The sequence below is a fragment of the Medicago sativa genome, chromosome 4, assembly GCF_051527215.1.
Source record: "Medicago sativa cultivar Bolivia chromosome 4, Bolivia_mono, whole genome shotgun sequence".
Classification (NCBI taxonomy): Eukaryota; Viridiplantae; Streptophyta; class Magnoliopsida; order Fabales; family Fabaceae; genus Medicago; species Medicago sativa.
The window spans coordinates 92,734,572-92,878,750 of NC_140752.1; the positions used below are offsets into that span (position 1 = coordinate 92,734,572).

A 144,179-nucleotide genomic window follows, 5' to 3' on the forward strand; every position below is an offset into this window, starting at 1 on the left:
TTTCAAGGATGTGAGTCTAAAATATTATACGTGAAAATCTCTTTTATAGAAGTGAATTATTCTATTAAAGTGTTGTAATTGTGAAATTACTTTAGACTCAATTTTGTCAATCATAGCACCAAATATTTTTGTATATGAATTCATAGTTATTGTATAAATTCTATATTGCCTTGTTCTTATTTGTACGCTCACTTGCGGAATATCATAAAAGATAATTTTTGAGCAATTCTGAAGGCAATTGAAAACCATTATCCTTGTATTGTATTGATCCATTATTAGAGTCTTTCTTTTGCTATATTGGTTTGTTGTTGAATTATGAACCAATTGAGGCGATAATATGTCAAATTCTTCGAAATCTTCGCTAAGTTGTCGAAGCTTAATGGCTCTACATTCAAGGACAATTGATTACACCTTTTGAGGTTAGCCATGGTTTAATTAATTTAAATTCTTTTTATTGAATTTGATTACACGTGTTCTCTTATTATATAGGGGATGGACATATCCTATTGGTGTAATATTAATTGACATGACCATTGTGTGATAGAGAATATAGTTGAATATTTGTTTAAACATTTTAAAAATATTGGATTGATAATCCAACTATCATTCTTTATCAAGTGGGAGAATCTTACATGTCAATTACCTATAAATGAGAAACAAATATCATTTCTTTGAGGATGAATAATTTTTTATTATTATGAAGACTTACATTGAGGATATTATAGTCTTTTCTTAAATAATTTTGTGACTCTTTTGTCTTTTATCCTCAATGGTGGTGAAATTCAAGTCTCATATATTTCCGCTGCGTAGGTAATTGATTTAAATCATTACTTGTTAATGAGATTATGAGTTTAGCGGTAATAGTACTCTTCCAAAATATAGCACATGATTAAATGTTGATTTTCTTTTATGTGCTTTCAACGTACTTTTCTACCGCATTGTATCAAACAAAATTATGATGAATGCAAATTGAAACGATATTGACCAGTCTAGATGCATTTAAATGATGCATATTTTTTCTGTGTCATATTTTGACAAGAGTAATTGATTCCTATGCAAAAAGAATTTCTTGCGTTGATATAGGTCGTTACCACCAAAGTGGGACCGCCTCTATTGATTGATTGATGAAATTTCCTTTTGTAGTTTGAGGAATGTTTTTAATTGTAACATGTAGTTTCCTGCCCAAAGGTGGTTATTGCATTTTACAATTAAAAATTTATTTGGGATAAGTTATTGGAGAATGTTTTGAACTAAGGAATTTGCCTGCCCAAAGGTGACAAATTTCTGAATTCAATACATGCTCATTGATTAACTTACCTGAGGTTTTGACTGGGGTTATAACCTTAGTTTGTACATTCTGCCCAAAGGTGATTGTACAATTATATTGGCCTCATTGTGATAGCTTGTTTATTTTGAGCTATATCTTGTCAAAAGATATATTTTGATGCATTCATGTTTTGTCTCGTATATTTCCTCAATGGATAATTGTTATGCTTTTATTATGCATGCTCATTGATTAACTTATATAAGATGGAGTTATTGGAGTATATGTTGAACTAAAGAATTTGTCTGCTCAAAGGTGACAATTTCCCAAGTTCAATGTATCCTCATTGATTAACTCATTTGAGGTTTTGGCTTGGGTTTCGACCTTAGTTTGTGCATTCTGCCCAAAGGTGATTGTACAATTATATTGGCCTCGTTATAATAGCTTGTTTATTTTAAGCTATATCTTGTATTATGACATATTTTAATTCATTCATTTTTTTTCTTTATCAATGAATGGTTGTTTTGCTTCCATCGAGATCTTAAACGAGTCAAACCGTAAGAAATGGAAGTAAGATTTGGAGTTATCTCTAGGAGAACATGTCTGAACTGAATTAACCTTTTGGTAAGTGGGAGATGACTCACAAGTTAAAGTATCTGACCATAATGGTCTCCATGTGTCTAATGAAAAGTTATTGGACGTAACAATGTTGTAATTTAGGAGTAATTGTGAAGTCAGTGGGAGATGTCACCATAATTTAACATTCTAGTTTTTTTTTTTTAACTTGTTTTCTAGTTTTTAACTTGTTTTGAAAAATATCTTTCACGTAACCTTCATTTAGGATGAATCCTATTTGTGTTTTCTTGTTGGAGCAACTTTGTTTTAGTTTTACTCTTGGAGGTAGAAAACTAAGTTTGAGTTTAAACTCACATAACCTTGCTCCATCCTTTATTCATCTATATAAATTGTCTCTAGTAGATGGTTCATGACTCCTTGGATCTTTTGTTGATCGTTTATTTAAGTTGTCTTTGACTTCACATAGCCTTGCTTCGTCTTTCATTGTCAAAACTTTTGTTGCTATAAGGTCTAATGTTGAGGAAGACATCCTTTACTTTATGACATAAGCACTTGGATCATATTTATTGGGGAAAGGGCTGAGAAATTAATCAAAGTAAATATTCTACCTTTCTTAAAGTTTGATGATCCAGGTACTTGTGTGGATTGCATTAGAAGCAAATTTACTAAAACCAAAGGTTACACATAGCATTTTTGAACCCTTTGAAATTGTCGAAAATGAAATTAGTGGCTCCCAACTCCTATAATTTATGGTAATGAATCATTTATTACATTCATTGGCTTCCTAACCTTGACATTAATTGTTCTTTTAACCAAATGACTTAGGTTCATTGTTTTCAAGAGTCATTTTGAATAACATGAATATTGTGAATTCTTTTGATGCATTTGGTTAGTGGGAGTTTGAATTTTATATTATTAATTTTTGATGATGAATTTTTCTTTCACTTGTTTTCTTTGATATATTGATGTGAATTTCCATTCAATTTAATTATTGATGATGAGATGAATTCTTGTATATATCAAATATCAAATGTGAAAAATTATAGCTCAGTGTTGAAGGGATCACTATGCCGGTGATCGACACTATTTTGGAGCTGAGGCATTACATGTGAAAAATTTGAGCTCAATGTTGACAGGATCTTTATGCCGGTTGTTAACATTATTTTGGAGCTGATGTATTATGTGTGAAAATTAGAGCTCAGTGTTGTTGGGATCACTATGCCGGTGATTGACACTATTTTGGAGCTGAGGCAATGTGGTTTTCCGTGGACCACATAATTTCTCTGGCTTTAAGGCATTTGAGAGAAATCACATAATTTCTTTGGCCTTAAGCATTTGAGAGAAATCACATAATTTCTCTGGCTTTAAGGCATTGAGAGAAATTGAGGACCGACAATGAAAATGATAGTATGGTCGATGATCACGTTGACATATCATTTCTTGCCACACTCTACACAGATGACTAGTCGACGGAATTGGTGATATTTGTAACCATGGAAGGTGTTGTATCAATTAAGGATATAACTACCGCCATGATTCGATATCATTCAGTTCTTAGTTGGACGGAGTCTTTATTAAGTGTTGCATCATGGGATCATGTAGTGGCCACATTAGGAAGTTTGTTATCAGTCCGAGAGTCGTTTTCAAAAATTATTTTTAAATTTTTATTTTTTATTTTATTTTTAAAATACACAATTGATTTTGCCCAAGTGGGAGAATGTTAGAATTTCTTCTAATATTTTGTGGGCTACAATCAATTGTTGGTTTTGGTTTTAATAAAAAACGGACTGATATTGTGATCCATTTGATGATGCTTAGGCCCTAATAAAAGTGATCAATTAATAATGGGCTTTTGGGCACTTAATCTGATTTGTGTAGAAACATAGTGTAGGCCCAAACACTAGGCCCATGATGGGTGGTGCCTAGGGTTGCACGGTTATAAATAGAGAGGCTAGGTCCCTGTTATACCCTAATTTTGGACCTAAAAATACCAATCAATTTTTCTTTTCTTGCATTTCAAGTTATTTGAACTATCTCTGATCAATTGCACCTTCCTCTGCACTTCATTTCAATTTCATTTGCAAAATTCATGAAAAAGGGCATTTTAGTCATTTCCTATGTCAAAAGTTCTTTCAGTCTTTTAAAATTTTGTTTGAGTCTTTTCAAGTAGTTTGAATAAGTTTTTGTTTCATTCTATGTCAAAACCCTTTCCAAAAATTGCATTTGAAGTCATTTTGAGTCAGTTTTGCCCCTAGGGGCATTTTAGTCTTTTCATGTGTTAAAACCCTGTTTAAATTCTAAAATTTGTCTCTGAGTCTTTTAATTTGTTTGAATAAGCTCTTGCTTTAATCCCTTGTTAAAAAATCATTTTAAAATTGCATTTGAGTCGTTTTTAGTCGTTTTAAGCCCTAGGGGCGTTTTGGTCATTTCACATAATATTTCTGATTCGTTTTCATCTGCTTTGTTGTTTTTAATCGTCTCGTTTTATGTTAATTTTCAATTTTACTTTTTCAATTCAATTTCAGTTTTAATTTTCGTTTTAGTCCGCGCACTTTTGTCATTTGCATTTTAATCCTTTTTAATTTGTTAGAGTCCAAGTGCCACGTGTCCAAATGTTATTGGTCCCCAAAAGTTTGTTACAAGTCAAGTACACATGGCATTGTCTCATTGGTCCATACATTCCTTTCATCCCATATATAAGTCAAAGGTCCAAGTCAAAGTCTCACACATTCATTCATTTACCAAAAATCATAAAAAAAATCAAGTTTTCTTTCCCTCTTTTCTTTTTTTCCCACGTGGTCTTTTTCTTTCACCACCCTAACCAACTATTTTCACCACCACTCCTCCTCCCTAACTAACCACTCCTCCACCATAACAACCTCCCCTAACTAACTCCAAGCCACCCTAACAACTTCTCTCCACCCTCCAAACCACCACAACAACCTCCTCCTTCCACATTTCACCACCACCTCCACCAAAACCACCACAATCCACCACCTTCACCATTCAATTTTCACAATCACTCCACCAAATCCAATCCAAAAATCCAGCTTCACCATCATCAACACCAAATCAGTTCCGTTTTCCTTCAATCCTTGTTCTGTTCTTCGATTCAGATATTAGAATCTCTCAACGTCGCCATCGCTCGGAATCGAAACGCAATCAACAAAAGTGTTGGTTAAGGCTGCAACCGGATTCGAAGAAAAAAGAAGGAAAGCCGAGGAGAAGAAGGTTGAAGCAAGGACGCAGGAGCAGGAACGGAGAGGATCCAAGAACGATTGAAAAGGCGCAAGGACGAAGCAACGTGAAGCTCCTCGTCACCGTTCTTCAATCCTCCAATTTCAGTTCAGGTTTGAATTCGTCTTTCCCTTTTTGCGCTGAAATCAAGATGTTAATTGAAGCTTTGTGCCTTTGTTTCCATGGGTGTGTCTGAATCTGTGTGTGCTTGCCTTCTCCCATGGCCTTTCCGTTTGGATTTGCTTTCGTTTCGAACCGTTGTGTGATTGTTTGGGCTGAACTGTGATTACTTATGTATGTGCATAAAATGATTTCGAAAATAAAGGATGAAAGGATGAATTAGTTATTGAAAGTACATGAATGGGGAAATAGGCGCTGCAATTTTCTTTAGGAAGATGAAAGCAATTTTCTTTGGAAGAAGAAGGCTTGCGTGACTCTTTTAACAGCAACATAGACTTTTCTACTTTAATCCTTAGTCTGAACCCGTTTTCCTTGCTCCAGGATCCATAACCCATGCCATACCCATGGATCCAGCCTGTTTCAGTTCGGGCTTGGGCCTTAGTGGACTGATTTCATTTTCTGCATTTTGTTTTGCTATTTTAACACTACTTAATGCTGTTTACACCACTGTCTTTCTAAAAATTCTTTAAAAAACTCCCAAAAAAAAATTGTTCAATATTTTCTTGCTATTTTCATTAAATTTTGGCATGTCTTACACGTTAATCTTGATGAAAATGCATGAAAATATTTCTTGGTTAATTCAATTCTTTTTTTTACTATCTTTGTTAAAAAACCTTATTAAAAAACTTGTAAAATTTTGGGTGAGCTTTATTGCAATGATGTCGATTGATTTAGGATTGTCTCTTGTGAACTTTGAGTGCTGGAAATTGATGGGGGAATATATGTGAATTTGTGTGTGATTGATGTTGTGTTTTGGTCATATTTTGTGAAGCTTTTTTTTTTGCACGTTTTAATTCCAATATCTTGGCTCATGATAATTGATATTTGATGGGTGATCTTAGGGTGTTATTTGTTGCATAATATGTAGTGTTTGGTGCTGTTTTGAATGGGTGATAAGTGGTTGCTTAGTTAGCAAGTTGTTTGTCATTTTAATATGTAAATTGGTGCAAAAATAGACCTAGTTTCATATCATGATTCCTTGGCTTATAATTTTCTTGTAACCCTCACATTAGGGCTGACCCCAAAACTCTTTGAAAAATGTTACAATGTGAGGGTTATGGGGTCTTTTGTTTGCTTGGAATTTTGGTATCTTATTAGACGTTTTTTGTCATCTTTTCCTTGCCATTTTATCATGTTATCATGCCATATTTCTTTGTCAATCTTTTCTACTATCACATGCCTATCATCACTAACCATTTGTTCATTTGTTGCATACACCATGAGCATCCCATATTCTCATCCCTTTCTCCACCTTAATTCCTTGCACTTTAAGTTTCAATTTCCATACCAAAATTAGAATGTAAACACTTAGGAGTTTTGTAATATTTTACTTTCATGCTTTTAATTTTCTTGGCAAAGAGGCCATAGAATGTGTTTAGGGTATGATGTAAAGGACAATGGACTCTAAAAATGTACACCGACACAAGCACCGACACATGCACACACATCACTAAGTAGCTAGAATATGCATGTTTAGATGTATGGTTAGGATTGTATGTTTAGATGAATGCCTAGGACTCTTACTTAGGAAAAAATCAATTTTCCAAACAAATGTGAACAACGTCATTCAAACCTTTTCCAAATAAACCTTGGGATCCAATATCCCATTGTATTTTCTTTTCCATTTTCTTAATCAAATTTCAATGAGAATAATCAAACTTTGACTTCTTTTGCAATTCACTAATTCAACCTCACTATTTTCCAATCTCATGCCCTTGAGGCCTCCTTCTATTCTTCAAACTCCATTTTTCAAACTTAAAATCAACCAACAAAAACAAAAACCTTTTTGAAAGAGAACTACGGTGGATTTGATCCCTTAAACGGGTACGTAGGCAAGGAACAAAATTCCTTCAATTCAACTAAAATAAAAATCCAAAAACATTCTTCTCCCTCCAATTCTTCATTTAGCAAATTTTAGGTGTAAATAACATTTTCAAATAGCATTTAAAAATAAAGCGCGCGCGTAGAAATTAAAGACGGTTCCTATAGGTTACTATAGTCGTTATGGGTGCCTAACACCTTCCCGTAGCGAAAACAACTCCCGGACCTCGATTCTCAAGGGTTTTGCTTACTTTTTCCCTTCCCAAGAAAAAATAAGATATCACCGGTTTAAAAGGTTCAAACGTAATCAATGTTTGACACCCGAAAAACCAAGATAAAACAGCTAAGGACGAAGCAACGTGAAGCTCCTCGTCACCGTTCTTCAATCCTCCAATTTCAGTTCAGGTTTGAATTCGTCTTTCCCTTTTTGCGCTGAAATCAAGATGTTAATTGAAGCTTTGTGCCTTTGTTTCCATGGGTGTGTCTGAATCTGTGTGTGCTTGCCTTCTCCCATGGCCTTTCCGTTTGGATTTGCTTTCGTTTCGAACCGTTGTGTGATTGTTTGGGCTGAACTGTGATTACTTATGTATGTGCATAAAATGATTTCGAAAATAAAGGATGAAAGGATGAATTAGTTATTGAAAGTACATGAATGGGGAAATAGGCGCTGCAATTTTCTTTAGGAAGATGAAAGCAATTTTCTTTGGAAGAAGAAGGCTTGCGTGACTCTTTTAACAGCAACATAGACTTTTCTACTTTAATCCTTAGTCTGAACCCGTTTTCCTTGCTCCAGGATCCATAACCCATGCCATACCCATGGATCCAGCCTGTTTCAGTTCGGGCTTGGGCCTTAGTGGACTGATTTCATTTTCTGCATTTTGTTTTGCTATTTTAACACTACTTAATGCTGTTTACACCACTGTCTTTCTAAAAATTCTTTAAAAAACTCCCAAAAAAAAATTGTTCAATATTTTCTTGCTATTTTCATTAAATTTTGGCATGTCTTACACGTTAATCTTGATGAAAATGCATGAAAATATTTCTTGGTTAATTCAATTCTTTTTTTTACTATCTTTGTTAAAAAACCTTATTAAAAAACTTGTAAAATTTTGGGTGAGCTTTATTGCAATGATGTCGATTGATTTAGGATTGTCTCTTGTGAACTTTGAGTGCTGGAAATTGATGGGGGAATATATGTGAATTTGTGTGTGATTGATGTTGTGTTTTGGTCATATTTTGTGAAGCTTTTTTTTTTGCACGTTTTAATTCCAATATCTTGGCTCATGATAATTGATATTTGATGGGTGATCTTAGGGTGTTATTTGTTGCATAATATGTAGTGTTTGGTGCTGTTTTGAATGGGTGATAAGTGGTTGCTTAGTTAGCAAGTTGTTTGTCATTTTAATATGTAAATTGGTGCAAAAATAGACCTAGTTTCATATCATGATTCCTTGGCTTATAATTTTCTTGTAACCCTCACATTAGGGCTGACCCCAAAACTCTTTGAAAAATGTTACAATGTGAGGGTTATGGGGTCTTTTGTTTGCTTGGAATTTTGGTATCTTATTAGACGTTTTTTGTCATCTTTTCCTTGCCATTTTATCATGTTATCATGCCATATTTCTTTGTCAATCTTTTCTACTATCACATGCCTATCATCACTAACCATTTGTTCATTTGTTGCATACACCATGAGCATCCCATATTCTCATCCCTTTCTCCACCTTAATTCCTTGCACTTTAAGTTTCAATTTCCATACCAAAATTAGAATGTAAACACTTAGGAGTTTTGTAATATTTTACTTTCATGCTTTTAATTTTCTTGGCAAAGAGGCCATAGAATGTGTTTAGGGTATGATGTAAAGGACAATGGACTCTAAAAATGTACACCGACACAAGCACCGACACATGCACACACATCACTAAGTAGCTAGAATATGCATGTTTAGATGTATGGTTAGGATTGTATGTTTAGATGAATGCCTAGGACTCTTACTTAGGAAAAAATCAATTTTCCAAACAAATGTGAACAACGTCATTCAAACCTTTTCCAAATAAACCTTGGGATCCAATATCCCATTGTATTTTCTTTTCCATTTTCTTAATCAAATTTCAATGAGAATAATCAAACTTTGACTTCTTTTGCAATTCACTAATTCAACCTCACTATTTTCCAATCTCATGCCCTTGAGGCCTCCTTCTATTCTTCAAACTCCATTTTTCAAACTTAAAATCAACCAACAAAAACAAAAACCTTTTTGAAAGAGAACTACGGTGGATTTGATCCCTTAAACGGGTACGTAGGCAAGGAACAAAATTCCTTCAATTCAACTAAAATAAAAATCCAAAAACATTCTTCTCCCTCCAATTCTTCATTTAGCAAATTTTAGGTGTAAATAACATTTTCAAATAGCATTTAAAAATAAAGCGCGCGCGTAGAAATTAAAGACGGTTCCTATAGGTTACTATAGTCGTTATGGGTGCCTAACACCTTCCCGTAGCGAAAACAACTCCCGGACCTCGATTCTCAAGGGTTTTGCTTACTTTTTCCCTTCCCAAGAAAAAATAAGATATCACCGGTTTAAAAGGTTCAAACGTAATCAATGTTTGACACCCGAAAAACCAAGATAAAACAGCTGGCGACTTCACTGGGGACTCTCGAGAGTTACGCCTAGTCTTTATTTCCACGCTTGCGCTTCATTTTTACTTGTTTCTTTTACTTGCTTTCCTATGTGAATAAATGTTTAATTTCTTGCAAACGTGTGGGGTGAGAATATCAAAAGTCCTGCACCCGGGCTGAGTGAACTTAGGATTTAGGAGGGATATAATCGACAATTCATTCCGGGGGTTGCCTCGTGTTTTGGATTATGCGATCAATCCCACATAGCTGAGGCATTTTGGAGGTGATGTTGTCGGCGCGGGTTGTCGCGTTTAGGCACTTTGCTTCTAATTGTTCTATGACGCTATGGACCGTAGATAACCAAACCCATCCATGGCCATTTTCTAGGACGTAGTGCGGAGGCTAAACCGGGTGTTGTCTCGAGTTTTAGTCGTCACGCGATACTACACTCAAGTTAGACCTTCCACGTATAATCATGGAGCGAGTGTTGCCTCGTGACACCATGAGATACGTCGGAGAGGTTGCAACTTGGGAACCTTCTTAGAACCCGGTTACTATTATCCTAAAACCCTAGTTTCACCGGACGCCGTGTCTACCCATGACTCCTCGACTTTGAACTTCAAACCCACCATGTTTTCTCCGAACTTGAACATAATCATGCATTCATGCATACATGCATACATGCATAAACCTTTTGTCATGCATTGTTATCGAAGGGCTTAGACAAGTTGAATTTGTAAACATTGTAGGCATGAAGATGACTAAGTCCTACAAGTTCAAGGAAGTGGATTTGGCTAGTTTGAGGGATTTGGCACTCAAGATTGAGGATCCGACTGGTTTCCGACGCCGTTACGGGGCTTTACTTCCTATTCTCCATACTAATGTGGATGAGAAGCTTGTGCACACTCTAGTGCAATTCTATGATCCAGGGTATCGGTGCTTCACTTTTCCAGATTTTCAGTTGGTACCTACTCTAGAGGCTTATTCTTCCTTGACAGGTCTATCCATTGCTAAGGGGATACCTTTCTCAGGACCTGAAAATCCTCTTCCTCCATTGGTTATTGCTAAAGATCTCTATCTCAAGACCACCGACGTCTCCAAGAATCTCGTTACTAAGGCACATATCCGAGGGTTCACTTCAGAGTATCTTCTTGGGAAAGCCAACCTCAATACCGCTTGTCAGGACACTCTTGAGGCTATTCTTGCACTTCTCATCTATGGGCTTATTCTCTTTCCGAATCTCGATGGCTTCGTGGACATGAATGCTATTATGATCTTCCACTCCAAGAATCCGGTTCCTACTTTACTAGCTGACGCATACCATGCTATTCACGATCGTTCCAGCAAAGGTCGTGGATACATTCTTTGTTGTGTACCTCTCCTCTATAGGTGGTTTATTTCGCACCTTCCGCAGTCTTTCCACGACAATCCGAGGAATTGGTCTATTTCACAAAGGATTATGGCTCTCACTCCTAATGAAGTGGTTTGGCTCACTCCCGCTTCTAGGGTTAAGGAAATTACCTTTGGTGGTGGAAAGTTTCTTAATGTACCTCTTCTTGGTACCCGGGGTGGAATCAACTACAACCCGGAGCTTGCTTTGCGACAATTTGGTTTCCCGATGAAAGATAAACCCATCAATCTTGCTACAGCTCCTTACTTCTTTCACTACTCCAATGCTCCCACGGGAATTAGAGAGGATTTCATGGAAGCTTGGACTAAGCTTCGGAAGAAAGAGGTAAAGCATATGGGTGTAAGGTCCGGTATTGCTCATGAGGCCTATACACAGTGGGTGATAAACCAAGCTGAGGAGATTGGTATGCCTTACCCCTCTATGAGATATGTGTCTGCAACTGTTCCTACCATGCCTTTGCCTCTACTCCCACCTACCCAGGAGATGTATCAGGAGCATCTAGCTATGGAGAGTCGGGAGAAGCATCAGTGGAGGGCTAGATACTATGAGGCTGAGAACCTGATCATGACTTTGGATGGAAAGGGTGAGCAGCAGACTCATGAGGTTTTGACACTGAAGAAAGAGTTAGCTAAGGCTAAGAGAGAGATTGAGGAGAAAGATAGACTGCTTATGAGGGACTCCAAGAGAGCTAGGGGGGCCCGTGACTTCTATGCACGATACTGCAGCTATGAGTCCGACTCTGAGGACGATGATTCCACTTCCTATGCTTGAGGATTGCCATTTTCTGTTGTTATTTCCATTTGTTCATGTTGAAATTGTCTTGTAAAACCATATGTTGATTGTGTGTTTCCCGTTTATGTTAATTGTTGTTTAGTAATGTTTACGAGTTTATAATTTGTCTAAAACCCTTCGATAACGTAAAAAGAGTCTTTTTTGCATGCATTTACACATTTCATGCATCATATGCATTCATTGACCACAAAAAACTTCTCTCGTGCTCATCGCCTCCTGGTTTGTCCGCCGCAGTCTGAAAAGTGGCTCGTGTTCGCAAAGTCTATCAACCAGATAGAATTCATCAGACAAGATTTCACAAGAGAAGGATAATGGCTAACTTTGAAGAAGAAAATGCTCTGCTCCGGGCCGAATTGGCTGCTATGAAAGAAGATCTGGATAAGGCTCATGACGCTATGTCCACCATGATGGCTGCACAGGAACAACCAGCCACTTCTATTCCAGTTACTGCTGAGGTGATTCCCTCTATCCCACTGTCTACTGTGGCTACTGATGCTCGTTTTGTTATGCCCAACGGCCGTCCTTATGGCCTCCCACCATTCTATTCTCCTAATACTGCTGCTGGTGTCTCTGGTTTTGCTGGTCAAGGACAGATTCCTGTGTCTACTGCTATGCCTCACGTGACCACCGTTGTTACCGACCCTATTGTACACACTGTGCAACAGGTGATTGATGTTGATACTCCGCGTGGACAAGATCCCGCGATGGAAGCTATGAAAAGACAGTTGAAGGAGTTGGCTGGAGAACTCCGTGAAGTCAAGGCTAGCCGGGGAAGCAATGGTGCTCCTACTAAGGCTCGTGATCTATGCTTGGTATCCCGATTCGAGGTTCCTAAGAAATTCAAAGAGCCAGAATTTGACAAGTACAACGGGACTTCTTGCCCACACAACCATGTTATCCGGTATGTCCGCAAGATGGCTAACTATGCCGACAATGATGCACTGATGATCCACTGCTTTCAGAGTAGCTTGACAGATGATGCAGCAGATTGGTACACTAGTCTAAGCAAAGATAACATCCATACCTTTGAGGAACTTGCTGCTGCTTTCGAAGGTCAATATGAATTCAATACCCGTCTAAGGCCAAACAGGGACTCTCTTAAAGCCCTATCTCAGAAATCAGATGAAACCTTCCGAGAATATGCTCAGAGGTGGAGAGGGGCAGCTGCTCGTGTTTCTCCTCGACTGGATGAGGAAGAGCTGACACAGACATTCCTGAAGACTCTGAAGAAGGAATATAAGGAGAGAATGATAGTCTCTGCCCCAAACAACTTCTCTGATATGGTTACAATGGGAACACGCCTAGAAGAGGCCGTCCGAGATGGTATTATTGTCCTCGAGAAAGGTGAATCTTCAACCAGTGCACCAAAGAAATACGGTAATGGTCATCACAAGAGAAAGGAATCTGATGTAGGAATGGTGTCTGGTAACCCATCTGCAGCAGCCATGCAACTACCTCTGCCTTATCACTACATGCAATACTCTCAGCATCCGTTCTTCCCACCATTCTACCAACAATATCCTCTGCCACCGGGTCAACCACCAATGCCCGTCAATGCTATCCCTCAGCAAGCACAACAACAGCCTCCTGCTCAACAGCAACGGCAGCAACAACAGGGTCCCCGACCCAAACCTTCTTTTCCAACAATACCAATGCTTTATGGTGAGCTGATCCCAACTCTACTGGCCAAGGGACACTGCGTCACCAGACCAGGCAAGCCTCCGCCTAATCCATTGCCTCCCAGGTTCCGTCAGGACCTAACATGTGAATTCCATCAGGGTGCTCAAGGCCATGATATTGAAAATTGCTTTGCTCTGAAGTATATTGTGAAAGATCTGATAGAAAAGGGACGTTTGACTTTTGAGAATAGTGTTCCTCATGTCCTTGACAACCCGCTTCCAAACCATGCTGCTGTCAATATGATTGAGGCCTTTGAAAGGATTCCCGTTCATCAAGAGGATCCCAGGCTGGACGTCCGCAATGTCGTTACTCCCTTGGTACCATTACATGTCAAACTTTGCCAGGCTTCTCTGTTCAATCATGATCATGATTCTTGTTCGGAATGTCTGCAGAATCCTATGGGCTGTTGTGTTGTGCAAAATGATATCCAGAGCCTGATGGATGACAAGTACTTGATTGCCAGTGATGTATGTGTGATTGTACCAGTGTTCCATGATTCTCCTGTTGAAAGTGCAAAGAATGTTGAGCCTCTGGTGATCAGGCTACCTGGTCCTGTACCTTATACCTCTACCAAAGCAATTCCCTACAAATACAATGCAACCATGATTGAAAATGGGGTGGAAGTACCTCTGGTATCCCCAGCTACAGTTGATAATGTTGCTAGTGAAATTACAACTCTGAGAAGTGGAAAAGTCCGTCCACCGTTGTTTCAAAAGAAGGTAGTAACACCTATTGCTACGATAACTCCACCAGTTGTTCCTCCTGTTGACAAGAACACCGGCCCAGCAGGCCAATCTATTGAAGAGTCCAATCTGGACGAAATCCTGAGGCTTATCAAGAAAAGTGACTATAAGATCGTTGATCAGCTGCTACAGACTCCTTCAAAGATATCCATCCTGTCTCTGCTCATGAGCTCTGAGGCTCATAGGAAAGTGTTAATGAAAATACTTGAGCAAGCTTATGTTGACCACGAAGTCTCTGTGGATCAGTTTGATGGGATAGTGAGCAATATTACTGCCTGCAACAACTTGGGGTTTGGTGACGATGAGCTCCCCGAAGCAGGGAAACGCCACAACTTGGCTCTACATATCTCGGTGCACTGTGGGTCTGATATGATATCCAACGTATTGGTAGACACTGGATCATCTCTGAATGTAATGCCCGAATCCACGCTAAGGCAATTGAGCCATCATGGAATTTCTCTGAGGGGTAGCAGCTATCTGGTTAAAGCTTTTGATGGATCCCGCAAAGATGTTCTCGGGGAAGTGGACTTGCCCATTACCATTGGTCCTGAGACCTTTCAAATTACTTTCCAAGTCATGGATATCAACGCCTCTTACAGCTGTCTCCTCGGAAGACCATGGATCCACGACGCTGGAGCAGTCACATCCACTTTGCATCAGAAGCTCAAGTTCATGAGGAACGGTAAGGTTGTCACTGTATATGGTGAGGAGGCATTTCTGGTTAGCCAAATATCATCATTCTCTTGTGTTGAAGCAGGGTCCGCAGAAGGAACGTCGTTTCAAGGATTGACTGTTGAGGGTGCAGAGCCCCGGAGGGCTGGTGCTAGCATGGCCTCACTGAAAGATGCCCAGAAGGCTGTCCAGGCAGGGCAAGCTGCTGGCTGGGGCAAGGTGATTCAGATCTTAGAAAACAAGCGTAAAGAGGGCCTTGGATTCTCCCCGACATCTGCTGTTTCAAAGGGAACCTTTTACAGTGCTGGGTTCATCAATGCTATTACTGAAAATGCCACTGAAGGAAGCCACGTGCCTGCATTTGTTATACCAGGAGGCACCGTGAGAAATTGGGAAGCCATTGATGTTCCTTTAGTCATGCATGCTTCCATGTAATGTGTTTTGTTGCTCATGTCTTTTGTTTTCAAAATAACAATCCTTTCGCTCTGCCCAAGGCGAAAGTGATACCTTTGTAAGGGCGTGTTTGTTTCGGCATTGCCGTTATCAATAAAAGTTGTCGTTTTTCTCACGACTCTTTGTTTTTTTTACTTTTTAGTGCCTTTTTCTTGGAAATAATGGTAATGCCAGAAAAAACCAAAACATCTGTATTTTCTTATTAATTTCAAAAATCTGCATGAAAAACTTTTTCTAAAATCATCCCAATCATATTATGCAGATTGAACCATAATAAACCCGTTGAACACAGTGACCCTATGGTTCATCCAAATTTTGAATTCCCTGTATATGAAGCTGAAGATGAGGATGATGATTATGAAGAGATACCGTATGAGATCACTCGACTGCTTGAGCAAGAAAGAAAAGCCATTCAGCCTCACCAGGAAGAGATTGAACTCATCAACCTGGGTACTGAAGAGAACAAGCGAGAGATCAAGATTGGTGCTGCACTCGAGCCAGAGGTGAAAAAGAAGATCATTCAGCTTCTCCATGATTATCCAGATGTCTTTGCATGGTCCTATGAAGATATGCCGGGTCTAGATCCCAAGATTGTGGAACATCGGATACCGACAAGGCCTGAATGTCCTCCTGTCAAACAGAAATTGAGAAGGTCTCGCCCAGACATGGCTCTTAAGATCAAGGCTGAGGTGCAGAAGCAAATTGATGCGGGTTTCCTCATGACAGCTGAATATCCTGAGTGGATTGCCAACATCGTACCAGTACCAAAGAAAGATGGGAAAGTTCGAATGTGTGTTGATTACAGAGATTTGAACAAAGCCAGTCCAAAAGATAACTTCCCATTGCCTCATATTGATGTGCTTGTTGACAGTACTGCTCAATCCAAAGTGTTCTCCTTCATGGATGGTTTCTCTGGTTATAATCAGATACGAATGTCTCCTGAAGATAGAGAAAAGACGTCCTTCATCACTCCGTGGGGAACGTTCTGTTATAAAGTGATGCCGTTTGGCTTGATAAATGCTGGTGCTACCTATCAAAGAGGTATGACAACTCTGTTTCATGATATGATTCACAAAGAAATTGAAGTATATGTTGATGATATGATTGTGAAGTCAAGTGATGAAGAGCAGCATGTCGTGTATTTGAAAAAGATGTTTGAAAGATTGAGAAAGTACAAGCTGCGGTTGAATCCTAACAAGTGCACATTTGGTGTAAGATCTGGAAAGTTACTAGGCTTCATTGTCAGCCAAAGAGGCATTGAAGTTGATCCTGACAAAGTCCGAGCCATCAGAGAAATGCCGGCCCCTCAAACTGAGAAGCAAGTCAGAGGTTTCCTCGGACGTCTGAATTACATTTCAAGATTCATATCTCACATGACTACTACTTGCGGTCCAATTTTCAAATTGCTCAGAAAGAATCAGCCTGTTGTATGGAATGATGAATGTCAGGAAGCTTTTGATAGCATCAAAGAATACCTGTTAGAGCCACCTATCCTTGTCCCACCAGTGGAAGGAAGGCCTTTGATTATGTATCTGTCAGTGTTAGACGATTCAGTGGGTTGTGTTCTCGGTCAACAAGATGAGACTGGTAAGAAAGAGCATGCTATCTACTATCTGAGCAAGAAGTTCACCGACTGTGAGACTCGATACACAATGCTTGAAAAGACTTGTTGTGCTTTAGCTTGGGCTGCCAAACGCCTGCGTCATTATATGGTGAATCATACAACTTGGTTGATATCCCGAATGGATCCGATCAAGTACATCTTTGAGAAGCCTGCTGTTACTGGAAAGATCGCACGTTGGCAAATGTTATTGTCCGAATATGATATTGTGTACAAAGCTCAGAAAGCAATCAAAGGAAGTGTCCTTGCTGAGCACCTTGCTTGTCAACCTCTTGATGATTACCAGCCAATTAAGTTTGATTTCCCTGATGAAGAGATTATGTATCTGAAAGCAAAAGACTGTGAAGAGCCACTGATCAATGAAGGGCCGGACCCCAATAGCAAATGGGGATTGGTGTTTGATGGTGCTGTTAATGCTTATGGTAAAGGGATTGGAGCCATCATTGTAACTCCACAGGGGCACCACATTCCTTTCACCGCTCGAATAACTTTTGAATGCACAAACAACATAGCTGAATATGAAGCATGCATCTTGGGCATTGAAGAAGCCCTTGACCTGAGAATCAAACACCTTGACATCTATGGAGACTCTGCACTCGTTATTAATCAGATAAAGGGTGAATGGGAGACTCATCATGAGAAGCTAATCCCATACCGTGACTATGCAAGACGTCTATTGACATACTTTACCAAGGTTGAGCTGCACCACATCCCTCGGGATGAAAATCAGATGGCTGATGCTCTTGCTACTCTGTCTTCTATGTTTCGTGTCAATCACTGGAATGATGTGCCTGTAATCAAAGTGCAGCGTCTTGATAGACCCGCTCATGTGTTCACTATTGAAAATATGCCAGGTCAAGCTGATAAGGTTGTGAATGATAAAAAGCCTTGGTATTACAACATCAAGCAATTCTTGCAGAATCATGAATATCCACCTGGTGCTTCCAACAGGGATAAAAAGACTTTAAGACGATGGGCTGGCAAATTCTTTCTGGACGGAGAAATCCTATACAAGAGGAACTATGACATGGTCTTGTTAAGGTGCGTGGATAAACAAGAAGCTGAGAAATTGATGCATGATGTACATGACGGTACCTTTGGGACCCATGCTTCGGGTCACACCATGTCAAGGAAACTGTTGAGAGCCGGCTATTACTGGATAACTATGGAGCGTGACTGCAACAAACATGCTAAAAGATGCCACAAATGTCAAATTTATGCTGACAAGATTCATGTGCCTCCACATGCTCTCAATGTTATCTCTTCCCCATGGCCTTTCTCTATGTGGGGCATTGACATGATCGGAAGAATTGAACCAAAGGCTTCCAATGGACATCGTTTCATTCTAGTGGCAATTGACTATTTCACCAAGTGGGTTGAAGCTGCCTCCTATGCAAATGTGACCAAGCAAGTGGTTGTCAAGTTTATCAAGAATAACATCATCTGTCGATATGGTGTTCCCAATAAGATCATCACTGACAATGGTTCCAATCTGAACAATAGCATGATGCAAGCTTTATGTGAAGAATTCAAAATTGAACATCACAACTCTTCTCCTTATAGACCTCAGATGAATGGTGCAGTTGAGGCCGCTAACAAGAACATCAAGAAGATTGTTCAGAAGATGGTCACTACTTACAAAGACTGGCATGAAATGCTGCCTTTTGCCTTGCATGGTTATCGTACTACAGTGCGCAGTTCAACCGGGGCAACTCCCTTCTCTCTTGTATATGGTATGGAAGCAGTTCTCCCTCTGGAAGTGGAGATTCCATCTCTTCGAGTGATCATGGAAGCAAAGTTAACTGAGGCTGAATGGTGTCAAAGTCGGTATGACCAGTTGAATCTGATTGAAGAGAAACGTATGGGTGCTATGACTCATGGACAGTTGTATCAAGTGCGAATGAAAAATGCTTTTGACAAGAAAGTCCGACCTCGAGAATTCAAGGAAGGCGAACTTGTATTGAAAAGAAGAATAAGTCAGCAACCCGACCCAAGGGGCAAGTGGACACCTAACTATGAAGGTCCTTATGTCGTCAAGAAGGCTTTCTCTGGTGGTACTTTGATTCTCACACACATGGATGGTGTTGAATTCCCAAATCCTGTTAATGCCGATATAGTCAAGAAATACTTTGTCTAGAAAGAAAAGAACAGCGTGGTAGGTCGAAAACCCGAAAGGGCGGCCTAGGCAAAAATGCGCTTCCCGGTGGATCGAAAACCCGAAAGGGCGATCCAGGCAAAAGTTAGGGACAAAAAAAATGAATATGAAAAAGCTCGCTGAGATTGTACGCAACTCAGGCAAGAATGAGCGCCTCGATGAGCCGAAAACCCGAAAGGGCGGTTCATGCAAAAATGAGGTTGACAATAAAGACAAGTAACTATGTCTGGCAAATCACCATCACCCCTTGGGGCATCTGCAACTGTCAATGATCTTCTTCATCAGAAGCTTCTGTACTTGTGAATTCAAAGTTTCTATGAAATGTAGCGGTCATCGTGTTCAATGTATCACCAACCAATAAAATTACCATTTTCCAAGCTTTGTAAATCCGTGGAGTCGTGCCCTTGGCTGACTTTCACTCTTCTACATCAATTTGAGCTTTTCTATTGTTTGAAATTCTGTTTTCTTTCTACTTTCAATGCTTTATACAAATATTTTCTTTCCATTTGATAATGTCAGTGTCTGAAACAAACATCTTTTGAAAACTAAACAATCGTTTTTCCGTCTATTTTGAAAGCAAACCTGAGCGACAGGGTACATTTCAATGAAACATGCATGAATGAATGAATGACAATGTCTATTTCAATACACGTTACAAGCAGGTTACTCCCCAGGATGATCTGTGGTCAATGGCAAGAATGAAAAAACAGAATGGAAAATGAAAAATTGAAAAAATGCAAATGAAAAGCTCGCTAAGTTGAAAACCCGGAAGGGCGGCTTAGGCAAAAATGAGCACCCCGCTGATTGACAACCTATGAAGGCAATTCAGGCAAAAATGGGGCAATGAAAAGAATCTTATCCCCCGGTGAATCGAAAACCCGAAAGGGCGGTTCAGGCAAAAATGGGGTTTGAAATTGAAAAAATGAAAGAATGAAATATTGAAAAAGCATTGACCACAGATGCGAACATCCAATGTTTACCCAGCACTGACACGCCTAGCAACGGCGACCTGTATCCACGGACTTTCCGAAGGTCCCTCTTCTACCAGTTTTATTGCCCTCAGCCATGGTTTCGATACGTCTCCCAACGACGGTATCTCCAAAGAGGTTTTTTCCCTGTGAATATGTTGCAGCACGAGCCACTACGTGCCCAATCTTCCAATGTCTTGTCTGCCTTTGTGAAATTTCTCTGCCAAGTTGCCAACCAATCATGCATTTCAAGCATTCATACATGCATAATCATGCATTTTACGTGCTCATTCATCCAATAATCTTGCTATATCATACATACATGTTGCATATCCGACTTTCAACTGCCAAATTCAATCAAAGTTTCAACTGTCAAACTCAATTACAACTGTCAATTCCAATTTTAAATTCAACTGTCAAATCCAATTCAATTTCAATTGTCAAAATTCAAAGCAATCTCAACTTCAATAACAATTCCAGTGTTGACATACAATGACAATGTCAATGTCAATCTCATATTCCAGTATTGACATCCAATGACAATGTCAATGTCAATCTCCAATTCCAATATTGACATCCAATGACAATGTCAATTTCAATCTTTCAATTCCAATGTTGACATCCAATGACAATGTCAATGTCAATCTCCAATTCCAATGTTGACATCCAATGACAATGTCAATGTCAATCTTCAATTCCAATTTCAATCCAATTCCAATGTCAATTTCCAATTTCAATTCCAATGACTATGTCAATGTCAATCTCATATTCCAGTATTGACATCCAATGACAATGTCAATGTCAATCTTTCAATTCCAGTATTGACATCCAATGACAATGTCAATGTCAATCTTTCAATTCCAATGTTGACATCCAATGACAACGTCAATGTCAATTTTCAATCCAATTTCAATGTCAAATTCCAATTTCAATCCAATCTCAATGTCAATTGCAACTTTCCAATATCCAATGTCAAATTCAATTCCAATTTCCATGTCAATGTCAATTTCAATTCCAATTTCAATGTCTATGTCTATGTCTCTGCCAATGTCAATTTTCAATTCAAATCAATGTCAATTTACTCTTGGGCCAACAAAAATGGTCATGTCAATTTTTCAACTCAAATCAATGTCAATTTACTCTCAATTTACTCTTGGGCCAACAAAAATGGTCATGTCTATTTTTCAAATCAAGTCAATAACAATTTACCCTCAATTGGTATCTTGTTAAGCCAGACTTTCAATTGGTATCTCATTGCTGGTCAAGTGCCGGGTTCAATCCAAAAAAGAACCACTTGTACCTGCTTGTATGCCTGTGCTTCCGGACAAACGGCAAGTTCGATAGAACAGTTTGTACCCAGCTTATGCTTTGTTATTGGTCAAACGGCAAGTTCGATAGAACAGTTTGTATCCAGCTCATGCTCTATTATCAGTCAGACGGCAAGTTCAATCTGAAGAACAGTTTGTACCCAGCTTATGCTTTGTTATCGGTCAAACGACAAGTTCGTTCTAAGAGAACAGTCTGTACTCTCCCACATGATGTGGTGATAACCCAACGAGCAAGTTCGATCCAAAGAAACAGCTTGTATCAACCCTTTTGTCTATGTCTCCAGCCAAACGGCCAGTTCAATCCAAAAGAACAGTTTGTGTCTGCCTATCTGTTTGTATCTTCAACCAAGTGTCAAGTTCGATCCAAAGAACCGCTTGTATCTGCCTATATGTCTATGTTTCCGGTCAAGTGCCAAGTTCAATCCCTAGAACAGCTTGCACCTATCCCTTGTTTTTGTATTCCTTGGTCAAGTGACTAGTTCGACCCAAAGAACAACTTGTACCCTATTTTCTACTTCCTGGCTTGTCTACCCTGTCAGTGTCTATCTGAATCCCCAGTGACATGATAGGTTCCATAGACTCCAGTTGTTTGTCTTGCATTCATAATCAAATATTGCATAACATTCATGTTTTTGAAAATCTGAAAGCGTATTTTTACGTCCAAAAACAGTGCAAATGTTAATATTTAAGTATCTTCGTCCCGTCAACTCTAAGACTCCGTCTCTTGACTCTCCGGACAAAGAAACTTAAATAGGGGCAGCTGTTATACCCTAATTTTGGACCTAAAAATACCAATCAATTTTTCTTTTCTTGCATTTCAAGTTATTTGAACTATCTCTGATCAATTGCACCTTCCTCTGCACTTCATTTCAATTTCATTTGCAAAATTCATGAAAAAGGGCATTTTAGTCATTTCCTATGTCAAAAGTTCTTTCAGTCTTTTAAAATTTTGTTTGAGTCTTTTCAAGTAGTTTGAATAAGTTTTTGTTTCATTCTATGTCAAAACCCTTTCCAAAAATTGCATTTGAAGTCATTTTGAGTCAGTTTTGCCCCTAGGGGCATTTTAGTCTTTTCATGTGTTAAAACCCTGTTTAAATTCTAAAATTTGTCTCTGAGTCTTTTAATTTGTTTGAATAAGCTCTTGCTTTAATCCCTTGTTAAAAAATCATTTTAAAATTGCATTTGAGTCGTTTTTAGTCGTTTTAAGCCCTAGGGGCGTTTTGGTCATTTCACATAATATTTCTGATTCGTTTTCATCTGCTTTGTTGTTTTTAATCGTCTCGTTTTATGTTAATTTTCAATTTTACTTTTTCAATTCAATTTCAGTTTTAATTTTCGTTTTAGTCCGCGCACTTTTGTCATTTGCATTTTAATCCTTTTTAATTTGTTAGAGTCCAAGTGCCACGTGTCCAAATGTTATTGGTCCCCAAAAGTTTGTTACAAGTCAAGTACACATGGCATTGTCTCATTGGTCCATACATTCCTTTCATCCCCTATATAAGTCAAAGGTCCAAGTCAAAGTCTCACACATTCATTCATTTACCAAAAATCATAAAAAAAATCAAGTTTTCTTTCCCTCTTTTCTTTTTTTCCCACGTGGTCTTTTTCTTTCACCACCCTAACCAACTATTTTCACCACCACTCCTCCTCCCTAACTAACCACTCCTCCACCATAACAACCTCCCCTAACTAACTCCAAGCCACCCTAACAACTTCTCTCCACCCTCCAAACCACCACAACAACCTCCTCCTTCCACATTTCACCACCACCTCCACCAAAACCACCACAATCCACCACCTTCACCATTCAATTTTCACAATCACTCCACCAAATCCAATCCAAAAATCCAGCTTCACCATCATCAACACCAAATCAGTTCCGTTTTCCTTCAATCCTTGTTCTGTTCTTCGATTCAGATATTAGAATCTCTCAACGTCGCCATCGCTCGGAATCGAAACGCAATCAACAAAAGTGTTGGTTAAGGCTGCAACCGGATTCGAAGAAAAAAGAAGGAAAGCCGAGGAGAAGAAGGTTGAAGCAAGGACGCAGGAGCAGGAACGGAGAGGATCCAAGAACGATTGAAAAGGCGCAAGGACGAAGCAACGTGAAGCTCCTCGTCACCGTTCTTCAATCCTCCAATTTCAGTTCAGGTTTGAATTCGTCTTTCCCTTTTTGCGCTGAAATCAAGATGTTAATTGAAGCTTTGTGCCTTTGTTTCCATGGGTGTGTCTGAATCTGTGTGTGCTTGCCTTCTCCCATGGCCTTTCCGTTTGGATTTGCTTTCGTTTCGAACCGTTGTGTGATTGTTTGGGCTGAACTGTGATTACTTATGTATGTGCATAAAATGATTTCGAAAATAAAGGATGAAAGGATGAATTAGTTATTGAAAGTACATGAATGGGGAAATAGGCGCTGCAATTTTCTTTAGGAAGATGAAAGCAATTTTCTTTGGAAGAAGAAGGCTTGCGTGACTCTTTTAACAGCAACATAGACTTTTCTACTTTAATCCTTAGTCTGAACCCGTTTTCCTTGCTCCAGGATCCATAACCCATGCCATACCCATGGATCCAGCCTGTTTCAGTTCGGGCTTGGGCCTTAGTGGACTGATTTCATTTTCTGCATTTTGTTTTGCTATTTTAACACTACTTAATGCTGTTTACACCACTGTCTTTCTAAAAATTCTTTAAAAAACTCCCAAAAAAAAATTGTTCAATATTTTCTTGCTATTTTCATTAAATTTTGGCATGTCTTACACGTTAATCTTGATGAAAATGCATGAAAATATTTCTTGGTTAATTCAATTCTTTTTTTTACTATCTTTGTTAAAAAACCTTATTAAAAAACTTGTAAAATTTTGGGTGAGCTTTATTGCAATGATGTCGATTGATTTAGGATTGTCTCTTGTGAACTTTGAGTGCTGGAAATTGATGGGGGAATATATGTGAATTTGTGTGTGATTGATGTTGTGTTTTGGTCATATTTTGTGAAGCTTTTTTTTTTGCACGTTTTAATTCCAATATCTTGGCTCATGATAATTGATATTTGATGGGTGATCTTAGGGTGTTATTTGTTGCATAATATGTAGTGTTTGGTGCTGTTTTGAATGGGTGATAAGTGGTTGCTTAGTTAGCAAGTTGTTTGTCATTTTAATATGTAAATTGGTGCAAAAATAGACCTAGTTTCATATCATGATTCCTTGGCTTATAATTTTCTTGTAACCCTCACATTAGGGCTGACCCCAAAACTCTTTGAAAAATGTTACAATGTGAGGGTTATGGGGTCTTTTGTTTGCTTGGAATTTTGGTATCTTATTAGACGTTTTTTGTCATCTTTTCCTTGCCATTTTATCATGTTATCATGCCATATTTCTTTGTCAATCTTTTCTACTATCACATGCCTATCATCACTAACCATTTGTTCATTTGTTGCATACACCATGAGCATCCCATATTCTCATCCCTTTCTCCACCTTAATTCCTTGCACTTTAAGTTTCAATTTCCATACCAAAATTAGAATGTAAACACTTAGGAGTTTTGTAATATTTTACTTTCATGCTTTTAATTTTCTTGGCAAAGAGGCCATAGAATGTGTTTAGGGTATGATGTAAAGGACAATGGACTCTAAAAATGTACACCGACACAAGCACCGACACATGCACACACATCACTAAGTAGCTAGAATATGCATGTTTAGATGTATGGTTAGGATTGTATGTTTAGATGAATGCCTAGGACTCTTACTTAGGAAAAAATCAATTTTCCAAACAAATGTGAACAACGTCATTCAAACCTTTTCCAAATAAACCTTGGGATCCAATATCCCATTGTATTTTCTTTTCCATTTTCTTAATCAAATTTCAATGAAAATAATCAAACTTTGACTTCTTTTGCAATTCACTAATTCAACCTCACTATTTTCCAATCTCATGCCCTTGAGGCCTCCTTCTATTCTTCAAACTCCATTTTTCAAACTTAAAATCAACCAACAAAAACAAAAACCTTTTTGAAAGAGAACTACGGTGGATTTGATCCCTTAAACGGGTACGTAGGCAAGGAACAAAATTCCTTCAATTCAACTAAAATAAAAATCCAAAAACATTCTTCTCCCTCCAATTCTTCATTTAGCAAATTTTAGGTGTAAATAACATTTTCAAATAGCATTTAAAAATAAAGCGCGCGCGTAGAAATTAAAGACGGTTCCTATAGGTTACTATAGTCGTTATGGGTGCCTAACACCTTCCCGTAGCGAAAACAACTCCCGGACCTCGATTCTCAAGGGTTTTGCTTACTTTTTCCCTTCCCAAGAAAAAATAAGATATCACCGGTTTAAAAGGTTCAAACGTAATCAATGTTTGACACCCGAAAAACCAAGATAAAACAGTCCCCTTTGCCATCACTCTGACTATTCTGCTCATTAGCGGTTTGCCCCATTGAAAACCCTAAGTTTGGAGCATGTGAAAGGCAAAGGAAGACTTTGTCTCAAATCTCGGCGAGTTCAGTGATCATGGTTTCCAAGTAAGTGTGTTCTAATTTCATATAATGATTCGATCTTTCAATTAAATTGTTTACATCTATATGCTATTATCACATGGGATACTTTGAGACTTTGGAGTTGAAAGCAGGTGGAGGCATTCACCTTGAAAACGATGAACCTTGTAAGGTCCAAAGGTATAAACAATCTCTTTCATCAGATATAGGTCAATTTCGACGGAGTTGGGTAAACAATCTATGTGTTTGTTCTCGTGAGCTTAGCTCAGTTGGTATGGACAATGCATAAAATATGCAAGGTTCGGGGTTCAAATCCCGACCACCACAAAAAAAAAATCTATGTGTTTATCTCTTTACTCACTTCATCTCTTGTTTTTAGTTAGATTGTATTGAATCATCATTTGCTTAAAATTATTTATTCCTTTTGTCCCACAACAATTGACCTAGTTGACTATTTCGTACTAATTTTGACCTTTAATATCTTTAATTAACAATTAATAAAAAATTATAAAAAATTTAATTTTGAAAATATTTATCGACAGAAATCCAACAACATCTTATATGAAACTATTTGTGATCTTTATATAATAATTAAAAATTAGTCGAAGTATTTTATGTGAATAGTACACATGGTTTCACAAAGTCAATTATTTAAGATGGAAGTATTTTAGTTATATTTTTTTGGGTTAAATATGTTTTTAGTCCCTATAAAATTGGGACCTTTTAAGTTTGGTCCTTACTTAATTTTAATAGTTCTTTTAGTCTCTATTTTTTTCCTACACTGAGTAATAGTCCCTACTCAATTCAAATTTGTTTAATTTATGCTTAAACTCTTAAGTTTTTGAACAATTTTTTGCAGACATGTTTAGAACATTACTAAAAGTTTCCCCGCAAAAAAATTTTGCAAAATTTGATTTCTACATCCAGATTTTGTTACTTTTTATCTTTAACTTTTGTCGTTTTAAAAAATTCATATTTAATTCGTTTCATGTTAGAAAATTCAAAATTTTAGTAAATGAACCTTTCATAGTGTTCTAAACTTGTCTCAAAAAAATCGTTCAAAAATTTAAGAGTTTAAGGATAATTAAACAAACTTTGTTTTAAGAGGGACTAAAATTATAAGTAATTTTTTTTTGTAGGGACTAAAAAAGCTATTAAAATTAAGTAAGGACTAAACTTACAAGTTACCAATTTTATAGGGACCAAAAACATATTTAACCCTATTTTTTTCTTTGGAAACATTTTAGTTATCATTGTTATTTGCTCTATTTTCTAGTTGAATTCACAACAATTAGACCGCATGAGTTACATAAGATGACTAATCTAATTTTTTATTTTCTCTATAATCTTGTCGTATGTACAAAATATACCAGAGTATAATTTGGTCTTTTTATTTTGTTTTATGTACTTCTTTGTTTCTTTGGAAAATAGAAATTGTTCAACCAAGAATATATGCATTCTCTCGATTTAAAACATCAAATAGTTACACTAATCTTATTGAAAAAAATGAATTCAAACTTTAACTAAAGTATATTTTTACATTTGAGGTCAAACTAAAGTATATTTTTACATTTGGATCCTTATAATAATTTCTGGCACTGGCAAGACAATTGGTTGCACCTGCGACCCACCAATCTTCTGAAAGGTTTCAAGAAGACATTGTCTACACTTTGGACATGATGAGTGTTCCTTTAGCCATTTGTCAACGCAACGAACATGAAAACCATGGTTGCATTTAGGTAAAATGCGCAATTTTTCACCCTTTGTGAACTCTGAGAGACATATCATACATTCTGCATCTAAACTTGGTAGTTTTAACTCAGTTGAATGGATAACTACAGGAAATTTCTTGAGAGCTTTCTTCTTTATTCCTTTGTTGACCAATTGAGGTAAATCATTGTTGCTTGAACTCGAAGAAGATTCATTGTTGTTTGAAATCCTTAAGGCACACCTTATGATGGAGTTTAATGCAAGTAAACAAATAAAAGCACATAATAGGACTGCAATTATCATCACAACATCCGAATCAAATTCACGAACTCCGAAATTCGAGTCAGTTGAATTGTTTTTGTTTGTGAAAACAGGGGAGTTGATTCTAAGTGATTGTTGAACAACTGGATTTTGGAAGAGTAACCTTCTTGTGTGAGATTCCACAAGAAGCTCATGGAGAAGTGGTGAAGCAAAGGAAGTAGAAGCATACATTTTTTTTTTTTGTTGGGGAACTAATTGATGACTTAGTTAATTATAACTTGAGGGTTATTGTTATGTGATCTTAGATAGATGACTTTATATAGGATGGTTAATATATGGTATAGGATATGGTATCTTGCTTTTTTTAAAGTTTGAATTTAACTATTATTATAATTTGGTGCCTAGACCCCAGTTGCTTGTTACTTAAATTGTCAGTTACTCTTAAATTAGTTACCGTATGAATAATGAATGCACTACAGGTTTAACTCTCATCTTAAAAATTGTACTGCTCTGCATCATCCTCGTACATAACACTATATGTGTCTAATATATTATGGTCGCCCCACTTTCATAGATAAACCATATTGGAATATTTTTGGATCTAGTTCAATTAATAATGTCAAAATTGTTAGACTGGACTTTTATCGTGGTTATCTAAGTTAAAATATGATGTCCCTCATTTATGTGTGTAGATTTTTAGATGATCATTGCTACTTCATCTACTCATAAAAACAATGTTTGGGCCGAAACAAATTAAATATTTTATTTCATGATATATTTGTTTTATTACGATCTTCATGCAAGTTGTTAGATTGCAATATGCTTAATTAATTGGTTTAAGAACTTGTGGTTCCTAGGACCTAGATCATATTGGCACCATGCTTAAGCTAAATTTGATATGCAAATCCAATAATACTATTTGTCTACAGCTGTTCGTACTTTTATACGGAAAGTGCTTGTGGAAAAAGAACTTAATACTTTTATTTTTGCCTTTTGTTTTAATTGATTTGTTTAGCCTCTTGGCTTTGCTGATAACATAATGGATGGAATTACAAATTAACAAGTACCCCTACTGGGATCCGTATCGTGATTTGTTGGATATCACTACTTTTATAGTTTCTTTGCACCTGCATCCTGTGAGAGATAAGGGAGAAATAGAAAAGTGAACACTTACACCAAACAGGCTCCAACTAATTAGTCATTTGAGTTGTGATCTCATCACTGGCTTAAGTCATAACAATTTGTGTGTTCATTGATAGTTGGGTTACATAAAGGAAAACTTATTGATATTGAATTAAGATACACTACCAAATACTCATAGATAAGTAAAGTTGAAAAAAAATAAAAAATGCTACCATCGAGTTGATGATGATGATAAGGTGAAAGTTGTCGTGAACATCGTCTGCTGTGAATAAACTTTTTCATATTTTTATTTGTTGTGGCTTCGGACAAAACTCACATTAATACTATGATGTGTGGAGCAAAATAAAGGATAAGAAACACAATGATAAAAATAAAATAACAAAATAAAGGAGAAAAAGAACACAATGCCTTCCTTAAAAAAAAAAAAAAAAGAACACAATGCCTGTTTTCCCGAAATTTGACCTACAATTGAGGGAGAGAGCAGTTCTCCAATCCACTATCAAATAGTTTCTTACAAAGAGGTACAATACTTACAAGAAATTAGCCTTCAACAATAAACCCTAATTTCTACCCCTTTTCAGTCTCTGTCCTTGATCGAGGATTTTACTCATCAAGATGTATAAAAAAAAAAATTCAACCCTAGAGTATAGCTCAAAAGTATTCAATTCTTAGCTTTTGAACACCTAAGACTCTCTCTTTTTGATGACCCTTGTTTGCCTTACACCTCTCATTCAAAACTATGTAGAAACACAAATATATGAATTTGGTTGCGGGTGTGCGCCTCGCGCATGGAACAGTGTGCCTTGACCGTTAGGCACGGGGCAATAGTGAAAGGCTATCGGAAAATACATTGATGCACTTTGTGCATAAAGTAGAACGACACCATTTTTTTTGTGTGCAAACGATGCGATTTCAAGAACAACCACCTCTTTTTTTTTAAATTGTTAGTTGTTAGATTAAATATTATTCATTGGTGTAGTTTGAACTCATGACCTCCTAACTCTTGTATACATATCTCATCTTTGAGAAAATCTTGTGTGGACCAGGACCAAGAATTTTGGTTTGGTCACACACAAAGAGAGAAGAGAGAGAAAATGGAGAAGAGAGAAGAGAAGATAGAGAAGGAAAAAACTTGTGTGTGTGACCAAACCAAAATTCTTGGTCCTGGTCCACACAAGTGTTTCTCCTCATCTTTTGATATATTAATATCTTGTTGGCTGATTTCATTGGAGTAATTTTTACTTTGATCTATTTTATTTTTTATTTCCTTCTTGTTTCTACAACAAAAAAATGTTTAGCGCAAGTTATACGTATTTTCAGTTCAAAACTTCAAATAATTGCACCATAATCTTATATTGGAAAAGAAATGCAATAAAAAATTTAACCAGTGTATTTTTACATTTGAGGTCAAAGTACAGAAAATAATGTTTCACCAATAAACCACAAAATTGTTGGCTGATAACCAATTTTGTGGTTTGAACTTCCTTGCTCACCCAGAATAAAGGAAGGCATTAAGAGGAGTAGTTAATTGTTAGCTTGTATTTCTCTATAGTTTCGTTCCAAAGCTTCGTGCTCAAGTGGTTGGATTGCTATAATAATTTCTGGCACTGGTAACAAAATTGGTTGCACCTGCGACCCACCAATCTTTCGACAAGTTTCAAGAAGACATTGTCTACACTTAGGACATGATGAGTGTTCCTTTAGCCATTTGTCAATGCAACGAACATGAAATCCATGGTTGCATTTAGGCAAAATGCGCACCTTTTCACCCTTTGTGAACTCTGAGAGACATATCACACACTCTGTATCCAAACTTGGTAGATTCAACTCGGTGGAATAGCTCATTGTAGGAAATTTCTTGAGAGCTTTCTTCTTGATTCCTTTGTTGACCAATTGAGGTGGATTGTTGTTGCTTGAACTCGAAGAAGAGTCGTTGTTGAGAGCTACATTTAAAAATCTTAAGGCACGCCTTATGATGAAGTTTAATGCAAGGGAACAAATAAAAGCACATAATAGAACTGCAAGTATCATCACAACATTTGAATCAAATTCACGAGCTCCAAAATATGAGTTGGTTGAATTTTGGCTATTTGTGAAAATACGGGAGTTGATTTTAAGTGATTGATGTTCAATTGAATTTTGGAAGAGTAACCTTCTTGTGTGAGATTCTACAAGAAGCTCATGGAGAAGTGGTGAAGTAAAGGAAGTAGAAGTATACATTGTTTTTTGTTGGGGAATTTGATGAGTTAGTTAATTAGAGCTTGAGTTGTTGTTATGTTGAATCTTAGATAGGGGACTATATATAGGGAAGTTTGAAAATATATGCATGGTAGGATATAGTATCTTGCTTTTACTAAAGTTCGAGTTTAACTATTATTATAATTTGGTGCCTAGACCCTAGTTGTTTGTTATTTGTTTTTTTGATAGGCCTATTTACTAGTTACTTAAATTAAACCAGTTATTAATACTATATGAAAGCACTACACTATTAGCTCTTATCTTAAAAATTGCACTAATGCATTATATATGTGTAATATTATATGGTCGCCCACTCGCCTAGCCAGTGTATTAGACTATATATTTGGATCCGTAACAAATCTCTTTTGCTATATGAAATATTTGTTTTATTATAATCTTCATGCAAGTGGTTAGATAATAATATATGTGGTTTGATAAGTCGTGGTTCCTAATTAAAGCGGGGTATTGTAAATAACAAACAATAGATCAAATTGACAAAATATTTAAGCTAAATTTGATTTGCAATCTAATCTAAAAAAATACTAGTATTTTGTGCTTTTATGCGCAAAGTGCTTGTGGAAAGGTTTTTTTCTTCTTCTTTTTTATTATGTTATTGATTGATTTGTTTAGCTTCTTGGCAATTTGATTATAACAACGTATTGAATGGAGTAGCGCACATAGTGATCACTGATCAGTATAACCGCGGAAGACAAGAATTATAATAAGATCTTGGCTTGGTTAATTCATTAAAAGCAATAAATGGCAGTAATACCACTCACTTGGATCCGTATCTTGATGGATTGGATCTCACTAAATGTCTACATCCCAAAGAGAGAAAAGAGAAAAGGTGGACACAGACGACAACGGTTAGTTGAACAGCTAGCTAGATATGTATAACTACAACTATGCATAACTAACATATATCGACATGCATGTTGTCTTATAATGATGAACAAATTGATCAACATGCATTATATCTTCATCTAGGATCCACTTGTAGATATAGGATGTTGGTTTAATTAATGAAAAATGTTATTAGAACACATTTTTTTAGGAAAATGATAGATACATCATACTTCGAAGGAAAAATTCACGAATCCATCACGACTCTTATTGGTTATTTACACCCCCTATCCGGTTGTTTTCCATGAAATCCAGAATTAAATTAAAGCAGTTTTGCCAATCACATTTTACACTCATAAAACAAGGTTCGTGAAATTTCAAGAATAAAGGATTTGCTTGATATAGCATTGCTCCATTTTTTAAGACAAATATGAGACACCGTATTTTGTTTTTACATAAGTAAACTCAAGGTGTTTAATTAAAACAATGTGGAACTAAATAAAAAAATATTATCATAAACATAAGAAACTGTCATGTTGCAGTCCGGAGGTACGCTCCCATACCTATGTTTTGATCAGCCACAAAGATTGCCACATCTATGTTGCATTTGACGTATCTTTATGGTGGTCGTTGTCATATATTACTCTTGGTCTGGCTAATAACGTTTTCACTCGTGCTGATCTGATACATCCTACGATTTAAAAAAAATCAAAAAAGTTCTTAATATTATTTTTTAAATGAAAACGATATGTTTTTAAATAGAGATAAAAAAAAAAGGTTTTGTTTCATTGACTCAAAATTTGTGAAGTTTTGGAAGTTGATAGTCGTAACACGATTTTTAAGGCAATGAGAGTATATGCTACTGAAAGCAAAATCGTGGTGCGATGTTAAAAATTGTAGCACGATTTTGGGATAAGGATTTAGTACTGTATTTTGTACTATTTGTAACGGCAAAATCGTGACACGATTTTACACTAGTTTGAGCACTATTTAAGGCTTCATGATTCATTTTTTTAGGAAGGGCTTCAAGAGAGAGAAACTTTGGAAATCAAAGGAGGTAACTTAGGGTTGAGGGTCTTTGGTGAGGGGTTATCTTGGGTTGGGAAACATTTGTAAACATTTTTGGTGAGTAAAATCATGAGTCTCTTGTTCTTGAGAAGAGATTAGGAAAAAGGTTGAAATTAGGTTTTATTCTTGGAGAGCTTGTTGAAGCTAATTTCTTGTAATCCTTTTGTATCTCTTTGTAAAGAACTCATCGATAGTGGATTAGAGAGATCAATCTCTCTCACATAGTAGGTCATTGTTGGACCGAACTTGGTAAATAATTATTAATGGTATGTTTGTTTCTCTTCTCTCTTTATCTTTTGCTTGTGGTTTTGTGCTTTTACACTTGGTTCCTAGATTAGATTTAGGTTGTTGTATTTGCTTTAGGTTACTTTAATATTGGTTACAACTTTCCTTTTACTCTGCACATCTAAGTTTATTGGTGTGAGATTTGAGTCTAAATTCACAACATGTTTTATTATTACTCTTACGAATTATGAATACGAAGAAGGAATAAAGTTCGTAAATAGGTACAGTACTATTGATAATTCATTAGTTTTCCTGTTAGAGACCGTTGAGTCTTTAAATTTTTGTTAGTGAACAATATATCTCGAGTTGGTAATTGTGTTAGGAGATAGATATAGTACATTTTTCATGCAAGAATAAGTAGGTCATTAATTCCCAAAGTATAATCAACTTTGTGGATACAAGTGTACTAGTGTACGAGTGGACCATGGGTATATTGGGGAAAGCATCTTGAGCCCCTCTTTCTTTTTACCCCTTCACTCCCACAATGTTAGGTTTCGAACAGCAACATGTTAACCATATGTCTCTAAGGGTATAGGTCGTGTGGCAGTCTGGTCCAAGCAGCAACCAACGCTATTTCATGATCTTGTCGCACGCATGCATGGTCCAAGCAGAGTTGAACCTGGTACCACGATTCAAATGTTGTTTTGACTATGGTTGATCAAATTTCATATGAACTTTCTTGCTCAACAACTCAAGATATCGAGAGAGGGTATTTAATTAGTTTATATTTCTCTGTAGTTACGTTCCAAAGCTTCATGCTCTAATGGTTGGACCCTTATAACGGTTTCTGGCACAACAATTGGTTGTTGTGACCCAACAATCTTTCTACAAGTTTCAAGAAGGCACTGTCTACACTTAGGACATGATGAGTGTTCCTTTAGCCATTTGTCAATGCAACGAACATGAAATCCATGGTTGCATTTAGGCAAAATGCGCACCTTTTCACCCTTTGTGAACTCTGAGAGACATATCACACACTCTGTATCCAAACTTGGTAGTTTCAACTCAGCTGAATAGCTCACTGTGGGGAATGTTTTGAGAGCTTTCTTCTTGATTCCTTTGTTGGCCAATTGTTGTGATGTGTTGCTGCTCGAACTCGAAGAAGAGTCGTTGTTTAGGGCTACGTTTGAAAACCTTAAACCACACCTTATGATGGAGTTTAAGGCAAGTGAGCAAATAAGAGCACACAATAGAACTGCCAGTATCATTATAACATTTGAATTAAATTCACGAGCTCCGAAATATGAGTCTGTTGAATTATGGTTGTTTGTTAAAACAGGGGAGTTTGTTAGTGATTGATGATCAACTGGGTTTTGAATGAGTAACCTTCTTGTGTGAGATTCCACAAGAAGCTCATTGAATAGTTGTGAAGTAAAGGAAGTAGAAGCATACATGTTTTTTGTTGGGGAACTAGTTGATGAGTTAGTTAATTAGAGCTTGAGTTGTTGTTATGTTATCTTAGATGGAGTATTATATATAGGGAAGTTATACTTCTATGGTAGGATATGGTATCTTGCTTTTATTAAAGTTTGAAATTAACTAGTATTATAATGTGCCTAGGTACTTAAATTAAATCAGCTACTATGTGAATGCACTACAAGTTTAGCTCTTGTCTTAAAAACAGTATATTGATGCATAATTCATCAAACATGATCCTTTATGTGTATATAATATATTATGGCCGCCCACTCACCTAGCTAGCTAAATCTTATTAGAATATAATTGGATCCGTAAATAATACTTTTTGCCATATGAAATATTTGTTTAAGTACAATCTTCATGCAAGTGGATTATACGCAATATGTTTGGTTTAGGAACAGCGGCGAAGCTCGCACAATTTCTACGAGGGGGCCAAATATAAAAAATAAATAAAATATATTTTAAAAATTAATATATTAAACTTAATCAAAAAGTAAAATAAATTTACAATAATTTATACTTACATTTAATGAAACGACAACGAAGATAATAAAAGTTAAACAATAATTATTTATAAAAGTTCGGCTTTATAGAGTTGTAAGAACTTAAATTTATGCATAATTGACATTAAACTAAACATATTATCAATATTTGTGCAATAACATCTCCCTTTAAAACAACAAAATTGTTTGGAGTAGCCAAATAATATATTAATGGGGTAGCTGCATATAAAGTTATACCAATTATTTAAGTTTTCTTCTTCTTTTGGGGTAGCCATTGCTACCCCATGGCCATGAAGCCCTTCGCCCCTGTTTAGGAAGTCGTGGTTCCTAATTAAAGCGGGATAATGTAAATGACAACAATTGATCAAATTGACAAAATGTTTAAGCTAATTAAAATGTTGATCTCCAATCTAATGTAATCTAAGTAATACTATTTGTGTACAGCTATACGTACTTTCGTGTGGAAAGTGCTTGTGGGTGTGGAAAGGGTGGGTTCTTTTTCTCGCTTTTTGTTTCTTTTGCTTTTTGTTTTTATTGATTTGTTTACCTTCTTGGCAATTTGGATGAAGTAGGGCACATAGTGAATTAATAACCACGGAAGACAAGAATTATTTAGTCATGGTTTTATCATTAAAAGCGATGCTTTTTGGTGCTTTTGGGATGTAGCAGTAATACAAACAAGTACCACTTGGATTCGTATATATCTTGATAGGTTGGATAACACTACTGTTATTGTTTCTTTGCACCCGTGAGCGATAAGAGAGAAATTAAGCCAAAGGTGGACACAGACAACGGTTAGTTGAACAGCTATATACAACTATATATGCAAAACAACATATCAAGGAGATAATAGATTCGCGGTTGTTTACCTACAAGGTCTAATTTGCAAAGTCGTGGAGTTCATTGCCAGTCAACTTGTGTGGTCTGCAATCGCGACCTGGAAGATGAAATGCACGTTTATGCATTGTAAATTTGCTACAAATTGTTGGAAAGCATCGAATCTTTGGGGCAAGATAGCATCGCATATGACGTCAAACGGTAGTTTTTCCTCTATTATGTTTGTCATCCTTAGATCGCTTGAAGTGGAAAATCGTGCTGAATTTGTAGCTATATTATGGAGTATTTGGTGTGCGCGTAATGCTTGCTTATGGGAACAAAAACCAATCAATGCACACACAACTTTTGTTCTAGCATTGGATACTGTTCGAGGTTTCATGTGGTGCAACCGTCCCAATGATACTATGCAGCCAGCTACTCCAGGATGGACTAAACCGCGGGCAGATTGGATAAAGTGTAATGTTGATTGTGCCCTTTTCGAAGCCGAAGGAAAATTTGGTGTTGGTATCTGTTTTCGAGACGGCTTTGGACATCTTATCCAAGCTCACTCAATGGTTTTTCCCTCGATCTTGGTCTCAATCGCATTGTTTTTGAAATTGATTGTCAGCTTGTTATGAATGTTGTTCTTAGTAATAGCCCATATGTTAATGAGCTAGGAAGTTTACTCTCTAACTGTAGGACATTGCTTTTTTCTAATGCTACTTATGTTTTAGCTTATGTTAGGAGACAAGCTAATAGAGTCGCTCATAATCTTGCTCGAGCGTCTATATTACATGTTAGTCGCAGTATTTTCAATCATCCTCCCTATTGTATTGACTCTATTATTTTAGATGAAATGAAATGAGCTATCTTTCCTTAAAAAAATAGATTCATTGTCAAAATAAGGAGAAATAAGATTAGCTAGCTACCAACATATGGTTAACGAGTTAAGTGATTTGGGAATATTAAACAAGTAGTTAGGGTTTTTTATTATAAAAGAAAAAAAAAGTATTTAGAATTTCGATATTTGACATGTTTGGTTGAAGTCAAGTAAAATTAATGTTGCCTTTAGAATTGATTATACTTGAAGTTAAGATTTGTAGTTTTTGATTCTATAATTGATTTTCACACAAATTTATAGTTCAACTTAATTTTACATGAATGTCCCGAAAGTTAATCAAAATTATTTTTAACCAAAATTCATTCTACAAAATCAATTCTCCCCACCTGAGAACCAAAAACATGCTGAGTATTATATTTGGTTTCACTTCTAGAGGGACCCGAATTTATTTTGAATGTATAGAATTAATGTGACATGTTTGGTTATTGTCGAGTAAAATTGGTTCTACTTGCCGATTTTTCTTGGAGGCAAAGTCAATTCTATTCAACAACAACCAAACAAGTTAAAATCAATTTTACACCTCTGTAATCAATTTTGATCCCTCTAGAAGTGAAACCATACATACATAGATTGTAGTTTCAGATTCTATAATTGATGATTTTCACACACAAATTTATAGTTCTACTCACTTTTACATGAATTTATCCAAACATAAATCACTTTTAGTGAAATTTATTTTGAACCGAAATCAATTTTAGAAAATCAATTCGATCAAAATAAATTCTCCCCACCACAAACATGCGCGGTGAGAGTGATAAACAGATAAAACCACCGCAATATTATTGCTCTTTTTATCAAAATAAGCAATAGTGTTTTCTAATTCAAGTACCATAAGGGCACTTATTAGTATTTCCCTTCATTTTATTGTGTCTATAGTATGAATTAATTGAGATGTCTAAAATTGAATTAATACAAATAATTTCAGCAAAATAGAACAAATCTTATGTTATTTTCAACAAACAAAATAATGTGTTTGATCTTTATTGTGTGTGACAAGGATAACATGTTCTTCATGAAAATAATCATCTCGTGTTCAAGAGTGGATAAGAATAGATGGATTGAGTGAAATATACAGTTGGAATTTATTTAACGAAACTTCATCTCCTTCAAGATTCGAATTTCGGTCATTCCTGCTCACAATCACAAGTTGGTTGATTTAACAAGCCAAAGGTTGCCTTTGCACCAAGTGGTTGATTATACAATTTTGCAATTTCGATTTTCGTCTCATCAGCACGGGTGCATAATTGTAACTTCATTATGCAATAATAAATTAATAGTAATGCACATAATCAACTTGTCTCATTAATCATCTTTATTCTTCTAGGGCTTAAATTTAATGATTTAATTGCAGTGCTTGACACCTTTGATGACCAATTGGCTAATTGCCGACAACAATTAAGTCCACAACATACAGTGTGTAGTTATTCAATCAAGAATATAAATATATTACATTTTTTTTAACAAATTAAATGGTGATTTTGAATCTAATAAATTCAAATATTTATCTGTTAAATTCCAATAATAAAGTTTTTCAATAACCGGTTATCAAGTTGAGCTAACTAGTTTGGTAAAAAAAAAAAGAAGAGATAACTAGTTTAAATGTCTCTCTTCATCAAAAGAAGAAGAAAAAAACTAATGATTATCCAAAAAAATAAACTCTAATGTTTTTTTATAACATCAAGATTTTTAAAGTGGGAAATATGTACTAAAGAGGATGAAGTGTGAAACAAATACAGAATAACAGGAATGCTATCAACATATTTTTTCAACACACTTGCTAATTTGTTGAAATTTAAACAGATTTCACTAAATCATCTAGATTCCATATAAGTTTAGTGGAATTAAATTATAATATGTACTATAGAGAAGTGTATGTGTGTCGCTAACCTAATTCTTATATCAATGGATGGATATATTCTCAATCAATTGTTATTGCATTTTATCCTCTAGTCAAAAGTACCCTCCTTTTTACTTACTAGGAAAAACAAAAAGTACACTCCATTAGAGGAGTCCAATACCTTTTGATGATAAGTGTCATGTTTTCATCGGAATAGCAAGAGAAGTCCCAAAAGAAACCTAGAGTTGGTGATTTCATGACCATGTCATAGAACACAATGACATTAAAATTTCAAAGTAATGTACTATGTGTGATGCTAAGACGACAATAAAGGACCGGGATATTCCTGTTTATAGTTTATTAGCAAACTGGATTATATTATCATCTTACCAAAATCTCATTTTTCTTAATCTTTTCAGAGTTTTAAAGGATTTGAATATATTAATTTAGTTTCACTTTTTGGCGTTTATAGGTTCCTTTTTCGATCCTTTTGTTTCATTGGTTTAGTGTGCGCCTTTATTTGGTTACTCCACTTCATTGATGATTTTACTTTTTCAAACAGAGGTTAAGTTCTAGAAGGATAAAACTCGATCGTTTATTTCATAATCCACTGTGCACTAAGTACCCAGATGGAAAATACTTGGGTGACATAATGTCACCGTGACATTAAATCTGGGCCACACAAAGGTGTTGTGTTGTGTGGCCCAAATGTGTTGTATGTGTTGTGTGACTCAGATGTTGTGTGACAATATGTGTTGTGTGGTCCAGATTTAATGTCACGGTGAGATTATGTCACCCAAGTGCTTCTCGTACCGAGACAAAGTAAACTTTCTTTTTAGGTACGACAAAATAAACATATTTGTTGATTAATCCTTTATTGGTCCCACAATGACTAACATATTTGTTGATTAATCCTTTATTGGTCCCACAATGATTGCCACAGTTGTTTGTTTTACAGCGATTATGTAAATTTATAATAAATAAAATAAACTGAGTAGTAATTTTTACAAATTAATAATCTTACCGGGTATTGATGTAATGACGGTTATTATAAGGAAAATGTTAATGTGTGTCTTCAAAACACATGTATGTCCTTAAAACACAAGTTAAAAGTTAAACATTAAATTAATATATTGTACATTCAATATTTGAAAGTTTAAAAATTTATAGAGTTGCTCATAGTATTGCTTGAGCATCACTGTCTAACCCTAACCCCCATGTCTTTCATCATGTAACACCTACTTTATATCCGTTAATTTTTAATGAAATGAATTAACTTTGCCTTTGCTAAAAATAAATAAATTACCTTTTCAATACAAATTTTATATTTTAATTCTCTTTTTAGTTTCTAACTTGTGTTTATAAGGCAGAAGTTAATATGACACTTGTTATAAATGTAAAGTGAAAGACATTAGTTCGAGGAATGAACATAATTTTAAATAAGGGGTACAATTAAAAAAAAAAACATTGCATTAAAAATTCAAAGTAACATTCATTTTGTAACATTTTTAGGGACATCAGAACTTTTGATGCCTGTGAACTCTAAGAAATATGCATCGCAAGATAATTTTCTATCTCATCGGAAGATAATTTTCGATCTACATAAACTGCTTTTGACATAATAAATGAAAAATCAGAATCTATTTTGCGTTTGTTTACTATAATAAAAATCACTTTTTTTAAAAAATAATTTAGTTTGTTTGGATACAACTATATAAAAGGGATTTTTTGTTACAAAATTAGTTCAATCTTTTAAATTATATTTTCTCTCTCCTCTAAAAAAAATCTATTTTATTTTAAGCTGCTTCTAACAGCTTCTCATTTGAAGCTGTTTTTAGATTATTTTTATATTCTGATTTTTTTTTAAAATCTGTAACAAACGGATACAATACTCTTAAAAGTGATTATTTTTTTAAAATAAGTGATTTTTTTCTTAAAAAAACTATAACAAACGGTCTCTTAGGGTCAAAATAGATTTTTTTGATAAAATGATTTTTCTAAAAATCCTAAACAAACACTTAAAAATGAAAAAAAGTGATTTTTTTAAGGGGCAAAAAATAGATTTTTTTTAAAAAAAATCTGAAACAAACGGGCCCATTATTTGTTTAAAAAAAGTGATTTTTTTCTTAAAAAAGCTATAACAAACGGGCTCAAAATCTCTAAAAAATAATCTCTAAATTTATATCAAAATCACTTTTATTTTAATCCGTAACAAAAAGGCCCTAAAATGAAAAGCTATTAGGATTAGCTTTTCTCAAAATCTATTTTTTTTCAACAACAAGGAGATAACACATGTACATGTTAGAATTCATTTTTTTTTTTTTAAATGGATTTTTATGGATAGTAGGCAAACACAAATAACTTCATATTTTTTTTAAAATCTCTAAAAAACATCTCTAGATTCTTTTGACACAAAATCTATTTTTTTTAAAGCTGAAACAAACGCACCATGAAACCGAAAAGCATAATAGATTTTTTGCCTCAAAGCTTAGACCTACTTAAACTTTGAAAATAAATTTTGATGTACCATTCCATACACAAAGGCACATAGACTAATGACAACAATAATTTGTGTTCATTAACAAAACATAAAAATAAAATGGTTATGATGAACCATTATGATATGCAAATAGTGTTCATTACCAGAAAATTGTATGTGTTCATTACTGAAACATGAAAAATATCAATATACAACAAAATGTTAATATACAACTAGGATAGACTATTACCAAAATATGAAAATAAAACTTTAACTATTGAGTGGCTCTGAAACTTCTCCGTCCAATCCTCAATCAATATTGGGTGACAGACGGTGATTCTCTGACAATGTCTTTGCAGAGTAGCATACAGAGAATGTTCTACGTATTCTGCGCCTGTAGTTATTGTATTCAAAGATACATTTCTACCCATCCTGCATATATCGAAAGCATCAACATTCTCATTTAGGTTATCCTGCTCTATCATAACCTCACGATTTTCTCTATCCAAAGCATTATCATTCCCATTCTCATTTACAAGCAGATCACCCTCTCCAGCTCTCCAGCAGATGTTAACATGGCATGGGAGACCTTATAGAACCATGTAATGTAACTAGTATCGACTTGTCAGTTGGTCTCCATAAATGGCCCTCACATTTCTTTATATATCAATTGTAACAAGTAATCCTCAAATATCTGATTGATCATAAAAACATTTCACTATGGTGCAGCAGCGAGAGGTTGTCTAGGAAGTAGGAATGCTCTTATAACATGTCCAAATTGTATAAGAATGCACTTTAGAAAGTGAGGAAAAACCATCCAGCAGGTGTACTTGGTCCATTCACAGAACTAGAATATGTCCTCTAATGGACGCGTATGATAATAATCATCATAAGGAGAGAAGATAACATCATCCATCACTCATGATCCAAGAAAGCCTTGTACAAACACATCCAAAATATCTTAAATGTTATGTAAATGGTATTAAAATTTATTAAACTTTCACCTGAAGGATGTAACAATATCGAGCAATATGCTTTGTTGCTGACTTTATCAGGTAATTATAGAACAAGGCTAGAGTTGCATCACTCCAGGACCACTGATTAATTGTTGTGAGGTCGTGGAAGTAGTTTAGATACATCACATCAATGTACTGCTGATTGTTATCAATGAAGATAGTGCAACCAATTAGAAAGAGCAAATAAGCTCTAATACCTAGAGTCCAGTGACAATTTATGATAGTCTCCACCCCTTGCTAATTATCAAACTGCAAGGTTTTGGTCAAATAATGGTGGAAGATTTCTTGAAGCCAATTAAAGGTTATATAAGTCCCTTTTAGTTTCTTGTACTCGTCCATATCATTATCCAGCTCTACTCCAAAGAAATCACTCATCAACTCAACACCTTCTTCTTTAGGCATTTACGAGATATGGTCTTAAAAATACATATAGCACAAAAATAACATTCATATTCCTAAACAAACTTAATCATTTAAGCTGTTCATTAAACATATATATCACAAAAATAACATTCACATTCCTATACAAAATCTTAATACAACATTTCACTAATTCAAAACCTAAACTACATTCGCAATCTACTTGATCAACAACTACAAAATCCCTAAACTACATTCAAACCATAGACAATCTCTACTTGATTGGTGACTAGAAAAACCCTTACCTCCAACAAAAACAAAATGAGAGGAAGTTAACACTTTTTTTTGTGATGTTAGTTTTTTATATGATGAGAAGTTAACGCTTAATTGTTGGGTTTGAGAATAAATGTGACAATAAATACAAGAAAAATTCTTACATGAACTCTTACCTAAGAGATCATTCTTACACCCAACCAATTAAAATCAAACATCTCATTAAAATAATAAAAATAATTAATATCATAATTTTTTCTCATTATTTTTAATATTTCTCTCTCCTTTTTCCACTTTCTTTAATAATGCATTGTCCCGTGAGCATAGTTTAGTTGGTAGGGCAATGCATTATTATATGCAGGGGTTGGGGTTCGAACCCCGAACACCCACCTTATAAGGTGAATTCTAGCCACTAGACTACCTGACCAAAAAAAAAAACCACCCACCACCATTTATGTTTCCATTTCCTTAATTAAAATCACATTTTTTTTAAAGTCAATAACATGTGTCATATTTTTATTGGTTGGGTGTAAGAATAATCTCTTAGGTAAGAGTTCATGCAAGAATATCTCCAAATACAATGTCTTTGATGTCGGTTAAATGAAAAATAGTGGTTGAAGTAAGGAGAGTGTTTGAATGTCAAAAACTAAAGTTTTTGATGTTTTGAATCAATTGTCACGCACATGAGAACAAAGTTTATGTTATGGTATTATTTTGAAACAAATTGAAACATATATTCTAATACATAGTGATCAATAGATATCTTTCGATCTCATAAGATCAAAAATCTTGAGCGTTTATATAAAGGACGCGTTTAGAATTTCAAGAGGTATGTGAGCAATCAGGGGATCCATATAGCAATTTCTAAGAAAAATAGGATCCTTGTTTAGTTTTGGGCCTTTGGGACCTCTCTCTCAAAGAAAAAAAGAGATGGAAAAAAAATTAGATTTCACTTCTTGCACCCCTCGAAACCGATATTTTATTTTATTTTTTCAACTAGAAATGTACATTTCCAAGACCTAAAACACAAGAAACACACTGAAGCAGATTCAGACTTCACGTTGATACAGTTCAAACTATAATTCAAACTTGTGTATTTCTATGTTTTTTTGCACAATAAATTATACTAGGAGTGTTCAGATTTTATAATATGAAAAAACAAACACTTTGGATTTATTTATAATCCAAACTCCCCATATACATGCTTTTGAAATAGAGTGTATAGAGGGTGTTTAGATCATAAAATCAAAAAAACTTTTTCGTATTTTAAAATATGAATTGGTTGAAAAAAAAACATCTTTCAACAAAAAATATATGGAAAATCTTATTTTAAATTATATAATCCTAAAACTCGAAGATAGTTTTAGAATTTTGGATGGTACATGAGAAGGGTGGTAAAGGAAAATCCTAAAAAAGTATAAGATTGGATTATTTTTTATTTTTTTAAGTAATATAAATGTGAAGCATAATTGAAAGGGAAAAAAAAAAAACAGAACGAAAAAGAACAAAGCAAGATAAGGAGGGAAGAAGAATGTTGAGCATAACGTGCGCCTTCTCTGCTTATCCTACGCATCCCGTTCGAATCTCCATTCCAACAACATCTACCATTCGCTATGCCTCTCGCTTCTCTGTTCCTATCAATCCCTTCGTTCCAGAGGTACTCGCTCACTCTTCTATTTTCTCACTCCACGATTTCGCTGCTTCAAAACCATTCAGACTTAATTTTGTTGCAATGCAGGTTATTGAAGCCGTTGATGCATTGAATTCAGAATTCAGAGCAGTGGATAATTTAGTTGCATACAATACCACCCGTGTTCTTAAAGCTTTTCACAATGCTCGACTTGGTTCTCATGTATGTAACTATGTGCTTTCATTTCGATAACCGTTTTGTAAATGAATAATTATTTTAGGTATTTATTTTTTGGGATAAACTACTTAATTATGCATTTATCGTATAAGTGTTTATGTATAAGTTGTTTCTATAACTAAAGATAAAATCAAGTCAAATTCTTTTCATATAAGCTATAAGCTGTTTTCATAAGCTATTTTGGAGAGCATATGAAACTAAGCTAAAAATAGCTTATGGACATGTTATATGTTGTTTCTATAAGCTCTTCGGAACAGTCTTACCAATGCTTATGCTAATAGATAAGTTCAAATAAGACAATCCAAACAGGCTCATCTCATTGTGTTGGGAAATCAAGTGTGAGTGATTATATCCCACATCGACTCGGAATGGAGGAAACATTGGATATATAAGAGAGGGGACCCATATACCTAATGCCTTAAGGTTTTGAGTGGAGATGTGGTGTCTAAGTTTCTTGGTGGTCCTGAACGTTTAGCCCATTGCCGTCTCCGGACTCCCCAACAACACATTGGTCTTTATGCTAGTAAATAAGCTCAAATAAGTCAATCTAAACATGGCCTAATTGGTTGTTTTGTTAATGAACGTTTAACCCATTGCCGCTCCCCGGACTCCCCAACAACACATTGGTCTTTATGCTAGTAAATAAACTCAAATAAGTCAATCTAAACATGCCCTAATTGGTTGTTTTGTTAATGCTGTCAGCACTTTGGTGGTTGCACTGGTTATGGTCATGATGAAGCTGGGGGACGTGAAGCTCTTGACCAGGCTTTTGCAGAAATTGTTGGAGCAGAATCAGCTATTGTTCGTTCACAGGTTCTTAACTAACAATGTTAACATAGGCGATTTAAATAAAAAGGTTACTTTTTAATGTTCTCATTGAATATGACGAAAAGTGAGTTCAATGTAAAGTGATTTATGTTTGATACATTTATATAAAAATGCGCTGAACAATAAATTTAAAGCTAAAAATCAGCTATAGAGATGTAAGCTCCAAATTATAGCTTCAAGTTATAACTTATAATCAATTCTGAAGGCAAAATCAATTCTATTCAAGAAAATTCAAACATGTCAAAATCAATTCTACACTTCTAAGTCAATTATGTTTTCTCCCAAAAGTGGAACCAAACATACACTTGCATACTATTCTCACTTGTCAACAGTTCTTCTCAGGTACTCATGCCATCACATGTGCTTTATTTGCCCTCTTGAGGCCAGGAGATGAGGTAACCCTTTTTTCTTCTAATATTCTATGCTTTTCATTCTTTACCAGCAGTATAGCTCTATAGTTGTAGAATGTTTCCCTGTTGAATATGTAACTGGAATAAGGTTTTTAGACTAATATAGCTATCAGCTTTTGGCAGTTGCTGGTGCTCCATATGACACATTAGAGGAAGTAATTGGGAAAAGGGACTCTGGTGGTTTGGGTTCCCTTCAAGATTTTGGGGTGAAATACCGAGAAGTTCCGGTATGCTACTAATATTTCTTTCTAGATCTAATTCATTAGTATTCTATGTGACTCTTCTATGACATTTTTTCATCAGCTTGCCGAGGATGGTGGACTTGACTGGAATGCACTGATGCATGCTGTCAAACCCGAAACAAAATGTGCACTCATACAGAGGTCATGTGGTTATTCATGGCGTCAGAGTTTGAGTGTTAATGACATAGGGAGAGCGATACAAATTATCAAAGTAAGATTCATAGTTGTGCTTTTTGGTTTGATACTGTAACATTATGTTTTAAAGTTAATATTATTCAAGGCAACCATTGTGACCTGTGTGAGTTAAAATATGAATTGCTCACATAATTTGTAGTTATTGTTTAATTTCCCTGATCTAAAAGTCCATAATACTAGTAGAAGCTATATTGATTGTTAGGGCATGCTCTATAATAATATTTTAGCTTCTATGCTTTTGTTAGATTAAACCACTGATAACTCTCTACAGCAGTCTTGTTTTGCATGGCATTTTTTTTACCAATAGAATTACTGGAATACTACTAGCACAAATCCAACTGATTCCTTTTGTGACCTAAAAATATTAGAGAACAGAAAATAGTGGCATATAGACAGATGCTTTTAAAGTATGAGCGTTAGGGTTTTACACTCAAAATATATTACTTAAACAAATGCGTACTGTCTTCAAAACCTATAATTTTTCTGATCACAAAATCTTCACCTGTAACCTTTTTACCCTTCAATGTTCAGATGCAAAATCCTGAGTGTTCGGTCATGGTGGATAATTGCTATGGGGAACTTGTGGAAGGCATTGAACCTCCCATGGTGGTATGCGATAATATGCCGCAGTATGTATTGCTTTATTCCAAGGATGTGCAGTATCACATTTCTACATTGGTCGGCAGGGTGCAGATTTGATGGCGGGCAGTTTGATAAAGAATCCTGGTGGAACGATTGCTCCATGTGGCGGATATGTTGCTGGGAAAAAGAAATTGGTTGAAGCAGCTGCAGCGCGCCTTTCTGCGCCCGGGCTTGGTGTGGATTGTGGTTCAACTCCCGGTGATATCATGAGAGCCTTTTTTCAGGGATTATTTCTTTCACCTCAAATGGTTGGGGAAGCAATCAAGGTACCAGATTTATCATTTTATTAGAAGATATGCATTTTTTGCTTATATTTGGTAAGGAGATTTTCTGTATTCTTTACAAGGGTTCCTTCCTGATTGCTGAAGTTCTGGCATCTAAGGGTTATAAAGTGCAGCCACTCCCTCGCGTCCCCCGATGTGATACAGTTCAGGTTTTCTTGCTGAGCCTGTGCTATCATTCTTTCTAGATGAAACCTGTATCTGATTTTTAATTTTGATTTTAAGTTGGCAGCGAAATTTTGTTTCTGGTAGAAAAGCTGTGGTTGATGTGGGCAAAAACTTGTCCCGTAGGAGTTTCTTTCAGTATGTATATAGATGATAATTATTCAGATCATAAGTAAAATTGATCTTCAATGCCTGTAGGCTGTACAACTTGGAAGCCGTGAGCGTCTCCTTGCTTTTTGTGAGGCTGTTCAGAGAAGCTCTCCTGTGGGGTCATACACCAAACCAATTTCGGGTACCACTCCTGGATATGCATCAGAGGTCTGCTCCGATTAACCTTCACAGTCCCTAAACAAATTGATTATGTTTTGGTCCTTAAATGATGTTCAATATTACTTTGATATCCAAAGTCCTACCAGATATTAATAACTCTTTGATATCACTCTTCTCAGGTTATCTTTGCCGATGGAACCTTCATTGATGGAAGTACTAGTGAGCTTTCATGTGATGGACCTCTTAGAGAGCCATTTGCTGTATTTTGCCAGGCATGTTGGTTTTGCATCAAGCAATAGTATACTATATACAGGTATGATTCACTATTACATATTAACTTCATTTGTTTTCCAAATGCAGGGTGGCACTCATTGGACTCAATGGGGACTAGTCCTAGGAGAAGTTCTGAAATCTATATGATGGAATCTAAATTTCTATAAGTTAATACTACATATTATACGACCTTCAGCGGACAATATTATTAAGATTGGTACAAATTCAATTAAGGGTGGACAATAATAGTTTACTGACCGAAATCCGAACTAACAGTGACCAAATCTCGTGCAGCGGGTGAGTTGATGTAGATTTTGGATTTTTGGGTGAGAAAAATAGATTTCGTATAGTAATATTCTTTGAAGTTTGTGTGCACAGTATGAAAATCATATGTTATTTAATGTATTAATAAGTTGTTGAAAATATTGAGTTTTGTAAATGGCTTAGGATGATCACAATTCACGAGTATGTGTTAATTTAGAATCCATGATAAGAACTGTTTTGACCTTGATAGTATGTGGTGTATACCTTGTTTGTAAGTATAGTGATGCAATGTGTCTCTTTCTTATGGTTAACTTGTGCTGAAAGAATGGTAATATGACTTTTCTCTTGAGATCTTGTGTTGGAATTTATGCTATGGAATATCCAAAATGTTGGAATCATGTGTACGGATTTTTAAGCACTCAAGTGCCCATTTTTCTGCACTGAATTTTGCAACAGAATTGCTGTTGCCACAGGGCCCTTTGCTAGGCCAAGCAGACCCTTCGTTTGTCAGCCGAAGCTTTACGGTGGAACCTAAGAGTGAGCCACTTACCTACTCCGTCAGGTGAAGCTGGGCCAATTTTGCCCTCTTATTTTGTGATGCACTCTTAACTGCCTCACCCCTTTGTAGCTATTCTTCATGCATCAAATACAAATATACATGTTTTTGTGTTTTACATCGAAGACACACACGCTTGAGTATAAGGAACTGTAATATATGGTAAGTATGACACATTTGGCGTTATTAAATAATGCTAGATTGAACATCCATGATGTATGCCATAGCAGCATACAAGTGTTTATATGCTTGAGAGTGGCAAAATGTAGAAATAATGTAACATACCTGTGCATACTCATGATTGATGATTGGTATGCAAGAGAAAGAATTAAATCTAAAAAGAAGTAACATACTAGTTCATAGTTAGAAAATATGCAAGAGAAAGGTCGTAGTTCAAAAGACTCAACACAGTATTTCTTGGACAATAAAAGAAAAGCATTATTCAAACTCTGAATTATGGAAGGTAAGAGTTCTTATCCACACTTTTGGTTAAAGAACACCAATAGATGAAGAGACACGCTTCAAGCAACATTATTATAGAGCTCTAGTCATGTGTGCACCACAGATGAAGAGACTTGATCACCAATAAAATACTTCGGTCCAAATATCCTACCAGGTTGCATTTATTTATATAAACGTGTATGTTTCGATAGTGTAAATGTGCATACTTGATGCCTTCATGTTAGAGTTACACACAGTATGAGTGAGAACATAAACTAATTGCGTTGCTTGGAAATTCTATGTAATAAAATTCGCATAATTTACTATGGGTTGAGTTGAAAATTTCACATACTAGTAGTAGGAAACATTGGAAAATGGAGGAGCATATCTAAATTTCATATCAACTATCCATTATTAGAGTGTAGTATCAAAGTTGTCACGTCAAAGTCATGTTTATTGTCTTTTGCTTCCATTGTTTTGTGCTATGATTTTTGTTTGTATGAAAGGTTTATGATCTATAGGTTGTAATCCATATATATCTATCTACACGTACAAATATTTCCGGCAAAAAAAATGGTGATATCGGTCATACCATTTATAAATATAATTTAAAAGGAAAAAAGTCACCCGTTGAATTTAAGCGATATCACTCATACCATTTATGGAAACTTATACTACATATCAAACGAAGTAAACATGACACCCATAAGTTATATCAGAATTCAGAACACAAAAGTCTCCTTTATTTTAATTTAAGAAAGTTACAGAACTTTTTTTTTTGAGGGATGGAAAGTTACAAAACTTTTTTTTTTTAGGGATGGAATGTTACAGAACTTGAGAAGTCAATGGAGAGCATATCTAGTAAAAATAAGAGCGATTAGTTACTGTCAGAAATAAGAATATTTGATAACCCCTACAAAAAGAAAAAATAATATCTGATAACTAATTACAACCATTCGATTCACGTCATAAAAAATAAAATAACTATAAGATTAAAATTGACTTGAATTAAAAATCATTCTTGCATGACTTCTCCCTTCAATGAATTCATCAACAGCAACTTTCTAATTCCCTAATTGAATATACCATATTCCGATGGAGGTTGTGCTTCGTATAGTGATGATGAATCATCTTGGATCATGTAGGACTGGTCAGTAAAAATGTTGGCAATAATGTCAAAATCTTCATAATCGTTGAATGTCATCAGATCTTGTTGTGCATGAGAGTTGTCGTTGCATTGTATGGCTGAGTTCATTAAATTTTCTGGGTCTTGTTGTATTGAGTGAACAGCTTCAGAACTCAATTGTGTTTCGTTAGGAACATCATATTGATCAAACTTTGATTTTTTCCGCCCCCTTTTTGACTTTCTATTCTTTAGATGTGTCTCTTTGGTTGAACTCTTCAAATCAAGTATCACTCTCTGTCAATATTCAAATCTTAATGTTAATATAAATTATAATTTAAAATCACACAAAACAAAATCACTACCACTACATTAATACAAAAAACAAACCTGCAAATGGCTAGCAACTTGCTCTTTTGTCAAACCAGGAACATTCATCGCTTTATGAATTGCTTTTGGCTTTGCCTCTGAAAAATAAGGGAGAGACAAAAATTTACACAGGTTTAGTTTCTTGAAGTATACAAACAAAGAAAATAAGAGAGAGAAAATAAAAATTATTGGAAAAAGAATCTTACTATCAAGGCCAAGTTCATTCACAACCCTTAGAAATTGTCGATGCAATTCAGGTGTCCATGATATACGATTCTTCTTCGTTAGGGGTTGATAATTAGCATTATCATCTCTTCCCCTTTTGCTTTGATTATGTTTATTTTCATTGAAAAATTTCCTTGCAACACACTGCCACATGTTCTTGATTTGATTCTCGATTAAAGGCTTAATCCAATATTCGCAAGCCCCGTTTGCAACAGCTTTCATCACTGCACTTGTTGATCCATCATCACACATCACTGCACATGTAATTAACATTATAATTAAATAATAAATAACAATGTCATACATAAGTATATGAATAAATTAATTATGTGATATAATTTTGTAATATAGTTAATTATATATATTCTTACTGATGACAGGAATATTGATTTGTTGGGTAACATGTCGGACAAAATCATATGAATCCATGTCTGGCATTTGAGCTTCAATTAGTACCACATCAACACAGCCCTTTGTTTCCATCAAAAGTTTAAAGGCAAAAGAAGCCTTAGAACATGTTGTAACTGGAAGGAAAAAAAGAATACATAAAAATACACAAGTAAGAAATTATGCCAAAAGTTCAAGAATTTCACAGGTTAATAACATAATTTAATCTGCAATTGAACAAAGTATATATGATAAATTAATTAACAAACCTTGATAATTGCTTGGAATAGACATTTCCACAACAGCATTAAGGACATCAGTGTCATGATCAACCACAAGAACTCTTAAATCCTCTGGGAATTGGCTGGGAAGTGACTCTATATCGTTAAAAAGAGCCATTGCAGAAGGGAAGAACGCAACAGAGAGTTTTTTAGGTGAAGAGTGAAACCCAAGAAACCTTGGAAAAAATAAATTGGTGTTGTGGTTTGTATCGTTAGGGTTATTGGTATTTAAATAAAAGTTTCCTAACAAAAAAACAAATAAATATGAAAGAAAGGTTTAGATAAGAGTTTCGTAAAAAAAACAAATATGAAAGATAGAAAGGAAATAAAAAATTAAGAAATGTTGGCATAAAAATAACGGGTATCAGTTCTGATTAGACTCTATTAGTGATACAGATACTAACAGAAATTTGATTCGATAAATCTTACCTCTTTTGATTTGATCTAAAAATAAATCTTGCAAGATTAGTATTTCTTTTATTTTCTTCTTTTGTCTCTCGCTGCCAACCTCCCATGCGCCATTTTTGCTTCCCCCTTTTGATTTCTACTTCTCTCTAACTATGTCATAGAAACTTCTTCCTTTTTTTTTATTATCTACTTATGAAGTTAGTAAATAAATTGTGTGTTGATGGAAAACTTTCCATGGAAGCCTAATGATTGACTACTCGTTTTTTCTATTCCCAAAGCAATATACTCTTTCATCCGTTTTTGTCCTTTAAGTTCATTTTCGTCATACATTTTAGTTCCTTCCGTTAAGGGCTTAACCTCAAATATCTAAGGTGGACAACCCTATAAATGATCAACCATAAACCTCGTTAATTTTTTAATCTAACCTTCTAGAGACTACACCCACACTAGAAGCATGTGGTTAAACCTTGGATTTGGTGGGCTTGAAGGAAAAAAAAACTCTTCGTGCCTTAGTCAGGAAATCATGCCCATTCTTGTCTCAGCTCAGCACAGCAGTTTGATCCTTGGTAAAATCGACATTTGCTTGTTTTCACACGCATTAAAACACGGTCTTGGATGAAATCTACTATGGCAATTCTTTTTAGATTGGCTTTGATGGTATACTTCAAAACTCTAATGGTGCCTGGCGTGCTCGATATCATGGTTTTATTATGGGTTCACCTGGCATCCTCCGAGAAGAACTTTATGGCATTCATCGAGAGCTAAATCTTGCTACGAAACGAGTCTCTATTATTCAACTTGGTACACCAATTCTTCATTATGTTTGAAGGTTATCGAGACTCCAGTTAACATATTCCACAAGCATGTTTTGCTGATTCAAGACATCAAAGATTTATTGTGTGCATATTCCTTCTAAAAGTGAAAGGTGAATAGGACTTCTTATTAATTCTCATTTTATTTTAAGAATTAATTAAAAGAAAAGTAATTTACATGATATATAAAATTAAAAGAAAAGTAATTTCTCTGAGCATTTTAGTTTCTACGTAAAAGAAACTCAAATTACGTCGAGTTCAGTAAAATTTAACTAAGAGTTATATTTGTTAAAGGTCTACTTTAAAAAAAATTGCGTCAATTCAATCATTCTCACGAGAGTACGAACTCAAAGTCTCTCAAGCAAGTGTGTTCATTGACTACTTTTGTTGTTTAATGTTAATTGCTTTTATGTCTAGGCATAAGCTTTATGTTGAATTTTTAAGTTGCCTAAATGCATGACAAAAAAAAATTACTTAAAAAAATGAATAAAAATAGACAAAGAAAAAAAAACCATGAAAAACGATTCAATTAAGTGCCTGCAAATCGATCTAAACCATCCACCTAACCCGCTAAACTGACGCACCTTCAAAACGGATGTCAAAGTCATTCGTATTTAGGTCATGATATATCATGATCGATAGGTTAGCATTTCTAAATCCAAATCCACCCATAATCGACCAACACTCAGACCTACGCGTAATAATAGTCCCTCAAGCACCAATCCATTTTAAAAAAATACTCCATCCGGTCCTTTTTATATAAGAAACAAAATTGTTAAAGTTTTTGGTCTTTTATGTAAGAAACATTGACCGATTTTTAAATGTGTTAGATGTTAATTTTCATTTGTCTCCTTATTTATCATATGAGAGGCGATCGTACCTGATTAGAAGGTGACTACCGGTGCAGTTTGATATGGTGGTTGTATGGTGTATGTAAGCCTCAATTGTTGACTAGAACGGGGTGGGGGTGTACCTGCAGACACTCCGACGCTCAAGTCAGTATGAGATCAAAATGGAGGGTTAAGAGTGTGAAGAGATTATAACCGTGAGGACTGCAGAGAGTCCCCTTTTTGTATAAAGAGTGTTGCATGATCGTTGTATGGCACACGTAGGGCTCCGCGGTTACGGATTCATGGGAATCATAACCGCCGAGGAGAGATTCGCAAAAGCCATGATGAGGACCGTTACAAGGGGGTGTGTTGCGATTAAATTGTCCAAATGCCAGATTTGGGCTAGTTTGTATGGGCCCATGTAAATGGACTTTAGAGCATTTTGCTCGGTCCAGAACAAAAGGGAATATTAAAAGTAAATAGGTTGGTGTAATCAAGAATAATTAATATAGGCTATTCATATAATAAGGAGAATGTTAACAAGTGTGGTAAGGACATTGTTTAAGGATCCAAAAGAAGCAACTTTTACATAGAAAATGAGTAATTATGTCTTTGACGTGTGTTTGACTTATATTTTCAAGACAAAATTTTATTTTAAGTATTCATTAAACAACGTTCTTAGGGCACTTGTTAGCATGACCCTAATAATTTGTGTGTTTTTTTTCTTATAAGAAAGATAGAAAGGAGTATGATGATACTTGGGAAAAGTTAACGAGTGCCCTCGCACACTCTTTAAGAGTTAAGACCTTTAAATTGTACTCCCTCTGTCCCAAATTGTAAGCAAAAAAAGTCAAATCACACTTATTAAGAAAACTACAGTAAAACATAAGAATTTGAAGGGTAATTTTTTTGTGTTTTCTTTAGAATAAGTTTCATGGAAAAATGTAAAAATAATTTTCATTGGCTATTGGTTATGGAGAAAATGGAAGAGAGAGAAAATTAAATGTTATTTGCATTTAATTTCATGAGAATAAGCAAAAAAAAAATCTTGGAAAAGATGGTTTTTTAAAATAAAATAAAAATTAAATAGAATAAAAGTTTGTTTTTTTTTCTTACATTTTTTAAGGAAAAAAAAAAGAGTTTTCTTTTTTACATTTTGGGACACTAGGAGTAACGTTTTATAAAAATATGTGTAATCTTATTAATAAAAGGTCTTAAGTTGTCTTAAACAACTTTTTGGAGCCAAAATTTGAGGTTAATTTTGTCATTTTAATATTGACATCTCATTATTATTATTATTATTTAATATATATTTAAGCAATTGAACAAACTTTTGCTAAATTTGTGCCATAAACTACGAAATACGTTTTTTTTTCTTCCATAATCTTAGTTTGTTTTTTTTTCGTTTTTTTTCTTTCATAATTTTATTTTGTTTTTCTTTCACATTATTATTTAATAATATATATTTAAGCAATTGAACAAACTTTTGTTAAATTTGTGCCATAAACTACTAAATACATTTTTTTTCTTCCATAATCTTAGTTTTTTTTTTGTTTTTTTTTCTTTCATCTTATATTGTTTTTTGTTTGATGGACATCATAGTTTGTTTTCTATTTTCTCTATTTTTTTGGTAGTTCTATTTTCTCTATTTATTTGGCAATATAAACACCGATCCCCATATGTTTTTTTTGTTTTTGTTAACTATGTTTTTCTAAACAAACTTTTGCTAAAAAATTTCTCATTAAATTTATGGCACCAAAGAAAGAAAAAAAAACCTCATCTAACGTTTGTCTTTGGTAACTAACTCTGTCTACATCTGTGTCACTTTATGCCAAACTAATCATCCCTCAACTCTCTATATAAGTAACATCAAATAGTATTTATAAGTCATACTTCAACCTTCGATTAAATCATCTTGCTTCAAATTAATCGTACGTCATATTTTTTTGCTTTGAATCTCTTTTTTTATTTCTAACTTCTTTTTTATATCAACGATTAAAGTATCTCCCTATTAATATTTTTAACTTTGTCTACCTTTCTATGATTTATTTCTTTTCAATTCTATGTAGGTTGAATAATGGCTTCTCATATTACTGCTATTGATGACATTGTTGCTGGAAAAATGATTGGAAGATACGTGTTCGTATAGTTAATCTTTGGAAAATTCCTGATTTCAACAAACCAAAAGAGGCATCCAGTATTGAATTACTTTTGCTAGATGAAAAGGCATGGGTCATGTATATGGTTCAGTTGTACCTATAAATTTTGTTGTTAAATATCTCTGATTTTTACTACAACATGTTTGTGTTATGTGTGATGAAACAACATGCCTCTATATACTTTTATATGGTTCTATTATACCTATCCATTTTTGTTATTAAAGATCTTTGATTTATTCATGTATTTCACAAGTTGTACCTTCTGTTTTTCATCACAAGTAAATTTAGCCTATTAAATTAAAAGAACCATATATGAACGTGTTAGTAAAACAATTAGCCTATTAAATTTAAACAATTAGCCTATTAAATTTAAAGGTGGGGATTTATTTGTTTTGGTTGTTGCTGTGCAGTTTTTGGATGCGCGGGGTTCCTCTTCCTCCACTATAATCTTCTTTGTTATTTTGAGTTCACTTCACTTTATTTTTGGGTGGCTCTGTTTTAATATAATATGCCGTTAAAAAAAAAAATTAAACAGCAAAACTGCACAGCCGCATCTAACAGGAGCAGCAAAACTGCTGAACTGAATTTAGCATGACACGGCATAGGAGAGGTTAACATACCTCAGCCAGCTGCCTGCCCAAAACACACCCGAAAAACAACCTAAACTATTATAAATTGATAATAAAAGAAGTTTTTTAATTTGATTCATGTCTGTCCATACATGGACATGTTGATATGATTATATCATTTTTTTTTGTTTCACCTTTATTTTTTTTTGAAAGAATTTGTTTCAGGTTTATAATTCTCATTATCTTTTTATTCACATAAATTCACATAATATTTTATTTATTTCAGTTGTCAAAGATACAAGCTTCTATTAAAAGCAAGGATTTCAAACAACTTGGAGATTCTATTGAAGAGGGTGCTTCATATACTATAGAAAAGTTCTTGGTCCAATTGGTCCAATTTAATAAAGGAAATTTTAAGCCAACAAATCACAAATACAAGCTAACTTTGATAGGAAGCACTATTATAACCAAAACATCTTATGATAAAATTCCTGCAAATTTGTTTAACTTGACAAAATTTCAGGACATTATTGGTGGTACTGATAACGGTGTTTTAATGGGTTAGTAATTTATACTAAACTTACAAATTAAATATTAACTTATTTTAAGATTTTTAAGATTTCTTTTTTATGATTCTACAACCATGTTTATTTGTAGATGTCATTGGCCATGTAGTTGGAACGACTGACATTAAGGATGTTCAAGTAAAAGGAAAAATGACTAAAATCTTGGACTTGATTCTTGAAGACCTTGAGTTAGTGGAGTTTTTTTTTTTTTTTTTATCTTTGTTTTAACTACATATATAGATTTTTTTTTTAATTATTATTCTTAGTCTAATAAAAATTATTTTGTAAATTTCAGGAGCAATACAATTATTTGTACTTTATAAGGTCATTTTGCTGAACAAATGAATAGCTATATGAGCACAAATGGAAATACTTTTTCTATTGTAGTTGTTATGCATCTATGTCGACTTAAATTTTTTGGTGGTAATTAGATTATCTTTTTAAATGTAATTATTTTTAATTTCTTTGTATTGTTAATGATATATATCACTTAATACCTTTTGGTGTATCGTTTTAATAGGTATGTATGGGATTGCCAATGCATTCAATGAAACCAAGTTGCTTATAAATCCCAACATTGAAGAATGTTGCACCTACAAGAAATTACACATATATTATATATTGATAATTATTGAAAGTTTTTTTTGTTTTGTTTTTGTTAAGTATGATTTTCTTATATTTTACGATAGAATAGAAACTGGCAATGCATCTTTGACCCAAGGGGTCACCCAGATGACAGCACAATCTTCACTTTCTTTGTCTAATGATCTACTCCAAACAGAAAACATGACAATTTCAGATATTACACAATCTAAACAGGTCTACAACTTTATGCTGATTTGCTTTGACTTATACTATTATACTATGTTGTTAAATAATTCTTAATCCATATCTTTGTGTTTTAATTTTCTAATAATTATTCTTTAAATAAATTTAATAACTATGCAGGTGGGTGCATGTGTTGTCTTGGCTAAAATTATTGACATAGACACCAATAAGAAGTGGTTCTACGTTTCATGTGATACGTGCTTCAAGGAGGTTGAACCTGTTTGTACAAAATACTTTTGTGAAAAATGTGATACATAGTCGATGCTACAAAAAGGTAATGTTTTCCATATTAATTTTTCTTATGTTTCACTCATGTTTTTTAAGCTAAACTCAATTATTCTTTCTATTCGGTTACTTATATAATTAGCAAATCTAATTTCAATTTTTTTTCTTTCTAATAACTTACTATGTACATGATTATATAAACGACAAGTTTATATAAACGACAAGTTGCATCATCACCACTTTTATTCTTTTGGTCACTGATTTTTTTGGTTAGTGATTCCTTATAAGGTTATTGAATCTTTCATGTATATTCACTTTTCATTTTAGGTTTATGGTACACATTCATGTTATGGATGATAGTGGGTCAACTACCTTTGTGTTGTTTGATGGAGTTATTTCACAGCACTTTGGAAAGACTGCAAAAGAACAAATGGTATTGATAATGAACTTAAGTATATTGTTTTTTGTATTTTTTATGTCATATTATTAAAACAATAAACATTGGTTTTAATTGTTTACTAATCCAAATCAAAAACAGGGAAAGACCACAAATGATTATCCAACCGAGTTTGAAACCTTACGTGATAAGGAAATGCTTTTCAAATTGGAGATCAATCAAAAAAATGTTGAACAAAGGTTTTATACCTATGCAGTCGAAAAGATGTCTGATGACAATGAAATCATTGATGAGTTTAAGAAAAAGTATTATATTGAGTGTCATGATGCTCCACCGAATGGTGAGGAAGATGATGATGTTGATATCATAGGTCCTATTACTCCCCAAACTGATGATAACATTAAGGTAGTTAAATATTATTTATATCTACTTTAAAAGTATTCATAAAACTTATTAAATTAACCATTGCTATGAATGTTTATTATTCATGTAGCTTCTTGGTGATGAAGCTAATTCTATTCCTAAAGATACTCATCCATCCAAGTCTTTGAGAAAGAGAAACGCCGACTCAGATGCAACACATATTGACCTTGATTGTCAAACTCGGTCGTCCACCACTAAATTGCAGAAAGTTGTCAAAATTAAGTAAGAACCTCAAGATTGATATTTTAGCTCTTCTTAGTCTACACTACTTAGATTTATTTTGTTTCATTTTTCTTTTTTACTCAATAAGTACCTTCTTAATTGTTAATTGTTTTGGAATTTATCTCCTTCATATTTGCTAATTTGGTTGTTATAACATTTGGTACTTTGGTGCATATGTCATACATCCAAAAATAACATGTTTACGTTCTTTTTTGTCCACATCAATATCACTCTATCTATATAAATTTTTTTTTATCTCTATCGAATGATGTGGTGGTAACCAAAAATCACTTGCGTTGGTGACCAAAATAAATCACCTTACTTTTTTTTTATTGTGTTTCGTAGCATTATTAATATCCTCTCTATATGGTTGCCTTTTTGTAAACCTTGAAAATTTATCAATATCCTCTCTTATTTACCTTTAATAGCAAGAAGGGGTGAATAAGATTTATAAATTTTTAAAGTGCTAATATCAGAACTTTGAAAATTTTCAAGGTTGCTTATTTACCAACATCTTCACTCCAAAGTTCTGATATTAGCACTTTAAAAGTCCTAAAACATGGACCATAGAGAAGGGGTTGAAGATGTTGGTAGATAACTACATTGGTTTACAAGCTGATCAAACAAAGCAAGAATTGTTGGATGGTAAAAGCTAAAGAGAGGAATTGTGTTAAGATGACGAGAATTTTAAATTAATTCAGGTTTTCATTGTTATTGTTTTGGAAGCATTAATTCATTTACAATTAGCTTATTTATTAATCAATGCCATATCTAATTCCCGTGCATCGCACGGGTCTATATACTAGTCTTATTTATAAAAGGTCTTAAGTTGTCTTAAACAGCTTTTTGGAGCCAAAATTTGAGGTTAATTTTGTCATTTTAATATTGACACCTCATTATTCTTATTATTATTTAATATATATTTAAGCAATTGAACAAACTTTTGCTAAATTTAATATTGACAACTCATTATTGTTATTATTATTTAATATATATTTAAGCAATTGAACAAACTTTTGCTAAATTTGTGCCATAAACTACTAAATATGTTTTTTTTTCTTCCATAATATTAGTTTTTTTTTCGTTTTTTTTTCTTTCATAATTTTATTTTGTTTTTCTTTCACATTATTATTTAATAATATATATTTAAGCAATTGAACAAACTTTTGTTAAATTTGTGCCATAAACTACTAAATACGTTTTTTTTTTCCATAATCTTAGTTTGTTTTTTTTTGTTTTTTTTCCTTTCATAATCTTATTTTGTTTTTTGTTTGATGAACATCATAGTTTGTTTTCTATTTTCTCTATTTTTTTGGTAGTGCTATTTTCTCTATTTATTTGGCAATGTAAACACCGATCCCCATATGTTTTTTTTTGTTTTTGTTAACTATGTTTTTCTAAAATTTCTCATTAAATTTGTGCCACCAAAGAGAAAAAAATCCTCATCTAACGTTTGTCTTTGGTAACTAACTTTGTCTACATCTGTGCCACTTTATGCCAAAATATAAGTAACATCAAATAGGATTTATAAGTCATACTTCATCCTTCATCCTTCGATTAAATCATCTTGCTTCAAATTAATCGTACGTCATATTTTTTTGCTTTGAATCTCTTTTTCTATTTCTAACTTCTTTTTTATATCAACGATTAAAGTATCTCTCTATTAATATTTTTAACTTTGTCTACCTTTCCATGATTTATTTCTTTTCAATTCTATGTAGATTGAATAATGGCTTCTCATATTACTGATATTGATGACATTGTTGCTGGAAAAATCGATTGGAAGATACGTGTTCGTATAGTTAATCTTTGGAAAATTCATGATTTCAACAAACCAAAAGAGGCATCCAGTATTGAATTACTATAACATGTTTGTGTTATGTGTGATGAAACAGCATGCCTCTATATACTTTTATATTGTTCTGTTATACCTATCCATTTTTGTTATTAAAGATCTTTGATTTATTCATGTATTTCACAAGTTGTATCTTCTGTTTTTCATCACAGTTAAATTAGCCTATTAAATTAAAAGAACCATATATGAACATGTTAGTAAAACAATTAGCCTATTAAATTTAAACGATTAGCCTATTAAATTTAGAGGTGGGGATTTATTTGTTTTGGTTGGTGCTGTGCAGTTTTTGGGTGTGCGGGGTTCCTGTTCCTCCACTATAATCTTCTTTGTTATTTTGAATTCACTACACTTTCTTTTTGGGTGACTCTATTAAAAAAAAAAAATTAAACAGCCAAACTGCACAGCCGCATCTAACAGGACTGCCCAAAATCTTATTTATAAAAGGTCTTAAGTTGTCTTAAACAGCTTTTTGGAGCCAAAATTTGAGGTTAATTTTGTCATTTTAATATTGACACCTCATTATTCTTATTATTATTTAATATATATTTAAGCAATTGAACAAACTTTTGCTAAATTTAATATTGACAACTCATTATTGTTATTATTATTTAATATATATTTAAGCAATTGAACAAACTTTTGCTAAATTTGTGCCATAAACTACTAAATATGTTTTTTTTTCTTCCATAATATTAGTTTTTTTTTCGTTTTTTTTTCTTTCATAATTTTATTTTGTTTTTCTTTCACATTATTATTTAATAATATATATTTAAGCAATTGAACAAACTTTTGTTAAATTTGTGCCATAAACTACTAAATACGTTTTTTTTTTCCATAATCTTAGTTTGTTTTTTTTTGTTTTTTTTCCTTTCATAATCTTATTTTGTTTTTTGTTTGATGAACATCATAGTTTGTTTTCTATTTTCTCTATTTTTTTGGTAGTGCTATTTTCTCTATTTATTTGGCAATGTAAACACCGATCCCCATATGTTTTTTTTTGTTTTTGTTAACTATGTTTTTCTAAAATTTCTCATTAAATTTGTGCCACCAAAGAGAAAAAAATCCTCATCTAACGTTTGTCTTTGGTAACTAACTTTGTCTACATCTGTGCCACTTTATGCCAAAATATAAGTAACATCAAATAGGATTTATAAGTCATACTTCATCCTTCATCCTTCGACTAAATCATCTTGCTTCAAATTAATCGTACGTCATATTTTTTTGCTTTGAATCTCTTTTTCTATTTCTAACTTCTTTTTTATATCAACGATTAAAGTATCTCTCTATTAATATTTTTAACTTTGTCTACCTTTCCATGATTTATTTCTTTTCAATTCTATGTAGATTGAATAATGGCTTCTCATATTACTGATATTGATGACATTGTTGCTGGAAAAATCGATTGGAAGATACGTGTTCGTATAGTTAATCTTTGGAAAATTCATGATTTCAACAAACCAAAAGAGGCATCCAGTATTGAATTACTATAACATGTTTGTGTTATGTGTGATGAAACAGCATGCCTCTATATACTTTTATATTGTTCTGTTATACCTATCCATTTTTGTTATTAAAGATCTTTGATTTATTCATGTATTTCACAAGTTGTATCTTCTGTTTTTCATCACAGTTAAATTAGCCTATTAAATTAAAAGAACCATATATGAACATGTTAGTAAAACAATTAGCCTATTAAATTTAAACGATTAGCCTATTAAATTTAGAGGTGGGGATTTATTTGTTTTGGTTGGTGCTGTGCAGTTTTTGGGTGTGCGGGGTTCCTGTTCCTCCACTATAATCTTCTTTGTTATTTTGAATTCACTACACTTTCTTTTTGGGTGACTCTATTAAAAAAAAAAAATTAAACAGCCAAACTGCACAGCCGCATCTAACAGGACTGCCCAAAATCTTATTTATAAAAGGTCTTAAGTTGTCTTAAACAGCTTTTTGGAGCCAAAATTTGAGGTTAATTTTGTCATTTTAATATTGACACCTCATTATTCTTATTATTATTTAATATATATTTAAGCAATTGAACAAACTTTTGCTAAATTTAATATTGACAACTCATTATTGTTATTATTATTTAATATATATTTAAGCAATTGAACAAACTTTTGCTAAATTTGTGCCATAAACTACTAAATATGTTTTTTTTTCTTCCATAATATTAGTTTTTTTTTCGTTTTTTTTTCTTTCATAATTTTATTTTGTTTTTCTTTCACATTATTATTTAATAATATATATTTAAGCAATTGAACAAACTTTTGTTAAATTTGTGCCATAAACTACTAAATACGTTTTTTTTTTCCATAATCTTAGTTTGTTTTTTTTTGTTTTTTTTCCTTTCATAATCTTATTTTGTTTTTTGTTTGATGAACATCATAGTTTGTTTTCTATTTTCTCTATTTTTTTGGTAGTGCTATTTTCTCTATTTATTTGGCAATGTAAACACCGATCCCCATATGTTTTTTTTTGTTTTTGTTAACTATGTTTTTCTAAAATTTCTCATTAAATTTGTGCCACCAAAGAGAAAAAAATCCTCATCTAACGTTTGTCTTTGGTAACTAACTTTGTCTACATCTGTGCCACTTTATGCCAAAATATAAGTAACATCAAATAGGATTTATAAGTCATACTTCATCCTTCATCCTTCGATTAAATCATCTTGCTTCAAATTAATCGTACGTCATATTTTTTTGCTTTGAATCTCTTTTTCTATTTCTAACTTCTTTTTTATATCAACGATTAAAGTATCTCTCTATTAATATTTTTAACTTTGTCTACCTTTCCATGATTTATTTCTTTTCAATTCTATGTAGATTGAATAATGGCTTCTCATATTACTGATATTGATGACATTGTTGCTGGAAAAATCGATTGGAAGATACGTGTTCGTATAGTTAATCTTTGGAAAATTCATGATTTCAACAAACCAAAAGAGGCATCCAGTATTGAATTACTATAACATGTTTGTGTTATGTGTGATGAAACAGCATGCCTCTATATACTTTTATATTGTTCTGTTATACCTATCCATTTTTGTTATTAAAGATCTTTGATTTATTCATGTATTTCACAAGTTGTATCTTCTGTTTTTCATCACAGTTAAATTAGCCTATTAAATTAAAAGAACCATATATGAACATGTTAGTAAAACAATTAGCCTATTAAATTTAAACGATTAGCCTATTAAATTTAGAGGTGGGGATTTATTTGTTTTGGTTGGTGCTGTGCAGTTTTTGGGTGTGCGGGGTTCCTGTTCCTCCACTATAATCTTCTTTGTTATTTTGAATTCACTACACTTTCTTTTTGGGTGACTCTATTAAAAAAAAAAAATTAAACAGCCAAACTGCACAGCCGCATCTAACAGGACTGCCCAAAACACACCCGAAAAACAACCTAAACTATTATAAATTGATAATAAAAGAAGTTTTTTAATTTGATTCATGATTGTCCATACTATGGACGTGTTGATAAGATTATATCATTGTTTTTTTATGTTTCACCTTTATTTATTTTTTTGAAAGAATTTGTTTCAGTTTTATAATTCTCATTATCTTTTTATTCACATAAATTCACATAATATTTTATTTATTTCAGTTGTCAAAGATACAAGCTTCTATTAAAAGCAAGGATTTCAAACAACTTGGAGATTCTATTGAAGAGGGCGCTTCATATACTATCTTATTTATAAAAGGTCTTAAGTTGTCTTAAACAGCTTTTTGGAGCCAAAATTTGAGGTTAATTTTGTCATTTTAATATTGACACCTCATTATTCTTATTATTATTTAATATATATTTAAGCAATTGAACAAACTTTTGCTAAATTTAATATTGACAACTCATTATTGTTATTATTATTTAATATATATTTAAGCAATTGAACAAACTTTTGCTAAATTTGTGCCATAAACTACTAAATATGTTTTTTTTTCTTCCATAATATTAGTTTTTTTTTCGTTTTTTTTTCTTTCATAATTTTATTTTGTTTTTCTTTCACATTATTATTTAATAATATATATTTAAGCAATTGAACAAACTTTTGTTAAATTTGTGCCATAAACTACTAAATACGTTTTTTTTTTCCATAATCTTAGTTTGTTTTTTTTTGTTTTTTTTCCTTTCATAATCTTATTTTGTTTTTTGTTTGATGAACATCATAGTTTGTTTTCTATTTTCTCTATTTTTTTGGTAGTGCTATTTTCTCTATTTATTTGGCAATGTAAACACCGATCCCCATATGTTTTTTTTTGTTTTTGTTAACTATGTTTTTCTAAAATTTCTCATTAAATTTGTGCCACCAAAGAGAAAAAAATCCTCATCTAACGTTTGTCTTTGGTAACTAACTTTGTCTACATCTGTGCCACTTTATGCCAAAATATAAGTAACATCAAATAGGATTTATAAGTCATACTTCATCCTTCATCCTTCGATTAAATCATCTTGCTTCAAATTAATCGTACGTCATATTTTTTTGCTTTGAATCTCTTTTTCTATTTCTAACTTCTTTTTTATATCAACGATTAAAGTATCTCTCTATTAATATTTTTAACTTTGTCTACCTTTCCATGATTTATTTCTTTTCAATTCTATGTAGATTGAATAATGGCTTCTCATATTACTGATATTGATGACATTGTTGCTGGAAAAATCGATTGGAAGATACGTGTTCGTATAGTTAATCTTTGGAAAATTCATGATTTCAACAAACCAAAAGAGGCATCCAGTATTGAATTACTATAACATGTTTGTGTTATGTGTGATGAAACAGCATGCCTCTATATACTTTTATATTGTTCTGTTATACCTATCCATTTTTGTTATTAAAGATCTTTGATTTATTCATGTATTTCACAAGTTGTATCTTCTGTTTTTCATCACAGTTAAATTAGCCTATTAAATTAAAAGAACCATATATGAACATGTTAGTAAAACAATTAGCCTATTAAATTTAAACGATTAGCCTATTAAATTTAGAGGTGGGGATTTATTTGTTTTGGTTGGTGCTGTGCAGTTTTTGGGTGTGCGGGGTTCCTGTTCCTCCACTATAATCTTCTTTGTTATTTTGAATTCACTACACTTTCTTTTTGGGTGACTCTATTAAAAAAAAAAAATTAAACAGCCAAACTGCACAGCCGCATCTAACAGGACTGCCCAAAATCTTATTTATAAAAGGTCTTAAGTTGTCTTAAACAGCTTTTTGGAGCCAAAATTTGAGGTTAATTTTGTCATTTTAATATTGACACCTCATTATTCTTATTATTATTTAATATATATTTAAGCAATTGAACAAACTTTTGCTAAATTTAATATTGACAACTCATTATTGTTATTATTATTTAATATATATTTAAGCAATTGAACAAACTTTTGCTAAATTTGTGCCATAAACTACTAAATATGTTTTTTTTTCTTCCATAATATTACTCCCTCCATTCCTTTTTATTTGATGTTTTAGCTCTTAAGTTTTATTTCAAAATATTTGATGTTTTAGAATTGTTGGTATTGTTTGTCCAATTTTACCCTTGTCACAATTAATTACGTTATGACTTTTAATTTATCACAATTGTCAAAAATTGGAGTACTAATTACCAATTGTCCTTACCTAGGTAGTGCTCTCCCTAAGTCTCATTTCAACTACCAATGACACTATTTACAACTACCGGCTAAAAAGAAAACATTGGCTAAAACCCAATGACATGCACAACTATAAAAAGAGAACATTGGCTAAAACTATTCATACTCCCCATGGAAGCGACTAGAAAAGGCACATATGAAAGAGAGAGAAAAATTGTTGAAGATGGTAGTTGAGGATTCACTTGAAGGGAAAGTTGATTATGAGTTTGATACTGCAGACACAGCTGAATCCAAACTTCACCAACAAGCAGTGGAGATGGTAGTTGAAGATTTAGTTGAAGAGGGAGTTGAAGAACCACGTGAAAGGCAAATAGTGCTGGACATTGATCTAAATCTTCCTGCTGATATTGGATTTGATTTAAACAAGTTTGGTGAATTTGCCTCATAATTGAAAAAAGGAAAATTCAAATCTATTGCAACTAAGGGAACGTTTATGTCATTATTTGTATCCATAACTGAAATATCATCATGAAGTTCAACTTTTATAAGCAATTTTAAGGGATTTGAAATATGAGATTCTAAAATGAGGGGGAAAATTAAAAACCTCAAAAGTATAAGGTGGGAAATACTAAATGTTTTGCTGGGAAAAAAAAAGTGGGAAAAAACAACCCGTTCACTTTTTAAAAGTGTCACCTTATACTTTTTCAATTGTATACTCCCACCATTATTTTTTGGATGAAAAAATTGTATACTCCCACGTTCATTTTTTGGAAGTGTAAGTAATAAATGTATTGAAATTAGAATTGTATACTCCCACCGTTCATTTAAGAAGATTTGGAATTTTGAGAAGAAAAAAGCAAGCAGCAAAAATAAAATAAGGGTATTGTAGTCCAAATCTACAATTATTTTCATTCTTTAATGATTCCTTAATATGTGTGTAATCAGCTAAAACATCAAATAAAAAGGAATGGAGGGAGTAGTTTTTTTTTCGTTTTTTTTTCTTTCATAATTTTATTTTGTTTTTCTTTCACATTATTATTTAATAATATATATTTAAGCAATTGAACAAACTTTTGTTAAATTTGTGCCATAAACTACTAAATACGTTTTTTTTTTCCATAATCTTAGTTTGTTTTTTTTTGTTTTTTTTCCTTTCATAATCTTATTTTGTTTTTTGTTTGATGAACATCATAGTTTGTTTTCTATTTTCTCTATTTTTTTGGTAGTGCTATTTTCTCTATTTATTTGGCAATGTAAACACCGATCCCCATATGTTTTTTTTTGTTTTTGTTAACTATGTTTTTCTAAAATTTCTCATTAAATTTGTGCCACCAAAGAGAAAAAAATCCTCATCTAACGTTTGTCTTTGGTAACTAACTTTGTCTACATCTGTGCCACTTTATGCCAAAATATAAGTAACATCAAATAGGATTTATAAGTCATACTTCATCCTTCATCCTTCGATTAAATCATCTTGCTTCAAATTAATCGTACGTCATATTTTTTTGCTTTGAATCTCTTTTTCTATTTCTAACTTCTTTTTTATATCAACGATTAAAGTATCTCTCTATTAATATTTTTAACTTTGTCTACCTTTCCATGATTTATTTCTTTTCAATTCTATGTAGATTGAATAATGGCTTCTCATATTACTGATATTGATGACATTGTTGCTGGAAAAATCGATTGGAAGATACGTGTTCGTATAGTTAATCTTTGGAAAATTCATGATTTCAACAAACCAAAAGAGGCATCCAGTATTGAATTACTATAACATGTTTGTGTTATGTGTGATGAAACAGCATGCCTCTATATACTTTTATATTGTTCTGTTATACCTATCCATTTTTGTTATTAAAGATCTTTGATTTATTCATGTATTTCACAAGTTGTATCTTCTGTTTTTCATCACAGTTAAATTAGCCTATTAAATTAAAAGAACCATATATGAACATGTTAGTAAAACAATTAGCCTATTAAATTTAAACGATTAGCCTATTAAATTTAGAGGTGGGGATTTATTTGTTTTGGTTGGTGCTGTGCAGTTTTTGGGTGTGCGGGGTTCCTGTTCCTCCACTATAATCTTCTTTGTTATTTTGAATTCACTACACTTTCTTTTTGGGTGACTCTATTAAAAAAAAAAAATTAAACAGCCAAACTGCACAGCCGCATCTAACAGGACTGCCCAAAACACACCCGAAAAACAACCTAAACTATTATAAATTGATAATAAAAGAAGTTTTTTAATTTGATTCATGATTGTCCATACTATGGACGTGTTGATAAGATTATATCATTGTTTTTTTATGTTTCACCTTTATTTATTTTTTTGAAAGAATTTGTTTCAGTTTTATAATTCTCATTATCTTTTTATTCACATAAATTCACATAATATTTTATTTATTTCAGTTGTCAAAGATACAAGCTTCTATTAAAAGCAAGGATTTCAAACAACTTGGAGATTCTATTGAAGAGGGCGCTTCATATACTATAGAAAAGTTCTTGGTCCAATTTAATAAAGGAAATTTTAAGCCAACTAATCACAAATACAAGCCAACTTTGATAGGAAGCACTATTATAACCAAAACATCTTATGATAAAATTCCTGCAAATTTGTTTAACTTCACAAAATTTCAGGACATTATTGGTGGTACTGATAACGATGTTTTAATGGGTTAGTACTTTATACTAAAATTACAAATTAAATATTAACTTATTTTTAGATTTTTATGATTTCTTTTTTATGATTCTGCAACCATGTTTATTTGTAGATGTCATTGGCCATATGGTTGGAACGACTGACATTAAGGATGTTCAAGTAAAAGGAAAAATGACTAAAATCTTGGACTTGACGCTTGAAGACCTTGAGTTAGTGGAGTTTTTTTTTTTTATCTTTGTTTTAACTACATATATAGATGTTTTTTTAATTATTATTCTTAGTCTAATAAAAATTATTTTGTAAATTTCAGGAGCAATACAATCATTTGTACTTTATGGGGTCCTTTTGCTGAACAAATGAATAGCTATATGAGCACAAATGGAAATACTTTTCCTATTGTAGTTGTTATGCATCTATGTCGACTTAAAGTTTTTGGTGGTAATTAGATTATCTTTTTAAAGGTAATTATTTTTAATTTCTTTGTATTGTTAATGATATATATTACTTAATACCTTTTGGTGTATCGTTTTAATAGGTATGTATGAGATTGCCAATGCATTCAATGAAACCAAGTTGCTTATAAATCCCAACATTGAAGAATGTTGCACCTACAAGAAAGGGTATGCACTAACCTATCGTTATTACACATATATTATATATTGATAATTATTGAAAGTTTTTTTGTTTTTGTCAAATATGATTTTCTTATATTTTACGATAGAATGGAAACTGGCAATGCATCTTTGACCCAAGGGGTCACCCAGATGATAGCACAATCTTCACTTTCTTTGTCTAATGATCTACTCCAAACAAAAAACATGACAATTTCAGATATTACACAAGCTAAACAGGTCTACAACTTTGTTGATTTGCTTTGACTTATACTATTATACTATGTTGTTAAATAATTCTTAATCCATATCTTTGTGTTTTAATTTTCTAATTATTATTCTTAAAATAAATTTAATAACTATGCAGGTGGGTGCATGTGTTGTCTTGGCTAAAATTATTGACATAGACACCAATAAGAAGTGGTGCTACGTTTCATGTGATAAGTGTTTCAAGAAGGTTGAACCTGTTTGTACAAAACACTTTTGTGAAAAATGTGATACATTAGTCGATGCTACAAAAAGGTAACGTTTTCGATATTAATTTTTCTTATGTTTCACTCATGTTTTTTAAGCTAAACTCAATTATTCTTTCTATTCGGTTACTTATATAATTAGCAAATCTAATTTCAATTTTTTTTTCTTTCTAATAACTTACTATGTACATGATTATATAAACGACAAGTTGCATCATCACCACTTTTATTCTTTTGGTCACTGATTTTTTTGGTTAGTGATTCCTTATAAGGTTATTGAATCTTTCATGTATATTCACTTTTCATTTTAGGTTTATGGTGCACATTCATGTTATGGATGATAGTGGGTCAACTACCTTTGTGTTGTTTGATGGAGTTATTTCACAGCACTTTGGAAAGACTGCAAAAGAACAAATGGTATTGATAATGAACTTAAGTATATTGTCTTTTGTGTTTTTTATGTTATATTATTAAAACAATAAACATTGGTTTTAATTGTTTACTAATCCCTTTCAAAAAAAATTGTTTACTAATCCAAATCAAAAACAGGGAAAGACCACAAATGATTATCCAACCGAGTTTGACACCTTACGTGATAAGGAAATGTTTTTCAAACTGGAGATCAATCAAAAAAATGTTGAACAAAGGTTTTATACCTATGCAGTCAAAAAGATGTCCGATGACAATGAAATCATTGATGAGTTTAAGAAAAAGTATTATATTGAGTGTCATGCTGCTCCTCCGTATGGTAAGGAAGATGATGATGTTGATATCATAGGTCCTATTACTCCCCAAACTGATGATAAGATTAAGGTAGTTAAATATTCTTTATATCTACTTTAATAGTATTCATAAAACTTATTAAATTAACTATTTCTATGAATGCTTATTATTCATGTAGCTTCTTGGTGATGTAGCTAATTCTATTCCTAAAGATACTCATCTATCCAAGTCTTTGAGAAAGAGAAACGCCGACTCAGATGCAACATATATTGACGTTGATTGTCAAACTCGGTCGTCCACCACTAAATTGCAGAAAGTTGTCAAAATTAAGCAAGAACCTCAAGATTGTTTGACACCTTATTTTTATTTGTCTATTCGATGTGATAACGAGAATTCTAAATTACTTCAAGTTTTTATTGGTTTTATTTTGGACACGTTAATTCATGCTCACTTACAACTATTATTGTTTCATTTACGATTACTTTATTTATTAATCAATGTCATATCTAACTTCCCGTGCATCGCACGGGTCTAAATACTAGTTAATGTATTGAAAATCGATAAGGGGCTTATAATATTTGATGAAACATACATACACACCCTAGAAATTAAGATAAGGGGATCATATCAATATTTCACATCACGTAGTAGGAACTTGAAAATTGCTTTTCTAACATCTAAAAATTCCTAAAAATACATGGAAGTTACGAAATTTCCCTCAGTGGTAGTTAACTACCGCTGACTCTCAGTTGTAGTTAACTACAACTGGCTTTGTTGCACTTAGAGTTAGGTGCAGTTTCTGGAAGAATTTTTTTTTTTTTGAACAAGAGTTTCTGGAAGAAAATTAATTGTGATTTTACACGTTTTGGTCAAAAAATCAAAATAAAACGAAGCTTATTCGGAATTCTACGAAACTTTACAGACCCTCTATATGTATTTTAGTAGAGTTGTCTGTAAAAAATCAATTCAAAATTCAATTTCTAGGTCGATGTTTTAATGTTTTGGTTTCTTGAGTTTTTGACGCATTAAAAATTCATATATAATCCATCTGTTGTCGGAAAATTCTAATTTTTTGTGGAAAATGTTTTTATTATGTCCTTAACATGTATGCAAAAAATAATTAAAAAATTCAACCTCTGTATACCTTTTCCGGACGCGCAGTTGGAAAAGTATTGCGATTTTAAGCGCTTCGGTAAAAAATTCAAAATAAATTGAGGCTTAGTCGAAATACTACATAAATTTGCAGATCCTCTATGTGTGTTTTTATAGAGTATTCTGAAGAAAAAAATCAGCACCAAATTCAATTTCTAGATTTATGTTTTGATGTTTTGGTGTCTTGAGTTTTAAGTTCGTTAAAAATTGATATTTAATTTGTCCCTTGTCAAGAAATTCAAATTTTTTGTTGGAGATGTTCTTTTTTATTTCCCCCCTAAACATGAGTGCAAAAAATTGTGAAAAAATTCAACCTCTAGGTCATTTTTCCGGACTCGTACTTGAAAAAAAATTGCGATTTTGCATGGTTCGGTCGAAAAATCAAAATAAATCGAGACTTAGTCGGAATGCTACGAAACTTTACATGAACCTCTATAAAAATACCTATAGAGGATGTGCAAAATTTCGTAGCATTACGAATAAGTCTCGATTATTTTTATTTTTTCGACCGAAACGCGCAAAATCACAATTGATGTTCTATCAGGAACCAAACTTAAGTGCAGATGAGCCATTTGTAGTTAACTGCAGTTGGGAGCTAACCAGTTGTACTTAACTGCAACTGGGAGCCAGCAGTAATTAACTGATATCGGAAAGATTGAACTGTGGTTAACTACCGCTATTATGGAGTTTCCATGTGTTTTTAGGAATTTATTGAAATCAAAAAAGCAATTTTCTAGGAACTTTTAACTTTTTTTAGGCTTTAGGCCCACCTCAATACCCATAAGAAAAATTCATATAAACAATTTCTTTTTTTGACAAAAAAAAATTCATATAAACAAATTTATTAATTATTAAATCGTATCTAAGCTGACCCTACCTTTCCACTCTCTCCTTCCTCTACTCGTTCCAACTTCTCTTTTCTCTGCATTTTCCTTTCCTTCAAATTCTCACAATCAAAATAGCAAGAGTAAAAACCCATCGTCATCCATTCGAAAAGGTAAATTTTTTCACTCTTTCTCTCACAATCACACACACAGAAACTTCTATATTGAATGTTTTCAATTCCACAATTAATCAAACATCCTTTTTGTTAACATCAATGTTGATTACGATGTTGTTGTTTTTGTCGTGTTTTTTTTTTTATTGCCTTATTCTTCTTTTAACAACCTAGTAATAAAGTTGTTTGCTTTGTGTGCATTTGAATTTTGAAGTACGATGTTGTTGTTAAACACTGTCTTATCTGGGTTCCACTTCCAAGCTAAGCAATAAAAATTGAACCTTTTTTGTTTTTGTTTTTGTTTCTATTAAGGTTTTGATAGTTGTTGAGTGCTGTTGAGTGTTGATCATACATAAAAACAATGGTATCGTCTCATCATGGGAGTGCACAATCAGAAGCTGCAAAGATAGAACAAATAATCACCGAGTTTTTCGCGAAAAGCCTTCATATAATACTTGAATCAAGGACACTTTATGCGTCCTCGCATAATTCGTTTGGTGCTTATAAATCAGATTCATCGCCTTGTTCGTCTTCTTCATCCTCATCGAGTGTGAGGCCGAGGGATAAATGGTTTAATTTAGCACTCCGGGAGTGTCCTGCTGCGTTGGAGAATATTAACAATCTTGATTCCATTATCATTGATGTGGTTTTGGTAAATAAGTCTCTAGATTGGGACCCCATGACCCCAAAAAGGGTAATTCTTCGAAGTTCTTCATTGAAAGAAAGATATCCACTTTGCTGTCATGGGGAAGAATTGGGGGTTGAGGCAAAGAGTGAAAGGATTATAGAGAGATGGTTTGTGCAGTATAAGAATAGGAAGATAAAGGATTCTGATTCTGGAACTAGGAGGTCAAGCAATTTTTTCTTGCAAAACTTGTATAAGAAATCAACTTTACTTTTGAGGTCTTTGTATGCCACTGTTCGACTCTTACCTGCGTATAGAATTTTCAGAGATCTTAATTCGTCTGCAAAGATTCGTCCCTTTACCCTTGCTCACCGAGTGTCTTCTTTTGTTGAGCCCTTCACCCGAAAAGAAGAGTCTGAAATGATGAAATATAAGTTTACTCCTGTGGATACTTCTTCTGGTAGCCTCTGCCTTACGGTGATGTATTGTCCCTCGGCCTCAGATTTGAGCTGTGATCCATTACCTTCTATGTCCCCGCAAGTAATTTCTGACTATGTTGGAAGTCCATTGGCATCTCCATTGAGGAGGTTCCCATCACTTCCTTATGCAGGATTCCCATGTCATGAATCTCCACCGCCAAGGCGACATAGTTCGAATTTTGATGACCGTAAAGCTTCAACTACTTCCATTACTAATTCTTCTTTGCCTATATATTCAAAATCACACATATCAGTGTCTAATACAAGTTCACGGCTTTTTCCACATGAAAGTTTGCCTCCTAATCTAGCTGAGATGTCTTCAATTCAGAAAAAGGATGTAAGTTGTTATGACTGTTATGATCCCTTTCCATCGCCTTCAATCTACAATTCTTGTTCTTCGGCATCTAAACATTCTGTATTGTACTAAACATCCTAAGCTTTTCATCTAGTCCAAACATGTTTGATTTGTTAATGGTGCCTTCTTCTTTCTGCAGGTGTTTACTCTAAGAAAAGATGATCCCCAAAAATATTCTAGAGTCAGGATTTCTGCCAACAGCTCACCACGTGTTTCGATTTCCAAAAGGTATTACCAGGACGATTTTGATGATACTGATTGTAGTTGTCCATTTGATGTGGATTGCGATGATATGAAGGATCCAGGAAGCAGGTACTTGCTACTGAAATTTGCTGGCATTATGCTTTTTGTTTTTCTTCCCGCCAATCTTGTATACAAGAATAGTGTGTTTATCACTCTTCTTTTCTCGCTTAGAGATTGACATATGGGCATGAATTTGTGTTGGAAAATCCTCCTTCATTGCTGTCCACCCCTAGCCGCCTAATTGCGGCATTTGGGTTGCCTTCATTGCAGCCTCCAACACCTTCATTGTGTTGTGTATGAAGGGGTTGATTTAATCCCACATTGCCTAGAGATATGACCTATGTAGTGCTTATAAAACTTGGACAACAATCACTTTACGAGCCGGTTTTCTAAGGTTGAGTTAGGCGGCCCAACCCATATTTTAAGAATTTGTAAACGCATCTGTTTATTTATATGCATAAATATCTGGCGTTGCCTATATTATGGAGAAAGCTTTACAAATTGCATATTCTTTTCTTTTTCTTCATAGAATTTGGTATGCACTCCTTAATCGGCTCATTACTACTTAAATTTTGGGTCTACGACACCACCCTTATTTTTCCGCTTCTTTGAGCAATTGGTGTTGTGGCATAATTTGAGCTAAGGAGTGTGCCAGTTCTGTCCTTTTCTTCTCTGATGGTGTATAATAGACGCTCTAACTCAACACAGAAATTACCATATTTAATCTGCATTGATCTATTTTGAATCTGATCCATACTCTAAAATATATATTAAAAACTGAGCCTAAAAGATATACTAGGATATTATGAGATTTTATCTTATATTCCAATACTCTTCCTTAAGCTAAAGTTTACTAAGCTTTAAGTTTGTTATAAATATACCCTTTGACTACCGAAGCAGTGAAGCTCAAACCAAACCAACTAGTGCCAGAATCACAGTCGTCTTTCACGAAGTACGAACTGCATCCAAAAGAAACGGCAATGATAATGAGCCAGATGCTGCACGTAGATTTAAACAGTCAACTTATGTGTGGAATGTGTCATAAAGTTTTTTGTGACTTGTGTCGGTGACTCAACCTTCACTATCATTGGATGAAGGGACTGTTGAAACAACCAGCTTAAGTGGGATAGTTCATTTGTGTGCTGAGACCAATGACCATAGAGTCTGCTATTAGAGACCAAATTGAGACAAGGCAGAAAGCTTGCTAGGATAAGAGTCACTTGGACAAATGACCAACGAACAACGGGAACTGGCAGCGAGTCAAAGATAATCATTTGGCTTGACACAAGGCATAAAGAAATCACAGATGGAAACTAATCTTGTAGGGAAATAAGTCATGATAATTTTTTTTTAATTGCAAATAGATGAAATAAATCATGATAATAACCAAGTAATATGGAAACTAATCTTAGGAGATAATATAAGATACTCTAATCATAGAAAATGATCTTAGGAGATAAACCAAGCTATTTTAACATTCTGTCAAAGATATTCTGAGATACCATCTTATTTTCTAACATTAATATACGCCAAAATTATATAAAATGACTTCAGATCTTTTTTTTGGGGGAGAGAGCGCATGTTGGTTTCAAAAACAAGGATAACAAATTTCCCCAGTTGATAGTAAAGTAGTCATTAGGGTAGAAGGTTTTTGGTCCTTGATTACTTTTTACCCAATTAGTGTACTTAGTAATTATATTTTATTTTTCGAGAAGAAACAAGATTTAGAGAGAAAAGCAGGAAAATGCAGACTTCTCCAAAAATGAAAAAGAGAATACATAACTACATAAGAGAATGTGGAAAGGTCAAAAGTGCTGCAGTGCTGTCCAATCTCCTTGCATATTTGAATTTGAAATTTCTTTAACATAATCAGGAGGAGAACACCAAATAGAGCCTAGTTATCAAATTGAGATTCACATTGTGAATTAGAAAACCTAATTTTTTGAATTGTGAATCAAATATTATTATGAATCATGAGATACATGATAGAAAAAAAAATGTCATATTAAGTAAAAATAAGTGACATGTCAAAAATGTTTGCTGATATATCATATCATATACGAATCTCAAAATAAATTCCAGATTCAAATCATAAATCGAATGGCGAAAGAAAAGTGACTATCTATACAAAGTTGACAAAAAAAGAGTGGCTAGCTATGCTAAATTCAAGTTTTGGTTTATTAGATTGGATCAAGATTCAAATTAGGGAATCTACTGTGTCCGCCTGCACTTTTGTATTTTATTGTGTTTTAACCAGATAGAAGAAACACATAAAATTTGTGAGACTGGTAAACATCTTCTCCACCTTAATTTGAATGTTGAATTGTTATGCATCAAGGTGATGTTTTGAGTGAAACAGTTTATCCAACATAAAGATGAAAGTACGTTTCGCCAATGATCATTCATTTATCTGATCTTAATCCACTTAGTCAAAACATATTAGGTTCTTGTTATTACTGTTATCCATCAAGATAGGAGTATCCAATTGGGTTTTAGCCTCAGTTCGCCACTTCACTAGGTACTTGTGTTCATTACAAATTCATGTTAAATTTCTCCATGATGAGTCCGATTTTAAAGAAAATGTGTAATCTGGTTATTTTTGCTATTTTTTAAAGTTATATATGACATAAGATTTGCTCTTTTAATATGATTTCTTGTGCATAAACAGAGCGGAATCTTTAGATCATGGTCACGTGGCTGAGGCACTTGAAGCTGGAGGATTCTTTCCCATCAGAAAGTCCAATGATGCCGCTGTCGGTGTGCTTGTACATATGTTGAAGAAAGCACCACCTCTCCATCAAGATTTTAACACTTCAGAACACCCCTCAGTACTCTGCGAAGGATTGCGACGAACAGCAATTCCCACCTTGAGAGTCAATTTCACAACTAAACCTTTGGAGATATCCATTCAGAAACCCAAAAAAGAACGCTGTGAAACCCGGAAAAACGACATTCAAGAGCACAATCAGAACCAAGAGGCATCTATAGCAACTAGGAAAACAACTAGTGATGCATTGGAAGAGTTCCATGGTTACAGGGAGATGAAAAACTTGTTGGTTACGCGAGATAGTAAGCCACAGATATAATATATAATACATTATAATTACGCTTCTGCGAGTGGTGTTCATACTGATATTAAATCAGTAAAAACACACATATAGTTATTTTCCTTGATAAATCGGTCCAATTGAAGAATATGCATTGTTTTGAAAATATATGTAAATATGATGATTAATTATATGACTGTTGAGTTTTTGATCTAATGATGGGGTCTGATCTGTCAGGCATGAGGCATGGTACAGCCGCATATTGTATCATTGAAAAATGGGTCATGTTAACTTGTGCCCTTAGGGCACAAGTTAAGGAACTAAAAAAGGAAATAATAAATCAATTTTGTATTGAAAATATAAGTTGTTTAACTTTTACAACAATGAATGCACAAGTTCCAAGAAAATATTTCTATCTTTAACATTTTAATTTCTATCTTATAGGATACCTTTTTCTATCCGCGATCTCCATATAGAATGAGGCTATGTTTGGAATGGTGATGGACATCCCACCCAACATTCCCGTAGGCCGTAGCCCAGCACGAAGCAAGAATATCCGGCTTCCTAATAGTCACGTTAAAGTGGCAGCAGGGTGTAAGAATTAAATTGCAAACGCCAAACCAAACAAATGCTTTGCAAATCGGAGTTTGATAGAAATCACGGCAAAAAAACCACGATAACATATAAGCTGGTATTTGGAGCTTCTGAAAATCATGGCAAAAATGCATTAGAAATCGTGCAAACATGCTTTTTTGTGTTGTAAACGGAAAATCAAACACACGCTGAGATGATTAGAATTGTCAAAGTCTATCCGTCTTTGAGTTAATATTATAATCTTAATAATACAAATGCAATACAATCTGCAACCAAACCCTAGCAGAACCCTAGCCTTCTGGTCTGCCAATTTTACCTGAATGCCCTTGCTGGGCTCCAAAATGCATCATTTAAAAAAGCCAAATGACAATCCTACCCTTCTTGAGACACTCAAAATCTGTGGGTTCAATCCTACCCTTCACGTGACACAGAGAAAATGGACCAATTAGAGCACAAGGTCGGTTTGACTTTGAGAACAGAATAGAAACATCAGCTTCTTCCTCTTCTCTCAATCCCAATTTCATTTTTCTCTTCACAAGTCCAAACTCTCTCTCCCTCTCTCTCCCATACGCGGCTTCTTCTTCCTCTTCTCTCAATCCATTTTCAATTTTCTACTCACAAACCTAAACTCGCTCTCCCATACTGCTTCAATTTCCAATTTCAGCTCACAAGTGAGTGGTTACCATGATTATCATTGAATATTAATATGTCAGTTCTTTGTTTGAAATCTGTTTTTGAATTTATGGTTTTTTGTTTTGATTTTGGTGATTTCGTAGGGTGCACAAAATGTGTTCGATAAAATGCTACTGTGAATTCTCATCAACATTAGCATCACCACCAGGTTTGATGTTGTTCTTTTTTTGATTCATGAGTATTTCGATAAATTTGATTATTTGTTTTTATATAGAAAATGAGAGCAAACTAATTTAGGATGCCTCTACGCAATAATGATGAGCAACATTGACTTCTCTCTTGCTACCAGTTGTTGTGTATTGGTGTTTTTTTGCTGAAGTTGCGACTGATTTTTGCAGACAGGTAGCTGAAAAACATATACCATGATGGGTGAGATCAAAGAAACACAAGGGTGTCTGGATGTATATAGTGGGATAACGCCAAGAGTTCTTGACTATTTATTTATGAGGATTAAAGAGGTGTGTGATCACTGCAAATAGAAAGGTGGCTGCAACTCACAGTGTTTTCACTTGCATTATTGAAAGCCGATAGGAGAAAGATTCTATGACTGACTGTAGGTTTGCAAGGTTAAGTTTGGTAGATCTGGCTGGTTCTGAAAGGTAACTACAAATTTTATGATCAGAATCTTTATATACCGTTGCTTTTCTTTTTCCTAACATGTCCTAAATTTTATGATTGTTTTTACTCTTACCTTAACTTAGAATTGTTTACTCTTACTCAGTTGGATGTATGGATTTGAAGACAACTTACTATGTGTTAAGATATTGATGTTGGATTTTTAAAATTGATCACCCTAAGTTCATTAAGCTTGGTGATCATTGCAATTTGAGGTGTGATGCAGATTCTATCTTTTCTGGGAGTTCCCTGCTGCGAGATATTGGTTCCAGATTAGTATGATGGATGATTCTTGGAATTGCTTGTGATGAGGTATGCTTAATTAAAAACCTGTTGTTTTAGTTATGCCGATGTAATGTGATTTGAAGCATTTCCTATATGGTGCATGTTTGAAGTTGAGTTGATAAGGTTGGTCAGTATGACTATTAAATGAATTAAAGTCAAGGTGTATTAATGACTGTTTTCATGAAGTCCAAATTGGTTCTGGTAATTTGATTGACTCAGATGTCACTTGATCACTATGCTTATTAGTGTAATTTTGTCTACTTATTTCTTCCTGTTATATTATATTTGTTGAAGTTATTGGTCATGACTTTTTATTTGCAAAAATGACTAGAGTAGATTATAACATTACTCTTCTTTCCCTCTTTAACTTTTAAGCATGTTTACTATATTCAAATTGCTTATTTCAGTTGTTCTTTATGAAGGAATGTAATCAAATTTGAAGGCTATGAAAGAAGGAATTGAGGAGCCCACAACATGATGATGTTACATGTCAAGTAAATAAAGTTAAGAGTTTAAATTGGTATAATTTCTGTCTTTTTTCCCCCCTTCTTGCAATGGTTTCATAGCTTCTCAATATTAAATGTAATTATATTGATTCTATAAATTAAAGGAACCTTGAAAGTAACTTGAAAGTTGATAGTGTTGGATCAAAATGACCTCTTTTATGAGGAAACCAATGAATGAAACAAATAAATAGAATAAAAGTTTAAATTGGATATATTTGATATTTTGTCATCAAGATATCCAACCCTCAACCCTTGGAGTCACTTTTTCTGATGTTGGATCATTTATGTTTATTGAATTTCATTTTGAGTCCCATCACACTTGCCTCAAATTTCCTTCTTTAATTGCATGATCGTTATGAAAAATTCCAATTAATTCGTCGATCTCAAGGTTGTTGTTGGTGGAGAATTCGATGTCGTGGTCGAATGGGTTGTGTCCGAGTTGAATTGGCTTCATTGCATTTCTCCTGCAACATTGTCGTCTTCTTGAAGAACATGACAAAGCTTTTATCATGAGTCACTTCGTCTATGGCAAGAGGTAACCTCTTGAGACATCACTTATAGTGTTGGATATATAAGTTACGGATTTGATTTCGAAGATCATTGCCGAATTTATGTTATATACATTTTTTATAAGTTAGATGGGATTTCGTAATACTCTGATTTGCAATGGTTCATGTCATTCTTTTTTGTGTTGAATCCTTATGGTTTTTCATAGGTTATTGTCTTTCATTGATGTTTATGAGTATTGACTATTGTCTAATGAGAAAAATACTGTTTTTTTTCATTCTATCCGGCAGGTTGAGGATTTGCTTAGGAGACTTTATTCAACGTTTGGGACTCTTCATGGACATTTTTGTGGAAATTTCTAATGGTCTTTGTCTAATTCATATCTTTATTGTTTTATTTTCCAAGATAAACTTTTTTGCTTATGAATATTAATATTCTCAAGAGATTCGTGAAATGCCACTAATCGATCCAAATCACATTTTTAATGCGTGGAGTGCTGTTTTTGGAGTGCAGCGGTGGGGTTTGGGCTTCCTGTTGTGTGTGAATGTGGCCTGCTGGTGTCTTGATGCTGAAGGGACTGGTTTTTTTGGGTCCTGTCATGGCTGCAGTTTTGCTGTTGTGGTGCTGGTGGTGGCCTGTCCTGTGATGCGGTTTGTGGCCGCAGCAGTGGCAGTTAGCAGGTGCGGTTCTGTGTTAAGTGTTATAGCTGATGTTGTTATTCAGCTGGCTTGACAGATTAGTCATTATGAAGTACATCTATTCCAAACAGGTTTTATTGTCCCTTTTTCTTCCGAGTGGATGACACAATCATCTATGTAATGGTGATTTTCTGTCATAATAGGTCCTTACTACCCTATAAATGCAAGCTTCCCCATTTTTACCAAGACCTCAGAAGTTATCTATTATACTTTGTCTAATACTAAGCTTTGATCAGTATGTCTAAAAGAGGTAAGAATATATGGTAGTGCTATCACTATACCTTGCAATATATGATTTTTATACTTTGTTGAATACTAATCATTTTATTAACTTCCATATTATTTGCTTATAAGTTTGGCTGATTGAATAAATTCAATTTAAGAAGTTTTTAATTGTTGAGACTCAAAGTGGTTCAGGATGTACTATTTGCATATATTAGGCTACAGCTTACAGGACAATAGTGGGTGGCTTTTAATCTGTCGGTTAATTGTGTATCAATTGAGGACTGTGTAAATTGTAAAATGCATGTAACATTATATTATCTCATATTGTTCTGTAGTGTACTTCCCTTAATATGGTACCAATGAGAATATATCCTATTTTGTTCGGGCCACTGTAATATCATCTATCCATCCATATAAATATGAAATTGAGGTATGTATGAGTAAAAAAATAAAAAATAGAAATGCTAATCACATAAAAAAAATTAAAAGTTTGTCGATATTTTCCCTTGAAAGATATTTTAGAATGATTTTTAATATCCACGGATCAAAAGTCCATAGTTACTTCAAGAAAAAGGTTAGAGATATTGTTAACTGATAAGGAAGACGAAAATACAAATATTATATCTAATATAATTTACAAAGAAGTGTTCTGAAATGTTCTATGTGATCTTGCAAAAAAGTTTAAATTATTATATATTTCATGTTGTTTTAATTTACTTTCATGTGAAGTTGCACTCCTAAATTGCTAATATATTGTGCTCAATATTGACCCGTGCGATAGCACGGGTCGCGCGATCTAGTGTTGCCAAATGTTCAATATTATGATTTATCTACTTTGGTTCTTATTGTTAGTTCAATTATTTAAACAATGTCACTAGTCAACTTATCAGTCAATATTCATATTGTGAGTTTCTTCTCACCGTGTGGTGATAGTGAAGCTCCAAGTCATAGTTTCGAAGTTCATTGCATGTTTTAAGACCAACTAATTGTGTTTTCAAACATAATTATTCTTGTTAGGTAAATACTTCTTTAGTCATATTATTACTAGTAAATATTTTTTTTACTTCAGTTTATTGAATAACTTATGTATTTGGTTGATATTATAAACAAAATGCATCAATTATTCAATAAATTTAAAAAATGAATATTTGCTTATAATAGTGTGACTAGAGAGAGTAATTCGTTGAACAAGGTTGTCAGCAATTAATGTTAGTTAGACTAGCCGAGTTTCATTGTTCTTTTCTTTAATCACTTGTTTGTGTATCATTTTTCTCAATGTTTTGTTTTATATATTTGAGTTGGAGTACTATTGTACTTATTTTTCAGTGTATTTTTTCTTGTTAAAAAAAAAAACCCATGGAAATTAAGAATGTACTAAGACCAATAGTTAGGAAGGTTCACATTGACAACTACTAAATACAAGACTAAACTTTTTGGAAGTACAACCGCTGATTTCTTAGCCAACTTATTATGAAAGATGATTGACAGAGAGCTTTCTTTGGGGACCAGTAGAGCGGCCAACAACTGAAACTTCCTTGTGTTAATTTGTTGTTAGTACTAAATAAAAGACATTAATGATGTGACTTGTTCTCATCTTCTTCAAGAAATGCCACCACCATCATTGACGTATACACCACCATAATCTATTTAAAGAGTGCTACAAAGCTATACAAAGAAGAAAAAAAGGTCCCACACTAAAGTTGTAGTAGCAAATTGTTGATCACATTCAATGCATCAAATTTGATTAATGAAAAATATACATGAATCACAAACAATTTTTTGCATTTTAGCGGTAGACATCGAATCTCTTTGAAGGAGGAATACAATATTTTGTATTTTAAAACTATTAAATAATGTTTTCTTAAACAGAATTGTTAAATAAATTTGTAATTAAATTATTGTGGATTTATTCTCTTGTGGTGAGAGGAAAGCTTATTGTTATCTCTAAATTTGGGTAGGATCATTCACTTTAGTAACACATCCTACTGTTTTGTAAAACTTGTTCAGCACAATTCAAGTATCATCTGGTATTCTGGTTATGTATAAATGAGTCAAATATAATCTGATAATCAAGTATATATATGTAGAAATACAAAAGATTCATCCTCTACAATCTACATGTTTAACATTAAAAAAAAAAAAATCGCATGTTTAAAAGCCGATACAATATAGTCTAAAAGACTAGAAGTAACAGACGATAGAATGATAATAATAAAAGAAACAATCATGTAAACATTCAGTATTGTTTGTTATAATTATTTTTCCTGGACACAGATTAGAAAGATGCCAACTTCAATTTAAGAAGTTAACAAATACTACTTGAGGGAGCTAATTAATTAATTAATGATCAAGTTACTAATACTACGAGCTGAAATGATTTGGTCTCTTCTTTTTTTTTTGACAAGAATTCGGTCTCTTCTATTTAACCAAAAATTTTGAATTCAAATTCAATCATATGAATATTGGCTTGATATATATATCGTCAATTATCGTTATTATTGCAAATACACGATATTTAATTCAAAAAAAAAATTTAAACAAACTGACAGTAACGTTAAATTGCTAATGATGCAGTCATCGATTGCTATTTATAGATCTAAACATACTTTAATTGGTAAGGAAGAGAATATTCCCACATGGATCTGAATCTCCACGCAAGCAACATGTCATTGGCGGTGGCTTATGTACCAAATAATCGGGAGGGATTGGCTTATATAAAACTGGTTACATTTTAACAAACAATTTTTTAATCACTGTTAGATCCATTTTTCATTGCATTTTTCATTTTTCATTGCACACGGCTTTCCCTATGTATACATCTAAACCTGAGTTACTTCTCCAGAAGAGGAATCTTGAAACTCAACTCTTAACTACATGAACATTTCATAATCTTTTATATATATAAAATAGAAATTCGATCTCTAGAATATTTAAGTACAAAGTTAAGTGAAAATCATTTTTTGTCTTTACTTTTTCTGTACATATTGTAATAAATATACTCCTTCTGCTCTTATTTTTTCAGATTCATTAAATAATTGAAAAAAGAAATTTTGTTTATATTTGAGATTAAATGAAGTAAGTCTCAAGATGAGATAGACAAAACAAAGTTTAAAAATAAATATATCATCTTATGAATAGATTTTGTGACATTTGATAAAAGGTTGCAATGACATTTGATATGTTAGGACACTAGTTATAAAAATGGAAAATGCTAGATATCAAGAATGGATTTTCTTGATGAATTTAAGAATGACATGGCTGAATAATCACCCTTAGATTTTAATCTTATTTATTAAAGTTTCATAAAAAAAAAATACATAACACCCACCACCCCATGATTTCCGGCCAGACTGAGATTTTATTGGCTAACATTAATTTCGGGACAATTTCTTGATAAAATCTTTCTTGATAAATAGCATTGCTCTATAAAAATTTAGTCTCATAAGTACAACTCTGCTCATTGGTTTGCAAACTCAACTCTGTATTTAAATAACGGGATCCACTGATCTAAATACTCCAATAGTATGAAGTGTCTCTGCTGTCACTTTCACATTCGAAACTTAAGTTGTTGTGTTGTGTGTCTCAAAGTCAATCTCAATCCATATGGATGTTTGTAACCACTTTTTGGTAATGCGTAAGCCAAAGTACTAATACTAACTTATCAAACATAATTGAAAAAGACAATTGGAAAACACTAAACTAATCGTTAAGTATTAGGGGGCAGAAGAATATACTTAAGATCCTCATTTATTCTTGGAACTTTCTATTTAAAACTTGTTAATAGTCCAGAGATAGAGTTGTAGAATGGGTCTAAACTCTAGTTGATAAATTCATCATCTTTTGTTTGCTTTTGAATATAGCTCCAATTGTTTAGTTTTACATATTATCAATTTTTTTTTTTTTCATAGTTTTGATTGGACACACAATCTGACCAAAAGCTCTTCTCCACGTGTTATGTACTCATCATATCCTCTATGCATACAATTTAGAATGGTAAAAATGAGGAATCCACTTGGCATTCTAAAGTTTACTAAAAAAATCAAATGCCACGTGTCGTATTTTGGCAAGGCATTCAAATCAAACTAGATGTAGGAGGAAACCATTCACCTAATAATTGTATTTCTCATAGATAGATAGCCATTTCGAAATTGATATAACCTTGACATATATACATGCCTAATAAATACACATTATAATAGAATTGAATTTTTTTCTCCATGTAATTATTCAGACGAAATGTAATTATTCAAACGAATTTTTTCTCCATTATAATAGCGTTGACTGCAGTATATTGATTTCACATTAAAATTGCTTTTATGTTGGCATTTAGATGACAATAGTAAGTTTTCATGCTCTAAGTACTTTTCATACTCAATCATTTTGTACCATTCCGCTTAACCATTCTTATCTAATTCCTTCTTTGATAATGGCTCTCAACTATGATTCTCTCATTCGAATTAACAACAACAAAAGTAAATGATTTTTTTTGCTAGAATTGTCGGGCTATGGAAATCAACCGATTCGAATAACTCTAAGAAACCATTGACCATCCATTTGATTTTGATGAATAACTATGTGAGTTTTTTATATTTTATATTATGATACTGATAAACTGTCGTCATTTATAAAGCGTCGGTGTGTTATAACACAATAATATGATCTAAAATATTTTTGATATCGTAAGTTTGTATAAATTTTTAAGATATAATCGGAATGCTAGCTAAAGTTGAGGTTGAAGATGAATACATTTTTGATGGTGTTCTGACAACTATGGATCAAGAAAATAATGTAATTACATGTCCAACTCATGTAAACAGACACAAACTTAAATAAATTTTACTTTTTACGTACCCCAACTTATATGTTTGATATTGTATTATATTTGGTCTACGACAGTAATATGTTGATAACTTTCAAAACTAAGTATAAAACATAAAAAAAGACTAATTGATTTTTTGAGGAAGAAAAAAAAAAAGACTAATTGTATTCCCTTGGAGTTTTTCATAACCTACGAAGGACTGATTATCCTTCCTTTATTTTGTTTTCACAGGATATTCTTTTGTACTTTTTTTGTCGAGCAAATCATCTTTTCTTTGTTTTTTGGTTACAAAAGCTAAAAGCAAATCTTCTTTTGCACCTAACCTACAAATAATTTGATTAATTACATTTTTAATGTCAAGGATTGAGTTACTATTTAAAAGTTATTTTGGATTCTAACTTATAGTTGACCTAAAATAGGTAGTAAAATGTATTTACTACCAAATATCATAAGTAATTTTTTTTGAAAGAAAATAGCATAAGTAATTATAGATGGAAAAAAACAAAATCATAATATCATTTTTTTTTACAGGATCAGAACATTTATTCTACAAAAAATCACAACAATTTTTTATTTATAGAAAGAGAATCATATGTTGACATGTGCCTAATAAAATCACATTAACATGTGATTAATTATTTTTGTTAAATGTAGCCGTAAATTTTTGTTGTAACAAGACATTCATATAGTTGACTATGCCTATTAAATTCACATTAAAAATAATGAATTTTTTCTATCTTGAAACTGTTCTTGAACCTTTTTTTTTTTCTTTGGTAGAAGAAAGGACAGATCAAAGTCATTCGTCATACAATTAACATACATATGCCTAATTATTGTAAAAAAAAAATACATATGCCTAATTAATAACACAATAAAAAAGAATGAATTTTTAATAATATGGAATAAAATTTGTTACAAGAAAAAATTGTTAATAATATGGAATAAAAGTTGTTACAAGGTAATATAACCTATAACCTAATAATAGTAAAAGTTGTTTCCAATGATAATATAACATAATAATAATAAATGTTGTTAAAAGTATAATATTGAGATTTTAAATTAATATAAGGATAATTTTGACAGTGCAATAAAATTTGCTCATCTCCCCTCCCCTCCCCTCCCCTCCAAAACTCTCGAACCAAACGGACCCTTAATCTCTTAATATACTATTTTATTTAACTTATATTAACTATGATATCAAAATTTTATCTAAATAAATAATATTTGAAACATTTTTTTAAGGACACCATTGTTTTTTTACTCTGAAAAACATATAATATAGTTTAGAGACTAAAAAAAATAGCCTATTGCCCGTGCATTGCACGGGTTAACACACTAGTTGTGTAATATTCCTTCCTCGTCATAATTGCATATTTCTATTTTGAGAAACTTGTTTGTCTAATTTTAAAAAAAAATTAATAATAATTACATGTCAATTATTTTCTTACTCTAATACATCTATGGTAAGAATTGAAGAAGACATGGGTGATGAGTGCTAATAAAAGTCAATTGAGTGAATAATTAAGTAGGTACAAAAGCTGATAGTCCCAACTCCCAAAAGACAAATTTTAAGTAGGGTCCAACATTTATGGATGCATAAGAAAAATTTAGTAAAACCTATTTTAGTAAAATCATAAAATTTTGGTTTTTATTTATACATTTAGATGTTTTAGAATACAAAAATTATTTATTAAATTAAAGGTTAAATATGTTTTTGGTCCCTATAAATATACCAACTTTTCGTTCAAGTCCCTCTAAAATTTTCCTTCAACTTTGAATCCCTATAAAATTTTCAATCATTACTTTTGCTCCCTATTTTTAAGTTAATTTTTGTATTTTTTTAATGAAATTGTGCAAAAATGTGTAGAATATTGTAAAAACAACTCCCAAAAAAAAATTGAATTCTTTAACAAAGCATAAATTAAATATGAATTTTTAACCATCAAAGATATAAAAATTCATATTAAATTCATGTTTTGTTAAAAAATTCTAATTTTTTTTGTAGAGATTCTTATAATATTATGAATTTTTCTGCAAAATTTTATTCAAAAATATGAATTCTACATTCAAGTTTACTTTAAAAAGAGACCAAAAGTGAAGATGGAAAATTTTTGAGGGACTATAAGTTGAAGAAATTTTTTAGAGGAACTAAAACGAAAAGTTGACATATTTATATGGACCAAAAACATATTTAACCCAAAAATAATAATACAATACACTTATTTTTTAGAGATTTTTAAAAAAGTACCGTAAACCATGATTGAAGAAACATTCAAGTTATATTTTTTTTAGAGGATCAAGTTAAGTTTTATGTATGTTTTTTTTTGAAACGGCAAAATATTATTAACCGACAAGCCCGTGCGAGAAGCACTAATAAGCTCGGGTGGAGAAAAAAAAGTACAATAAGGGGAAATCGGTTGCCATACAATCACCAGGCTCGAACAAAAACCCCTATAAAAAACCACCCAAAAACCAAAGGATCAACCCCAAGAGTAATGACGCAAGAATATACAATTGACGAAACACATGCATACCCCTGCGTCAACACCCATAAAAACACCCTAGCAAACCAAACTAGTTGAACCTTTACTGAAAACCAGTGGCAGACATCCAAAGAAACCTCCCACAAAAGGATGCCACAGCTGCGCGCCCAACAGACCACAGATACACTGTCAACCAACCAACCGCAAATACAACCACAAACCAACACTCCCTTCAGCCGAAACAGCCTCAGGACCTGTCAACAGCAGCAGGGAAACTGTCCTGCCAACACCCAGCTGACCGCAAGCTCCATCAAAGCGAAAAAATAGCCTGCAATACCGAACAGCAGACAGCTAACAGAAAACCAAAGGCAGCACAAACCCAAGCAACACAGAAACAAAGGCCAGCAGCGATATAGCCAACAACAAAGAACCAGCCACTATAAAACACATGAAAAACAACGGCAGCCACCCCTGCACCACAACACAAACCTGCTGACAACACCCCACAACACTCAACGCATCAAACAGTCCCGGGGACTCCATTCCCATTCATAAAATAGACAAGCCGACACCTTGAATCTCTCTAACAACCACCTCTATGTCAGCACTTTAATATCATCAACTACCTCATCCCACCTTTTAACCGACATATTAAAAATACGATCATTCCTAGCCCTCCACATAACCCAAATTATCGCTTGCCAAATCATCATCAAACCCTTCCTAATTTTCTTATGAAAGTGACCTCCACTCCAACACTCCCAATGAATAAATAAATTTGGTGGCATAAGAAAATTCAAATCTAACCAATCCATGAGCTTTCGCCAAATATTCATAGCCATGTCACAATGAAGAAAAATATGCGTTGTGGATTCGGGTACCAATCCACACCACACGCAATTACGGGCAATATCCGGAGGCAAACAACGGCGGATCTCCAAGTTCACTCTAGTTGGGATTCGGTCTAAAAGAGCTTTCCACACAAAAGTTGCAACCTTAGATGGAACTTCGGTCTTCCAAATCTTCCTAAACACCAACTTCTCACCCTCCGTAATAAAACCATTCACTCTCTCTCCCTCTTCCAACTTTGTATACAAAGACTTTACCGTAAAAACATCCTCCCCTCCCAATTTCCACCTCCACTTATCCCCCACATTATTCCATATAAAACCGTCCAACTCTCCCATCAAATTTGTTAGAAGATTTTCTTCCCACACAAACAAACGGCGTCTCCACCTAAATGCCCACCTCCCTCCATCCTCATTCACCTCCCACATATCCTCCACCATCGCCTCTTGTTGGGTAGAAATGGAAAAAAGTCTATTGTACTTATATATAAATGGAACCTCCCCTCTCCACGCAACCTTCCAAAAAGGAGTGCTAGCACCATCCCCCACTCGCCGTTCAATCTCTTCATTAAGCCAATCTTCCTCCCCCCTCTTATCTAAGTTAACCACATCCTTCCACCACTTAGATGCATTAATCGGACACAACTCTTCTCCACCTCCCAACTTATCGAACACCCTCCTCCCGTACCTCTCTTCTAACATTTTCTTCCAAAGGCTCTCCTCCCCATACAACAACCTCCAAGGCCACTTAGCTAGCAAGCTCAAGTTCATAAGATGCACATCCTTCACCCCAAGTCCTCCATTTTCCTTTGGTTGGCATACCACACTCCACTTGACCCAATTGATTTTCCTACCACCCTCAACTCCACCGCAAAGGAACTCCCTTTGAATGCGAACTATTTTCTTCCACACTTTAACTGGCATTTTAAAGAATGAGAGATGAAATATTGGAATAGCGTTCAAGACGGAATTAAGAAGGACAACTCTCCCACCAAGACTTATGTACTTATTTCCCCAAGAGTTCAACTTCTTAGCAAGATGCTCCAAAAGGGGATCCCAAGTTGACACTCTACCCGGGTTTCCTCCAACCGACAAACCCAAATAACGAAACGGAAGACTACCTTGACTACAATTTAAGAAATTACACGCCATCTCCATAAAATCCGCATCTACATTAATACCCATTAAACAACTCTTATAGTAATTAACTTTTAACCCGGAAGCCATTTCAAACCCTCTTAAGACCGCCTTAAGAGTCCAAAGATTTTCCACCGTAGCTTTCCCCACACAAATAGTATCATCGGCATATTGGAGATGTGAATATTCATTTCCATCCTCTTTCACCTTGAACCCTTGGAACATATTTAAACGAACGACATTCCTCATCAACCCACTAAAGCCTTCCGCCACTAAAAGGAAAAGGAAGGGAGCCAAAGGATCACCTTGTTTAAGGCCTCTTTGGATATTGATTTCTTCCGTAGGGCTTCCATTGACTAAGATCGACATACTTCCACCACACACACAAGCCTTCATCCAAGCTATCCACTTTTGGCACAACCCCAATCTCTTCATCATATAAACGAAGAAACCCCAATCCACCGAGTCATATGCTTTTTCAAAATCAACTTTAAGAATCAAACAATCCTTCTTGAATTTCCTAGCATAATCCGCAATCTCATTTATAACCACCACACCATCCACCAAATTCCTTCCTTTAAGAAAAGCCGATTGATTTAAAGATATAACCGGATTCATAACCTTAGCCAAACGCCTAGCCAAGACCTTTGCCAAAAGCTTGTAAAGACATCCTAAGAGGGAAATTGGCCTAAAATCCTTTACCTCCAAAGGAGAGTTGATTTTTGGAATCAAAGTCACAAAATAAGCCAACATCGCCTTAGGGATAACTTCATTTCCGTGAAATTGGTCAAACATAATTCTCACCTCCCCTTTTAGTAGATACCAAAACCGTTTCACAAAAGCAAAATTAAAATCATCCGGGCCCGGACTTTTATCTCCATCACTATCCTTCACCACCCCTTCAATTTCCTCAAGCGTAAATGGAGCCACCAACCCCTCATTATCAACGTCACTCACCATCTCAAAAGGAACCCCATCAAGTTCCGGCCTCATCCAAGAATGCGCCCCTACTTGGTTGGCAAAATACTCCACCACCACTCTTTTAACCTCCATCGGAGATTGCACCCACTCCTCGCCCTCCCTTAAGGCTTTAATAGAGTTCCTACGTGTCCTCAAATTAACACACTTATGGAAGTACTTGGAATTAGTATCTCCCTCCTTAAGCCATTTCGACCTAGCTCTTTGGGCTAAAGATAGATCTTTAGCTCTTAAAAGATTCCACAACTCCCGAAACAACGTTTTCCTCAATTCAACCTCTACATCGGTCAACCCCATATCCTCCCCTCTAACATCCAACTCTAAAATGTCTTCCACCGCCTTAGTCACCTTAGCCTCCATATCACCATACACTCCTTGATGCCAATCTTTAATAATCAATTTTAAACTCTTGAGTTTTTCTTTCAAAATAAAACTCATTCATCCTTGTATATGAAGACCTCCCCAAGCCTCCTCCACCACCCTTTTAAAATCACTATTCTCCAACCAATAATTGTTAAAATGGAATGGTCTCGGACCTCAATCCTAACCGGCTTCTTTAAGGATTAACGGACAATGATCGGAGACATCTCTAGGGAGGACCCAAAGGGAAGAGTCACCCCACAAATTAGCCCACTCTTCGGAAGTGAGGACCCTATCAATACGGCTCATAGCTCTTCCATTTGGATGAAACCACGTAAAGCGCCTTCCCAATAAATTCAAATCTTCCAAATCTACCTCCCGCAAGAAAGTATTAAAGAGAATAATCTCCTCCCGTTGACTAGGATTGACTTCCTCATTCGCACCTCTTCGTTCACCACTTCTACACACCGAATTAAAGTCCCCTAGAATACACCAAGCACCTTCTCCCATCGATCTCCTCAACTCAACAAGCCTATCCCATAACCTCCTCTTTGCCGATAAGTCACATTTAGAGTAAACATTAACCACAAAGCATCTATGCTTCAAAACCGCCCAATCTAAACACACCCCAACATAACCTTCTCCAACAAAAATAGAATTTGTAGTATTTAAATTATTACTCCAAATAGAGAGAATACCTCCACTATTACCTTCGGAAGGAAGAAAGGCCCAATCACAATCCACCCCTCCCCAAAGCTTGTGACAAAAACTCGCCGAAATATCCTCCATCTTTGTTTCTTGTATAGCCAAAAACTCCACCTTATTATTCCGCACTAACTCTTTGATCTTATTCTTTTTTGTTGCACCCCCAAACCTCTAACATTGAAGGTTGTAATTATCATTGGATAACTAATCTACTCTCCCTTGTTACCCTCTTATCCACATCTAGGACCTCCATTGATTATATCTTCTCCTTATTAGCACCATCCGGGGTTTTAAACGAGAAGCCTAACCCATTTTGAAGACCATACAATGATGACGCTTCGACCTTCTTCAGAGGATCAACTCTTTTCACCATCAAGGGGGTTTCCGGCAATTGTGATTCTTCTTCGTCACCTAAAATCAACCGTATACCCGAAGTTGGTGAAAACGGCGGCCCATCATTTCTAGCAATATGTTCCACCACTCCCTCCTCCTTCCTAGCCCCGTTCCCATCTCCAGCCACCTTCCATTGTCCACCTTTGTTAATTACACTCTCCTTAGAATTTTTCTTCCTTGTACCTCTACTACCTTTCACCAAGTCTCCCATAAGCGCCCTACTCAAATTGCCCAAAGGTGGAATAGACCCACCTTCAGCCTTCTTCTTGTGTCTTCTTTTAGCCTTATGCAAAACCTTCTTCTCTTCGTCCTCCCTGCGATCCCCAACAGAATCGCTAAAATCCGATAAGTCTGACTCCTCCTGAACAAAACGGATATGACTGTTTACTTTTCCCACCTCCTGTTCCTTATCCTTCACGCCCTCACAAATGTTGTCCTCAGAAATGACTACCTTTGGCCCATTAGAAACCAAATGCAGCAAAGGCCCAACAGACTCCTCCCCACATGCGGACCCCACATCAACCTCCACTCCCATCAATCCATCACTCTCACGCTCCTGGTCTGCGTGTGCTGTTTCCTTGGAACCAACCACAAGGTCCTGGCCCACTTGTTCCTCATTGGAAGAAGGATTTGCAGGATGTGACACCTCCTTTACAACATTCAGGTTTTGATTCTCACAATCTTTCTCCCCTCCCTCCACGTGATCAACCAGCATAGGCTCTTTTGACAATTGTTTCTCCAATTGTTCACCCATTTGGGGACCCACATCAAAAATCCTCTCTGAACTTCCCAATTGTCTTCTCAACAATAAATGTTGACAATTGGGGTCTGTATCTATCAAGTTTAGTTGACCAGCTACCAAAACCCTAGGGCTAACCTCATCACCTTCCTCCAAGAACTCAGGCACAACACCACCACCTCTACCACCATTGGAGGACACAGATGACCCTTCATCCCATCCAGAATCCTCCAGCCTCCTCGACACCACCTTCTGTTCCACCTCCTCCACAATCCATACGTCAAACATAGCTCCCATAATCTCAACTCTAATTTTTTCATTAATGAAAGCCATGTTGGAAGCATTGACACAAATCCTAGCCAAATCCAATCTGTTAAGATTGATTGTATCCTCATCAAAATCCACAAAATCACCATAAAGGGCTCCCAATTGTTTGAAGCATTTTTCATCCCACACATGCAAAGGCAAGCCATAAACCTTAAGCCACACCCTCCTCTTTAGCGCCACTCTGTTAGGAGACCACCGTTTTACCGACGAAAACAGCCCCCTCCACCACGGGTCATTTCTCCGTTCAGCTTCCTCGACACATTCTGGATCAGCAGCTTTCAAAAGCACCATATTGGGTCCCATGGAAGACACCCCTAACTGTTTCAGACCTCCCAGCAGCAAGCTGTTGAGCACTTGCTTAGCTTCTCTTGGAAAAGCTAAAACAGCCACAAAGCAGGATTCCAACTCTTTCAACCTATCTTCAGAAGGTGGAACTACCACCCTGCGCAAGACCACCGGCACCGCTCCACCTTTCAAACCCTGCTGCACCACCTGCGCAAACGGGATCTCCGTCGATACCAACCTCCCACTTCCACCTACCACCTTCTTCCTCACCGGTACCGCATCTGTAGCCTTCTCCTCCCTACCAAATCTTGCAGCATTCACCTTCAACCTTGTATCCCCTAACCAGACCTCTCTCAGCCTACTTTCCATCTCCTCCACATCTGAAACCTCTTGAAACTTGACAAATCCAAACCTCTTACCCAAGCGATCACATCTCAATGGCACATAAACTTCCCCAACTTTGCCGAATCTATGGAAGACAGAGTACAAAGCTGAAACCTTGAAACCTTCTGGGAGATTTGTGAAGAAGAAAGACTTCGTTGATTGGTCACGGTGGTTGTAGAAGCCGCTCCGTTTGACCTTTGTCGGACCCTCTCTCTCATTTGTGTCCCTAAATGCCCCGTTCCCACCCTTACTTTCTCTCACTAGACCTCTCTCACTCTCTCTCATTTTTTTTAAAATTCAAATCATTTTTATGTATGTTAAAATAGATTTTCATTAATATGTTTTTTTAGGGATTAATATGGTTGTAAAAGCATAAAAACCATAAATTATATTTTTCTTTCCCTTCTATATATTAAAAATGATTTTCTTCATAACTAATCAAAGTAGATATTTCATTTTTAATATAAATAATTTTTAAAGAAAATAATATTTGAGAATAGCTACAGATAAACATAATTATAACATCAAAAATGATTTTGAAAAAATATAAAACAAGTTGCACCTTATATTTAACGACAAATGGAGTATATGATTACTATTGGATTATTTCTTCATTAGTCGACGGATGCATGCAAATGCTATATATAATATGCATGATGTGACCTTAGTACCTTAGACAAATTACAACTTGTTTGGATTTAAATCAATCTTCATCCCACACTACATCATTCCAATTCCTAGTTTCGGGTTAACTCTTTAACTCATACCTTCGGCTTTAACGTGCTGTAGGCACCTAGTTTTTGTTGGAAAATTGATGTTAAACGTATATACTCCCTCCGTCCCGGAATAACTGACCCATTTTCTAAAAAAAAGTGTCCCAAAATAACTGACCCATTTCAATTTTCAATACAACTTTCATCATTCCCAATACAATATAACACTAAATAATACTATTTTTAGCATTCCCAATACAATATATTCCACTTTCCCCTTTATTTATACATTTTTCTTAATATGTGTGAAAAACAAAATTGTGTCAATTAAATTGGGACGGAGGTAGTACTTGATTTTCATGTGGTAGTGTGTTTTCGAGTAGAATATATATATATATATATATATGGGTTATGTTACAAGCCACCCTTTGGTGGTGTCTTTTATCAAGTCACACCTCAAGGTGTGATTTTCACTTTTTAGTTATAACTTTGATAAAAGTCACCTTCATAAAAAGTAGTTGGTGTCTTTTAACAAATGCTCATAGAGTAACTTGATAAAAGACACCTTCATAAAAGGTGTCTTCTATCATAACCCTATATATATTTATCTTAATTCGAAGTTAACATTTGAAGTTTTTACTTCTTCAATTAATTTTAGCATTGAATTTATTGTTCAAACAATGTTTACATGAAATGGATTTAAATATTAATTATTTTATATTCAATCCACTTTTAATAAAAATCAACTTTACCACTTTGAAACCAATTTTACCAAATTAATTCTTTCAAAATAATTACTCCCTCCATTCCTTTTTATTTGATGTTTTAGCTCTTAAGTTTTATTTCAAAATATTTGATGTTTTAGAATTGTTGGTATTGTTTGTCCAATTTTACCCTTGTCACAATTAATTACGTTATGACTTTTAATTTATCACAATTGTCAAAAATTGGAGTACTAATTACCAATTGTCCTTACCTAGGTAGTGCTCTCCCTAAGTCTCATTTCAACTACCAATGACACTATTTACAACTACCGGCTAAAAAGAAAACATTGGCTAAAACCCAATGACATGCACAACTATAAAAAGAGAACATTGGCTAAAACTATTCATACTCCCCATGGAAGCGACTAGAAAAGGCACATATGAAAGAGAGAGAAAAATTGTTGAAGATGGTAGTTGAGGATTCACTTGAAGGGAAAGTTGATTATGAGTTTGATACTGCAGACACAGCTGAATCCAAACTTCACCAACAAGCAGTGGAGATGGTAGTTGAAGATTTAGTTGAAGAGGGAGTTGAAGAACCACGTGAAAGGCAAATAGTGCTGGACATTGATCTAAATCTTCCTGCTGATATTGGATTTGATTTAAACAAGTTTGGTGAATTTGCCTCATAATTGAAAAAAGGAAAATTCAAATCTATTGCAACTAAGGGAACGTTTATGTCATTATTTGTATCCATAACTGAAATATCATCATGAAGTTCAACTTTTATAAGCAATTTTAAGGGATTTGAAATATGAGATTCTAAAATGAGGGGGAAAATTAAAAACCTCAAAAGTATAAGGTGGGAAATACTAAATGTTTTGCTGGGAAAAAAAAAGTGGGAAAAAACAACCCGTTCACTTTTTAAAAGTGTCACCTTATACTTTTTCAATTGTATACTCCCACCATTATTTTTTGGATGAAAAAATTGTATACTCCCACGTTCATTTTTTGGAAGTGTAAGTAATAAATGTATTGAAATTAGAATTGTATACTCCCACCGTTCATTTAAGAAGATTTGGAATTTTGAGAAGAAAAAAGCAAGCAGCAAAAATAAAATAAGGGTATTGTAGTCCAAATCTACAATTATTTTCATTCTTTAATGATTCCTTAATATGTGTGTAATCAGCTAAAACATCAAATAAAAAGGAATGGAGGGAGTACTTTTCACCTTGATCAGCTTTTATTTTGCAAAAGAGTTTCATTTTCATATATAAAAGTAAATTTATGAAAATTAAGAGTAGATACGTGAAAAGGAAATTTTAACTTATACAAGAAGTTAGTATCTAAAATATTTAATATGTTTTCCCTTAAGCAAAATTAATATGTTTTATAATTACTTCTTTAGAAAATTATTAGTCCTAAACTAAAAGATCATCATCCAACGTGTGTATTTATTTGTGTTGAAAATGACCATCACAATAAATATGTAATTGAATAGTTTGGTGGTTGAGTTTAATAATTATTCATTTGTTTGGTGTCTCAGTGTGCGCAAAGTCTAATACTATTAGATGACAAATAGATGTTGGTTAGTGAGAATACCCATATACTTAATATTTTAAGATTTTTTTGTGAATATGTGATGTTTAATTCATTTGTGTGGTTGCTCTTAACTTATTTAATATGATCTCTCGGTGTTTTAGAGCCAACAGTTTGACTAAAGGTGACCAACTCGTTGTATCGAAAGTCTTTCTCACAATGTGGTGGTCAACAACGGTGCAAATGTATGTTAATGAAAAAATTGGAAGCATACCAAGATGAATAGACTCATATTACAGGAGGAGATTATTGGTATGTCAACTGTGAGTTAGAAATTCCATATTTGATGAAAAAGTGGATGTCGAGTAACATATAAGTGAGATACTTATATATACCCAACGCTATAAGCATTTGAGTGGAGATGTGGTGTCCTAATTTTTTGTAGTCTTAGATCATTAACTCGTTGTAGCTCACGGCGCTCTACCTCTGTCCCCAACAACACATACTTATACATGTATTTAATATTTAATTTAATCATATTTTCCCATGGTTCATCTCTTAATATTAGTTTCCAACTATTTGGTGCAATGCTCATGTAAAGAGATCTTAACCACTTTCCTAGTACTAGTACTACTAAAATTCATTTCTTTCATTTAAGCTTATGGAAGCAATTTTGTCAACCTATATTTTATAATTTGAATATTTTAGATTCGGGATCAAGATTAGGTTCTCTCTATATAAAGAGCACTCACATAAATATTCTAGCAAGTAGTACCTGCGTGAGCCTTTACTTCATAACTATCTACCATGAATGTGATGGATTATGAGCAATTTGATTACTCATTCACCCCTCCTTGCATGAACCAGCTGCATGAATGTAGCTTAGAAAATTTACCACCACTCCAAGCAGAAGATCTCATGTCTCCAAATACAATCCTAGATGAAATATTGTTTGATCAAGACCAATCACAACATCTCTTATCTCCAAATACAATCCTAGACGAAATCTTCGATCAAGAAGAGTCCATGCAAGAATTGCTGCAGCAACATACAAACCTCGACTTCAATATCATGAATCATGAACAAGCAATGGCTCTAGAGAATGAATTGTGTGGTGGAGTTACCGAAAAAGGCCGCGAAAATGTGTTTGTTTCCAGGGAAGAAGATTCTTATTGGAAGGAAGTTCAAGAAGAGTTAATGGAAGAGACAAGTTTAGTTGATCTTTTGCTGATAGGAGCTGAAGCTGCTGAATCACAAAACATGACTCTTGCTTCTGACATAATCGAAAAACTAAACAATGCCTCGTCTTTAGGAAAAGGCGATAGTTTATTGAACAGGTTGTGTCTTTTCTTTACGCAAGGATTGTATTATAAAACTACAAATGCTCCTAAGTTCCATTCAGAACATGTTTCTACACAGACAAGCACATTCTGTGTGTTTCAGATACTTCAAGAACTCTCTCCCTATGTAAAATTTGCTCATTTTACTGCCAATCAAGCGATTTTCGAAGCTACAGCTGGTGTCGAAGATGTTCATGTCATTGATTTTGATATCATGGAGGGAATCCAATGGCCACCGTTGATGGTTGACTTTGCAATGAGAAAGAAGACTACTTCCCTTAGAGTAACAGCAATCACAGTGGATCAGCAAAGTGAAGCCTCAGTTCAACAAACAGGCAGAAGGCTCAAAGAGTTCGCTGATTCAATCAATTTTCCGTTCACGTTCGATACAGTAATGATGGTGAGTGAAGAAGAATTCAAAGAAATTGAACTTGGTGAAACATTTATTGTCAATTGTATGATACATCAGTGGATGCCAAACAGGAGTTTCTCATTGATCAAAGCTTTTCTCGATCACGTAACCAAATCATCACCAAGGCTTGTTGTTTTAGTCGAAGAAGAACTGTTTAATTTTTCTAGACTCAAATCCATGTCCTTTGTGGAGTTTTTCTGTGAGGCTTTGCATCACTATATTGCAGTTTCTGATTCACTTGTAAGTACTCTGTGGAGTAGCCATAAGATGGAGTTAGCCCTTATAGAGAAAGAGGTATTGGGAAATAGAATCTTAGACAGTGTAAGACAGTTTCCTTGTGAAAAAGAGGAGAGAATATTGTGGGAAGAAAGATTTTTTTATTCATTGAAGGGGTATAGACGTGTTGGTATGAGTACATGCAATATTTCACAGGCTAAGCTATTGGTTAGCTTGTTTGGTAAAGGGTATTGGGTGCAATATGAGAACTGTAAGTTGGCTTTGTGTTGGAAGTCAAGACCTTTGACTTCTGTTTCAATCTGGGTACCAACAGATTATAATATGAGTAACAAAGTCAAATAGATTGAATCTAAGTTTTATTTTTGGTTTGTCAAACTTGTTTTTCATTTTTTAAATTATTGAGATGATTTTATGGGTAAGTTGTGTATTATGGTTGTAGGTTACTTCATTCATTCTGATGAATGTAATGCGATTATAGGGTATTTCAATGTATCTATATTCTATACAGATTTTAAAGTTTAGACTCTGTATATTATTGTTGCATGCTCTTCCTATAGCTCAATATCAGCAAAATATTCCATTAAGCATGTTATTTACGTATCAGCAACATATTTTAGGACTCGTGTGATTTCATTCAAGGGATAGTGGATTAAATCTTCACCATTCAGTCCCCATATTCCGCATCTTTAAATACTCTCTTTCACCCAACATATTAGATTTTGTGATAGGATTCAACATCAAAAAGAGAGAAAAAAACATGACGAGATCCATTTCCGTCCAAAGGGTCCATTGTAAAAAAAGTATAGCAATACCCTCTTTTAAGGTATGGATTAAAATGTCACAGCGACCAGATACTATAGCTCAAGAACTGGATTAAAATAGTCACAGGTTCTTAGCTACATGAAAAAGAGAAACTGAAAATTTCATGAGTAAAAGCTGCAAGTGTTAGCTGTACACAATAAGACAGATGAATTGTGATTTTTTTCAGGCCAACTATGTTCAAAATAGTTACTGCTGCCAGAAGCAAGACAAGATCCATAAATGAAACACTTCTGTTGGTTTAAAGATTTCTGAACAAATGCCGAGAGCAATGCATCCTTAAGCACCAGCATACCACCTGGCACTTGGTGTGGAAGTAACACAGCAAACCGAGAGTTTACAAATTACTGCAACTTAGCAGTCTGCGAGACGAATATACTATAACTGCCCAAAAGAACCAATTACCATAACTCCATAAGCAATCCAAAAATACTGTAACAGTCCAAAAGAACCAATTACCATAACTCCATAAGCAATCCAAAAGCGAAATGGTGATTATTCCCTTTGCCCTAAAGTACCTGATAGGAGTGTATAATACCCCCTTTATCACTACTATTCAGTATGAGACCACAACAAGAAAAGTTTCAAGAGAATAATGTAACCAAAACCAAGACACAAGAATTACAACAACAACCAAGTCTTATCCAACTAAATGGGGTACGACGTCATAATGTTCTATCAAAAACCATGTCTTTCTCCAACTCCTTAATCTCTAGATCCTTCCTTCTAGATCCTTCCTAATAGTTTCTCTTATAGTTTCTTTTAATCCAAGATCCATTGCATCACAAAGCTTTCGATCACCGTTGCAATGTGTGGCTGCCCGGACCAAACACTTTTTTGACACTGCTGGAAATTGAGCTTGGGAACACCAAGTTGACCCTTGTGTGCCTCAAGGTTGGCTTTACAACCACTAGAGGTTTGGTTAGTGCTTACTAGCCAAAGTCACTGGCTATTGGGAAGTAAAAAAGTTAACAGAAATTTAATCCCCCTTAGATTACAAGTTAGAAAAGGTATACAAGCTACCAACGAAATGGTAGGCACACCATAGGAATTGAAAACCAATTGCACACATTCTCGCCAACCAATGGAGATACAATTCACAAAATAAAACTGCATAGAGATCACAGAATAGGGTTTTGAAATGGAAGGCTCTCCATAAGAAACATTTTTTTTTTTAACTCTATCCAACCCAAGGACCGACTAATCTGAGGGGGGCATAAGAAACATTCTTGACTAATCTGAGGGGGGCATAAGAAACATTCTTGAAATGTAAACTAGGTTAAATCGGTCCAAGTCTCTCCCCAAAATAGCAGAAGAATGAAATCCTATGATGCACAAACATGGACACCACATGACACCAACAAATTGACACCGCAATAATATGAAAAAAAGACATAATTAAATGTAAACATGTCTGTTTGTCGCATTAGTGTCAGACACCAGACAGACATGCCATCATTCAGAAACACCATTGCTGCATAGTAGTACACAACACAAGTACAACCACAGCCAGTTTATGATTAATAGACAAAGCAATGACATTGTATGGATTAAGTAAACATCTATTTTCACTATAACAAAAATCTGAATACATCATCTTTTCATTCTATTTATTCAATGAAGTTACACAGATAGATTTGGAATGTTAACTGGATGAGAGAAAGAGCTTCCTAATCCTAAAATAACAAGCGAAGAATAACTCATCAGAACAATTTATCAGGTAAGTAGAATACAAAAAATAAAAATCCTCATGTGTTACAAGTATCAATCCATATACCAAGATAATATATTTGAATCTAAACTTCAGAACCAGATTTTGCAGTCCGAAACCCTTTCTTCAATTCTGCAATTCTTTTCATACAAGCTGCTTTCGATTTCCCAGGAACAGCAGCAGCAACTTTCTCCCATCTCATAGCAACATCTTTCGGAAATGCTTTCAAAGCATTCAACAAAGCAATATCCTCGTTTGAACTCCAAACACTTTCAACTTTCTCACCCGTCGCTAAATCTCCTCCTTCTTCAACAAGTCTCTTATCCAACGCTTTTCTCTTCTTCAGAAACTGCTCATACGAATCCGAATCATCAACCTTCTTCTCTCCCAACTCCTTTGATTTCTTCACCACGCTTTCCACCTTGTGACGCCCTCCGAATGCCTCCGCTATCGCCTCCCACCGTCCTGGTTTCCCCGGTGGATTTTTCACCATCTGTTTCTTCAGAATCTCAATGTCCTCGTCGTTCCATTCCTTCTCCTCCTCCTCCACCACCGCCGCCGACAATGCAACACCGTTTCCATTTCCATTTCGATTCTTCAACGAAACCACCGGCGCTGGAGCTACTACAGAGGTGACATCATCCGATCTGCGTTGCTTGGATCTGCGCTGCTGAGATTTTTTCCTGGAATCATCCTCATCGGTTGAGGTTTCCTGATCGGGGAAATTGACGGCATGACCACGGCCGACACGGGAATCGCCGCCGGTGATGGAGATTGGAGCGAAAGGACCAAGGAGGAGAGAGAATGCAAACCAGATGAAAATCGATTTGAGCGGTTCAGATTGGAACACGAAGAAAGCGAGAGCGAAGAAGATTGAAGAGATTGAAACGGTTACAGCGATGAACGATTTCGTTGGTTTCTGGTAAGGCTGTGATTCAGTGGCCGCGGGTGCACCGGACTGATACAGGAACTTCGGTTTCGCGTCTTCGTCTAAGAATTCCATTCGTCTCTCTCACAATCAAATCACAGATTCACACTTTTCTTGTTCATGAGTTCACGAAATGAAAACACATGTAAAACGTCGTCGTTTAGTTTAGTTAAATTTTAGTTGGGATTATTGGGCCTTTTTTTATTTGGTTCGGATATAAGCCCATAAAACCAAAAAAAAAAAAAAAGATTACACTTGAAAGTGGGAGGGGCGTAGCGGCGATGTGATGTGGATGGAGATGACACGAGAAAAAGATATTTATTTATGCGTATAAATAGAGTGTGTGGTTGTTTTATTTTTCTCCTTCTATTCTATCTTTTCTGTTTTATATTATAGAAGATGATGATGACGATAATTTCATAATGTATCTCTCTTGCTCCAATTAAGGTTTATTTTTCTCTCTCTTCATCGTGAGCTCACAGGAGCTTGATTTTCAGGTAAAAACAGAAAAAAAATTAATAAAATTGAAGCTCAAATTATAGTTGTTGAATAAAATTTAGTACATTGATCCTCTCAATTATAAATACTACTATTTCTTAGAATTTTGATGTAGTTTAATCATTGTGTGTTGATGATTTTGTTTCAACTAGTTTGATTTATATAGATGAGTTTGGCTTGTACGGAAAGCTCGGAAGAGGGTGGAGGGCATTCAGAGCCACCTGATCCCGATGTTCTCGAAATTGATCCTACTTCTCGTTACATTAAGGTAATGCAATTGCCTATGATTTGATTAACACTGTTTACAATGCACTAAGCTAATTTTGTTCTTTGCATCTGTAACAGTATAAAGAAGTGATCGGCAAAGGAGCCTTCAAAACTGTGTATCCATTAATACAATGCATCTTGCTGTTAAGAATAAAAATAATTTTATTGTTCAAGTTGATATAATTTCAATGTGCAAATGTTTTCCATAATTTGTGATAAATCAGTTACAGGGCATTTGATGAAGTTAATGGAATTGAAGTGGCATGGGGACAGGTTCAGATTGACGAGGTGTTACAGTCACCAGGTGACTTAGATAGGCTATACTCAGAAATGCATCTCTTAAAATCGCTGAGGCATAATAACATAGTAAGATTCTATAATTCTTGGATTGATGACAAGCGCAGGACAGTTAATATGATTACTGAGTTGTTTACTTCGGGTAGCCTCAAGCAGTAAGTCCAATATCTCTTTCTTATGTATTGTTAATCTCTGTGTCTTTCTTATTTGCGAGATCAACCAGTCTGTTAGTGGATGCGATGCATGATGTAGGTATCGTAAAAAACACAAGAAGGTTGACTTAAAGGCTGTCAGAGGATGGGCGAAACAGATTCTAATGGGTTTAAACTACCTTCATAGTCACAACCCGCCGATTATACATAGGGACTTGAAATGTGATAATATATTTATCAACGGTCACCAAGGAGAAGTTAAAATTGGAGATTTAGGGCTGGCGACTTTCTTGACACAGGCTAATGCCAAGACTGTTATAGGTATATTATTCTACCTTGTGCTTTTTTTTCCTGCTAATATCTGTTAATCCTTTGTATAGTTATAACTAATAAATTTTTATATGATTTTTACCATCACATAGCATCAGGAATTGTATAAGAACCGTATTTATTGCTGTTTTGTCGCATTGCTGTTTTATTTCTATACCATTTATATTTACACCTATGATATCCTGGTAGGAACTCCGGAGTTTATGGCACCCGAAATGTATGATGAAAATTACAATGAATTAGCTGACATATATTCATTTGGTATGTGCATGCTTGAGTTGGTTACTGCCGAGTATCCTTATAGTGAATGCAGAAACTCAGCGCAGATATACAAGAAAGTTTCATCTGTAAGTATGTGGTATTTATGAAGTTCTTTTTTTCCGCAGGATATTACTGGATTACATGGTCATTCACAATATATCATTCTGCAGGGTATAAAGCCTGCTGCTCTTTCTAAAGTGATAGATCCAGAAATAAAATCATTTATTGAAAAATGTATTGTTCCAGCATCCGAAAGATTGTCGGCAAAGGAGCTTCTGATGGACCCCTTTGTTCAAGTGAATGGTTCAACAAAAAACATTTCTCTTCCATTGCCAGATATTGTTCTTCCCAAATTGGGAGCCTCTGAAAACAGATGTATGATGTCTGAAGGTCCTGCTAGTGCACGTATTGGGGCCATTTCTATGGATATTGGTGACACTAACGAGATACCGGTGATCACTGTACTTGATAATTCCACTGTTGATGCATCAAGTTCTGCGAGTGTTGAGATACGAAGGTTGAAGGGAGGCAATACCTTCTTTCTAAAAGGTGGTCTAAATGATGAGAATTCTGTATCATTGGTTCTGCGGATAGCTGATCAGAGGGGTTAGTATAGTTCATTTCTACCCTTCAATGACTTCTAAATTTGTTGGTGGAAAGTTTATACTTTTTGCGATTTATATGCAGGACAAGCAAAATATATCCATTTCATCTTCTACCTTGACAGTGATACTGCTGTCTCAGTTTCAAAGGAAATGGTTGAGCAACTTGAACTTGCTGATCAGAATGTAAAATTCATAGCTGAGTTAATCGATTTGTTGTTGATGAATTTGGTTCCTGAATGGAAACCTTGTGTAGTAATTGATCATTTGGTTTCTGCAAATGATAAATGGACTAGGGCTAGCCAACAGGCAGACTCAGAGTTGGCTAAAAACAACGGAAGCTCAAAACATTCTACTGAAGATGCAGGTCCCTCAACCTCATTCGAAAGATCATCTGCGAAAGAGAACGTTGACAATATGGATTTATGTTCTGAGATGTCATATGCTTCTGCAACATCAGACATCAATGATAAGCTGTCTATGGTTTCATTTATGTCTGCTGAACCGGGATTTGGTGGAGGTAGTCAGAGCTCGTTCGCATCTGAAATTGGGGCATCGTCTGATCATAGGAGCAAGTTTTTACACACGGGGAGCAACAGTATGGTGAGCTTCGCAAGTTATCCCATTAGTGTTTCCTCCTTATCCGAACCTGATGATGAGTTGAGAGTAGAGTTAGAAATGATTGAACAGAAATATGAAGAGGCAATTAGAGATTTATCCAAAAGAAGAAACTTGGCCATTGAGGAGATTAAAAAAAGAATGTCAGATAAGATGGTATCATAGAATGATTTCGGTAGTATTTTTTCTTTCTGTTTTATGAGTACAAAATTTACTTCTTTCTTTATGCTGGGAGGCGTAGAAGAATTTACTAGTCTTTTTAATAGTTACCTTTTACGTCCCCTGCTCTCTTCATTCATACCCGTGAAAGAGACAAGTGTAAATATGGAGCTGTGGAGGAAAATGTTCTTTTATTGTGACAGGGTGTTTGCACTTTTGCTTTTGGAATGGTTTATTGAAATTATTTTTGACACTATCCAACAATTGTATATGATTCTTACAAAATTCGTTTTACTTTATGCCCAGTTATTTGTTGTAAATTATTATATTGTGAGCTGACTCTAGGGTTTTGATAAACTTTGTATCATCAAATCTATGTTCAGTGAGGTTAAGAAGTTGGTTTATGGCTTATTAAGATTGATCATAAGAGATGGTTTGGTAAGCAAGTTTAATCTTAGGGTTGGAAATAGATTAAGCCGTCCAACAGGGATCATACACTAGTCCCAAGTTGAATCATGCTGGGTATTTATATTTTTGAAAAAAAAAAAGGCAAAAAGACATGGGTAAGATTTTTTTAAAAGTGTGTTTAACTATCACACTTAATGGGCTGGTCTTTCTTTTTTTTTTTTTTTTTGATTAAATGGGCTGGTCTTTCTAAATAAATATAAACAATATGATGATATTTTTTGGTGTTACTCTTAGAATGTTACTCTTAGAAGAAGGTAAGTTTTTTTATAAGGAGTTAAAATCAGATTTCATTTACCGTTCTAAAGTTTTAAACACATTGGCTATATATAAGATTGAAGCCACCATTTCCCTTAATAGCGACGACGTTGCCTTGTATTCAAGGGAAATGGTAAAGCATTTACCATGCGTCCATGCGCACCATATAAAAAATCGCTCATATGATTCTCTTCTTCACCAAAATTCTTAATTTGAGTTAGGATTTGTTAATTTTAATGATTCCTCGACCTTCATATCACCTTGTTTACAGCCATCATCTTAGTGTTCTGCATTATTATAACAACAGATACAAAAGTGAAAAGTGTATTTGTTTAAGTTAAATAACTAGCTTCGTACAACAGAACAAGCTTGTTTACTAGGCAGAGGTGAAAGTGAAGCAGTGATGTGAACTGTGAAGCAGTTTGTTAAATACCATTTCATTGATTTCAAATGTGTGATCAAAGTCAATAAGCTTCTATAGAAGACTTTATATGACAAATATTTGATGTTTTTACTTTTCCATGTAGCTTATGATTTTGCGAGGTACTGGAAATCGATCATTGTTTTCTGGCAAGGACATCAACATTGCCTAGTGGCCTATGCCGCATTCCAATGGGGAAGCGGTATCTGGTTTCCATTTCAACTTTTGTTATCAAATCTCGCATGTAGATCCACCTCCACTGTTAAATTTTTCAAGATTCAATCACAAGAGTTGGTGACATGTTAAGATTGTGATTTTCTATTGGACACGTGCGAAGGTGGTTCATTCCGACTAGGCATCTCTCTTTTTTTAGTTATGTAGTTTAACGGTTACAAATTCACCTCTTAAACAAGTGATAAATTTAGGGTTTTAAACCCCAACCAATGTCATTATCAATTTAACTATATTTGTGAGTATAACTTATAATAAAATGGATTCGATATGATAGGATAACTTAACGTATTATATGCTTAATTCTACTTTTAATTCCCTTAGTATTTCTATTGCACGATTTTCACTTGATATTTTTGAACAATTTAAACCCCCGACATTTAACCCTTTCTAATTTTGTAGCCCTAATTCATATTCCTCCAATTTTCTCTTGTCGTGACATCCTTATCGCTTGATCTTAATGAATATTCGTAGTCCCCCACTCATTTTTTTTAATAGAATGATTGATTTTTAAATTTTCTATTATTAAAATGTTTAATTTAATAAAAATTAATTGAAACATAATTTGCATGTTTCTGAACGTTCTAATTCAAAGTGAAGATTCATTTTGATCTTCATAATTTTCCAATGGCTTGATTCAGTCCCCAACAAAAATAAAAGTCAAATTAATCCCTTATATTGTGGATAAATTAATGTTTCTATTATAATGAACCAGTGATTAATTTGTTCACAATATGAAAATGTCAAAGACTAATTTGAATTTTATTTTGTTATAAACTAAAACTAGTATGGATACCCGTGCCAAGCACGGGCTAGAATTTCGTCGTAATTAAAACATTAGATGAAGATGTATTATTCTCATTTATGTGGCTGCTCTATGTCCAATGAGTAGATCAACACCAGTGTTGGCTCTCTCCATAAGGTTCAACGATGGTATCATAACTCGATTCGACTTTGCGAATGAAGCATGGGTGAATCTCAGTGGCAGATGTCAGATGCAGAAAGTCTGTGAGATACGTTGATGTGTTGAGTGTGAGCTAAAGTTCCACCTTGGATGCAAGAGTAGATTTTGAGCAGCATATAAGTGATATGATCCATATACTTAATTTCTTAAGGTTTAGGTTAAGATGTGGTGTCAAACTCACTTGTGTGGATTCTTTTTTTTTTCTGTTGAGATGATCAAACTCAATGTAGGATTATGCGAAAATCACAATATTGTAATCAACCGTTTGTTTTAGTTTTTGAATGTCATTAGTTTAATTTTCATCTTAAAGTTTAGCTTTTAGACGTCATTCTCTTCCATATGAATATTTTCATTAGTAACAAAAAAAATATATGAATTTTTTCATTCAACATCTATTATTTCAAATTTATTCACTTTTGAACTTTAGTGGCAAGTGAAAACGGTAAATTGTCGATGTGTTATGCTGAGTTGACAAAAATATATGCTTATTAGACAATTTAAAATCATGCAAAAAAATATCATGTGACGTTTGTTTAATTGAACCTATTTTTTTGGTAAAATAATTACCCAAAAATCATGGACTCCTTCAACCAGCCCACCAAAAAATCGGCAACTCACGTTATTCTCTATACTCTCACCAAAAAAAAAGCACAATACTTATTTTCGTTCGTCTGTCTTCCCTTGTGTTTCATTTCCTTCTTTTATTTTATTTTTTTTTACTTTTAATTTTCTTTATTTCTTCTCATGGAAGAAAGAAACATAAACCTCTCTCCATGAAACCACCATCAACCAAACTTTTAAATATTTTGCGCCTTCATTTGACCATATTTAAATATGTCATGTAATTACGGACGTGGATAGTTGCATACTTGACTAAGATGATAATTTATCAAGTGTGTATTAAAGTTCTATATTGGATGGATTAATGGATTTTGAACATCATATAAGTGAGATGACTCATGCTACCTAAATGTTTTAGACGAAGATATGATATCAATCTCACTTATGAGATTTCTCTTAATCAAAGATGGTGATCAAACTCGTGTAGAATCCCTTAGAAGTCCCAAAATCATGATGAACTGTTTTGTTAGTTTTTAGATGTCATTTGTTTAATTTTTTATCTTAAATTTTAGTTATTGAATTTTTTATTCAACATTCATTATTTCAAATTCCTTGGCTTTGGTCTTTTGGGAATTCTGACAATGGAAAAAGATAAATGTATTATTTTGAGTGTACAAAAATATATACTTATTAGAAATTTTAAAATGATACGACGCTTTTTAATTGAGTCTATTTTTTTTCATACAATAATTACTCCAAAATCTCATAATCCTTCAACATACCTGCAGAGTTGCAAGCAACTCAATCCATTTCATGTACTTTCAAGGTTAAAAAACACACCCCTTATTTGTTTTCCTTACCATCTATCTCATGTAAAAGATCTCTTGATCCTTCAATAAACCTGCAAAAGTGCAAGCAATTCACTACATTCCGAATACTTTCAAATTCAAAGTACACACCCCTTATTTGTTTTCCTTACCATCTATCTCATGTCAAAAATTCCTTTTCCATGTTAGGCCTGAGTTTGTCCTTATAATTTAGCCATGTCACCATATTACACAAGCAAAATGTCTCACATTTAAGAGAGATGTTAATGTGTCATATGTGAGTTAAAGTTTCACATTAAATTCAATGGTAGATGGTGAGGAAAATATAAGTGAGATAACTTATGTGCCTAATGTCTTAAGATTTTAGACGAAGATGTGGTGTGAATCTTACTTTTGTGGTTGATCATAGCCTAAACTAATTATATAACATTGTTTAGGCTCCCTTAGAAGACACAATATTATGATGAACTATTTAGTTAGTTTTGGATATCGTTTATTAAATTTTTTCATCTTAAAATTGAGTTTAGGGATGTCATTTGCTTTTAAGCTGTTTTTTATTCAACATCTATTATTTCAAATCATTTTACTTTTAGCCTTTGGTGGGATCTAAGAATTGAAAAATGTAGATGTGTTATGCTGAGTTGAAAAAAAATACATGCTCATTAGATATTTTAAGTCGATATGTGGTGTCAATCTCCATTGTGTGATTGTTCTTTGCATAATATGATAATCAAACACAATATAGGCTCCATGTGTCGTCCCAACATTAATATGAACTATTTTGTTGGTGTTTAGAAGACATTTGTTTATTTATTTTTTTTAACTTAAATATAGTTTTTGGATGTCATCCGCTTTCATGCCATTTTTTTATTCAATCTTTATCATTTAAAATTACTTTACATTTGGTCTTTGGTGGGATGTTACAATGGAAAAATGCATGTGTTATGTTAGTTGACAAAGTACATGCTTATTAGTCATTTGAACATGATGTGACATTTTTTAATTAAGTCTAATTTTTTGGTAAAATTATTACCTAAACATCTTCAACCCCTTCAACAAACCCATGTAATTACCGGCAAATCAGTCTATTCCCAAGAATTTCACGGATAAAACACGCTACATATATTTTTTCCTTATCATTTTTATCACGTTTAAATTCCTTTTTCGTATTCTATTTTTTTCTTTTTAATTTCTTTTCTCTACTATCATGAAATAAATAAACATAAACTTGCCTCCATGAAATTACTACCAACCCACATTTTTTAACACGATGTGCCTCTGATTGACCTTATTTGACTATGTCACATATTTTCGGATGTAGATAGTCATACACTTGATTACCATACGTTAATGTGTCAAATGTGAGTTGACGTTCTACATTGGATGAAATAGTAGATTTTGAACAACATATAAGTGATATGACATTCCTTCAAAAAAAAAAGTGATATGACACATATACTTAATGACTTAAGATTTTTTTTGAAAATATGGTGTGGAAATCTCACTTATATGGTTGCTTTTGACCTAATATCATGATCGAACTCAATGTAGGCTCATCTGAAAGTCCAAACATTATCCCAACATTATGATAAACTGCTTTGTTTGATATTGGATGACATTTGTTTAATTTTTATCTTAAATTTTAGTTATTGGTTGTTATTTACTTTCATACAATATCTTTCATTAACTTTTGGTCTTTGGTTCGATTTGACAACGGAAAATTGCATGTGTTTTGCTAATTTGATAAAATAAAGAATTGTTATATTTATTAAAACAACGTGACATGTTTTTATTTAGTTTAATTTTTTGGTAAAATTTATACTAAAAGATTTCGAACTCCTTCAACAAACCCGTAGATCACCAGGAATTCATTATATTCTATATATTCTTACAGACAAAGTACAAAAATTTATTTTTTTCCTTATCATATATATATGTTTGAATTGCTTTTTTTTGTCTTTTTTCTTTTTCTAATTTATTTTCTCTCTTCTCATGAAAGAAAAGAACAAAAACCTTCATCCATTAAATCACCACCAACCCACTTTTATAGCATGCTATGCATTCTCTAATCTTATTTGGTTATGTTACCAGATTACAAATATAAAAAGTCTCACAATTAAATGAGATATGTTAATATGTCATATATGAGTTAAAACTCCATATTGGATGCAAGAGTATACGGTGAGAAACATATAAATGAGATGACTCATATATCTAATGCATTAAAGGTTAGGACGAAGATGTGGTGTCAATTTCACCTATGTGGTTACTCTTAATTTAATGTGATTATCCATAAGAAGACTTTTGGTATTTGCTGGAAATAAACCATGGAAAAATATTGATCTGTTACTTTAGTTGATAAATTACATGTTTATTTAACATTTTAAATGATGGGACATTTTTTTAATTAAGTAAAAAAGAAATGGTAAAAAGAAATGTCATATTAAATATTCTCTTAATTTAGGGATGTGATTGTAAAAAGAAGTGGTATACTTATTCAGTCATTTAAATTGAAAATAAATCATATTTACATTAAATTGAAGAAAAATATTTACATTTACGGTGATGTGTATTTTTTTTTTAATGAACGATGACGTATATATACTTTTTGGTAAACATTCCATTAAAATTCACCAAAAGAAAAATATGCTTGTTGGTGGACATATTCAAAATTACAAAATACATTTGAAAAAACAAAATAAATATATTTTGAATTGCGGACGTTTTTCTCACAAAATAAATTGTTATTTCTAATTTATTTATTTTTTTATAATTGAAAGTTTAGTGAGTCAGACCCAAGGACTTATCTGAATTAGGGTAAACTTTTAGATTTATCGAGCTCTAATAGAGATACTTACGTATCATCCATCAAGAAGTTATCACGTTAGCAGTAAAAGCTAAACTCGAGACAATTGAACTAATTCTTCATTGAGCAAGAATATATGTTTTTGATACTAAATGGAAGACCTCCATAAATTGATAGTTGAATTAGGAAAACATGTTAGTATCACTTGAAAGACATTTATTAAACAAATTAATAAACGTCCACAATGAACATATATATGAGCATAACTTGACCCCAAAAACAAATAAGGGCATAATTAGTTTTTTGTGTAAATGTTGATATAAAAAACGTTTAATTTAGAATGTTACATACCATAATCATCATGGACAATTTTTAATATTTATTTGAATATTTTGTTTAAAAAAAGAAAGAAATATAATAACATTAAATGAGGTAGGAAATGAAAGATCTCCACATGTACTTTATATGTAATGTAGGACAAATGTTTATTATAAAGATAAAGAAAAATACTTGTAGTGTGATTGAGAATGTGCTTATATTGTAGATATATGTTGATTTAGTTGATAATAAATTGACTCCTACCCCCATTAAAGTGTGAGTACAACTCTAGATACCAGCGTTAGGACATCCTAGATGGATAATACGTAAATACCTTTGTAATATCTTTTTGATCCTTGAGGCTTTCTCTTTGGATACAACTCACCTAAATAAAATTATTAAAAAAACATGAATATTGTTTTTTTAGTGGAAAATAGAGTATTTTTATATGAGTAAAAAAAAAGGAACATAGTTATATGGTGCACTTTTTTGGAGCTATTTTTTATTGTTATGAAAACATTAAGATATATTAATTTCCAACTTTTATTCACATGATATAAATCAATGCAAGTTTTTGCTAATTAATTCCTTTTTATTTGGAAAATATGTACACTTGATTTTATCAATGTTTATGATTAGGAGAAAACTGTGAGGACCAAATGTTGATTGCGATTAAATTGAAGAAATCAAATAAGAAAAAGGGGACAATAACCTTTACTTGTTTTCATGAAAAATAATTTCATTTCTTTTGCATAATGAAGAATGCTAACAACACACATTTTAACACACAATTTTCAATACACCCTCTTTGATTGGTTAAAACTCACATGAGTTACACCAAATTTATATGGGTCCCACATGATCTAGTGAGACTCATGTGAATTTTAACCAATCAAAAAAAGTATGTTGAAAAGTGTGTTTAAATTTATATGTGTGCCTCTAACATTTCTCTTTGCATAATACTACTTTTTTAGAGGTTTAGAAAGACCATTTCATTGATTTTATTGGTAGTATAAATTAGGGAAATGCTAAACATTGCCCTTAGCGCATTGGTAAAGAGAACAATAATAGAAATATTGTGTTGGGAAGTGGTAAAAAGTGATGGATTCAACTTTTTAAAAGTTTAAAAATTGTAGTTTCTAATGTAAAACTACTATAAATTATTATACTTTTTGGAGTTTAAGGAATTTAGATTTGTGTAAAGTTAAATTATTATAATTTTTTTTACAAAGAAAAAAATTCCCATTTCGATAGGTAAAAAATTAATTACTTCACAAATATTTACAATTTAAATTTAATTTCCATTGAATATCTGTATTAGTCATATTTATGTGGTTAAAGGTCAGAGCATGAAATATATTAACAATGTAAATATAAATTCCATATTAATAAAAATGGGAATCAATTCTTGGTTTAGTTTCAAAGTAACTTTTTAAAAATTAGCAACAAATTTGCTCAAATTTTTTTTGGTACCAATTCGTCCAAGACAAAGAATTTGTAAATTATAATTAGTGATGATGGTGCTATGAATAAGAAACTTCTATAATAAGCTGAAAAAATTCAATGTATATAATATAGTATTTAAGGCATTTTTTTTACAAAAGTTTAAGGCATTGTTGTATTCTTAGAAATATTTTATCACAAATTAATTTTAGCATATTTGGTCATATCAATGAATAAAGATCGTTTGATTAAATGCTATAATATTTTCAAATGAAATTCAAGATGATAAAAAAAAACTATTGGGACAAAGACTATCACTGAATTGAATAGAAAAGAAATGCTTTTTTAATGTCAAAATGTTAGTAATTAGTTGTTAGATTAATTTGTTTTGTTTCCCGAAACGAAATTAATTTTTTCTTCTTCGTCTGAGTTTGTACCAAGAACCTATATAGAAAAAACACAATCAAAGGAAACCAATAAATATACATTGAAATAGACAATTGATATAACATTAAATGCTTACATGATTTTGCATCTTTTGTAGAAAAATAAAAGAAAAAAATGTCACGTCAACATGCTATGAAAAAGCATACATTTTGGTTGTTAACAAATATGTGCAAGATTTTGTCAAAAAAAAACAAATATGTGCAAGATTGAAACCTTTGATGATTTAGTTAAATCTAATTGGTCAAAAATTAAGACAAAGGGTACATGAATCCATTTGATACGAAACATTTATAATAATTTGATGGCTGTCATTGAAACATGGGGGGAAAGGGCCATTGAAACATGATTAATAAGTAATAAAAAATTCATTTAATTTTGTCATTTTAAGACTTTTACAACTTTCCGCTCATAAATAAGGGAATTAATAAAAATATTAATACAGTTTTAAAGCATATATGATTATTAGTTTTAATAATAGAATGAATGACTCCTTAAAAAAAAAAGAATGATGGATACGAAAATATGATGTGAAATGTACCAAAAAAATATGACGTGAATAAAACATTAATATTTTTTTTCACTTAAAAAACGTAATAATTTAATAATATTTAATTGGATATTATTTTAATAATAGTGTAAACTAGTTTAAATATTTAATTAGCCTGAAGGAAATAAAATATAAATGACTGTTAAGTTTTTTTTTTTTTTAAAATGCACTTAAAATTTTAGGGTAGCACCTTGCTCCCTTTTAGTTAAAGAAAATGGAACTTTCTGACTCAAAAAACAAAAATAAAAGGTCATAAAATCGATTCCTATTATGTATTTCTTATCTTTTTCACTCCAAAGTTATCGATTCAACCAATTTTGTGTAAATGGATGTGTTTCTTCTTATGTATCGATTGGTTTCCATTTCAAGCATAAAGTAGCAAAAAAATCAAAAAAATCACCAAAATAAAATATAAAAGAGCAAGATATTAAAAGTAAAATAACAACATAAGAAACATAAGAAAAATTAAACAAAAAAGAATAGATAGATAGAAAACGTTGTGAGTATTAAGGGATTAAAATAAATCAAAAGGGCGATGAAAGTGATTATATTTGAACGTGGTGATAGAAATCCTTCGTATATATTCTAATTTATATATGATGCATTTCTTCTTTTCTCTTGATCGGCTTACATGGCCAAAATAAAGATCCGAACAAAAACAAAAAACATGTAAACACCAAAAGAAAATTGAAAAGAGAATATGAATAAGAATCATCAACCTAAGAAATCACAATAAAATGGAACATAACAATAAGAAATGTTAAATAAACAATAAAACAATTAAAAATAAACAAATAAAAGAAAATAGAATGAGGTTGAAAGCAATAATTTTTTATGGGAGGAAGAGGTAGATGAAAATAATAAAAAACCAAATTGTTTATATATAGGGAAAAAATCATGTTATGATCAATTTTGATTGGCTGATGAAAAATAAATGAGTCATGATCCTTTTTGATTGGTTAATAGAAAAGGAATAAGTCAAGATCCATTTTCATTGGTTGATGGAGAAACATTAAATGAAATGGGAAGTATGAAGATGCCATGTGTACTTTTCAAAAAAAATTAAGGCAGATGTATATAATAAAGATGGAGCATCTAAAAATTATAATAGATTAAAAACTCAGTTGGTATGGACAATGCATAAAATATGCAAGGTCCAGGGTTCAAACCCCGGCCACCACAAAAAAAGAAAAAAAGACTAATTGAGTCTTCACTCTTTAATTTACCACTAAAATCCACTCTTATTAGATGGCAAAGATGCCACATCATTAGATTATGTCACATTAGTGAAAAATTTGTAAAAAATGAGTGTCGAAAATGGAATAAATATGGGACTAAAACGGGTCAAAATCACACAAATAATTTTTTTTAGAGTAAAACATGCAATTAAACCAATATTATATCTTTCTAAAATCCACTCTTATTAGCAATGGCGGAACTGGGGGGTGGCAAGGGGGAGCCACCGCCACCCCATCTTTATTTATATTTTTTTATATATACCGGAAAGTGGATGCTGAAAAAGGACCCTTGCTGAATGCTATTTTCTATTTGCTTCCCTGAAACCAAAATATATGCTTCCCTGTGCTATATTGGTTTATCATATGTGCTATTTGCTAAATGTTTCCCTGTGACTATATGTGGATTATGTACTAGCCTTAATTCTTTGTATTTCCTCCCTGAAACCAAAATATAGAAGGCTCTTCTATATTATTAGCCTTAATTCTTTTTATTTTCTTGTCCAGTACAATGTTGAAGTTGTAAAAGTTGTGTTAAAAAATGCTCCAGAAACATTACTAGGCAAAGCAAAATTAAGGAGGGAAATTAGTGACGGAAAAAATAAAATTCCTCACAAATTCCTTGATCGTAAAATTTAGTGACGGAATTAGAGAGGGATCTCATGTTTTCCTTCACTAAATTTCCCTCTCTAATTTTTGTTTTTTTAGTAGTGAAAATTGCAAATATACTTCACATCAAATTCAAAAAGAGCTCTTGCAAATTCTTTCTAGTAGGGTTAGAAAACATATTCATGAAGAAATTGATGATTCTAAATTTTGCATCGTTGTTGATGAAGCTTATGATGAGTCGAAAAAGGAACAAATGACTCTTGTGTTAAGATTTGTTGATAAAGCTAGTTTTATATATTATGTAGTTTAAATTTTGAATGATCGATTTTTGGTTTATTTTGACTTATGTGTTGTATGTAATATGATTTTTATATTTTAGTTTATTTTGATGGCGGCCACCCCAAACTTTTTTGTCTGGCTCCGCCACTGCTTATTAGATGGCAAAGATGCCACATCATTAGATTATGTCACATTAGTGAAAAATTTGTAAAAAATGAGTGTCAAAAATGGAATAAACGTGGGACTAAAACGGGTCAAAATCACACAAATAATTTTTTTTAGAGTAAAACATGCAATTAAACCAATATTATATCTTCCAAATAATTGCATTGTCGTTGTGTTTGTATATTGAATTTCTTAATTTGATATTTAATTTAATAAAGTAAACTAATTTTAAAAATGAAAAAATAAAGAGAGCGCAAGAACATGAACGGAAAATAATAAAGAGCGAGAATAGAGTGTTTTTGGCGGGACTATGAAATTTCATTTAAAAACCTTTCAGAGAGATTCACCCCTTTCACTTCACAAAACCCAAACAACACCGTTCATCGTCGTTTCTCGATGGACTCAGAGCTCAAATCGGCGAAATCTGCTTACCGGAACGCCAAAGAAGAAGGTAACCACCGTGAAGAAGCGCGTTGGGCAAACGTCATCGGCGATATACTCAAGAACAGAGGTGAATACGTTAAAGCTCTCAAATGGCTCCGAATCGATTATGAAGTTTCGCTGAAGTTCTTATCGGAGAATCACTTAGTCACAACTTGTCAATCCCTCGGTGAAATCTATCTCCGTCTTGAGCAATTTTCCGATGCCCTAATTTTTCAGGTCAGTATGAACTAAAACCCTAATTAATACATTTAATTAATCAATTTATTATGTAATTAATTATTTATTTATGGACTGTAGAAGAAACATCTAGATCTAGCAAGGGATAATGAAGATCTAGTTGAGCAACAAAGAGCTAGCACGCAGCTAGGTCGAACTTATCACGAACTGTTTTCGAGATCTGAACATGATCACAATTCAATTCGCAATGCGAAAAAGTATTTTAAGTCTGCTATGGATCTCGCCGTTAGTCTGAAAGAGAATCCGCCAAATAATAAGTCTTCGTTTTTGAAGGAATATATTGATGCTTATAATAACATTGGTATGCTTGAAATGGAGCTTGATAACTTGCACGAGGCGGCCAATATACTCAGGAGAGGATTGAAGATTTGCGACGAAGAGGAGATTAGCGAGTATGATGATGGGCGTAGTAGGTTACATCACAATTTAGGGAATGTGTATATGGAATTGAGGAAGTGGAATGACGCTATGAAGAATATGAAGAGGGATATTTTGATTTGTCATAAAATTGGACATTGTCAAGGGGAAGCTAAAGGGTATATTAATCTTGGGGAAGTGCATTACCGGACTCAGAAGTATGAAGAGGCGCGGTCTTATTATGAGAAGGCGCTTGGTTTGGCGAAGTCTTTAGAGGATGAGGATGCTTTGGTCAGACAAATTAATCAGAACATTGAAACTGTTAAAGAAGCAGTTAAAGTTATGGATGAAATCAAGAAAGAAGAGCAGAAACTTAAAAAACTCAAGAGAGATGTAGCCTCGGCTAGAGGGACACTGCACGAGCGCAAGTATCTGCTGCAGGAAAACGGGGCTCTTGAACGCCTTGTTGAGAAAGCAAGGATGATCGCTGCATGGGAGAAGGTATCAATTCTATCTTTGTGTATTTGTAACATAATTATTTTAACTAAGTATCATTTTTCATGTAAATTATAATGCTTATTTACTTGAAAAACATTCTATGTACAAGTATTGATGAGGCAATCCATAATTTTCAACACTTGTGCTTGTTATGCCAAGGCAGAGCCAAGTTTGCAGGGGCCAACCTTTCTCCCTTTTTTAATCCTTCGCAGCTCATAGCTCTGTGTAAATTTAAACCATTGTATTATCATTTAATTTAATAAATATAACTAATGGTTCATTGCAAATTGTATAAAGGGGACATAATGACGTCTAAAGAATTGTCCCAACTTTACAAGTTGGTTGGGCTCAAGTCATGCACACTGTAATTGTTGAGCTCAATGTTTGATATGAAGTACTGACAAAGAACCGTCACTATATAGTGTTGAAAACTAGCAATTGCCATGGCTATCTTTTTGTTTTGGTCAAAGTTGGCACAACTTTCTAATTTTGCCGTTGCGGTCCATTAACTGGTAGGGGCCCTGGCCCCCGGAGGGTAACGAGTGCCTCCGTCGCTGGGGCCAAGTATGCTCATTTTCAACCTCAGAACTGTGTTTTCTGGAGTGTTGGAGTGTGTTCAATTGTACATTGTGTTTAAGAGACAAAAGCTTAGCTGTCATGGTTCTGTTATATTATATGAAAATTTTCATTTGACCTTTTATAATACCCTTTCAACATACATAATCTTTCTGGCTTGATGTATTAATGTTGGTTTAGATAACTGCTGTGCACCTGTGTATGGTTTAGTTGTGGATTAAGATTAACCATGAATTTATTAATACTGTTTTAATTTTTTTTTTTCTAACTTACGAACTTCTTTAATTTAAAGCTGCTGCATAAACTTGCTATCATGAGAAAAATAAAGTTTATTCTGTAACATATTGACGTTTGTGAACGTTGCAGCTCCAGAAATAGGTTATCATGGTTGCTTAAAGCATGAATAGTTGCACTTGTTTTGCTCCCTAACTTGTAGTTTTCCTTCACATACTATAATTTGATGACCTATTAGTATTATTTGGTGAATACAGAGTCCTTTTGAAGCTATGAGGTGTTTAGTAATTCATTAAGTGTGACCTTTCTTATTGAGCAATGTTTTGTTCAGTATTGTGAATTTGCGAAGGAGAGGAAGAAAGTAGCGAATGACCTTTGTGACAGGCAAAGGTTGGGTGATTCATATCTGGATGTCGGAGAATCTTACCAGAAGCTCAGAAAATTCAACAAGGCAATCAAATGGTATGAAAAGAGTTGGAAAATGTACAAAACAATTGGCAACTTAGAGGTAAATTTTCATCATTTTATGATATAAATTTAACACTTCTGTTCTCTTCTTCTTCTTCTTCCTGACTTTAATTTAATTCAACATAACATAAAGCTGAGTATATTTCAAAACATTGGTTGTTTTCTATAGTTATTCAAAACATTGGTAATGTGAGTATATTTCTATTTGGTTGTTTTTATATGAAATACAGATACTTTGAAAGAGGAGCCATGTATATGTTAGAATAGATTCTAACATATTCTATGAGTTATACAGCAATCCAAATGGAGTATAACCTTTGACACAGAAATTAAGCAGGCAGATTCATTTTATAATAAAATATGGACCATGTATACATTAAGAACTTCTTCTGTGTTACAGTCAGACATGTATCAAACACCCATGTTATATCTAACATGCATGGACACTTCAAATCCTGATGCGACCCTTCAACTTTTATGTATATGCATGTCAAGTCTATTCTTCTTAGGTCGCTCTGTATCCAAAGATAAATTTAGGACAAATAATGTGTTTATTGCCTATCCGTCCATGATGAGGATGCCAGTTGGTTGATCTGTATGCTTTGCTGGTAATGATTGCTTATAGGGGCAAGCACTGGTGAAAATTAATATTGGTAATGTTTTGGATTCTACTCACAATTGGAAAGAAGCGTGTGATGCATATAAGGAGAGCTACAGGTAACAATTTTTCATTACATTAAGCTTTACTGGTTGATTTTTTTTCTTGAAATTAGAGAAATTAAATTTATGGACGACAAAGTAAATGTTTAATCAAAACGAATTTCCAAGTCTAAGTAGCTGAATTTATGTTGACCATATAATTTGCTTTACCCGTATACTTTTGATACAACTTGGTTGCATAAGACACACAAACACACTGCAGTTGTTCTGTAAAACCATGGAAGAAAATTGCTAGCATAAGGTTATTCTCACTGTTCTGATTATACTCCTTGCATATTGGTGTCTTTACGAATGCACAGAAGTTACTATCTTGATAAAAATATATTTGGTTGTTTTGAAATTTGTTTGCTTGATTTTAAATGCCACGACGTGCTTCAAACAGTTGCAGCTGCAGTAACACTAGAGTTAAATTTAACTGCCTATTGCTTATGTGACTCATTCTTGATTATAGTTGCTTAACAAACTTGGTGGAGTTCTTATAGTCTTGACTCTTGAATGAACACCATTGATTTGATCACATTATATTTGCAGGATTGCTGTTGAAGCAGACCTTCCTGGTGTACAGCTTTCTGCCTTGGAAAACATGCATTATAGCAACATGATCAGATTTGATGACGAGGATGAGACCAGGTAGCTGATTCATTAAAAGTCCGTATCTTTTTATATACATTTCAGGCAGTTTCATTTAGTTACTCACGCTCTTGTTTCCATTATCATATTCACGGGTCCTTTTTCTGGACCTGTGATATTAGTATATTACTGCTTATCAGTTGTGATATTTTACAGGAGGTTGAAACTTCTAATTGATGAGCTTAAGAAGTCAAATGAAGAGATAGAGGCTAATAATGCGCCTGATGATTGTTGCTCTGAAACTGATACTGAAGCAGATGATTGTATGTCAAATAGTGGGCCAGATGATTTTTGCTTTCCAAAGACAACTTATAGATCAAAAACCCTGACTCCTGAAGATGAATTGGATGATGATACTACGCCTCTTATGTCAATGTATCAGTCTATCAAAGGCTCATCTAGAAAAATTACAGGTCACAAGGAAAGTCATACCAACTCTACAAAGCAGGTTGACCAGTCACCCAGAAGTCTGACAAAACTAAAAAGTGAGCATCAAGCAGTTTCTGGTCGTAAACGTGTCCGTGTAATTCTTTCTGATGATGACGAGGATGATGAAGTGGAATGCTCAAGCAGAAAGGATCGTGACTACCCGTTAGAAGACTTGCCTAATTATGATACAAGTACGTTTTCCTTGTTAGTTGCTATGCTCTGACCAAAAGACTCCCATATAACATTGTTAAGTGATGACTAAAATTTGACTCCATGCAGTTAAAAGTAAAATCAGTCCTAGTAAAATTCAGGTAAAAAATCTTCATCTCTTTGGATCTGTGAGTTTTTCTCCAGTGCTATCCGCCTGTGGATGATTTGGGTTTTGGGATGGCAGGTTCTCCCGGAGTATGGATCTAAATGTGCAATTAATGTTGAAGAAAGTAGTAGTTCTTTCAAAGGCTCGAGTCCAAATACAGGCACTAAAACTTCCAGACGTTCCAGGTCATTGAGCAACGATATAGTTGCTGAACCTTACTTTCCTAGTGGTTCTAAATGCGATACAGATGTCTCTGGCAAACAAAATGTTGTAGCCCATCCCATGATGCATCATTCCCTACATGATGTGAGTTCTACTTTTATGACTTGGACATGCCTATGTATGAGATTCATGCCTTTTCCAAACTCATATGTTCATCATTATTGCAAATGGATATTTTTCTAACCTCAGGCCTCCTTTATATTCTCTATTTGCAGAGATATATTGCATGTCGGATTGGGGATGATATAGTTTATGTAGAAGAAGCCTTGTGTGCTGCTGGTGATCAGTTTGACATTGACTCGTTAAAGGCTGTAGTTGCATGCAAATACTATCTACAATTTCCAGCAGAAAAGAAATCAGAGGGTAGGTAGTTCCTGTTTTATATACTTTTGTCATAATCATTATTGAAAATCACCAGTCAATAAGTTGCAGTTTTACCATCTCCGCCATCTTCTGTTACATTTACTCAGTGGCCTTTCTGTTTGTTTATTCCTTTTACTTTGTGATTGAATGTTTCCTTCAGTTCACCATTTTTTTCTGCCGAGCCCTTGTTCACTTGGCTTACATAAATTTGTGAGTAGGTTTGTTGCCCATTATTCAGCACATAAAGTGTGCTGGAGGAGATCTAGAATCGCTGGAAACTGTTGAAAATATTATGGAGCATCTGCAAAATAACATGGTTGAAGCTTTCATTGATGGTATGCCTTACTGATGATTTTTGTTCTTTCAGTGATATCACCATTTTATTATTTTTATGCCATGTCCTTTTTATCTCCTTTTTTGTCTGAAAAATTATCTCCAAGACCACGTAAGTATTTGGATCTCTAAACTAGTTGAGGATAAGATTGTTATGTATTGACAAAGTCATTTATTGATCTTGCAATTTTTGTAAATGACAGCAAACAGGTACAACCGTACAAATGTATGAATCATCATTTTGAAAATCACGCAGTCATAGGATTATGTTGTATTTGAGCTGTATTATTATTAGGAACCCAGATAAAGGATTTGAGTTTCAGAGAGAGAGAGAGAGAGAGAGAGAGAGAGAGAGAGCGTAAAAATGAAAGAAACGAAGAATATTTTTATTAAAAACCCATAGAGAAAGTTCTTCATCCAAGGGTTTATCTTTTTACCACAGAGCCTTTGCCCATTCTAAAAAGCATCCTGTGCCTTTACCTAACTGCTTGATAGATTCCAACTGCAGCTAAATAATCGGTCATTCAACCTTCTAATTATGATTCCATTCCCATTTATTCTTCTGGGTCCTGTCACAATTTGAATTTTTATTTTATTTTATCCTTCAAGGATGGATTCAGAAGCGCCTAATAAAAATGTACGTAGACTGCTGCAAGGGGTTGTCTGTGGAACCAAAGATCAAGGTGCTGAAGAAACTTTACAATTTACAGGTGAGAAGGATCCTAGCGAATACCAATTCCTCTATTGCCACTTCTGTGACATATATGCCTTTTGCTTTTAGATGCTCCCCTGAATTTTGATATGTTTTGCAACTGATTTTGGCTTTGTTGTAAACAGGTTTCTGATGATGAAATCATTGCATCGGACTGCGACCTCCAAGATTTGTCCATAACACCATTGATCGATGCACTGCATTCACAGATGGCATTTTCAATGCTTGACATCTCTCACAATTGTTTAGGTACATATTTTATCTGTGGTCTTTTTTGCTGTCGATTCCACTGTATTATTGTTTGCAAATTGTCTAGTAACCCATCTTGTCTTTAATCATGCTTCTTCAAGAGGAGTCACTCTAATGGCTCTCAAGTCTCCTTTATTTCATCCAGTAAATCTGATAATAAGTCCTGTACTTGCAAGAAGTACGGTAAGGAATACTAGGATTCTAGGGTTTTAGACTGATAATTCGATGCCTTGGGAATGCTCCCAAGAGTGGTATTTATAGCCTTCCATGGGCTTGGGCTTTGGTTACTTGGTTTCCAAGCAACAGGGGCGTTTAGGTACTTACGTTAGCCCCAGGCGGTTTCTAGAAGCTCAATGAGTCGGTGCCTTTCAGCGGGGCGCGCCCGGGCTGGGGAGCCCTCTTGGAGGGCGACCTGGCCCTTCTGGGGGTCTTAAACCTCTAAAAGAGGGTCTGGGGACCTTCTGGAGGCCTCCTGGGACTTTAGGAATATTATGACGGTCCACAGCCCCCCAAGCACGAGTCTTGGGACAAGGCGAAGTGATGACGTCAGGGGGATAGACCTTCTGGAGGCCATTGAATCCCTTTAGAAAGTTATGGCGGTCCAAGTCCTTTTGTTGGTGAATAAGTGAATAGTATGAATACTAAAGCCATAAAAAAATAGAAAAAAATAATTATAAAGAGTAAATATGTTGAATCCTTGTTTTTGCCTTTCACTGAATTGATATTTTAGGAAATGGGACAATGGAGAAACTTCGAAAGGTATTCACAACATCAGGTCAATCTTACGGCGACTTAACTCTGGATTTGCATTGTAATCGATTTGGCCCAACAACTTTGTTTCAGGTATATGATACCACATGCAACCTTTTTTATGTTGTGCCTGTTAGGACCCCTTATAAGCCACCCCTTTTGCATGTGTACAAATGAATGTGTAGTCATTCATTTGTAAAATTTGTTGAACTGTCAATACAGTCGAGAAAAGGTTTACCCTTGCAGGAATAATAACAGAACTAACTGAGTTCTGTTATCTTTACATTCTATCTCTCTTTTTCTCTTTCCCCTCTCTTTTTTACAATTCTGGTTCTTGATTACTCTAGCCCTATCAGTGTCTTTATCTTCCCCTTGTGCCATGTTTCTAATATTAGTTCTTGTTCCATGAGAATTAGGTTGGCGAATCTAAATTTATCGTTTCACTTTATCTTCCCTTAGAGAAAGATATTTTCGAAAATTAGACTTATATATAATATAAGAATATTTACTTCATTTTGCATGACTAGGATGCCGTTTTATTTGACCCATCCCCAATTTGCTATTGTTGATATATTGAATTTCTGTCAGATTTGTGAATGCTCTGTGCTATTTGCTCGACTCGAAGTGCTTAACATTTCTGGAAACCGTCTTACTGATGCATGTGGATCTTATCTTTCAACAATCTTAAAAAACTGTACAGGTTAGCCACATGATTTGAATCTCTGCCAACTGGAATATTGCTATTATTATCTCCCAAGGGATGCTGAATACCTTGACCTTCTCTTAACCCGTTTAAGTATACATTGCTCTCATTCTAAGCCGTGATAATGTCTGTATCAAATTTTAAGTTTTGGTGCACTTATGGTCTCTCGAATGTGGTTATATACTTATATTGTATGTGGATTCCCGCTGCCGATATCATTTGTCTTCTATTTACTTGCATATTTTTGTGTAGCTCTTTGTAGCTTGAATGTAGAGAACTGTAGTATCACATCCAAAACCATTCAAAAAATTGCTGATGCATTGGACTCTGGATCTGTACTTTCACACCTTTGTATAGGTACGATAAATCTAGTTATTTTCAATACCCTGATACTAGGGATCTTTCTTGTTTAATGGGTAGTTTACCTTTGACAGGACACAATCACCCTGTAACTGGGAATGCTGTGGTTAATCTTCTATCCAAGCTTTCTACTTTAAAAAGGTAGAATAAATATGCCGATGCCACCATCCATCTCTTACATCGCATCTTTACAGAAATTACATTATTTTAGGGAATATAAAAACTTAAGTTGAATATCTTCATTGTAGGTTTTCTGAGTTGAATATGAGTGGTCTAAAACTAGGCAGACCGGTTGTCGATAGCCTTTGCCAGCTTGCAGGGACCTTGACTTTATCAGGACTAATACTTGGAGGCACTGGTATTGGAAATGTGAGTAAAACCTTGCTCCTACCACCTATTCACTTTATTGCATCATTATTGTTTGTTCTAGCATGCTTACATCATGTATTGAGGCATTATTCTGCAGGAAGGGGCCATAAAAGTAACAGAACCATTGCTCAAAGGGACTGAGGAGTTTGTGAAATTTGACCTATCATATTGTGGGCTAACATCTGACTATATTTTAAGCATCAACGTTAATTCTTTTTGTTCCATCACTGACCTGAACCTGGAAGGAAATCCTATAATGCTTGAGGTTTGTTCACTGCAACTAAATTTCTATTTGTTAGTTTTCTTGTAATTAGGGGTTGGAAAAGGCCAGACTGTCCGACATGGATCCACAACTTAGCCTTGTCAGACAGGCCAGATTTTTTCATTATATAGACAAGACTAAGTTTAGCCCAAAATGATCAGATTTTAGGACACAAAAAAAGTCTTTATCAGGCTGGAGTACTTAAGTAAATCTAAATAATATTTTTATTACTATTATTATTATTTTAGATTTTGTACTTTATGTTAAAACCTTCATTAATTTAAGCATATTAGCTACATTAATTTTTTACATACTTAATTATATCATTATAAAATATAATTGAAATATAATGTTATAGTTAAATTTTTTAAAATGTCATGTTAAATCTCAAAATAGAATTTAATCTAATTGGTCTATTAGCTTGTTAGTCTATTCAAAAGATATGTCAGGTTACTTATTTGAAGGCATTAATATGAAATAGGTCTTCAAGTAGGGTAAGAAGTCTTCTAAAAAAAAGTAGGGTAAGAAGCCGTATCATACTTTCAAAAAAGCCAAACCCAGGCCTACAAATAGAATATGACTGATAACAGGCCAGACTTGGGCCTTGCAAAGTCTAACTCGGTTTAGCCTAATTCCACCACTACTTGTGATGCATGTTTGCTTGACTGGTTTTATTTGTTTTTGTGTATTGCTGTAAGTGGCATAAAATCTGGCTTCCCTTACAATTTAGGCCAAATTCATCATGCGGTCTTTTAAGTTTGATGTTTGTAACAAGTTGGTCCTTAATGTTTTTTTGTATAAGTTAGTCATTTTAGTATGTAAAAGTGTATGTCATTAACTTTTAAGACAGTGTTTAGCTCATCCTACTTTTCCCTCCATCAAGCCCTATGATTGACCTACATGAAGAAGAATATGTGATGAGGCTTTAATTTGTCACCAAACTTTCAAATTTGTGTCTTGATGAATGTAGACAGTGTCCCAAGATATGTAGAGCAATCATAGGGATTCATGTTTGTACACCTTACGATGGGATAAACATACAATTCAAACACACCCGGTTTTTTTTTTTTTTGTAACGAATTTGTTTTAAAGGTTAACGATGCATCACTAAAACGACTAACTTGTTGCAAAAAACACTTCAGGATTAACTTGTTACAAACATCTAACTTAAAAGATCACATGATGTATTTGGCATAAAATTTATTATCCTTTGCCTTATTTTGCAGTTTATATAGATCTGGATATATTTGTGCCTGCTTTACTGATAATTGTGATTTTAACAAATTTTATTATCAATGGTTTGTTTTATTTTCTCTAATTAATACAGGGCTGCAATACTCTATTTTCGCTTCTCATAAACTCACAATGCTGTCTCAAAGTTTTGGTCCTTAAGAAATGTCAACTTGGGCTTGCTGGAGTTGTTCACATAATTGAGGCTCTTGCAGGTATACTTAAAATCTTATGTGCTTGTTAGTTTTTCAAAACTATTGCCATTGTAATTCCTAGGGTTATGTTATTCTCTTTTATCAGATAACAGCAGCCTGGAGGAGCTTAATCTTGCTGATAATTCTGTTTCAACGGAACTTTCTGCTCAACAATGTGATGCATCAGCTAAAAGCTGTTCACAGAACCAGGAGCAGAAACTTGATACTATGAAAGTGGATGATAATCAAGAGGTCTTTTGCTCTCTAAATACTTTAGACGATCAGCTGGAAGTTGCTGATAGTGAAGATAATCAAGTTAGGGCAGAAGCTGCTGCTTCTGGAATTGACGACAGTTGTGCCAGTTCATGTCAAAGAAATTCATCTCCCAACTGCCATTTCACTCAGCAAATTTCAAGTGCTATTACAAAGGCAAAGAACTTACAATCTCTAGACCTTAGCAATAATAATTTTTCTGCACAAGCTGCAGAAACACTCTATGGTTCGTGGACAACTTTACGACCCCTTTCAAGTCACAGGCACATCACTAAGCACATTATCCATTTCTCAACAAAGGAAAAGAAATGCTGCAGCATGAAACCTTGCTGTAAGAAAGTTTGATTCGTGGCTCCCATGTTAATATATTGACTAAAGAATAAGAGGCAATTCTCTGGTCAATGAGGACATTTCTATGAATAAAAGGGTGGTGCTTTATTTATAAATATGCTCATCTTCAACAGCTGTAATTTATGAACATCAATTGTAACTTGCAAGGAAGTACAACTCCTCTAGTTTCTTTATCATGTAAAACTCGTTAACTAAGTGTACATCTTGGTTTTATGTATATATTATTGGTGGATTCAACTAGTCTAAAGTGAAAAATTCATCTTAAAATGTGAAGTAACATTAACTATTGATAAGTACGTTAATAGTTGATATTATAGGTACTTTAGTTACTCTATTTTTCACTAATGATTAGTATAATGGCCAATACAGCTTGACCAGTCTTAGGAGCTTGTTGAAAACTTGTGCTTCAAGGAAAGCTTTGATTTGTCATATACGTTAGAGGTTGCATAATCCTTTGATAAAGAGGGCCGACACATGTACACACAAAAAAGGGCAGGTATGTCTTGTTGAAAATTGCTCTTCTCCCTTTCAAAATCACCCATTCCCTTAACTCAACGGGAGTTAACTCCTGCTCGGCGTTTTTCAGCGGAAGTTAACTCATGTTGGCACTTTTAAGATCGGTTCAATCACATTTTAAGTCGGTTCAACTGATCTTAAAAGTGACAGCGTGATTAACTTCCGCTGAAAAATACCGAGTGGGAGTTAACTCATGCTGAGCTAAGGAAATGAGTAATTTTAAATGGGAGAAAAGCAATTTTCTATCTGGTTTGATCATTTCTTGGTGTTGGGGTCAATATATTATGAGAATTTCGAAGAGGCTTTTGTTGCTACTAAAGGGACCTACAAATGGTGGGTCATTGAAGTTGGTGCATATCGCATCTCACAGGTGGACTCACCATCTTAACAAGAGGAAAGATGTTCAATAGTCCCTTCAAATTGCCCACAGTTTTTTAAAAAACCGATCAAGTGTTAGGACCCGATCATAGTTTACAAATAAAAAAGCTGATTCGAAGTTCTGACCTAATTGGTTGAGGGGGCATGTGAGCAATCCAAGGGGCCTATTGAGGAACCATCTAACAGGAGTGATGAGACCTATATTCGCTTGTTCAGTATGATATCTGAAATTCGATTCGTTCCACGATATGTCATCCTAGTATCAAAGGGTGTTTGTTCCATAGATTTTGTACACCTTCCCTCTTCAATAATACTCAAGTTCAAATTTTGTTTTATTGTTTTGGTCTATATAACACTAATTCACATTCTTTTTTTGTGACCTTTTTTTTTGCTTTTGTTATTAGTTTTTCATCATTTTAATTTTGTTTCTCAACTGCCCGTTTTACCTCGAGAGACTTCCACGTGTAACATAATGACATTGTAAATTAGGATCGTAACATCATTGGTTGCCGTGAGCATGGCCGAGATGGGCGATCTCCCACGGTTCCATAATTAAATGGGCAACATTTTTTTTAGTAAATAGAGATAACTTTCATTAACCATCAACAATTATTGACCAACTCGGAGGCAGAAGCATGGATCTAAAGCAAGCTTTACTTTGGCTTATGAGTATGGGTTTTTCCATACTCAATTAAAAAGTTTTAAATTATAAAAAATAAAATTTCAGTACATTCAATTAAAATAATGATGTGGCGTCCACATAGCTATCAATATCAAATTAAAAATGACATGTAATCAAAATTTTAAGTGTAGGTCTAATTTTAAAATTAAAATAGGGACGAAAACCACAAAATTAGAAATATGAGACTAAAAAAAGCCTTTTAATCATTGCCAATACGAAATTGTCCCTTTTTAATTACTATTATGGATCAAATTATCTTCATTATTTTTATAATTTTTGTCGGACTTTACTTATCTCTATGCCGAACTCCGCATCATTAGACCATTTTCCCTAGTAATTGGAGCGTTAATACAAAAAGTTGTCCTTTTTTAACTATTATCATAATTTAATTATCCCTTTTGAAAAGATATTACATAAGACATTAGTTTATCATGGCAGATGCCATCGTTAAAGAAAAAAGTATTTAGTGCCTTCTTCGATAAACCAAAAACGTTCATTGTTGTTTGGCCTCGATTAGCTAGATATTAGTATACTGAGAAAATTGTTCGTTTAACTTATAAAATTGTTCTTTGACACCGTGAAAATAGCTAAATACCATGAAAATACCTAAGTCTCCCAAAGACAGTCAGCGCTAGCTGGAAAAAAAAAACAAAACATAACAAAACAAAAAAACACGGCACTTAAGTGTTGTTGTCTTAATTTGTCAATAATTTTTTCAACTTATTAAATTTCAACTGTGAGCACATTTGTGATCAAAAACTAATAATAAGGATTCAAATTTCAGATATTATGATTTCTAAATTTCGACTAAAAAAGGAGAGGTCTCTACATAAGCATTGCAGTACCACAAGAGTTCACATCACAGATCTTAAAGTTTTTTTTTTTTTTTTTACAGTCATAAACTCATTATTTCACTTCTCAAAAGAGTATCAATACAAGATGGAATCAAATCAAACTGTTGGTGACGAGCATGTAATCTTGACGCCCCTGCTAAAGTATGAGCGACAAAATTAGCTTGTCTCCTAGCAAAACTTATCTTAAAGTTTGGATGTTGTTGTAAGAGAGCTTGACAATCGGATATAATACTACCTAACTCTGCTTGGTTGGTATTCCTATCAACTATGCTATCGACCACTAGCTTACAATCTAGTTCTATAAGCACCTTCGATAGGCCTAATCTACCAAGCCAAGAAATAGCATCACGTAATCCTATTGCTTCCGCTTCTTGAGGAGGGGGGTTGCCTTCATGCCAACATGTTGCTGCCTTTAAAAAATGGCCCCAAGAGTTCCGAATACACATACCAATACCAAAACACCTCTGCGCCTCAAACATCGCCGCATCTACATTGCATTTCACGAAATCCTCAACTGGTGGTTGCCAAGCTTCTATATGTTGTTGCTGGTGTTGTACCAATGCTGCTGGTCTAGACCGCACTTCCTGCCATTGGAAAAGAGATTCACGTGCAAGTTGAATCACCGTCCCACACTTTGTCATTACGACGGCGCCATAAACACCATAGCATCATAGCGATGTCATTACTTTTGTCACTTGTTAACCTGCGCAACAAAGAAAAAAAGCAATCCGCAAAACTAGTAGCAGTATTCACTGTGTCTCGGATTAATTCCCATAGTCCAGCCGTTTGCCAAACAGATTTTGCCTCTTCGCACCCAATAAAGACATGCCAATCATTCTCATAATTTGTTTGACAAAAGGGGCAGCTGTCTGTACACGGCACACCCTTATCTTGAAGACGCATACGTGTTGGAAGCACTCCTCGCAATGCTCTCCATAAGAAAACTTTTAATTTCTGCGGTATCTTCAGTTTCCACATTGTTGTCCACTCTCCCGGTATTCCATATTCTTCGTTGTCAACAAGTGTTTCTATTGCATACCTGTATGCTGATTTTACCGTGTAACTTCCTTTGTTGTTGAACTTCCAAATAAGCTTGTCTTCTTTGTCGCGGTTCAGTGTAACACCCTCCTTGTTATTTAATTATTTTTCTTGAGATAGAGTCGAATTATATGATTTATTTAATTATGTGATATGTTGATGTTTTATTGAGTGGCTTTATTTTATTAATTATTAGAATATATTTAGTGGAAGAATATATTTAGTGGGAGAATATAATTAGTGGAAGAATATATTTAGTGGGAGAATATATTTAGTGGGAGAATTTATTTAGTGGAAGAATATATTTAGTGGAGAAATATAATTATTAGAATAAGTAGATTTGGGGGCTGAAATAGAAAGAAGAGAGTTATTGGGCCTAATCAGATTTAAGAAGAGTAATTAGTAATATAAATAGAGGAGAGATTAGGTTGAAAGATGAACATATGCAAAAACAAGGATTTGGAGAAAACAAGGTTTAGAGAGAAGAGAAGAGAAGAGAAGAGAAAAGAAGAGTCAGAGAAGGAGAAGTCTGTAGACCTTGCTGATAATCAATCTAAGGTAAGAGTGAGACGATCTTTCAGTAATATTAAGTCTGTGATTCTGAAATTGCATCTAACATGTTGTAGGTTTAGTTGTGAGATTTTGGGAATTAGGGTTAGAAGTTGTAAATTGTTGATTAGATGATGGAAACCTGTTGAATTGATGTAGGAAAACAGTGTTCAGACCTTAGAACTTTCATAGTACAACGATTAGAACCAGTTTTGGGGTTGAGTTGATGAAAATTGAGATTTTGAGAAAAAGTGATTTTAAGTGTTTTTGGGAAATAAGTGATTCTGGGATAAGCTGTTTTGGAGATTTGAAAATATGATTTTTCAGTAAAATATGATAGGATTTGTCGAATAGAACGCGTAGGCGAAAACAGAATTGGAATCGGGGTAACGGTTAGGTTTTTACGGACGAAACGGTAAAACCGGAGAAAAACCAGGACTGCACAGAGCTGTAGCGCAGGTCACTGGCTATTGCCTTCCCACGTCTGGGCGCAGCTTGCCAGCGCCTGAGCGCAGCAAGGCAGCCCCTCATGGGTGACTGCTTTGTTGTGCCTTCGTTTGCGTGCTGTCAGGACTTCGATTTTTGCGTTCTTGTGTCTTTTCACACATTTCTGTTTTGAATTGGCCTTAGGTGTAAACATGAAAGTTTCAGATAATTGTGTTAGCTTTCTAATGGTCTTGGTTTGGCTCAAAAATGATTTTGAGTTATGATGAAAATACTCCAAGTGGGTCTTAGTAAAACTTTATGAAAATTCAGCATAACTATTTCTAAGTTAAACCAAAACTTATGGATTGTCTCCAAACTTCAAAGCTTGTGTACTATGAGTTTAATTAAGGTGTTAAGAGTATTTAACTTATGCTGTGATGAGTCTAACTAGTGGTAGGTTACCTTGAATTGTTGCCTTGCGATCCTTTTTGCACGTGTAGTCTTGAGATGACCTTGGGGTAGGAAATGAAAGTTATTGATGATGTTAGAAGCTGTCCAGAAGACCTGAATTAAGATGATTAATATTAATAGTAATGTGATGTTGTTAAATATGCACCTTAAGTATTACTTATGATGATTATGTTGATGTGATTCATTCTTTAATGATTATATGATGTATAAGAGCTGTTATTTGCTGCTTATGTTGTGTTTTGCTGTTGTTGACCATTAATGTCATAAAGTTGTAAATGTCGGTCTAAGTTGTAAAGTTGTAAGATGTCGTCCAAATTAATGGAGTCATATAAGATGTTCATGATTTTCAAGATGTTTAAGATCTAAGATGTTGAGTCCATGCATACTCATTCAAAGTTGAGGGTTTGATGCCCTGGAGCTTTTGCTCAAATATGTTGGGGGCTTGATGCCCGGGAGCTTTTGCTCAAATATGTTGGGGGCTTGATGCCCTGGAGCCTTTTTACTCTCAAATATGTTGGGGGCTTGATGCCCTGATTGGTACCACATGCATTTGCATTGTCAAGATGATTTAAGATGTTAAGAGTGACATAGTCGAGTTGAAGTTGCATAGTCGAGTCAAAGTCGTCAAGTTGTTAAAGATTAATTTACAAAGTTGATTATGAAGTTGATGTTGATGATTGACTATGAAGTTGATGTCGATGATTAATATGAAGTTGTTTATGATGATGATATGATGTTACATGATTATTATTATTATGATATATTGATGATGTTTATGTTGTTAAATGTAATTGATGAATTATATGCTTAATATTGTTGTTTGTGAAATTTCACCCCTTCTGCTTGAAAATGTTGCTCTTCGTATGGGTAACTTGCAGGTAACCAAGACTAGTTGCGGTCGTGAGTGGACTCCTCACAAGTGTGTGTCTTAGGTGCTCTGATACGTAACGGGATGAGAATTTTGTCATTGTTTTCTGTTCCTTACGTATTACCTTATGAATTTTCCAAGAGCTATTGTTGAACCAAGATATTATGAGATTTTATGTTGAGGCCCTTGTGCCAAAGATTATGTTTAAGTTGTTGAAACTATTCCGCTGCGAAGTTTAAAATAATTACGTTGTTGGATTTTGAAGGATAAATATTTATTTATATTTATTCAGTTTATGATTTTAAGAAAAGAATGTGACATTCCGCTATGATTGAGAAACTCTGATTTTTATTATGAAATTTTTATGTTGGGAAAACGGGGTGTTACATTCAGCAACAACAATTTCGAAATTGCCTCCCTATCCTGTGCATTAAAAATGCCTTCAATCAGCCCCCAATTCCAACTAGAACCATTTGAATCCATCAGATCTGCAACCTTCATGTTTTCTGTCCCTTGCACTCGTGCACTCGAAACATATGAATTCCCTTCCTCTCTCAGCCAAGGCATACTCCAAACCGAAATGTGGTTACCATTTCCAATTCGTCACCTTTGACCTCCTCTAACTAATACCTGTGAAGCGTGGATACTGCGCCAAATATAACTTGGGTTGTGGCCGAGACGGGCCCCTAAAAAATCTGATTTTGGAAAATATTTAGCTTTGTAAATACGAGCAACAATAGTATCTTGATTGGTTAAGAGATTCCAACCTTGCTTCCCTAGCATAGCTAAATTGAAGCCAAAAAAATGTCGAAAACCCATACCTCCGTGTTCCTTCCTCATTGTTAATTTATCCCAACTAAGCCAATTAATCCCTCTTCCTCGTCGTCTATTTGATCCCCACCAAAACGAGTTGATCATCCTCTAAATCTCCTCCCCCAAAGTTGTTGGTAGAAGAAACGTGCTCATGCAGTAAGTTGGGATTGCTTGTGCTACCGACTTAATAAGAACTTCCCGGTTTGCTTTTGAAAGGTGTTTGCCAGACCACTGTTGTATCTTCCTCCATTACCCTATCCCTTAAATAACCAAACACAACTCTTTTGTTACGACCAATCACAGATCTTAAAGTTGTTAAAAGCATTTATGTCTATATTATACAAAGAGATTATTTTCTAACATCTCATTCTTTCAGTACATATATAACCTTTATGATCCTTCATATGCGGTATGCTTAACTTATTACTTTTATCACTGTTTACAAACATGTAGGCTGGAAATTTTTTTTTGACAAATTAAGGCAATGGTTGGAAGACTTAGCGAGCGACAGTTAATTGTCGTTGGGATATTTAAGTATTTTTGTGGTATTAAAGAGAAATTTTAGGTGTGAAAAGAGCAATTTTCCGTATATCAATTCATATCTCTCCAAAGCCTACAATAGTATATTGATAAATGAGTATAATGATAAATGTTGAAATTGTTTAATAATTATAGTCAAGGAGATACAAACATATATAATATTCAATCTTTTTTTTTTGGGGAATTGACTAACAGAGTCTACATTCAGGGACTATTTTGCAAATTATGTGCATTCAACGACTAAAATAACGACTCCTTTCCTATTCAGAGACTAAAATGACTAATCTCCTTTTTTTTTTTTTTTTTTCTGGTGGCCGGGGTTTGAACCCCAGACCTTGCATATTTTATACATTGTCCGTACCAACTGAGTTAAACTCACGAGGACATATAATATTCAATCTCATATAACATGTATGACTTCGAGAGTCATACATAATATATGAAAAATGAGAGATATGTAATCTCGCAATATACATTGGTGGTGTCATACAAATAGTAGGTGGCATTCTCTGTACTTGAAATCCATGACTCTTTTTACGGTGACATTTAATTCATGAGAATAAAGGAAGGAAAATCGATTGGGTGCACCAAAGTTGTAAGAAAAAGTGAAATAATTATGTGAGGGTTTTATTATGCACCAAAGTTATTATTTCATGTGTATAATACATCTTGAGATTTCATTTTAGAATATTCGCAATCATATTACCATGGATAAAATTTCAATCTATCATTTCACTTGCTCGTCTATGATTTTGTTTGTTTTGAAAAGAAGCAAAAAGGTGCAAATGTGATTACAAGTTTGGCATGTGTATGATATGATCATTGATCAACATTTGGATTCACTGAAGGTAATACAACTAGAATACACTGTAACTTGTGAATGATGCTCACCGCATTATTTTAGTTAAGTAATTGTACAACTTTGAAGACTAATCTATGAAGGTAATTAATATCTAGTTTGAGAGTTAACATCTCTTTATATAAATGCATCAATAATGTTTAATAGTCCCCTAAACTTAACTTAATTAGTAGGAATATTACATAATATATACATGATAGATGTTTGAACCTCGAGAACCATACTTATGCACGTTAAGGAATACAAATGGAGTACATAATAAATTGTCTATGAACAAATATGGTGGTAATGGTATGTCATGTCTTAGAAATCCGGTGGAAAAGCATATAGTAAGTATTACATGATTCGCATGAGTACTATAATAAATAGTTGAAGTAACCGTAACAACCGGGCTGTCCACCAATAAGCAAGACAATTATTCTAATAATAATTTAGAAAGATGATCTAAATTTAACAATCATTTTTTCTACTTTTTAACTTTTGTATACTCGTATGATTTAATTTTATTGAGCAATGAAAATGTACACGGACGCTCATAGATCGTACAGAGTATACAATCCACTTGGAACTGTTTGTTTTATTTTTGGCAACTAAAGAAAAATAAAAATAAAAAGAAACATTAGAAAAGAAATTCTCGAAGCATTTGCAAACATAACACTAACAATTATCAAATCACCACTGCCATAATATATCTCACCAAGCCATTAAGAATCGTAACATCTTTCCTAAAATCATACCAAGTCACCGTCCTAGCTAGGCTTTCTCTAATGAGTATGAGACGAGTGATAATTCTAATTAAAGAGTTGAGAGAATCATAACTTAACTTTCTTTCTTTGGAGTGTTTAGCTGCCAAATCTGCAAGGGACTCATGGAGTTTTTAAGCCAAAAACATTGCGTGTGTCTATATAGTATAGTACTTCTTGTACTTTGATTATTTTGTTTAATCTAATTCTAATTTGGCCTCTTCAATATACAATATAAATACATACATGCGTATTGAATTTAAATTCATATAAATTATTATTAGCTATAATTAGTTTATGATTACAAACATTGAATAAAATAATTACGTGGTTAAATATTGATTGACAAATGAAAGTTGTATATAATATTCTACCAAAAAAGAAAGTTGTATATAATATTAATTTGACTAAATTCTTAAACTGTTTGAACTATCAATGTAGAATAATTTTCACATATTATGAATAAAATAATAACTTTTTTTAGAGACTAAAATAATTAAGTAAATAACATAAATTAAGAACGAACTAAGATTTATCAAAATACTAGTGTGAAAAGAAAAAAAGTGCGTGTATAATTAAGTAAATAACATAAATTAAGAACGAACTAAGATTTATCAAAATACTAGTGTGAAAAGAAAAAAAGTGCGTGTATCGAAACAAAAGTATCCTAAAACGTTTGAACAAAAATACATTTTTTAAAATTATACTACTTGTAATATGTAGAAAACAATAGTACTATGTAAGAAAAAAATTATTGCATTTTTCTTGAAGGAAAAAAATAATTATTACATAGATATTAAACCAAAATAACATTTTAATGAGATTATTTATATATTTTTAATTACAAAGTGTTATAAAACCTATTATAAATATTTGTACAAAATAAACCCTACTATGAAAAATTATAAAAACAAATATTACAATGCTAATCCGTTTTTATATATTATAATTCCAACTATTGTTTTTACCATGGGTAAACAAATTCACTTTCTCCAACTAAGGATGTGTCTTCTAAAAGACGTTATACTCTCACAACATGATAAATTAAAGTTCAAATTCTAATTTAGAGAAGTGGTCATTTTTAGTGTCTCATGGAGTCTCGCCTATATATGATTATTGGACGTCTAATAATCGAACAACCGAATTGTTTAGTTTGATTTAATCGTATTAGCATTTTAAAAATTAAGAAATTTATTTCCAAAAAATTCATGAGGAGTTTACGGCACGACACTTTCAGATTTCAGCTTTCCACTTCACAATGTGATTTGTTGATAAGGTCCATAATGTGCGTCAAAATGTATCTCCTTTCTCATTGTTTGGTGTTATTAGTGGCGCTATAAATAGGGAGTGTGTGTTTGATGTCTCATTGTCCTCAGCTTTGACTCAATCTCACAACTTCAAGACCCATGTATTAGTCAGTAGACTCGAAAAAGAATTATTGTTGGGTGTAAAGACCCATATATACAACATATTTTTAAAAGAAATATATTAATATAATGTAAAACGGTTTTGTTAATCGGTGCACCAGCGACATTGGCTAAGGAATCTATAGTGCACCAAAGGCATTGGCTAAGGAAACTACAAATAATTTTTTTTGTCTCAAAACTATAAGTTGTTATTTTTGACCAACTAATAATTATATAATTTTTTATAAAAATTTATTTATTTTGCTTTTTTAACCAAAACCCTTGAAACATTTGTTAACATTCTCCAATGTAAAATAACAATAATAATAAGGGTTATGCTAATACAATATTTTCCCAAAATTAGTGCGTTTGCATTTCCCAACACAATATTTATATATGCATCCTACTCCCTCCGGTCCTATTTATAAGAGAAAGTTGAGTCAACAAAATTTGATGTATCTGGACTGAATTTTTAACCAGATACATCAATATTTATTTACCAAACTTTCTCTTATAAATAGGATCGGAGAGAGTATTAACCAATGTCCCAAGAACACTCTTTGCCATTTTTTCTTAAACAATATTTCTATTTTTTAAAGACAATTTCAATCTAATATGAAAAAGTGAAACTAATTAAATTAGTCTGAAATGAAATTATTGAGACATACGATTAGTGATATTCTTTTTAAAACTTTTTTCACGGTCATTTTATTCTTAAACCCAAACATAATCATTTGCAATTGTTTAACCCTTTTAGTGATATCGAAATATGACAATAAATATCCATTTCATCATCATTCATGGGGCTACAATCAGGGCACATGAACTGAGCCACAAAAAACTGATTGTAGGTCTTCAGAAATGAGAGTTTTGCCTCATGACAAATAAGAAAGAAATTCATATTACATCATCTTTTTCTTTTAGTAAAAACTTTTTAAAGAACCATTAAAGTGCGACTATACATTTAGCAGTTGAATGCTCATTATTCACTTACTTTTGACGACAAACGTGGGAAAAGCATGGGGTCTTAGGATTTTAAAACCATGATTAGCATCATTTTTAAAGCTCACTTTTTTTATGGCATTTTAAAATTGAAATCTAGTTATGGATAATTACACCCAAAGATGACCCTATTGAATTGTATATTCCTTAATTCCTTGACAAAGTGCCTTTGAAACTTATTCATCCTCTATTATATGGTGTAATGATACTTTTTGGCCTTGAAATAGGGATCTTGGTACTCTTCTAGCTGGTAGTCAATTGATCAAGAAAATTAAATAATATTCGATGTGCCGAAATTAAGGTCCCTTGTAAATAAAAATGCTTAGTCAACTTTGATTAGGACAACATTAAAAATTCAACATTATTTGTATATATGTGGTTCAAAAAATTAATGTGGCTGAGGTGAGGGGACCCTAGCCAAGCTGGATTATGTGGGAATTCAAAACTAGCTTAAGATAACTATTTTTTCTAGAAGTGGAATTCCAAGATTCGTCCAACATTTCAACATCACATAGGACATTAGGGATAAGGATTTTGCCAGCTTAGTCTTCCAATTTGGTAAAGAATACCTCAAACCTCATTGCTGATATTATTCTTTCATTGCCACTTCTATATGGGACATAAAATGGTCACCTTCAAATATGTTTACCATAATACCTTTTTCTTTCTTCTTATTTTGGCTAAGGACACGTTATTTGTACCTTGTCATTAAAATGTTGTGCACCACGAAAGTGTATTTTATGGAAATGAAAACCAACTGAAGATGGTTTTTAATTTTAACCCAAAAGTTGAAGACTTTTAGCATAAAGTTTATTTAATTTGAAGATGATTGCGTCATAGGTTGGTTTCATTAGGTATGGGAATATGCGTATGGGATTGAACTCATTCATGAGCTGTGTTTTTCATATTTAGAAACAATGTTGTGCAAATCAACCTTTGATGGATTAAATAATCGTGTATTTTGGGATCATATGAAGAAATGTGTAGCATTAAAGGGGAAGCATGAAGTAATTTACACTTTTTATCGATTCCTAATTATTTCAACTCAACGAGCCTATGTTTGGTATCACAGTTTGTAATTTCTACAAAATTAAGATGTATTATCGTGATATATTTACAGTTATACTAAGCATACACTTAATGAGTTAAAATAACATGCAGCGATAAGTGAATAAACTCAAATGATTAATGAATTTAGTTAGAGATGTATGAATTGTTTGAGAGAGTATCGTTCAAAAAATAAATAAATGTAGCGAGTCTGAATTCAAATATTTAAATAAACCAATTATATATTTGCAAAACTTTATTTATCTTGGGATCAAACTCAATCTGAATTATTAGTGTCATTATTCCCCTAAAAATTAAAGGGAAATGTTAAAAAGTGTCCTTATGATTTTGGTGAAGAGGATAAAAATAGAAATTGTGTTGAAAAACGGTAAAAAGTTATCAATTTAACTTTTTAAAAGTCAAAATGTTATTGAATCAAATGCAGACATACTAATTTGGGTTCCCTTAACAAGTGTCATTGCCCTAAGGGCACTTGTTAGCATAACCCAAAATTAAAGGGTCGAGACCACACAAAAATACCACCACATGTACTTCTTTATAATTGGTATTTTCTTTAGCAGATTATATTTGGTAATTATTTCATACCTAAAAGAAATAAACCAAATTGAAATGAGAAACCTAATGATGAAAATACCCCAAGGTTATCCAATTTATTTCTCGGGTTCTCTTATAATGTCTTGCTCATTGGAATCCAATGAAAATTGATCATTTATAAACATTATTCATTCTAAGGTATACTGGTAATAATTATTTTAATAATGTTCCCCCATTATACAGTGCTGATTAAGATCCCTTAAAAAAGATTACATCAATTTGTAGATAGTTTAATAAAATCCATGCACTAAAAGTAATTTTTTAACAGAAACATCCAATTTCATCTCTCAATATTTATGTCCCTAAAAAAATCTCTCAATATTTATATCACTAAATATTAAACGTCTATGTTAAAAAAAGTTATATTGACGTTAGATACTAGTTAAATTTTTTTAAAAAAATATAAAACAAGTAAAACATTAATTCACAAAATGTTTCAACCTGGCTTATCAAAATTTAATTTATCAATTATTAATTGAAAGATAAAAAAAAATGTTAGGTCTTGAATGGAGTCTGATGGACCATTAAAAGTAACTACATAAATGAGTGAGTGGCGGAATGGTTTCTCACTTGATGCCGGTAGCTATCAATGTAGCTAACATGGATGGAGTCTGATGGACCATTGTGATGCTTGTTTGTGGCGAAGCACCCTCTTGAGAACATGTGGCAAACCTCCGCTCTACACCCCGATGTGGCAATAAAAAGTAATAGATGTTTCAACTCAAAATAAAAAATGAAAAGGAAAGAAATTCGGTTCTATTCCCTCACGCCCTCTCTGCTCTACCACCCGGTTTTTCTCCCCCCCTCCCCTCCTCCACTTCTTCGACGTCTTCCTCGTCATCTCCGGTCCACAGTTTCATCGGTCTTCGACCAGGCCGTTTTGGGTCGAAACACTCTAACGTCGGGGGTAAAAACTTCATATTTGTGTCACCACCCCCAACGTTAGGTCACAAGTTATGGCAACAAAGGTGAAGTTGAAAACACGGTGGTCGGATTAACAAATAAACAGGAGAAGAAAGAGAGGTTGGACACCTTCGTCTTGCATTTCTTGCTTCTGATTTGCGTTTTCTTTGATTTGGGTTGATCTAAGAGATAGAAAACCTCGAGGGACGGAGGCAAGCAAGGTGCG

At 33.8% G+C, this 144,179-nt stretch overlaps 10 protein-coding genes, 1 long non-coding RNA gene and 3 pseudogenes across 27 annotated transcripts; 8 read left to right on the top strand and 6 right to left on the bottom strand.

Moving 5' to 3' along the window:
* Positions 1-27,444: 27,444 nt before the first annotated feature.
* On the bottom strand, positions 27,445-28,285 carry LOC146933859 (E3 ubiquitin-protein ligase ATL76 pseudogene; annotated as a pseudogene).
* Positions 28,286-30,452: 2,167 nt separating this feature from the next.
* Positions 30,453-31,468, bottom strand: LOC146933860 (RING-H2 finger protein ATL78 pseudogene; annotated as a pseudogene).
* A 2,303-nt stretch (positions 31,469-33,771) lies between these two features.
* Positions 33,772-35,163, bottom strand: LOC146933861 (RING-H2 finger protein ATL78 pseudogene; annotated as a pseudogene).
* Positions 35,164-44,647: 9,484 nt separating this feature from the next.
* Positions 44,648-48,903, top strand: LOC146933862 (uncharacterized). The gene is made up of 12 exons (XM_085705646.1): positions 44,648-44,819; positions 44,901-45,014; positions 45,732-45,842; positions 46,190-46,252; positions 46,381-46,494; positions 46,571-46,720; positions 47,236-47,313; positions 47,391-47,612; positions 47,693-47,779; positions 47,991-48,110; positions 48,242-48,334; positions 48,423-48,903. The coding sequence occupies exons 1-12, from the start codon at positions 44,694-44,696 to the stop codon at positions 48,480-48,482; spliced, it is 1,338 nt and encodes a 445-aa protein (XP_085561772.1). The 5' UTR covers positions 44,648-44,693; the 3' UTR covers positions 48,483-48,903.
* Positions 48,904-50,514: 1,611 nt separating this feature from the next.
* On the bottom strand, positions 50,515-52,268 carry LOC146933863 (two-component response regulator ORR26-like). The gene is made up of 5 exons (XM_085705647.1): positions 51,970-52,268; positions 51,685-51,837; positions 51,295-51,567; positions 51,110-51,186; positions 50,515-51,016 (listed from the first exon to the last, which is right to left on the bottom strand). Exons 1-5 carry the CDS (start codon positions 52,097-52,099, stop codon positions 50,669-50,671), a joined length of 981 nt encoding a protein of 326 aa, XP_085561773.1. The 5' UTR covers positions 52,100-52,268; the 3' UTR covers positions 50,515-50,668.
* Positions 52,269-55,541: 3,273 nt separating this feature from the next.
* On the top strand, positions 55,542-57,962 carry LOC146933864 (uncharacterized). Its single transcript, XR_015007595.1, has 2 exons — positions 55,542-55,962; positions 56,101-57,962. It is a non-coding gene; the product is annotated as an uncharacterized LOC146933864 (long non-coding RNA).
* A 611-nt stretch (positions 57,963-58,573) lies between these two features.
* LOC146933865 (uncharacterized) lies at positions 58,574-59,639 on the top strand. Its single transcript, XM_085705648.1, has 3 exons — positions 58,574-58,811; positions 58,917-59,180; positions 59,269-59,639. The coding sequence occupies exons 1-3, from the start codon at positions 58,710-58,712 to the stop codon at positions 59,422-59,424; spliced, it is 522 nt and encodes a 173-aa protein (XP_085561774.1). The 5' UTR covers positions 58,574-58,709; the 3' UTR covers positions 59,425-59,639.
* An 8,852-nt stretch (positions 59,640-68,491) lies between these two features.
* LOC146933866 (replication protein A 70 kDa DNA-binding subunit B-like) lies at positions 68,492-71,557 on the top strand. The gene is made up of 10 exons (XM_085707862.1): positions 68,492-68,554; positions 69,265-69,529; positions 69,627-69,723; positions 69,825-69,952; positions 70,050-70,134; positions 70,236-70,365; positions 70,493-70,647; positions 70,910-71,015; positions 71,148-71,411; positions 71,516-71,557. Exons 1-10 carry the CDS (start codon positions 68,492-68,494, stop codon positions 71,555-71,557), a joined length of 1,335 nt encoding a protein of 444 aa, XP_085563988.1.
* A 1,824-nt stretch (positions 71,558-73,381) lies between these two features.
* Positions 73,382-82,737, top strand: LOC146933867 (autophagy-related protein 13b-like). Of its 14 annotated transcripts, none has more exons than XR_015007582.1 (9): positions 73,382-73,470; positions 73,783-74,911; positions 75,069-75,241; positions 77,841-79,484; positions 79,590-79,654; positions 79,845-80,105; positions 80,348-80,433; positions 80,829-81,447; positions 81,710-82,737. XR_015007582.1 is itself a non-coding variant. In XM_085705644.1 (4 exons), the coding sequence occupies exons 2-4, from the start codon at positions 73,832-73,834 to the stop codon at positions 78,256-78,258; spliced, it is 1,671 nt and encodes a 556-aa protein (XP_085561770.1). In that variant the 5' UTR covers positions 73,382-73,470; positions 73,793-73,831; the 3' UTR covers positions 78,259-78,435. The 14 variants fall into 14 exon arrangements, 1 of the variants encoding a protein (XP_085561770.1); XR_015007583.1 differs by lacking the exons at positions 73,382-73,470; positions 73,783-74,911; positions 75,069-75,241 and having other exon boundaries at positions 79,324-79,484; positions 80,829-80,926; positions 81,301-81,447; ... (1 more) ...; positions 81,933-82,099; positions 82,261-82,303; XR_015007588.1 differs by lacking the exons at positions 73,382-73,470; positions 73,783-74,911; positions 75,069-75,241 and having other exon boundaries at positions 79,324-79,484; positions 80,829-80,926; positions 81,710-81,783; positions 81,933-82,099; positions 82,261-82,737.
* A 16,758-nt stretch (positions 82,738-99,495) lies between these two features.
* LOC146933868 (protein NODULATION SIGNALING PATHWAY 2-like) lies at positions 99,496-101,295 on the top strand. The gene has a single exon (XM_085705649.1). It carries the CDS (start codon positions 99,564-99,566, stop codon positions 101,085-101,087), a length of 1,524 nt encoding a protein of 507 aa, XP_085561775.1. The 5' UTR covers positions 99,496-99,563; the 3' UTR covers positions 101,088-101,295.
* Positions 101,296-103,114: 1,819 nt separating this feature from the next.
* Positions 103,115-104,476, bottom strand: MAMYB (Duplicated homeodomain-like superfamily protein). Its single transcript, XM_085705655.1, has one exon. The coding sequence runs from the start codon at positions 104,276-104,278 to the stop codon at positions 103,361-103,363; it is 918 nt and encodes a 305-aa protein (XP_085561781.1). The 5' UTR covers positions 104,279-104,476; the 3' UTR covers positions 103,115-103,360.
* Positions 104,477-104,571: 95 nt separating this feature from the next.
* WNK6 (WNK family serine/threonine-protein kinase 6) lies at positions 104,572-107,672 on the top strand. Of its 4 annotated transcripts, none has more exons than XM_085705651.1 (8): positions 104,572-104,700; positions 104,854-104,969; positions 105,047-105,084; positions 105,193-105,420; positions 105,518-105,738; positions 105,937-106,094; positions 106,179-106,614; positions 106,696-107,672. In XM_085705651.1, exons 2-8 carry the CDS (start codon positions 104,868-104,870, stop codon positions 107,391-107,393), a joined length of 1,881 nt encoding a protein of 626 aa, XP_085561777.1. In that variant the 5' UTR covers positions 104,572-104,700; positions 104,854-104,867; the 3' UTR covers positions 107,394-107,672. The 4 variants fall into 4 exon arrangements, with proteins under 4 accessions (XP_085561777.1, XP_085561778.1, XP_085561779.1 ...); XM_085705652.1 differs by having other exon boundaries at positions 104,868-104,969; XM_085705653.1 differs by lacking the exons at positions 104,572-104,700; positions 104,854-104,969 and having other exon boundaries at positions 105,057-105,084; positions 105,193-105,272; positions 105,373-105,420.
* An 11,595-nt stretch (positions 107,673-119,267) lies between these two features.
* On the top strand, positions 119,268-130,510 carry TSK (tetratricopeptide repeat (TPR)-containing protein). Its single transcript, XM_085705656.1, has 20 exons — positions 119,268-119,623; positions 119,705-120,502; positions 121,641-121,817; positions 122,403-122,494; positions 123,029-123,127; positions 123,284-123,747; positions 123,836-123,867; positions 123,951-124,178; positions 124,310-124,457; positions 124,676-124,792; positions 125,400-125,500; positions 125,628-125,751; positions 126,482-126,594; positions 127,090-127,201; positions 127,457-127,561; positions 127,639-127,705; positions 127,813-127,933; positions 128,031-128,198; positions 129,523-129,640; positions 129,726-130,510. The coding sequence occupies exons 1-20, from the start codon at positions 119,360-119,362 to the stop codon at positions 130,235-130,237; spliced, it is 3,960 nt and encodes a 1,319-aa protein (XP_085561782.1). The 5' UTR covers positions 119,268-119,359; the 3' UTR covers positions 130,238-130,510.
* Positions 130,511-132,714: 2,204 nt separating this feature from the next.
* Positions 132,715-133,314, bottom strand: LOC146933872 (uncharacterized). The gene has a single exon (XM_085707864.1). It carries the CDS (start codon positions 133,312-133,314, stop codon positions 132,715-132,717), a length of 600 nt encoding a protein of 199 aa, XP_085563990.1.
* Positions 133,315-144,179: the final 10,865 nt, after the last annotated feature.

Excerpts from the sequence above, each read along its gene's own strand:
- LOC146933862 (XM_085705646.1), top strand. The coding sequence starts at position 44,694 with ATGTTGAGCATAACGTGCGCCTTCTCTGCTTATCCTACGCATCCCGTT. Across the intron at positions 45,015-45,731 it reads ATGCTCGACTTGGTTCTCAT|CACTTTGGTGGTTGCACTGG; the intron begins GTATGTAACTAT and ends TAATGCTGTCAG. Across the intron at positions 47,780-47,990 it reads CCCGATGTGATACAGTTCAG|GCTGTACAACTTGGAAGCCG; the intron begins GTTTTCTTGCTG and ends CAATGCCTGTAG.
- WNK6 (XM_085705651.1), top strand. The coding sequence starts at position 104,868 with ATGAGTTTGGCTTGTACGGAAAGCTCGGAAGAGGGTGGAGGGCATTCA. Across the intron at positions 105,739-105,936 it reads TAATGCCAAGACTGTTATAG|GAACTCCGGAGTTTATGGCA; the intron begins GTATATTATTCT and ends ATATCCTGGTAG. Across the intron at positions 106,615-106,695 it reads GCGGATAGCTGATCAGAGGG|GACAAGCAAAATATATCCAT; the intron begins GTTAGTATAGTT and ends ATTTATATGCAG.
- TSK (XM_085705656.1), top strand. The coding sequence starts at position 119,360 with ATGGACTCAGAGCTCAAATCGGCGAAATCTGCTTACCGGAACGCCAAA. Across the intron at positions 125,501-125,627 it reads AGAAACTTTACAATTTACAG|GTTTCTGATGATGAAATCAT; the intron begins GTGAGAAGGATC and ends TGTTGTAAACAG. Across the intron at positions 127,562-127,638 it reads ACTTTCACACCTTTGTATAG|GACACAATCACCCTGTAACT; the intron begins GTACGATAAATC and ends TACCTTTGACAG.
- LOC146933866 (XM_085707862.1), top strand. The coding sequence starts at position 68,492 with ATGGCTTCTCATATTACTGATATTGATGACATTGTTGCTGGAAAAATC. Across the intron at positions 70,135-70,235 it reads TGTTGCACCTACAAGAAAGG|AATGGAAACTGGCAATGCAT; the intron begins GTATGCACTAAC and ends ATTTTACGATAG. Across the intron at positions 70,366-70,492 it reads ATATTACACAAGCTAAACAG|GTGGGTGCATGTGTTGTCTT; the intron begins GTCTACAACTTT and ends ATAACTATGCAG.
- LOC146933867 (XM_085705644.1), top strand. The coding sequence starts at position 73,832 with ATGGTATCGTCTCATCATGGGAGTGCACAATCAGAAGCTGCAAAGATA. Across the intron at positions 74,912-75,068 it reads CTTCAATTCAGAAAAAGGAT|GTGTTTACTCTAAGAAAAGA; the intron begins GTAAGTTGTTAT and ends TTCTTTCTGCAG. Across the intron at positions 75,242-77,840 it reads ATGAAGGATCCAGGAAGCAG|AGCGGAATCTTTAGATCATG; the intron begins GTACTTGCTACT and ends GTGCATAAACAG.
- LOC146933872 (XM_085707864.1), bottom strand. The coding sequence starts at position 133,314 with ATGACAAAGTGTGGGACGGTGATTCAACTTGCACGTGAATCTCTTTTC.
- LOC146933868 (XM_085705649.1), top strand. The coding sequence starts at position 99,564 with ATGAATGTGATGGATTATGAGCAATTTGATTACTCATTCACCCCTCCT.
- LOC146933863 (XM_085705647.1), bottom strand. The coding sequence starts at position 52,099 with ATGGCTCTTTTTAACGATATAGAGTCACTTCCCAGCCAATTCCCAGAG. Across the intron at positions 51,568-51,684 it reads AATCAATATTCCTGTCATCA|TGATGTGTGATGATGGATCA; the intron begins GTAAGAATATAT and ends TTACATGTGCAG. Across the intron at positions 51,017-51,109 it reads AAGTTGCTAGCCATTTGCAG|AGAGTGATACTTGATTTGAA; the intron begins GTTTGTTTTTTG and ends GAATATTGACAG.
- LOC146933865 (XM_085705648.1), top strand. The coding sequence starts at position 58,710 with ATGGTACACATTCATGTTATGGATGATAGTGGGTCAACTACCTTTGTG. Across the intron at positions 58,812-58,916 it reads AGACTGCAAAAGAACAAATG|GGAAAGACCACAAATGATTA; the intron begins GTATTGATAATG and ends AATCAAAAACAG. Across the intron at positions 59,181-59,268 it reads AAACTGATGATAACATTAAG|CTTCTTGGTGATGAAGCTAA; the intron begins GTAGTTAAATAT and ends TTATTCATGTAG.
- MAMYB (XM_085705655.1), bottom strand. The coding sequence starts at position 104,278 with ATGGAATTCTTAGACGAAGACGCGAAACCGAAGTTCCTGTATCAGTCC.